This window comes from Poeciliopsis prolifica, unplaced genomic scaffold (genome assembly GCF_027474105.1).
Source record: "Poeciliopsis prolifica strain line A6 unplaced genomic scaffold, Auburn_PproV2 SCAFFOLD016, whole genome shotgun sequence".
Lineage (NCBI taxonomy): Eukaryota > Metazoa > Chordata > Actinopteri > Cyprinodontiformes > Poeciliidae > Poeciliopsis > Poeciliopsis prolifica.
In genome coordinates, this window is record NW_026562391.1 from 8,368,548 (window position 1) to 8,509,177 (window position 140,630).

Genomic DNA, 140,630 nt, shown 5'->3' on the forward strand with positions numbered 1-140,630 from the left:
AATGTCTTTCCTGTGTGGTGTATTGGATATTCTGAGAGGTTAGAATGGTGTCTATCAGAGCTTCAGGTGATGCATGAGAACATGTGACGTGAAAATTTAAGTAATTGGTACAGTAAGACCTAATATCATGTATGGATTGAAATAAATGTCATTTCCTTTTGTACAACTTGATCAGATTTTTCATTAAAAAACTGGATATGGGGTGTTTCTAATAACTAATAAACGGCAAATGACACTGAATCGAGCTGCAAAACACTATACTGTTTTAAAAGTTGAACAGATCTTTTTCTGTATTTACAATAAACAAATAGATTTTGCATTTAGGATGCTGGTTTTATCTGACTCATAATACATAATGCTCATAATACAGAAATCATATTTCTGATTGTTAATTTAGATGATTATGTACTACAAATGATAAAAACGTAATGTTCAATTACTGTAATTAATTAATTAAAGTAGGTCAGTGTAGCAATATGTGAAGTACTGATTCCATCCAAATCTCCACCAAAACTCTTGAATGGTTTTTGGTTGGCAATCCTCTTGTCAACCATTTCCAGTTGTTGGGTTTCCTTATCCTACAACATTTTGGAGGATAAGGATTCAAGTCTGAGGTTTTATTCATGATTCTGAATGTTACATTTTCGCTGTACTTAACTAATTTACTGATTTCTTTACTGCTTCAGGACTTCATAATGATCACAATTAAAAGAAATAAAATCTGCATAGTAAAATATAGTTTCAAGAAAATGTAATTCTTTTAATTACATGCAATTATTTTAATTTTTTAATTACATGCAATTATTTTAATTCTTTTAATTACATGTAATTAAAATGGTTCTTTTAATTACATGTAATTAAAATTGTGCTTTTAATTACATGTAATTAAAATCGTTCTTTTAATTACATGTAATTAAAATCGTTCTTTTAATTACATGTAATTAAAATCGTTCTTTTAATTACATGTAATTAAAATCGTTCTTTTAATTACATGTAATTAAAATCGTGCTAAAATCGTGCTTTTAATTACATGTAATTAAAATTGTGCATTAATTACATGTAATTAAAATTGTTCTTTTAATTGCATGTAATTAAAATCGTACTTTTAATTACATGTAATTAAAATCGTGCTTTTAATTACATGTAATTAAAATCGTGCTTTTAATTACATGTAATTAAAATCGTTCTTTTAATTACATTTTAATTACATGTAATTAAAAGCACGATTTTAATTACATGTAATTAAAATCGTGCTTTTAATTACGTTTTAATTACATGTAGTAACTGACAGTTCCACCATGTTGTAGTTCTGACAATCAGCTCTGAGCTCTTTTGTAGGCACTGAGTGTTCCGCCATGTTGTAGTTCTAACCTTCAGGAATTGTAGTTCTAAAGAGGTCAACTGTCATGTGTGTGAGGCAGAGACAGATTTCTATCTTTGTGAGACACCCAGTTCAGTTATAATGGAAAAAGCAGCCCGAACAACTCCTTGCCGTTCGGAAACCGTGATACGTATCGGAAAACCGTTTGAAGCATATGAGAGAGCTATTTTTCGTCTCCGATAGTCCTGCAAATCATATCTGTAGCTCATTCACAGTGATTGCAGCGATGAGAGAAAAATGGTGTGCACTGAGGTCTGAAATTTTCCATAAAAGTATTAAAATATATGGTGGAGAGCGTCAGTTAGGCTAGAACTTGATTTTGCTCTAAAGCACCTTGACAGAAAACCGTAAGCCCTAGACAAATTTTGAAAACATTTTACCGGAGCAGACATTCGTATTGATGTCATGACCGAGTTTGATACCGATTGCACAATATTTGTGGGCGTGGCGGCGATTTCAAAATGTATTTGGGGTCAGAAATCCACTTCATTCTCCACTCTAGCAGAGCGGCAGTTGGTGGCAATTATGCTCTGCGTTTCGGCAGTTGGAAATTTCGCTCGTTTTTCGCTTTTTCGGACTTACGTCGCCGTCGTAAGTCCGATTCCCAATAAAAGTAAAAAAAAAAAAACGTTTTCTAGCCATAAGTAGAGTGTCCAAAGCCTACCATGTTCTTCAGGGCATTGGGAGCAGCGCCCTTCTTTTAACGTAAGATCACACTTTTCGCTTGGTGAAAATACTTGTAAACAGGCTCAGTTTCCTTCCATTCCCCATGTGCTGCTCCCCCCACTGGTGACTGTGTTTGAGCAGGAGCACTTCCAGGGCAAGTGTCTGGAGTCATGGACAACAACCGCCCCATCCGAGTGATGCTGAGTCACACAGCCTGTACGCCTGAGCAGCTGATTGGTGTGTCTATATGTATCCATATATATATGTATATGTGGTGTGAGTTCTGTATTCAACCAAAAAGTAGAGAAGTGAGAGATGTGAAATATGTTCAGCATCACCAGAGGAGAAAGGTTGTTTGTACATTGACTCCCCATTAATTTGCAGTTTGTCACAACGCCTACTTCTCACTTTGTATTATAGTTGAGAAAATGCTGATCTAATGGGATTTCCATCTACAAGCATCCGTCACGTTTACAGAGGACTGTCTGATTGTTGTGTGAACGGAAATGTCTTGTTGGTGTCGGGAAAATAGGTCAAGAGGACATAAAGGCAACAGTAGCTCAAATATTAACATCTAAACCCTGTGAAAATCACACCAGGCGACTCTCCTGTCTGTTAAAAACAGAAATCTGAGGCTCCACTTCTCCAAATCCAGAAAATTACAGATTAGATCAATGTTACCTGGTCCAATAATTTTTGACTTTAGGTGTGACATTAAGATTTCAGAGCCAGAATTTGGTGTAAACAGTAATGTGAGTCGCGACCTGACCAGGGTGTTCCAGCCTCTCGCCCTTTGACCCCTGGAGGCACCAGCACCCCTTGCAACTCCTCCAGAGATAAGCCTGTAAGATAATGGATGGAAGGGAGAATAGCGCAGCTTTGAGAAATCCTGATTATTTGATCATGTTTAATCCTACAGCTTACCCATCGTGTGATGGCTGTTTTTTCCTGTACAATAATGCACTGTGTTGCAAAACTGTTTCATTTGTCCTAGTTTTAACTTTATTTTTTGTCAGTATCTGCCGCTTTGCTTCGACTCCTCAACAAACAGAAAACATTTTCAGTTCTAAGAGAGATTCTGCTGTCAAAGCTCGTACAGGAGTGGAGGTGAGGGGGGAAATCTGCTCATGCAAAACAAAAACCACTCAGGGGAGAAGACACATAAAATATGTATTCATACATACAGTGGAGTCAACAAGTTTAGTCATTCAGGGAATACAGTTTTTTGAATTTCGATTTCACTGGTGATGGTATCTTTCACACAGACCCAGCACCTCCAAACAGCCTGAACAAGTGGCTTAAGATGAAGGATAGATGTTATATATTTCTAAAAATAATCTGAAAAGATGTCAGTCAGGATGGAGTGTCAGAGCCACGGGGGAGACTAACATGCCTGAGGCTCCCACTGCCAGACACCAAAGATCCAGTCCATGAGACGCGGCAGGCTGTGAGGAGCCTCGTATCGAGACCGGCAGCAGGTTGGACTTGAGCAAAACAACCCCTGAGCTCCACCTCAGTTTGGTTCAGAGGGCTTTGGACCAGGACCACCACACGAACCATGTGGAATCTAGCAGCTGCCTCCCAAGCCCACCCATTGTTTCTTTGTATTAAGGAAACAAGTTAAACTTTCTCTAACTTGTTTTTGTACAAGTTAAACAAAGTTTACGCTGAGCAGATAAACAGTGTGGACATGCAGGACTGTGTTTTGACATTTTGCACAGAATTTCACATAATATTAATGCACATTGTCACCTCGGTATTGAGACACAACGATATCAGAGTCTGAACAATAAAACTTAAAGCTCGCCGTGAAATATGAGGAGCCATCAGAAGAAAGTGGAAGAACGTGTTACCAAGCATGTACAAGTTTAGGGGCCACTGTGGATGAATCTTATTCTGTTACACATAGAGACTTTTGAGTAGACATCTGATCATTCAAAAAGATATTATAAAAGATATTATAAAGATATTATAAACACCTGATGCATGTAGAAGAAAAAGGAAACATAAATAAATAAGCTTCTTTCTCAGTTGTTTTGTTGTTCTATGTACTGACAACACAAAGAGTTGGACTAGTATTCTTAAGAGAAAAGAAGAACAATTTAGCTTCTCATTTTTAAAGACTAATTTATGTACTATATTTCTGCGGCTCATCACAGCAGACAGGCTTATTAAAACAAAAAGGCCCCAGGAGCATCCTTCAGTAAACTCTTTATTCAGCTGTGGATTCATGCAATAAACATCTGCTTAATGAGCGTTTCTCGCATTGCGAACGGTCATGAATCCTGTCTCCGAGCGAAACTAATTAACTTTCATGGCTGCACACAAAACGGAGGCAGGTATCTCCAGAGTAACTTAAACAATTTTTGATTCGGAAAAGTTATCCAAGAGTGAATATTATAATAATAATAATATTACTATGAAGCAAAAACAGATCATTTCTATTTAGCATAATCTTCCACCTTCCCTGATCTTGTGCTCATGGCTTCTTTTTTTTTTTTACACATGTACTGATAATTACTTTTAAATAGATTGTTTTGTGTTTAATTTATGGTTTGAGTAACCGTGATATCACTTGTTGCTCCTCTCTGTCTCTTGTCTCTCTTACAGAGAGTTAATTTCAAACTCCCTAAAGAATAAGACAAACTTATTCTTTGAGTTTATTTTAGGTGAGAGCAGCCGTCAACCATCTGATCCACTATTCTTGATTAAACCTTGATTAAACTCTCATTTCTGCTGAACTGTCCTCGTTAAGTGAATGCTGGTTTTTTGAACATACTCTGAAAGTTGATTCAAGGAATCATTTTTGTTTTGTTCTTTACTTGCTGTTCTACAGAGTTTCCATGGAGCTGCATGTTTGATTTATTTTTTGTTGTTGTTGTTGTTTTACCACTTGATTTTAGAAGAAGGTGGTTAGAAAATACAATGCACATCTTGTAAGACAAACTTAATCACCTTCATCTATTTTAATCTCCTGCTTCAGTGTATGCAGAAAAGAAATATCAGTGGAGACAACAGCAACTATATATTATTGCAAAAGTCAAATATATGGGGAACAGTGCAATGTTTCTCAGTTCACCAAAATATGTGTTGTGCATAATAGTTAATATGCCATAGAATATAGATAACATGTTCAGGTATAAATTCATTCTCAAAGTGACCAAGAAATGTAAAACCAGCCAACCAAATGAAAATAAAATGTGTTTTGTTTTGTTTTTTTAATCCAGCCAAAAATGTTTCCACACAGAAGCAGGACCTCGCTTGGAGTGGCTCAGATTCATCATTGGAAGCACCTGCGCTTCGCTGCAATGACATTGAAAAATCTCCCGCAGAACAAAACATTTCTATAAGACCAAACAGCAGGTCTAAAAAAACACACATGCCAACCCGTCGTCATTAGCAGGATATTTCTGCACTCCAGATATTTTCCTGTCACAGCAGGAAAGATTCAGGCCTCATGAAGGACGTTAACAATAAATCTGCTCTACTTCAACCCTCAGAATGTGATGACGGCATTACAAAGAATAAGCACAATATCTGGACCAAAGCTGCAAATTAATGTTATTATCTTCCCTCGGTGATTTTCTTCCTGTGACAGGTCAGGCTTTCATCTGGGAGAAGGGAGGCCATTAAGGTATAATCACACAGCCACACAAAGCTGTTTCTGCATCACGGGAAAAACTGAAACTGCACTTTTTGAATGAAAACTTTGAACACTTCAATAGTTGGATAGGTAAATACAGGTGCACTTTATCAGACTTAACCCAGTGATATGCTTTAGATGCCCCTGCAGCATTTGAAAACCCTGCAGTTCAGTGTCTGTTTAATTGTGAAAAAGCAATGAGGGGGACATTCTTTTTGCTCCAATAATAAAAGTGAACACACAAACGCATGCCATTCATCCATCCGTCATCTAGACCAGCTTGTCCTGGCTGGGTCGCACAGACCCTGGTGCCTGTCTCTAACAGACATCGATGAAAGATCCATCGCAACACACACATACACACATTCAGACATATGTGTAATTATTAATATAACAGTTTGGATTGTGAGAGGTGAGAACCCTCACATTCAAAGGGAGAAGAGACAAACTCCACAAAGAGAAACCCCAGACTGGGATTTGAACCCAGGACCTTCATGCAGGAGGACCACTGCAGCACTGTCACACTCTAAAAACACAAAATCAAGTATTTGTTGTCTACTCCCTAGTGCAAATATCTTAGTACAATTAACTTTTTAGGGTAATATAGACGCTTGTTTTAAGTCAACAATTTCTTAATATTGGTGGAAAAGTACAAGTGATAAATTAAATAATCTGCCAGTGGAACAAAAGATTTTTCTGTAAGTTAAAATGTCTTTTATTGTGTTTTTTCGATGCCACAACCTCACTGCTGTTCTAATCAGGAGTTTGAGTTCTCTTTTTACAGTGTCTTTGGAAATACAATGTTTTCTATAGTTCAACACAAAAATCTGCAGCTGAACTTATTTGCTGGATTTAAACACCCAGCTGTTTGTTTGCTTGGTGTAGACAAATCATTGCATTTTTGAAAATAAGAGTAGCTTCATTGATATATTTTTGCAGATTTTATGAAATTTTCAATGGCAATAAAAGCTGCACAGACACTGCTAACTCAACAGCCATCCGTCTTGGTTCACCTCTGCAACTGCTGAATACTGAGCTGTATTAAATCTAAGCACACGTTCATATTCTGTTATCCTTCAGAAAAGCAGATTTACAGCCACCCTGCCGTCCTAGTCTTAATGCAAAACAGAAGTTAAAACCACAAAAAAGCCGTATTCGCATTCAACAGAATAAAGCAGGCTGTCTTAAAACTGCTGTTAACACAAAGTTTTCATGCTGCTATTCAAATGATAAAATCAATTGCTATTTTTTATTATTATTATTAAAATCTGTCTCTTTCATATCTTTCTTTTACAGCCAAGATGCAACAAAAGAGTCTGCTTATCGACAGGTCTGGTAAACATGGAGCGCAAATAGAGCGGATAGAAAACTGAAAGCATTGTGCTGTAAATCGTTGCCCCATTCTACCTACTGTAGACAGAACATGTCAACAAGAAATATAGTCTCATCCAGAAACATTGAAATTACATTAAAAAACATACATTAAAGCTAAAAAAGATTTTAAAACTTTCCTTTCAACACAATTTTATAAAACACTGATATCTGGAAAACCATCATTTGTATTTTATTTTTATTTTTTTGTATCTTTAAGGTTTTATCAGACTTTAAAACTAAGTTTTTAAAGACTGTCTCCTGCCTAGAGGATCGCCTGCCTCCTCTAGGTAGGTGCTTAGCTTTATGACCAACATGCATAAAACTGTGTATGAATTTCAAGCATCTTCTAAGATACATGAGGTTAAGAAACAGAAGAGATGTGAAATTGTAGATTCAGAGTACGATCAGGCATTGGAAAGTACAGCCCTTAATATACCCCAAAATATTTATACACATGTAGAAAAATAACATTTTAACACATGAGAGAAAAAAGTCTGCTTGCCCATAAACTTATGAACATTTTTATGTTTAAAAATAAACAAAACAAAAACTGCAGTTTCTTGTTAAGGTGCTTATTAGCCGTAAAATTGTCCAAACTTCATCAACCAGAATCTTTAATGTATTTCCTTAGCATTTGATATAATAGACCAACACAAAGTAGCATAGAATTGTGAAAACTACCACTTTGTACAATCACCATGTTGGTGAAGCATGATGGTGGAAGGATCATGCTGTGGGGATGCTTTCTTTTTTCAGAAGGGGCAGTAAAACTGATCAGAGGTTGTGGGATGACGGATGGAGATAAATGTGAAGCAAAAGTGTTGGTCTGTCTCATAACACCAGAGAAATACATCAAAGTCTGTAAATGTCTAAAATGTCGAGGTGTAAGCCACTGCAATGATCTGAAAAAGGCAAAGCTGGCCGCACTAATCAGCTGTTAGGACAATCTACAGACAATTCTACCGAGATGTGACCATAATGCAGAATGTTTCGCTGAAGGCCTTCTTCCCTTTGTGCTTTAAATACAATATATAAAGGATGCCAGTTAACATTATGGCTAATAGCGCTTCCACATGTTCCTCATTCTTTCCTTTGGTCATATCTCCCTCCCCCCGACCCTCGGGGCCTCTTCTCTGGGCTCTGGGCGAATAATCCCCTCTGCTCTGGCGTCCCGGCCTTCTTCCTCCCTGTCCCCTGCTACCATCTCCTCCACAACGCGCTCATCCTCCTCCGTCCTCTCTTCCTCGTCTTCATCGTCATCCTCCTCGCTTCCCTCTGAATCTGACTCATCAGAGTTGTCCTCTTCCAGGTAACGGTAGCCTTTCACCTGAGGGTAAAAACATAAGCTTTTATTTTTACTCTCCACTTGGATGTTTTACAACCCAGCCATGATTTTTATGACCTCAGTCACTCCGGCACAGTCAGGTGAACAAGTTTTCATGTCTGTATTAGAAGGTATCAGGAGTATGAAGCAAACAGAAGGGATCAGACTTTTCCAGTCTTAATGGACTATCTCCTGAATGATTTATTTATTTAGACAGTTTAAAATCACCACCAAGCTTCTCACAACAGTTTCCTGGAGCTCTGCTCCTTTGTTCACACACATCTTTTCAACCCTGTCCTCAAATTTTGAACTAATGAGTTTGGTACTTTGTGATGACAACTCCAAAATATTGACTTTGTTGCCTTTAAGCACATTCATATCTAATATGGCTGCATGTTTAGTCTATTTGAAAGACACAACTGAGCCCAAGATCCAAGTTCATGGCAGATGTTCTGAGATGTTTCTACATTTGTTGCTGCTATTTTGTGAAGTGCGGCAGTCCCTACTGTAGCAAAGCAGCCCCACAACATGATGCCAACATGTACCCTTTTTTTTTTTTTTAATCAGGCGTTTGTTATAACTGGAATCACATTTTATGCTCTGTTCTCAGTTTGTGTTTCACACAGGAAGATCATGAGAGGTACACAGCCTCTTACTTCATTTTCCTGTGTTAAAAAGTATTAACTTCTGTTTTATTTTATTTGTTTAACGCCCTGAGGCAAACATGAGGAAACTGAACACAAACATCAGCTTCAGTCTCCAGGACGAACTCATCTGGATTCTCACTACTGCAGATAAGATTTCAACTGCTTCTAACTTTTATTTGAGAAAATCTGTGCTTTCCCTGTAAGTGGCTGTACATGCACAGAGAGACGGCTCACCTTGTGTCTTGGCCGAGGGATGCGAGGCATTCTGGGCTTCACTTTCTGTGCCACGCGGCGCTCCATCACCCAATAGCAGTAGCACGCCAGTAACAAAGTAGCCAGCAAGATGGACAGTTTAGCCTAAGAGGACAAAAGATTTTTAAAAATAACATATATTAGCATAAAGGATTACATCCAGGAAAAAACTATTAACTAAAATGTACCCTCATGGGCATCTGGGACCAGAGGTAGACAACAAAGATGGCGGTGGCCTGCCACCAGTGGTAGATGGTGTAGACGAAATCCAGGCGCTCTTTCTCCTCAGCGTACAGAAGGCCGACAACGGCTGGGACACACAGAGACGATTATATGAGAAAAAACATTTTAAGAGCAACACAAGAATTCAAAATCCTTTTTAAGAAGCATCCATATTAATATTGATTAAAAATGTTAGGAGTGTATTAGTATTTTTTAATGTTAACCTGTTTAATATTCCTAATATTATTAAAAACGCAAAACCAAATGATCTGCAGTGAAAGAGTTGCTGTGCTGTGACTAGGGCCGCAACTAACAATTATTTTATTTGATTATTCTATCAGTTATTCTCATGATTAATCAATTAATTGGACAAAAAAACAAGAACATTCTACAGATTTTTTATTTAACCACTTAACTCTTTTTTTTATACAATATTAGTAAGAAAATAAATGTAGGATGAAGCTAGAAACAGACAAACAGCTAGATAAATAGAAATAGTTTCAGTCATCGATTAATCGTTTCAGCCCTAGTTGTGACGTCAGCTGGATGACCACAGATACTCACTGCTGACCCCTGTCTTGTTCAGGGCGCTGCCGAGTCCCCACAGCACCACGATCACCAGCAGGGGACCCAGGTACTCCGGTGAGTTTGGCTTAACAGTCAGAGCGAGGAGAGCCACCAGCAGGACTCCGTGCACCGCAGCGCCCCCCATCAGACACACCCATCGTGGGAGGCGCAGGAGGCTGAGAGAGAGGAGGGAGAACACGGAGCAGGAGAGGCCGTAGACCAGAATGAGGAGCCAAAGGGTTTTTATGCCCAGAATGCAGACGCCATAGGACTGTGGGGAGGAAAGATAATTATGCCATTTATTACGACCAAGCCTGGATGTAACTGACAGGTCACTGTAGAAAGTCAGAGCGTTAGTTCAGTACCAGTGAGAACCCGCTGATGATAAACAGCATCTCCAGTCCGCTGTAGATGAAGAAGGGGCAGAGCAGCCGCAGGCGGTAATCCCGCAGGTGCTTGAAGGGCAGCTGGAAGATGTTCCCCCAGCCGATGCTGCGAAGGTCAATCTCCTCTGTTGGCCGGTAGGCGGGGCCACACAGCAGCAGGAACTGTGGGAAGAAAACACACTGATTATAGATCATGCTGAGTGAAGATAATACTGAGTAACATAAATATTCTCCGCATCACAAGGAGTTTGGACGGTTTGGGAAACCAGTCATGGCAGCTATGGTCACTAAAGGCCCTACAATGTTATTCAGAGAACTCCTCATGGAGTTAGTGGTTGCAACATGACAATATGTGAAAAGGTTCTCAAAGAATAAATACTTAAGACATTATTTCCGTTTCACAGTGAATAATTAATTTTTTTCTGATTATGTCTCATTATTCCTCTTCAGTGAGAAAGCTTGAGGTCAAATGATTGACACCTGAACAAGAAGTGACCACACACAAGACCAGCAGCTTTCAAATGACCCGTTATTGAAAATGGTGAGTAAAACAGGAAGCGGTGCTGCTGCTACACACAGTATGTAGCAACCATGCTGTCTAATGGGATCTCTACAGGAACTGAATGTAGGAACTGTATTTGACTTTTGCAGTTCATAAGATGCCGATTATGCGAGGAGTGGAGAGTAAAAAACTATATTTAATAAATAGCTGCGATTGTTCTTCAAATAATCACTCAAGTACGACTGTCAAAATCTTGAAACAGATTTTTGTAGTTAAAACGAACCACAGAAAAAAGATCAGAAGATTGATATAGAGAATAACATAAAATTGTTCTGTGGTGCATCTCTTACGACAATCATGGCGAGGAAGGCGAAACCCATCAGGATGCTCTCCACCTCGATGAGCAGCATGGAGCGGGGCAGGTTTTTCAGAACGGTGCTGTTGAAGCCCGGGATGATGCCTTTGATTGCAGCACCTGAACGTCGGATAAAAAGGCAGGTTTGATCTGTAGAAAACAGCTGCAAACATGAAGATTTACACCAAAGGTGTTTGGAAATTTCTGCTTTCAGTTTCTCAGAAATATAAATAAAGTTAGTTTCAGTGTGTGTGACAAAAAAAAGGGAAACTATCAGAGGTTGCTTTTCCAAGAGCGTTCAAGTTTATAGTTCACGTTCCGACTTTTTCTCGGATGAACTGGAGGAAAAATGAGGATCTATATGTCCATTTGAAACCAACGGCACTTCCACTTTAAGAAAATTAATCCAACTGTAGATGAGTCCCCTTAACACCAACACAACACAAACCAGTGAAGGCTTTATGGTTTGAATGAAAAACAATTTAAAGGGAAACTCCATGCAAGAACAACTGTAGGAAGAGTTGATGTGGGTTTACAGATGTTGAACTCGTCTTAAAAACCAATCTGGCTGCAAATAGCAGCAGGGTTTCAGTTCCTCATGAAAAGGTTCACTTTGGTCTGAAGGACTAAACTGTCCATTTAGCGAGGTTGATTTTTTTCATCAGTGAACAGTTTCTGTGTTGCTCTGGCCACAAGTTTAGGATCATTTTCCTACTGAAAGACCACATAACATTACAGTTTTAGTTTTTTCACAGAATTCACCAAACTTCCACCTCAGGACGTTTAGCATTTCTAACTATTCATGATGCCATTTAACAGCCTTTGAAACAAAAAACATGCCCACAGCATCACAGATTCTTCGCTGTACTTAACAGTAGAGTCCATTCCTTGGTATATTTGCCATTTTTTCCCTCTTTTTTTGTTCCAATTGTAAATATATGCAACTTTGAAGAAGTAGCTGCCATGCAGCCATTTTCTAATTTATGAACCTCAACACTTGACATGTTATATTTTCTTTTCCTTTTCTAAGTAGTAACCAAAACAAAAATGGACCACTAGGTTACATGATACCTACAGCCCAAGTGAGCAGAATAAAGTCTGGTGAGATGAAATTATGAATATGAATTCTTTTTTTTTTTTACACATCAAACCCAGGAATGCTAATAAGTGTGGAGGATGATGTAGCATGTTTAACACTAAACCTATAGGTGATGAAATGAATGTTATAACTTGATAAAGTGCCTTAAGCTATTTTTTTTTGTCCGTGTGTTACACTCTCTGGCTGGAGTTTTGTTTCTGCTAAAACATAATCAAATGCAAATAATCTGACCAGACACAACTATTCTCAGACTGTTGTGTCTGAGAATAAAAATAAATAAATAAAAAATACTTTTTAAAAATGTCTTCAGTAAAGTGCTTTACTGATCTGTCCCCAGTCAAAACGAGACGTGTTTACCACATGTTTTCACGTTGCACAGAACGTGAGGGTTCTCATGCAGGTGTTCATGGAGGACGAGACGCATGGGGAACTCGGCGAAGACGAAGCTCAGCTAACATGGAAGAAAATACAACAAAAACATTTACGTTGATTCTCTCTTCATGTTCAGCATTGGTTTTTCACAACATGATGCACAAGTGGAAAACGGTTGCAGAGCAGCGGCGAAGGTGCAGACTCACATTGAAGATGACGTAGAAAATGGACTGGAAGGTGATGATGTAGCTGTAGCAGGCCCCCTTTGGAAGCTTCCTCTGCTCCTGGACATGCTCCTCCTTGTAGTTGACGTATTCATAGTACTGCTGGGCCATCCTGCAGGAGGGAAGGGGAGTGTGTGGCACAATGAGCTCTAAGACAAAAAAAAGCAGCTGACATTTATTTAAAAACAAACATTTAAAATGCAAACACAAACGACAACACAGACTCCGCAATTTAAAACCATAAACACCTCATGAAATTGATTCCAAAATAGTGGGAGTCAGCAATAAGGGCATAACTTGTCAGTTCCTTCACACTGCTTCTCTTTTAAACTAAAATGGTGTAAAGCTGTGTTCATTTTTAGATCTGCAGTGAAGCAGCTCCTCATACTGACACCTTGCAAGGTAAGTTCAACGATGTCCTGGAGGCTTCCTGTTCATGTTTTTTGTTCACCCCTTTATATATAACATCATCGTGCTCAGCAGTTTGATTTTTGTAGGTCCTGCCACTGACAAAGGCCTCTAGTTAAAGTAAAAGTATGTCTATGCTGTATTTTGTAGAATTCACAAAATAGTGAATAATGGTTGCTATCTGACCAGGTGACTTCCAGAGCATGAGGCAGGAGGTATAATGATGTGATTTGTTTGTTTGTTGGTAATTTATTTGCTTCCCTAGTTTCTCTAGTAGGTGCTATTTTATGGACACTTGTATCTCAAATTAACTGCAAATAACCAAAATGTGACAAAGATTATTCACTAAGCAGAAATACTGTGCTTATATTCAAAAGGGATCAGCAAAAATGTGTCTTCTTTGGCGCTTTGCGCCTCACCTTGTTATGTAACTTCCCAGAGAAGCCCAAAAAGGCACAATGGCCACACCAATGGCTACAGCTGAAGGAACTAATGTGTAGTACCGCTCCCAGTAATTGGTTGAGACAAATAGTGCATAGATTCCTGAGGCCAGAAACATCATCCACTTAGTGCCAAGAAACCTGAGAAAGAGATGAAACGTGTGAAAAAGACTCATCAGATAAAAGGAAAGGGATTCATGTTTACTTTATGACTGTGTGACTCTACCTGATGAGTACTGGGGTGTAAAGGAGGCCGATAATCGGGGTCACGTTGATACCCATCAGCATCTTCCGGTCGATGTCCTCAAGACCAAGGTTGCTGTATTTCACCTCACGGTAGGTCATGTCGTAATGAAGAGTTAGCTGCATCTGTAAAAGGCCTGGAGAAAAAAAAAACAGGATTATATAAACACAGCTTACTCTCCTCTATATGTCAGTGTTTTTATCTCTTTTCTCTGTTGAGATTCCAACACATCTTTCCAAAATTCCAAACGCCTCCAAACTCAGATTTCCAGACATTTCTGTCCTTTGGCTGGATGGATAGAAGCTCACCCATATAAACACTGTACACAGTCATGGCTCCAAAGCTGCTGGCAACAACATTCTTGATGACTCCCAGCCTCTTTCTTCTGTAGTACTTCCTTTCTTCCTCCTCCTCATTGTACTGTGCCTGCGGGCCCAGAAAGTCCTCCATCTGAGCAGAAAAAAGGAAGTTACGTCAGCAGCCGTTTACGTCAAGAAAGAATCATCTTTTACTGATCCTAATCAGAGCTCACCTCTCCCTCTTGCCCCACATCCAGCAGTTCATTCACGCCACCATGGGGAGGCGCTACAACCTGCTCACCATCCTCAACAAGCTGTTCTCCCTCAGCTGCCTCCATCTGGTGACCAAAAGAGGGCAGCACACAAGATTCAAGACTGAAAGAAATTGTACTTAACAGTTTGTTGAAATAACAATATCTTTAATGATTTGAGGCACATATATGCATTATGTAGTGTGCTAATGTTTGTAGGTTTTAATAGCTGTTTTTTCTTTCATTCTGTACCACACTACACCAATATTTTGTTAATAATTAATTAACAAAATAAATAATCTGTTATTCATTATAACAGTCCTATCACTACACAAGTTACTAATATGACTAATTATACCTGGAGTTTAGATTAGTTCTAAATTAAGAAAAACAAAGTGATGGAAATTTTAAAAAATGGCCTAATTAAACACAAGGTATCAAAGATTATTTGATATGTTTTAAAAAATAAACAGAGCAAAAACAATTATTATTTGAAAGCAACAGCCTTTTTAACAATGTACCTTCCAATTATTACGACCATCATTCATCCTGTCAGATGTTTCCATTTTATTATTATTGAGTTTTTTTCTTATTTGTCCCTATATTTGTGTTTTGTTTGAATGTTAGCCTTATTATTTGCATGTGGATTAGTTTGTTTTCTTTTTCCAACTTATTTTAGCCTACCATTTTTTAAACATAACGGCTTTCCTGGAGTACATTAATAGCAATGGGAATTTCTCCTTTCTTTGAATTGATTTTTAAATAAGTAAGGAAAAACTCAGTGGTTTCAGGTTTCTAAATGCAATCTGAGGGGCTTTTTTATTTTCCAGTTGCTTTTCACGCAAATAGTCAATCAAAACAAAGTAATTTATTAACACAGTGGTGGCAGTATCATGATGTGGTAATAGGTTTAATTTTCTCATATCCGTTTATTTTATTTTATTTTTTTTGCACAACTAAATACAAATAATGTCTTTATGCTCTTCCTTTGTGCTGGTTCATTAGATAAATCTCAATAAAATACATTCAGATTTATGAATATAATAATATATAATAAATGTGAAAATTAGTGTGAATATTTTTGGCATGCGCTGTGCAATTTTACCACATATTCAGGAGAAAACTTGAGATCAGAAATCAACACCATCATGCGTCAGTGATCCATGATGAAATTAACATTTGCCAATTTAACAATCAGTAAAACTTTGTGACTTTTTAAAAATAAAAATCAGATACATATCCATCGGTTTGATAATCAAAATTATTACATGCATTCGGAAATTTAAAGTAAAATAAGCCATGAAGATCTTGAAAACTGGATCAGTGCACAAGCGACCAGCTTTGCGCTTTAGGAACTGACTTTAAAGTTTATGAGGAAGTGATGACCAAACTCTTTTCAAAGGTCCCGGAGGCCTGAAGTCTTTAAAACAATTTAAAAGTAGGCTATATAGTAGCCTATTTAAAAGTAGGCTATATAACTAAATAAATGTGCACAGTTTCAAATGATTGTCAACAAAAATGCTCTCGTCTTTTTTTTTCTTCAGGTGTACAAGTGTTTTCTCTTGTGCCAGAACTATTTCTCTCGGAAACAAAGTTCTAAAATGTTTTATAAACACGTTTGTTGACCATTAATAAATGGAGTCATAATGGACCACTAGTTAGTACCAGGGCAGCTGGTTCTGTGGCGCACGAAACGACCCATTCCAAACCTGCTCCACCCCGCAGGCCGAGGCATGTTTTCCAGCGTCTTTGTTTTATTATCTAAGAAAACAGTGAAAATTGACTCACCACGTCGGTCTCAGGACTCTGTTGCAGAATGAACGAAGCGTCCACCTGCCAGACAGAGACATGCGGACACCTCCTCTCTCTCTCTCTCTCTCTCTCTCTCTCTCTCTCTGTCTCTCTCTCTTTCTCTCTCTCTTTCTGTCTCTCTCTCTCTCTGTCTCTCTGTCTCTCTCTCTGTCTCTAGTCTCAGTTTGTTTGTTGGTTCCCGTTTCCGAGGCGCAGCCTTGCGAGTATAAATAAAAAGTTTCACGGGGGAAACGAAAGTTTGCGCTCTCACTTCCTCACCGCTGCTGCGTCTCGGTTTGTCTTAAAGGTACAGGCACATTCGTATTGAGGAAGCCCCGCCTACTCTCTCACTGCAACGCACCGGTGGACTTTTGTTTACCTCCCAGAGAAGCTGGATCCTTCCCATTTACAGACTACTGGTGCATCTCAAAAAATTAGAAGATGATCAACAAATTCATGTGCGATCTGTAAATAACGTGTGCATCGCGTAGATGGATTACACAAAGTATAATCTGATCATGTTTGTTAGTGTTGTAATGCCTTAAAGATAATTTTAAAATGACATAAAATGCTTTTTAATATTTGGGTGAGGCTCCGGTTGCATCAGTGCAGGGCTGGAGATGCCTAACCTGTAGTGCTCTTCAGGTGTTAAGGAAGCAGTTTGCTTTATTTGACCTTCAGCTCATTTCCTCTGAGGTGAAGGTCATGCAGTAGTACTTTTCGCAGGCAACAGGAAAGTCCTGGTGGAAAATGAAGTCAGCATCTCCACAAAACTTGTCAAAATTCCTTCACTGAAAATAATATGTGAGCATATGTGAACCAGCAGGTGACACGAGTTATCACAGGCTAAAAGATTTCCCTGGACCGCAAGCAACTTGGATTCTGTGCCTGTCTGCTCTTCTTCCAGACTCTGGGTCCTTGATTTCAAAATGAAAAGCAAAAAAATGGCTTTCCTCTGAAAAGAACTGGACCAAATCCAACTGCGGCCTAAACCTCATCAATCTCTACCTCTGGAACGGGCTTTGAGTCACAACCCATTCAGTGCTGTTTCTTATGCACCTTTTTATGCCCTTTCTATGTTTTTCTTCCACTAAGTTTTTTTAATAATACGGTATATAGTCAGGAAGAAGTGGATACAGTCACTCGTCCGTTTGCTGTATTTAGCCCACGTTAGTGAATGAGTGTACGCAAGACAAAAAGTTGTGGCGTTTGTGTTCACTATGAAAAAAACATCATGACTGACAATTTGCAATAAGCCAGTTTTTCATTCTTGTATAGTGATCATTGATGTATAGTGATTTCCTTTGCTCATATGTGACATTCTGACTATGAGAGGAAAGTGAATCAATCTTTTATTTGCTGCAAGCCATAATAATCAAACACCAATAAAAACTTGGAATATAGCCCTCTTCTTGTGATGAAAAAATATTTTCAACCACTTCTCTTATTGAAATACTGACAAATTATGTTTTTAATCATGACTGATTGAGACGCACCAAGCATGGGACAGATTCAGTTGCTCAGAAGATAAACACAGTACAGTTTTTATTGAGCGTGATTAACAACAGACCATCAGTGTGGTTTGCATATGAACAATTTTTTACTGACAAATCACTGTGGTCCACGACGAGCCAAACAAAGTCAACACAAGCGCAACAAAGAGCAAAGTCCATTTTATCTGGAAGAACCAGAGCAACAGCTGGACGTAAAAAAGAAATGATGAGCACCTATTGCATAGTGTCTTGGTTAAAAACATTTAATCTCAACCGAAACAGCCACTGTTTTCTAAATTAGTTGTAAACTTAATATAGCTTTAACTATACAGATCCTGCAAGCAGAGCCGACCCTAGAATATTTGGGGCCCTGAGCAGATCGCACCCACCGACCCAAACCCTGATATCTCTTGTCGTCTGCCTCAGTTTGATAGTGTGATGCTTTCCTGCTAAGATAATGAATGAATGAGTTCCTTGAGTCCAGAATTAATCATTTTCCATTAATTACTAAATAAATAGCAGTAAATACATTTTGTAGGCAGGTTTAGTTCAGACTTATTTATTCTGTCATCATATCTGGTGTGTGGTTGATACAGTTTGAAGTCAGGACATAGGGGCTTGAGAGCTCATGAGAAATTACAAAAAATAAAAATAATTTTTTTTAAAGTTAAATGTAAATTTAAAAAAAACCCATCTAGCTCAAATGTAAGCAAAACAAATTAAGTTGGTGGCATTAAATCATGACTGCTAACAAACATCCATCATTTGTTAGTTTTTTTAATCCCATCTTACCTTACATTGAATATTTCTTTCAATTTAATATTCAGAAATTTGGGACCCAAATACAAAAGTAAGCTCATACTAAATAAATATATTTTCAAATCTGAGATTTTGAGATTTCTATACACAAGCCCTGTTGGTGCCCCCTGCTGGTCTGGAGGATCTGGGCAGCAGCTACAGTTACTTATATCTTGGACCGGCTATGTCTGCGACCTCGTGCAATCTTATGAGTTTACATATTTTCTTGAAACACAGAAAAACAAATGAGTTCATTTCATAATCAGTAACAGATCCAGAATGGTTCTGGACCAGAGACAGCTTGAAATTAGCCATAAATCTGAACGCAAAATGTAAGCTTGCGTCCTTCCTCCCAGGACATCTGCAGTTCTCTGCAGTTCTCAGGCAAATCTGAAGAAGAAACCAAATCCAGAAAGGCTTGTGGAGGACCACTTCCCTCCATTACTTTTTCAGTGCTGCCATTTGCATCATCCTCTGATGCAATCTCATCTTAATGGACCCTCGAAACCTTTAACTTAACATTTTTGATTTACCCACCCTCTTATTAAGACATGAGTCTGTTAGATTCCACACATCCCAGCCCAAACTCTTGTATTTCTCTATACATATGCTGTTTTCTTCAAAGTCTCTATCCGCTCCCCACCGCCGCTTTCCTCATCATCTCCTCATCCTGCACGGAGAGCTCTGTGAGTTTACGTCCCAGTCTCTCGTGAAGGTCCAGGTATTTGGCCACGCAGCGGTCCAGGCACACCGACTCGCCCTTCGTCAGCTCTGCTTCCTTGTAGTGTGGTGGGACGCACTTCCTGTGGCAGGCGTTTGTCATCCTGACAATAGAAAAAGTCACATTGTTGATTTAATGTAGAAAAAAAAAAAAGAGAAGTTCTTTTATGCTCAAAATTTGTTGTCTGGTAAACCTCAACAGCACCATCTGCTGGATTTTAATTCCAATTCACTAAATGTATTAATTTGTTCAAACAGCAGGACAATAAATTTTGATGACATTTCACAAAATGATATGGCAGATGAGCACGATACCTGATGAATGGCTTGGATCAAAAAGTGCAATTTCAAACTGAAAACATAACATTTCACAAAACAACTTTTGCTTTAAACGTTCAATAATAAATCAAAACCTTTGTAAGAAGTGCTGCACATGGTGGAAACAGGACGACGCGCTGAGAAACTCAAAACGGATCATAAAACGAAGAGAGAAAGAAAATGAAAATGATCAGCAATGAGAGAAGTGTTATTTCAAAGAACCCAACAACTGAAAACAAGCAGCATGAGTCAACCAGACTACAGGAACGAATCCACGCACCCCTGTTGTGAATCAATTTAGCTGAAATAAAAAACAAACCAGCATGACTCAGGCGACTTCCGGAGAGATTTCCTTTCTTTCATTCATATTGGCCTGATTTTCACACAATCATTCAATTTGAAGAGTTTCTGTTGCCCTCATTACACCTGACGTCAGCAGGATGATTTCCACTGTGCTGTCCTGCTTCACATTGACCACATTACAGGAGATCTGGATTCATGAGTGGGTCCAGATAAAATGGAAAAATGTTGTAGATCAGGGCACAAGTATGGAAAATGTTTTGAAAACATTTTTCACTCTACAACCTTGCACCATATTGGGAATATGATATCAATCAACACTTTGCTTACAAAGCTGCACTTCCACTGTGTTGTGATCGACAGGACAAGGGAAGTTGATGCAACTCTTTCTTCATTCACATGTTGCATTAATTACACTGTGTGCATTATTGTCCCAACCGTTTGTTCCCTCAAAACAGACAAATCTGTTGTTTCATGACGAAAAGTTTCTCATTTCCGAAACGTTTAGGAGATAAATACTTGAGTTTCCATCACAGTCACATGAAAGCATTGTCTGAAATAAAACTTTTCAGCTGCATTGTTTTTGTACGCATGGAAGAACCAATCCTGTTAAATTCATTTTGCAGGTTATTACCCCCTCAGAGTGATCATCTTGTGTTTTTTTTTTTTTTTTTAAGCATCAATAATATCTTCAAGTTAATCCATGTTCATCATGCAAACAGCCTTTAATCTAGAGTTAAATCTGTCTCCAGTCAGTTTTAATTTAACTCCCCGTTTGGACATGGATTAGCTCTAGATTTGTCTCAAGAAATCTGTCGATTTGATTTCAGGAAACATATTAAAGCTAAATCAGAACTAGGGTTTAGGCCCAGTATGTGAATCTGGCCCAGAATATTTTATTGATCAGATTCACTCCTCTTCTTTGTGTTTTTGCATCCTACAGTCTCAGCTGGAACATTTATATTTATTTAACACTCATAATTATCAGTTAAATAAGGAAGATATCTAAACATTCGCTTCGTGTGAGACTTGAAACTTAAAATGGCTTTTTACAGCATGTGTTGCATTGAATTGTGTCGTGCATCAACACAAAGGTCATGATATCCATTTTGCGTACACCTGTGTTCAGACTCTTTCCTTTGAGGAGAAATATTCCCGTGGCATTTATTCTTCTTTTAAAAACTGTATTTTACACCACATAACAATTTGACCCTCCAGAAATTACAACTTGAACTGGCGTGGCTTTATATAGGAGCAGACTCTAATACAATAATTTGTTTTCTGTTATGAATTTATATGTATAAAAAAATTTTAAATAAAAAATACTGTCATTTAACACATTATTGTTTTTATATTTTATTATCTTATAAGAAAACTCACCTTAAGACCAGAGCAGGATTTCAAAAAGAATGCAACACTGATCATTTATGCTCGCCTATAAATTGTGACCAAGTGGTGAGAAGAAAAGTCATAAAACTGCTGAAGTTTATTGCAAGCCACGTGGTTGTCCTTCTGGAAGAAGAGCTTCGGTCAGACGAACCAAAACTGAACTTTTGAATCCTACATGCATAAAAACTCAAAATGCACATCACCCTGAACGCACCATTCTCTCACTGAAACATGGCCGTGGCAGCATGATGCCGCGGGGATTCCGTTTAGACGCGACTGGGAGATTGTACATAATTAATGGGATTATGATGATGATGAATGGACCCTTCACGTACAGGCGGGGAGCTCCAGTGGGATGGATCAAAGGACATGCCAGTTACACTGAATCAGGGGTAAACATGCTTTAGTTATGGGTTGCACATTAGAAGATATAAAATGTACGACTTTAGAAGTTGTAGGCTGAAAGCAGTTCCAATTATTATATTTTCTAGATCGACCCAAAACACTTCAGTGATCGCCATTCACCTTATTTATGTATGTCTGTGCAACTCAGCAAGGACTCTGGTTAGCAGAGGACTTACCGGTTGTACATGTCAGCCATCATCTCCACCTCCAGCTCCGCCGCCAACTGCTGCGCCTTCATGGGGTCCATGTCTCCGTCTCCGTGCCGCTCTGCCCCGGCCTCCAACCGCAACCCACGCCGCTCCTCTGACCCTCTGCTGCGGACAGAAATCCCGGCCGCTGCTTCTCCTGTAACCTTCAAAAGCTCGCAGCTAAAACACGTGTGGAGCGTTTCCTCTCTGCCTTCCGCTGGCAAGACAGCGAAAAACCAGGGCTCCCAAAAACAGTGCGCCCCCTAGAGGCGTTGTCTCTACCCGCCGAGGAAGTGAAGGCAAAAGCCAGCCGTGAAAAGACAACGTTTTAATTAACATAACATATTTTACACAATAAGAATGTTTTAAACTTAATAGCTTCTATTTTTTTTCACAGAAATTAGTCAAATTTATCTGAAAATCATAAACAACAGTGAGAACTTTCCTCCTGCTTGTTAATACAGAAATGTAAACATCCTCCACTCGAACTGTACATTCTTAACTAAATCTGGTGGAAAACTAAATTCTGATTCAATAAAAATAAGCATCTGCCAGACAGAAACGAATGAACTTCAAAAATAATATAAAAATGTGTAACTATTAAAAGTGCTGAACAAACATGGTAAAAAAACCAAACAAAAACAAAACATAACTAAGCATTATTCTCCATCTCCTATGACGTCTACTTCGATAACATCCTCGTCCTCCTCATCATCATCTGGAATGACGACCACCCTTTCTCCCAACTCTCTGGTTGAAAATTTGTCGGGAGAGTAAAGTATGACGTCCACCTCTTCGTCCTCCTCTTTCCCGTTGCAGCCAGATGGAGTGCTGCCGCCATCTGCACCTGGAGACACAAATAGTATTAGGTATGTTCCAACGGCTTTCTTTTTTGCGACGTCACTCTTTACATGCAGTAGAAATAGGGCAAAACAGAGCACACTGAAAATGTCCGAGAGTGTGTGAAAAGTTGGTTCCTACGTCGACAAATGAGTTTTTGTTTCAATATGGAAAGATACACAGCTCTCCGTATGCCCATTAAGATTAATTATGTGACATTTGACATCCATTTAGAAGACCGCACTTTGTCACACCGATATTTTTCACCTTTTCACAAATGTTCAACAACAGAGAATGTGTTAAAACCTGATAAGCTCGGTGGATGGAAGGAGTGTCTGAAAACAACAATGTTCTAGTTGAGTGAGCTTCCTGAACAGATAAAGAGCCTCTTTACACTTCTAATGGTTTCTTTTAAGTTTTCTTTCTGAATTTACCTCTGGAAAAATGTTGTTTAGACTAAAAATAAGTAATAAAAGTATACATGATTTGTGATGATAATGCAGTATCGGCAAATACTGCATTATCGGTGTCCTTAGTGAACTTGTTGTATCTGAACAACCGTATCATTTAATCTCCATCGTATTGATTGCACCCCCTACAAGTAAAAGCTTCAATGTGTATTATTACAATTTTAGGTGACAGACCAAAATAAAATGGTGTGTGATTATGAAATAGAAGCAAACAATTTCTCTGATTAAAATGCTTTAAAGTGTGGCGCCCGTTTACTCAGCCCCATTCACCCTGACAACACCAAATAAAATCCAGTAGAAGCAATTTCCTTCACAAGTAACCAAATCGGTAAATTGAGTCCACTTATGGGACTCAATTTGTGATTTATTTACTATGTATAAATACCGTTGTTACCCAAAGGCCTCCAAGGAGTAATCAAAATCACTAATGAAGCTGCAGAGCAATGAAAACAAAGGGACTCAAAAAAATGGGACGAGATTGGCGCGAAACTGGCAGAGAGCATCAGTCGGAGAACAAGAAGTCAAAAAGAAAACTGTTGAAAACCTGCTAGCAGCTCCCAAAGATTGGAGACTGATGAGGTCCACCTTCCAGCAGCACGACAGCCAAACGCTACAACTGGACTTTTTAGATCAAAGCTTATTGGAATGTTAGAATGGCCTAGTCAAAGTCCAGCTGAGAATCTGTGGAAAGACTTGACAACTGATGCCCACAGTTGCTCTCCGTTCGATCTGACTGAGCTTCAGTTGTTTTGCAAAGAACAGGAAACATCTCAGACCCTAAGAAAGATGGCAGAGACAGAGCTGAAGAGAGCCGACTACCAATGTTCACCTCGTTTTTCAGATCACTTCAAAAATAAAATGAAAACCCCGTATCATTTATCACTAAACATACATGTGTTGCTTTATATTCCTGTACCACATGCGATTACGTTGGAGTTTGTGGTTGTAGCACGAGGAAATGCTGAGAAGTTCCAGAGGTGCAAGACCTTTCAGCTTCTTAATTATATTTCAGTCTTTCGGTGGCAACACAGACTGGGATGCATTGACAGTCAGTGAGGTTTTAAAAGCTAAATCAAATCAAAAATACTGATGAAAATCAAACCTCTTCATACCTTCATCAAGACTTGTAGAAAACCGTTTCTCCTCTTCGAGGACGTCGCAGGAAGAAGCCGGTTTGTCCTCCTCGCCTGAACCGCAGCTCTTCCTGGCCTCTGAGTTGCTCGTCACATCCTGAAGGCTCCACGCAGCTGCCAGTAGGTTGGGAAGCTGGTTGTGATTTTCATCAACTGTAGCATCAAAAAGCTCCCGGCGGTGAGTCTCTGAGGCGCCACTCTTGTCTATTTCAGCGTGCTTCTCTAAGTCTCCGACATCTGCAGGTTTGTTTCTGTCTTGGACTTCAGTGCCTTTCCTTGTTTTGGAGTGTTTGCGATTAATCAGTTTTTGGAACTCCTTCAGAGTCACCATCCACGAATGCTTCTGTGGTTCACCACTTTTCATGTTATCAGTTTTGTTCTTTCCAGAGCTCTCATCACTAGTAGTGGTCTTCAGCTGCCTCGCCTCTTCCTCGCTGCTCATCAGTTTTCCACACTTTATGTCTTCCATTGGCGACTGCTTCTCTGACATTTCCTCGCTGGTCTCAATGTGACCCGTGAGCTCAACGAATGCGCCGGCATCTTCTTGAAAATTCTCAAGTTTTATTTTCGGCGGTCTCCCACGTCTCCTCTTGTTCCCACCTGGATCTTGTTTGTGCACCACGACGGCCCGGCGGATCACCGGGATCAAAACGCAGCATTTATCTGAGACGGCGTTGCTCGTGTCGCGCTCAGACTGCTTCATGAAGCCCCTGGTTCTGATCCGCGGTTGTTTGGTACCATGCGTTCTGGGTTCTCTGGATTTCTCGTTGCCGGTGGCTGTTGTTCCTGACGGGGGTTTGTTTAGGGGGCTGATGCCAATTTCTTTCTGCTTCATCAGGATGTTGTTACATGACAAACTCACAGAACAAACTGCTGTTGCTGCATTTTTAACTTCTGGGTCCAGGGATGAAACTTCAGCCAACTCTCTCCAAGAATCTGGTCGCCGTCTTTTTTTCCTCTTGGACGGTACCACGTCTTCTGCAGCATCATGTTTGCTTTTCTTCCTCTTCATGGCGTCAGGTTTTCTCTCTTGTTTGAGTTTTATTTCTCTCTGTCCCACACTCTTCGCAGGGCTTGCCTGTCCTTCGTTTTTCAGCGTGAGCTTCCTGAAGCTTTGCGACTGCTCTGTGTTGCAGTCGGTTTCCAGCAGCTCAGTTTTACCTGCTGTGATGGCGTTGAGTGGAAATGTCAGCATGCAGGCGTTCTTTGTGAGCCAGGGCAGACTTTGAACATCATTTTCCATCCGGCCCGAGACGCTGGGGTCGGGCTGTTGGTGACCTGCAGGGGGCACTAACGGGGAAAGACACTGTGGCAGCCTCAAGTCCTCCATGGTTGGCAGGGAAAACGCATCGACTGACTGCGTGTCGCTTTCATGCGAGAGAGACAAAAACTCGATGCTTTGGTCTTCCTGGCAGAATGGCTGCTGCAGTATCAAGTCGTGAAGTTTCTGCCCGCTGGAGAAACACGAAACGGGATACGGGGAGCTCTCTCCTCCGGTCCAGCTTAGCCCATCCATCGGTCCAAAGGATCTGAACTCTGAGTCCTGCGGTTGCACTGTCTGCAGAGCAGTGTGTGCAGCTGGGGGGTTTATGTAGCCTGATTGGTTCTGAGCTCCAAAACAGTAATGGAGCCCTAGACAACCAGATCATCAGGGGTTAAAGATCAACAGGGGAGAGGGAGAGAGAGGACATTTTTAAACATCAAATGTTCTGATTAGGGATCCAACTAATGATTCATTTGGCAATCAGGTATTCTGATGATTAATCGACTGATCAGCTAAAACAACTGGCTCATAGAGCAGTGTTAAACAATACCCACCTGTGTCTGAGTGGCTCCCCTGCCTCCCCAGGTCCTGGTAGAAAACACACTCCTCTGTGCAGACGTCAGAGAGCGGCGCAGTCGGCCCCTCCCCGTTCTCTGCACCATGGACCTGGCAAAAGGCCGGCACGTCGTCGTGGTTCACATGCGTCTTCCTGCAGCTCCTGCCCAGGTCCGGCAGCATGCTCATGCTCATTATGATGTTCTCCAACAACTTGTCTATCTTCTCATCAGAGTCCTCCGTGGGACCCTGAAGCGGCGAGCGACCCTCGGACTCCAGCTCGCTGCTGCGGCTCAGAGAGAGCCAGCCGCTGGAGCGCGCCTCCGAGTCCGAGCTGGTGTTGGCGTGTTTAGGAGGCTGGGGGGAGGAGGTGAAGACAGGCTGGACAGGATGGACAGAGTTAGCAGGGGTGTGGACAACTTTAGGAGCAGATTGAGGGGGTTTCTGGTTGGTGCAACTCTATGGAAACAGACAAGTCAGATTTTAGGAACACATTTTTTTTTGTGTATATTTTAAGTTTAAATCTAATAATTTTCAATGTGAGTCTGCACTGGAGAAAAACTACTGTTTTCTATTAACTATAAGGAATATTTTCAAGGATTTACTTTTATTTAGTCTTTTTTTATTGCCTCATTAAGACTCACAAACTCTAATGTGTCCCGTTTTATCTGCCGTATGCTAACAAACTGTCATACTGTCAGTCAAACACGGTGGCGGTAGAGTGATGGACTATTACGCTACTTTTCACAATAGATGGAATCATGAATTCTGCTCTCTACCAGGAAACCCTGAAACTGAGAAATTTCAGGCTAGTAATTCATAATCTTACATTCAGGAACACCTGAGTTTCAGAGCAGAACAATGACCTAAAGCAGACCAGACGGTCCAACTATAAATGGAAAACACGTTTTTCTGAAAACACGATTTGAAGTGGCGTAGTCAAAACTCTGAACTTGAACTGACGGGAATGCTGCTGGCTGAACAACCTTTAACATCCTGTTCATGTTGGAAAACCTTCCAAACTAGACTGAATGCAACAAAAAAAAAAATTCATCGATTGTGTTCTAAAACAGATTAACTTCTGAACATGCTGTGTATCTACCTGACTCGGGTTGGTAGGAACCGATGCCGTCTCATCTGCATGTTCCACAATCTCCCACTCTTCTCCTTTAGTCCTCCTCCTCAGTTTCATCTGAGCCAAAGATTATTGAAATAATGTAATAAAACCACAGCTCTGTTCTTCCTATTCCTGTGGGTTCATTGTTTTGAGCATTACAATGTGCAGCCATGAAACAAACATATCAAATAAAGTTCTGATAACTTCTGTCTCCATTTTACCAGGTTACCTTCTGAATTTTCCGCTATATATTTTTGTAAAGTGGGAAGAGGATTCGCCAGCATACAGGAAGCGTTACTCCAGGATGCAAAACATACATTAAAATTGGCTTTAATTTGTAGATTTTAATATACTTCCAAATGTTTCCACATTATAGTTTCCCCTTGAATATCGTTCAGCGTCAACATGTGAGTGCAGTGTGCAGGTCTTACCTTGACAGAAATCTGTGCAGAGTCCATCATCTGCTCTACCTCTTTCATCCTGTCCAGATTCTTTCCACTTCTTCTAAGATGCGAGTTGCTCTTCTCCTTTTCTTCTGCCCGTATTGCTTCCCTGCAGCCTCCTCTTGGCTGAGCACAACTCCCTCCATCCACAGTCGCATGTCCATCTTCTTGTCCTATCCTCTCTCTTTCCACCAACTGTTTGGAAATGTTTTTTTCATGAGATGTCGGTGAACTGGCATTGTCGTTGGCGACCAATGGCACCGTTCCTTTGTACCTGGATGGAGCTGAGAAGGATGAGGAGTCAGAGCACTGTCCAGCTGCAGACTCTGGCTCGTTGTGGACGGTTAGGTAAGGAGCGAGTGAAATCTTGGCGAGGTTTTGAGGTAGCAGTGAGGCAGAAACTGCTGTTTCTACAGTTGGAGGCGGAGTTTGATCAGAAAGAGGACCAGGACTGGCCACAGATATCAGAGTATTGTTTACAGTTTGAGTCCCAACAGATAAAAAGCTTTTCCTTTGAACAAGAGAATAATTCTCCGTCTTTCCACTTTTCTCAACCTGTGCATCCTGCATTTCCATCCCCATGCCTTCTCCAGTGTGAAACCTCTGCCCTCGTTCCAGCAGCTCTACGCTTTTCCACTCCCCATCTCTGCATCCCAACACCAGGTCGGAAATTCCAAACTTGTGGGCAGCGGCCAGAACTTCGTTCTGCTCCTTGCTGCTTTTAACGTCCAGCCTCCCAGAGTACAGGAGCCCAACGAGCTTCAGTAAGGTGTGGGCCGTCACCTCCTGCAGATGGAGCAGACGCTTCTGCCCCAACGGAGGAGAGGGAGAGTCCGACAGCCTCTGGCTCAGGTAAGGGCTGAGGGCGGCCAGGACACAGCTGTGAGTTGGGATGGCGATACCTTGGTGGAGGCAAGTTGGAGAGTTACTAACAGGGACTTCTTGAGTTTTTGGGATACACTATCAGGGTTTTCTTGATGTAGCTTTTAGTAGAGGCCTCACCCTCAGTTTGCAGCAGGGTATCGCAGAACTGGGCACGGTTTTGTTGCGTCTGCAGCTGTTCAAGAAGCTGCATTTCATAGCCAGGCCACCAGAAACTCTGCATGTTCACAAGATCCTGGGAGCAAAAAGCACCAATAAAGAGGAGCAATTCCAAAAAACATATTTCAGATGCTCTTAATGATAGTCTAAGACAAGAGTCAACATAAAATTCAATAATGTTTATCTTTAAGGCAAAAAGCTCTACAGTCAAAGCTAGCCCTGTGAGGAAATACAACTGTCTCTTGGTTACATCGTTAATCACCTGTGATCAATCATATTTTTGGGGGCTACGTTCAATGAGTCACACGAAGGGCTGGTTACTGCCGGATCTGTGGAACAAATAAATACGATTAACAAACTTATACACATAAAATAGAAACAAGAAACTTAAACACAACCTCATGTTGTCTGACAACATGAGGCTGGCGAAAAGCAGGGCTGGACGATGTGGCTGAAAACTCATCATGATAGAAACGTATGATGTCAGTCGATATCAGTAAATGTCAAACTCCAGTCCTGGAGGATCACTGCTCTTCAACTTTTAGATGAAGGGCAGTGGCCTCTGCTGCACCACACCTGAATAGAATAATTAGGTCATTAGCAAGGCGCTGGAGAACTTATCTACACAAGAACGAGGTAATCAATTAAGCTAAGTGTATTGTAGCTGTGGCACTTCAAAAAACTGCAGGACTGGAGTTTGACACCCCTGGTCTATATAATTAATTATTGATTGTATTTTGATTTAAATATCTGAAATACTGGCGTGACCTTTCCTGTTTTATCTCCAGTTTTTACTCCACACCTTTACATTTATTTTTAACCTGAAACTGCTGCTGTTACTCGACAGGTTGTTGCTAGGTGACCAAAGAGTGAGTGAGTTGATTCCACTCACCTTGCTTGGCTCACAGTGAGAGGTTGAGCAGTTAAAGCCTTTCCTCTGCTTACATCTCCCAGAATGCTGTGCGGTTCTGGATTGGACTTCAGTGAATATTCTGGATATTGAATACTCTATCAAATGTATTATGTATTGATATTGGTCATGTGTTTATTGAAGTATGTTGTATTGATTTATTGTCAAGCCGTAAGCGAAAAGCTCTTCAAACGAAAAAATATGGCTCGGTCTAAAAGGTTATTGACATCCACCCGTCTGAAAGAGTCTACAAAGCAATTTCTATGGCTTTGGGACTCGAGGGAACCACGGTGGTGATGGACCAGGAGCAGCCGACCAACCAAAGTTACGCCAGAAGGGTTTTAACAACTCATTCAGGAGCAACAAAGCACTGCAGTCTACACTTTTCAGGGTTAACCCAGCAGTAAGGTAAAGGTTAGGTAGAATCCATGAGAAAGTCTCAAGGCCTAAATCACTGCTAAGCAGAGAGTCCAATGGTCCATCTCACATCTGTACTGTTATGGCCTAAGCATCAAGCATGGTGATGGCAGTGTCATGGTCTGGGGTTGCTTTGCTGCTTATTGATAACTTACCATTTCAGAACACCAAAAAAAGTAATTAGTAATTTAGATTGGATTATTTCATAGACATCACATATTCTGTAAAACACACGGTGTAGGATGGACAAAGTCTTTAAAATAATCCAGTTCCAGTTAAATTTAGCAGAAACCCCCTTGGATGCTAGCTTCAGCAAAATCCAATTGTTAGGGACGGGTCGAAATTTTGCAGTCTGCAGTCTATTTGGAAATCTATAATACATTCTTTTTTCTTCTTTTTAAAAAAAATCCAGACTGAACATTTCTGATTCGTCTTAAAAGTTTTCAATTTCTTAAAGGGTCTGAAAGCAGAACACGTGGAGTAAGGTCCGTGTTTTCCCACGCTGGAGTTAAGGTCTGTGGACCTTTACTGATTAAACAAACAAACAAAAAAAAAAAACGTTAAGGCTGACTGTTAGCTCCTGTATTTCGTCAGATCAAGAAATCTAAAACAGATGCGCAGAAATCATTTCTAGCAACGACTAGCCCGGCTGAATAAACCCTGAACTTATTGACCTTAGCATGTCACGTTGCTAAATTTGCTAGCTGGGGTTAGCTTAAAAAAATACTCACCTTTACTTTTCCTGAAGCGCAAGCATTTGTCTAACGAGCAATTAATCTTCTTTTCACGCGAAACTTACGTTAAACTGAACATTACAAAGAATCGATAAATGTTCAGCAGTTCTCTCTCTCACTCGTCGTTTTGCTGTTTAATCTGAAGAGGAGTCACCGCTTTTGCGCGCCGCAGCGCCACCTGGTGGCAAACTACAGGAGGGACAAAACGAGGAAAACTGTTCTCTTAGGACATAATAGAAATGTTGTCAATTTAAGTTAATAGTTCTTTGAAGCAAAAATATTTGTACTGGTTTATAAGTATTTAAAAATAAATATCACTGCATATGGCACAACATATTAAGTATCAACATGCGTAATGTAGCAATTATGAAGGTCTACCTGCATGAAATATTTGATCAAGTATGAACGCAAATCTGGTAGTAGCTTCCTTGCTACTAGAAATAGTTTTAGAATCATGTTTTCCTCGCATCATAGTTTTAATTACGACTGATCCATATTATCAGTTTACGGAACTTTGTGTCTCAATGACTCGCATAGATCAGTTTAAAAAAAGAAGCAACCAGAGTCCACAGGGAATTTTTTTTTAATAAAACTTGGAACTTCTAATCAAAATACACTTTTAACAGCACAGTACTATGATCTATGACATAAAGCTGAACAGAGAGTAGTAACCATGAAGAACTCAAATGCTTTTCAGAGACATTTGTTGATGTGCGCTGCAGATGGGAGCAGGTGGTGAAAGTTTAGGTTTGTGGTTAATTTTGAACTCCATCCCCCACTTAAATTTCAATTTAGACTTTGGTTACAGCTTTATTTTATTTAAGTGAGTAATTAAAGATAAAATCTCATCTATAATTACAATGTATCTGAAGAAGTTTTTTGTTTTTTTCCTATCATGACACCAGGACCACAACGATCAGATCAACTACTTCTAAACAGGATATACTGATTATGCCTCTGCCAGCAGCTCAGTTTAAATACTTCATAAAAAAAAGCCCACCTTGTCTTGATGGGTCACAAGTAATGAATAAGCAGTAATCCACTAGTATGCGAGTCTCAGTCATCGGATTTATGTTGTACAACAAATCAGTGGTTGATTTATCCACATAAAAAGGACATTTGATTTCTTATACTTGCACATTATTCTTGTTTCATTACAAAAAACCCCAATCACAACAATAGACAAGGCAGATATCTAGCTTTCTTTTTTATTAAAAACATTATTGCTAGTTACATAATTCAATCATAAATGAGAATGTGCAACTTTTAAGAGCCAAGGCAGAGATTAAGGTGTAATCCACAATCAGAATGTTCAGCGTAGGAAGTTTGTTTTAATCCAGCAATGTTGGTTTGCATTTAATTAAGACGTAAACTGAGTTCTTTTCAAATCAAAACATAAAAACTGATTGCATATGCATTCACCCAGCACACCCGAAACAATGAGCTCCCAAATCAATATAAAAAGAAAATACATAAAACCATTAAAATTAACAAATATTCTCTTGAATATATATAGTTTAGATGTGCTTTTATTCTATTCACCATTTTAACTAGTAGCAAATTGTGTTCTATGCCTCCTTACAGATTTTCTGACATTATCCTTTGTTGTTCTCCAACTTTATTAAGTTTATGGTTGAAGGCAAGTTGTCTGTGTAGGGAAAAAAAATCATTTTTCACCTGGAATAGAAAAGTAAAAAAAAAACAACAACAAAAAAACAAAACAAAACAACCAAAATACATTTCCCCCCATAGTGCTTCTTTTAACAATCCAGACAATATCTACATCTCACTCGGCACTAACAAATGTGGGCTAAAACTCACAACACGGATTTGCCTTCCAAATAGTGTTTTGAAGCAGTAAATTAAACAGAAATCGAGAATTTCATGCCATACAAAGAGGAGATTTTAAGCATTAGTTCACTTATTCTTCCAGAACAGGCTTTAAAAAAAAAAACACGCTGTATTCCCAACATATACGCTGCAGCGATAGGAGAAAGTGAAAAACGTTTGTCTTTTCAGGCTTTGTTGGATACATCCAATATGTGAGGCACTCCAGTTAGCTCACTGTTAGCAACAGTTCTCTTGCACATTCATAAAGGCCAGCAGATCCAGTTTGATGGATGCTTTGGCATCTCCCAAGACTTTCCAGGATTATTAAACTATTTGGAAGAAGGATCACTTTAAATACAGTCTTCTGTCTGTTCCAACAAGCCAGAGGAAAAGTATTGTCATTTATTCCTCTGTGCTGACACATATGTATTACAGACACTTGCACCGATTTATATTTATGGACGTTCACCAAAGTCGAGAGGCCCCAAAGAAATCAGCGATGCAAACTTTGAAACACAGGCGGCACGTCAAATAAAGCACAAGACATTTGTCAGTGCAGCGACTGAAAGAAAAACAAGATTTTGAACTCTGCCTCAACATTTTGGCACAAGTACAGAGCGTGTATACAAGTAGCAGTTCAGAGCAATGCAAGTAGAGGATCAACCACTACAGCAACAAGAGGCAGAAGCTTTAAACAGATCTAATAAGACAGAAACAATGATTCTCAGAGAATTTTGTAGTGTTTAGCCAGAAAAAAAAAAAACATTCCCTTGATTTCGTCAAAATAGTGTCGTCATCATGAATGTAAAACTTCCCCACAAAGTATTCCAGTCTGATCATTTCCATTAAAAAGTGTCAAATCAGGCCTTTTAGTGTCTTCCTGGTAGGTTGTTCTATAATGCTGTTCATGGAGATGTAGAATCATAAGCCACAAACTCAAACTTAGTGGTTACTGAATCACAAAGCACAGAGTGGTTATAGAGTCATGATCCCTTGTCCACAGGCAGCGCTTTAGATCCACATCACTTCCTGTGGTTTCATTCATTCGTCCGCTGTAATAGAGGAATGTAACAGAGAGAGAAGAAGAAGGAGGAGAAGAAGGAGAAGAAGCTGCGACAGAAAGGAGTGAGTGTACATGTTGGAGTTAAATCCTGGCGGTAGTGTAGTGGTCGCCCCCGTTGTCAGTTCAGCAGGGGCAGTAAGTTGGAGGAGGCTGTCGTCTTGCGATGCACACAATCAGTTCTTCTGAAAAACAACAGAAAATCAGAGTGTTGGGAGCTGATTGTGTGAAACGAGTTATCAAAGGCGCTCATGCTTCAAATTCACACTCAGAAAAATAACACAAGATTCACAAGAAGTAGCTGTGAGAAGCAATGTCATCACATCTTAAAACAAAAACTGTGAGGAAAAAGAAAAGCAAAACATCAAGATAAGAGAAATAACAGCTTCCACCAGCAGAGGGGGCAAAACAACGGTTTAAATACAATATAATGAGAGCTCAATGAAAACGATGGATGCTTTTGCAGTGCCTTGCAAAAGTCCTGGAATATTTTACATGTTACAGCCACAAACCTCATGGGGTCTATTTTGAGATTTTACACAGCAGACAACACAAATTGGTATATAAATTCTAAAGTGGAAATAAAAGAAGGGGACAAATGTTTCTCAGCTGTTTTATCACTAATAAAATAGAAGTGTGCCAGACATTTGCATTTAGGAACCTTTTTACTCTACAACCCCTAAAAAAACCCAGCCGCAAGATACTTCCAAAGTTTTTTTAACCCTCCAAAAAAATAATCACCCCACTGCTTGGTGGTGCTGACACTTTATTATTATTAGAAGGTTTTGTTAATCAATTCCCCTTTAAAATATTCCAAAATTTTCTTATTTTGTCCCCCCTTCATTGCAGTTTTCAAGCATCGAGTTTTTAAACTCAGTGCACTGTTGTTGTTTTTTTAATCACGGGAGAAACTTTCATCAGTTCAAACATATATTAAGTCCAGATCTAAACTAAATCTGATACATAAACCTTAGATCAACTTTGAAACCCAACAGTAAGATAATGATAAAAAAAAGAGAATTATTAATCAATTGAATACATCTCAATTCCTGATGAAAGAAAAAAAGTTTCCATTTATATTTAGGTAAAAGTAAAAAGCCATTCATTTCCCAGGAAATATTTTTGTCTTTGCTTACTGAAGCAAAACTTTTTCAGGTTTGGCAAAAGCTAAAATAAAATTTTTTCCAAAGCTTGCCAAGTAGAGTTTCTTACCTCTGCTGTTGATCTGTATTTGTGTCATATTTTTGTTTTTTTTTTCCCTATCTATACATTATGAATTTAATTAATTTTCCTATGAACTATCATGTGTTGATCAAAATTCCAGTGAAATACAGAGAAGTTTCTGACTGTAAAATGACAAAACGTCAATATCAAGGGGTATGTTTTTTTTTTTTGCAAGGTACTTTTACACACTTCTACAATATTAGGCCATGCGATGAGTCGAGCAGGGAAGCTGGTGGGACACATACCATGCTCTGACATGCAGTGTGACAGTGGATGTAGCCTAACCATCGTAAGAATCCAACAGAGGCAAGGAAGCCTGCCTTTCCCCATACATCTCTCCCTGAGAGAAGAGACAAAATATGAAGAGATAGTGTGACAGATTATGAAAAGACAGGAAGAGAAGCCCAGAGGTGGGACCACACGAAGAGAACAGTGAACAAAAGAAAAAACAATGAGTTGAGTGTGAGTGGACACAAAAAGTTCAGAAGATGTAGTTAGAGGGAAACAAAGGATGAGATAAAAAAAATAAATAAAATGTTAGTGGCGATGTTAGTTCAGGTTTCAGGGAGACACATGGGAGATAACGTTGGAGATAGAGATTGAGCACTTTGCTCTTATAGGACGTGCTTCAACATGCCGTCTGTGGTGTGAGAACGTTCGCACCACAACATTCCCGGAGCTCACATTCTGTGTGTGTTGCGCATGATCTAATCACATCCATGAATTTCCGACCTTTTAAACGAGAAAAGCAATTGACTTGTAGTTTTCCCAGCTTTATGGGAATTCTGCCTGAACAGATACAACGTAAGTGGAAATATTTCACAGAGGTGCTGAAGCGGCTGAAGAAGCGCTGTGACTGGGCTTTTATTGACCAACAGTCCTAAACCCCAATTTACAGATAAATCCAGATGAAAATGTGTTTCTTAATAACTGGGGTCAGGAAAGAAGGTGTTGGAAGTGTTTTCCAGAAGTTTTCTTTTTCAGCGAGAAGGTAGCTATAGTTTTAACCGAGGCTGCAGTCATGCAACGTTGTAGAAGTGGGTTCCCCTGGGATCAGCGTCTACCTGTACTGAAACTTGGTCAGCAGCGTCGAGTGTTTTATCCAGCGTGTTCTTTCTGCCTCTCTGGTCCAGTGTGGAGTAGGCGTCTGTGGGGGCAGGGGGAAGCAGATGTCTTTAAGATCCTGTGGCACAGACATCTATGATACAACGCAGTAAAATCTTCCTGTTTTCTATGGACACAGAACCCAGGAGAGAGGCTGTGCAGCTGAAAATAGCTATGCATTGCATTTGTTCTGTACAGATGAAAAAATATGCTTGTACTGTTTTCATTCAGTTAGGACTACTAATAATTATACTACAAAATAAATTTCATAATAAAAGTGGATTGTTTTAGAGATAAAAAAAAAAAAAAAAACGCTTTCAACTTCAGGGATTTACACAGGTTTGCTCAGTATCTGGTAGAAACCCTTTTGAATTGTGTGACATGACTGAGGTGTTCTTTATCCCAACACATAGATAACACAGGTTGCTGGAATTTTGGCCCATTTTTCCTGACAAAACCAATGTAACAGGGTCAGGGTTGTAACACCTGCTCTCACATACACTCACTTCATCTGTTCCCAAATCAAACAGCACTGCAAATACACAAAATCTCACCTAAAAATCTATATTTTTGTCTAGTTTCTAGTACAAATATCTTCATTAAAAAAAGACAAAAAACATTTTTTTCCAAATATTAAATCTTCAAAGGCCAAAATTCTGATTTATTGCTAAAAATCGATTAATTTGTATGTTGCTTAGACAGTAAAAGCCACACAATCCCTCCAGTTACCTCAATCCCCAGGACTGACTCCATCTTCCAAATTTATTCAAGGAATTTCAACATTAGTTTATTTAAACTATTGAATTAGAGTAAAGAAATCTTGATCCAAACTCTTTTCATTCTGGCATTTAGCAATTGGAAATAATTTTGGGAATTCTCACTGACCAAAAACAGAAAAAGTGTGAGTTAATTTAATGTTGTTGTTTTTTTGTAAATACAGAGCATGTAAATGTACAGTTTTAACTGAATATGACTAACTTTAATCTACATAAAATCAGTTTGCAGGATCTTTGTATTATTGACAAGAAAAACAACTTTTTTCTACTGAGTAGTAATGAGTAAAGTGTGTATTACATGCAATAAAAGGCAAGAAGAGTGAGCTCTGTTTAAAATAATAATAAAAAAAACAAGCCAGGTTTTCAGGACCTAATTGCCATGAAATTAGTTACTTAATTTGCCATCTTAACTAAATATTTGTGTTGTCATCTATAATCTTGAGTACAGTAGCTGTACTCAAAACATCCCCCAGAACTTGTTACATCTCAGAGGGGTTTTTTCAGATACCAGGAGCTCACTCTGACTGCTGTCTTCATCAAGTACGATACTTTGTATTATGGCAAGGAAATAGATTTTCCACATAAGCCACAAGACAAAAAAAAGCCATTATCCTTACAGTGGAAACAAATAGGACAGTACAGTAGGATTGGTGTTTAATATTTTAGCCTTTGTCAATTTCAAAACTTAGAACGCAATCTCCCATTCGTTTCCTGCCTCAATTGAGCTAATGCTTAGATATTTTACAGCTCCAATTGAAAAACATTTCCTAAAGCTTGGCTCAATGGAAAGTTTATTTCAGAGTAGCCATTATGTTTGGGTTTTAGACAAGTCTGCTCCACTTTCTGAGTGGCTAAGACTAAAAATATTTTGAAAAGAAATTGAAAAAAAAACACCACCTTGCTCAGGAATGTAATAAAGTAACAGGCATCAACAATTATACTTGCAATTCACCTCTTATTCACCATCTTCTCACACATTCACCGATTATCTATATGAAAGCATTTCCTCATTTCTGCGTTTCCACTATGTTCCATGACTATAAAGTGTCTTCTACACTGTTATGAGCTGTAGATGTATGTAAATGTTTTCTGCACTTGCCTGGTCCAAACTCATTTAATGGAATCATTTCTTCGTCTCTTCTCCCACCTGTATGAAAGCAAAACATTAAAACTGAGTGAACAGCTTTATTTTCTAAATGTCAGGTTAAAAAACAGCCATCAAGGTCGACCTAATGTTTACAGTCACAGAGAAACAGCCCATTACTGGGTAGGTCCAGATTCGCTTCATGCCTCAAGGCTACAAGGTTTCCAAAGCTTCTGAGCTCCTTGGATTCTTTGGCTTACAAAACCAGCAAACGTCTTCAAAGCCTTGAACTAGTTATTTTTTATTAAAAAAAAAACTGTAACTCTTAATTCAAAACCACACAACATGAAAAATAAATCATGTTAGTTGAATCCTTCTAAATAGAAATGCAGGCAGCTGTATGAGCTGGTGAGTGGGGAGTTTGTGTTTCTGATGTGTACATATAGTGAAACCGTGACGGAAACATTGACATTTTCCCAACCTTTGTCAATGAGAGGCAAAGTGCTGTCGTCATGTCTGCCATTCAGCTTGTTGTCATCGGGTTTGGGGGCATTTAAGTTGACCATAAAGTCGGTCTTTCTCCAGCCGTCCTTCTCCAGAGTCCGACGGAGCTCTTTGTGGGCCCACACACTCTGCAGCACCAGCCCAGCTCCACGCACCTCCCGGTCTGAGCGGTTACTGTTTCCCAAATGAAAAAAGAATGCTGGATGTTATAAAAAGAGAAAAAGCAAGCAAGCAACCTCAGCAGGGCAATAAATTCTGATCTATATTAAACCAGCTTTACTGTTGCAGGGTACATTTGCAGCTAGTTCCCGGTAGCAGCAACTGAAGATGTCTGCACACAACAACTCCAAACTCAGTTCTCAAGTTTTGAGTAACGGTAAAGTACTGTGAAAAAAAAATTAAACTACATAAAATATCTGAGATTAAATAGTCCTGCAGCAACAAAATTTAAGCCCTTTGATAACATAGCTAAGGCAAGCTCTTCACCCCCCCAATAAATTTAAGACATTTTAAGGCCTTAATTTTAGATCCATTAATTTAAAACTTTTTCAGGATGCATGTTCACCCTGATTAAACAATTAATTCTCATCCGACTCCACCCTTACCCGTCCTTGTTGGTGAGCACGAGTCTCTCAATTCCTTGTGAGGCCCTCAAGAGTTTTGCAGCTTCCACGTCGGATCCCAGCAGCTCATGGAGTGTGCTCAGTATGGACACCACCGTCTCTTCTGTCAGCCCTTTATTCGGTTGATTCTGCCCACCACCAGGCAAGTCTCCCACGAGGAAGGGTATCGCATGTTTACCTGCCAACAGGCAGAGGTGAACAAACGTTAAACACTCTTTGACACAAACGCCAGCGCCAATCCAACCCATCCCTAGAAACCCAGAGTCTATTTGGCTGGAAATGCCTTTTGATGCCTCACCGAGCAGTTTCTTGTTTTGCGGATCTATAGCCAGGTTACGGATCGCTCCGGACATGGCACGGACGACTCTGTCATTGCTTTTATCCAGCAGCTCGCTCACCACGACCAAGCCTTTCTCTTCACGCATCAACGCACGGATGTATCGTCCGTACTAAACAGACAGGAGCATAGAGCGTTTTCAGTAAACTGCAAGTTATGCCTATTCTGAAAACTTACAAATGACCAATATTTGAAATAAGCATCAGCAGTCAAGTGTTTTAGTAATGATGCTGACAAAACATTGAGGTTTGGTGAAAAAAACCAAAACCAAAAAGGAACATTTCCAATTAGAAGGAGAAGCAATTTTTGTTTACTGGTACAACTAAATCCACAATAGGTTCTTTTTAACCACATTGCATTTGCAGACAATCACACTAAAACACAGTGGTCACAAAACAGAAAAGTTTTCAGGAAATTTTTTTCTTTCTCTAAACTTTTAATTAGATTTTCTTGTCATTTGTTCTGCAGCTTTCTGAAAGTTTTTCAGAAAGTTTTCTTAAATTTCTCCTTCACACATTTTCTATACAAAGTTGGTAATTTTGCAGAGGATTGCTTGGATAAAATTAGTAAAGTGCACACCTGAAGAACAAAAACAAAAGTATCCACATCTCATTCAACGAAATACATTTAGACTGTTAAGAGTTTTTGGTGACAAAAGCCATGAATAAATTTGAATTCAGGAGCCTTTAATACCTGATTGATTCATGAGTTATATTTAAGAGGCTTATTCAACAAAACATGTTTTGTTTGATAAGCATTAAAAACATGTGAAAAGCAACTGAAAAATGAAAAAAGAGACAACTTCCAAGCCTTAAAATGGTGATCAAAACCTTTTCCCAAAACTACAGGAACATCTAGCAGCTTGGAGGAAAAATACAAACAACTTATGAGGATGATTCATTGTTACACTGCTGCTGATAAGGGTAACACAAATTGTTACAGGCAATTACATTTCAAGGACAAAACGTTCTGAGTCACTTGGTTCAAAAGCATCTTCACTGATCAACACCTGAAAGCTCAGGAGGAGAGGTGGGAAGACTGTGATGGTGGGGAAAAAAAAAAAAAGATAGAAATGTGGAAGCTTTTGCAGCCCCACCGGGAGTTCTGGTGAAACAGAAAGGGATGATGATTTAAGGTGGCTCTTACAGTCCATTTTCCAGCACAGAGGTTCTGAATGGCTCCAGCTGAAGCTTCCAGCACGACGGGGTTGTGGCTCTCCTTTAGCAGCGATGTGTAGATGCGGACCACCTCTGGCTGGAACAGCAGCTCATAGCCTGCGGGATGAATGGACACAGGAAGGAGAGAGGAAGCATGTAACAGGAGGTGAGCAGAGAAAAATGGAGAGGAGATTTATGTGACGCAGTCAAACATCGCCTCCCAGTCTATGCTTACCTTTAGCAGGCGTGGCCCTCGGTGGGATACTTATTCTTTCTTCAGGTGCTTCCTCATCTCTCCTTCCTAGAAACAGCAGACCCTCAACATTACATTTAAAAAAAAAAAGGAATGGAAACAAGTGTGTGCTACATCTAAATAGGATACGTTTCTAATGCAATTTCTACTGCTGTTGCATTTCTACTAATTTTGACGTCTGCAAACACACTAGCCAAAAAGAAAAGTTAAACCAAGATGCAAGTTCTTAACTTAGGGTTACGGTGCAGGACAACCACAATGAAGAGCGGGCGTGCTTGTTAGTTTCAACAACCCAGACTGTGTGATCTCGATCAGACGAGATCACGCAGCGGAAGCTAAGTGTCGTTACACAGAGGTAAAGAAAGCTTACCTTTGGAAAACCACTCATCTGTAGCCGACCCAGATGGGGGAAAGAGGAACGGAGAAGAGAAAAAGATAAGAAAAGAGTGGCAGAAAAAAAAATGAAGGAGAGAAAGCGTTAAAAGGGAAAGCAGCCATTACTCCGCCACCCAAATAACATGTGTTCACATCCTGACGACCAACACAGATGACATGCGCAACAATCCAAATGTTTAAAGGGATTGAAAAAGTAACTTTTTATGATCTCGCTCTATCACTCCAGGTGATAAATCTGGGTGTATTTTCAGAATTTTTTCTGCTATGACATTCTTCTGTAAAACATTTTGTTGTATGGCATTTTAATGTTTTCTAAACAAGTTATGGTTGAAAATGAGAATTTGTTCTCAATCATCGTATCTGGTTAAATGAATGTTATCTGTTAATAAAAGCAGATATGTCCTTTTTTTTAATTACCAACAGATTTATCTTAGTAAAAGAAAACAAACAACTAGCTCAGAGAAAGCAAACTAACAGCAGCCCGACCCTTTAACTAACTCCCCAGTGGAAACAAGATGTGTATTAAACGCAGTTTGTTTCTGCATGTGCTGTTAGATGACCATGAAATGTAAAGTTTCTATCAGCAGAGGTTTTAAACAAAAATAACTTTTACTCTCAAATAAAGAGAGAAATTTAGAATTATTGATTGTTAATCAAAAAGTAAACAAGTGCTTTAGTTTTTTAACTAAAAATGTCTTAGTTAAAAAACTAAAAAAAAAATGTTTTTTTAAAACTAATTTAAAAAACTCCCTTTCTGAATGAACTCAGTCAACATGAATACAGATACGATAAAGAATCAGCCTGTGTTCCAACAAAAAGAAACAAGCAGCTGAAATAAATCAATGCTCTCAATGAAAAACCAGCAGCGACCACAGAGGATGAGAAGAGATTGTTGACATTCCTCAAACATCAAGTAGTTTTGTTTGTTGAGGCGTGTGTGTTGGTATCAGTTGAGTCAGAATGTGTAGTCAGTGACATCACCCTAAATGCCCCAGAAACTGAATGAGCACACACAACACATGACTCCATGTCGCTCTGTGACACCGACCTTTGCCCTTGCGGGAGCTGAAGCACCCAGCCCTCTGGCCTGAGGGGGCGGGGCTCGAGTTGGCTTGTTTGCTCTCATCGTAGGCCTCGAAGTTCGGTATTTCTTTGTGCACATGATACGACAAGTTCCTCAGCAGACAAACGCAGTTCTCAGTCAACTGTGGAGGTACAGAGAACAAGATGCAGGTGTAAAAATATAAAAAAGTTGTAGAATCCACAATTAGTTTTAAATGCAGAATTTTGAACATAGTGATTGAAAATCCAGTCAACCTTGCACAAACCTTATTGTTGAGCTCTTTACAGTTAATCTGGGACTGAACGATGTACATGAGGGAATCGACCAAACCGGAGCACTCTCTCAGCTTCCGCCTCGCCTCAATTCTCTCTGAACTCACATTCCTAAAAACAGACACGAAAAAAGAAGAATGAGGCAACTGAGAAATAAAAAGCCCTAATGAAGGAGAAAAAAAAAGAAAAAAAGTCAGTTTTGGTCACAACATGAGCCGACAACAATTACAGCTGTGTCTGAACACGCCTCCCCCCATCAACCTTGTTTGAATGAAACTCCCTTTCAATCTGCAGTTTCACAAAGAAAAGTACACTCTGACAAGATCTGGTTACCTCTCTGACTCATTCTTACTTAAAGCTCAAACTTGAACTGTGTGTGTCCTAGACTAACTCAGTTAGTCAGGGACACACACACAGCTAGTAGAGGAACATAAAGGAAGCAGGATAAACTAGAAAACTGCAGCCATTCAGTGTTGTATTTCCCAGTGACAGACGTCCAACACCAGGACACATTCCCTCTAACTACGAATACCTACAAGTCAGGAAGTTCAGGAGGGACAGAGGGTAGCACAGCTCTATCCTCGTTTGTTTTTATTATCATGTGCCAGTGGATGCACAGAATACACCAAACAACTGTGCATACTGTCCGTGTGCACTTTCACACTTGTGGAGTACGATGCACCATCGTTGGTGATGTTATGGAAAAGTTTCACTCTGAGACATGATTTCAAAAGTTCCATTGTGAGAGACTTTCATCGCTGGTGTCGCGTAAACGAGCGGCTGGATTGCATCAAAAATGTTGCCGTTTAACCCAGTGTCTCAGAGTGAGGCCTCAGAATGAACTTTTCTGTAACATTCCAGGCAGAGGTGTGAAGAAATCTGCAGGTGCCAAAGTGGTCTTGCACAGACCGCACTGCTGTAGGGTTCATCCTATCCCTGCGCGGGCAGATGACAACATAAACAATGGCTGATAGTTTTGTACTGTGTTGTGCTGCTTAACCTGTTCATCTTGGCACAATTCCTGATATGTACATGTAGAAGCTGAGTAAATAAACCTTCTGCCATCAGCTGTTTGCACCAGCTTCAAACAGTTTTCATTCCTGCTCAAGAACTTTAACAGCCGGGTTGGAATACCTGCCAACTGAGAACTATATCACTAAAGTTGTTTTGTAGAGTGAAAGTTCACACAAATCACAGAAAAAGTTGAATAAATTAAAGCAAAGTTGTTCATTTGTATTTATTTGAGCTTTCAGCCTGTCAGAAAGCATGACGGTTTTTGGAAATCTTGGAATCGAGATCCCCTAAGGAATAAACCCTGAAAGTGATAATTACAGCCAGTAATCCAAACCATACCTCTCACATCCATCTTATAGTAAGAACAAATTCCACAAGTTGAACTATCAATCTCTCATTTTCATCCCCAATTCACTCGATTCATTCTGGAACACCACAAATATATCGCTGCACTTGACTGCATGGCTAGCTCACTGTTACTGTATCTTACTCTGTAGTTGTGGAATCACGATATCTGGGATCATGAGCGCTCCCTGCCATGAGGCAAGAGAACTGCCTGAACCTTGATTCTGTTCTCTGCTGTTTTTCAGCTGCACTGCCGAGCATTTGAATGGAATGATGTGAAAATTCAGCAATTTTGAAGGAAAAAATTATCAGAAGTGGTTAAGCTAAATGAAAAATTGGTACTTTATAGTACAAACCACAGGGTGAAAATAGCCATATAAATTATTTTATCATTATATCTTATTTTTCCATGATGACTGGTGAGGTGCCTCCCCTGACCGCACGTCACTGCTGGAGCATCAGGCAGACAGTCAAAGTTCAACATGATGTTGATCCTACTTGATGCCGAGCCCAAATCATCAACCACCAAAACTTTAAAGTCTTCAAGATAATGTTATTTACATACTTCTCCCATGAAGCAGAACAGCTCTAATTAACCAAGCTGTTGAAGAGAATCTACTGATAACAGACCCACTGGCCTGCTAACACTGTTTACAGTGTACAGGCCATTGCCCCACTGTTCTCTGACATTTCCTGTAACAACTTAAATTCCTTTCTTCGCGTTCCTCTGATTTATTTAAACATTGTGGCAGACCGCTTCCAAATTTAACAAGCAGCAGGGCTGTGAAAGAATTGTCAGTAACAGGCCAACTCAAAGCAGTTCATAATTGTGAGGTGTAATAACGAGGATACTCTGTGTTTTTGTTTTTTTCTTACTTATACAAATCTTAAAAGTGTGGAGTTCATTTAAGCTCATCTCTTCTGTTAATACTTCATAGAACCAGAAGCAGCAGCGTTCAACAAGATTAATGAAAGCTTGTAAAATTTTTGTAGTCCAACTATGTTCTACACAACTTTATAAAAACACACCCAGGTCCTCTGCTGTGTTAACTTTCTTTCTTCGTCCTCTCAAGCTGCTTAACCAGACTCCTTCCCTGTTGTTTTCCTGAATAGATCAGGTCTCCCCTCCATTAGCGGCAGCTTTGATCTGTGTTCTTCCCTTTCCTTCCTTCATACCTCAGACAGCCTGCTGTATTAGTGAGCGCCGTGTCCCACTCGGGAGTTCTGGGCTTGCCGTTTTCTTCGCCCCCTCCAGCGCCGTTCGTCGTCCGCTCCCAGCCCGAATGGGGAACCATGACCTCGTCACAAAGAGCGTGCAGAGCGTTATCCACAATCTCCATTTTAATAGAGTCCTGGGACGACAGGTTCCACAGAGTCCCTTTGGGGAAAACACACAATTTTATGATTAATGTGTGAAAAGACAATGTTTAGACTATTTTTAAAGTGTCACTTTAAAAACAGAGATAATTGGAAACCAACAGGACACCTGCAAATTCTGAATAATATGAAATATGCTTGTATAGCATTATTAAGACAATAATAGTAATACACAACTTTTGAATAACCATTTCTATTGTTTCATAGATTATTTTGTTATGTGTCAGCATCTTTTATTCCTATTCATTGGTTTTTGCTGAGAGTTTCATTATTTTCTCAGAGGTTCATGTTCCAAAGACCGTCTACAACCCACATTTAAGCAGCCAATATATCATTACATATAGCTATTCAGCATTTTATATAATGAGCCATACTGTCACTATACCAAAAATAACCTAAAAAAACCCAATTTGGAGAGAAACAACCTTCAAGAATGTGATTTTTTTAGGCCACTGAATTCTGTAATTTGACTAAATAAAACTTTCATTCTTGTCCCTGTAATTCAGTTCAGTTTTTCACTCCTCTGCGTTTTTCTAATTCGGTCTTTGTTTTGCTCATGTGCATTGATTACAGAAGAAAATGATCAGTAGAATGAGCTTTACCACAAATGAAAAACCTAGAGAGAAAAAAAAAAGTTCTCAGTCTTTTGATCCCAAGAATATTGCAAAGCAGAAGGAAGACTTTTAATGTGGCAAGGAAGTAGAAACAAAAAAATAATGGATTTAATGGGCTTGAAATACATTACATAACCTGCAACAAGTTTCTGAACCCCCGTATGTAGAATAAAACTACTAAACAAATGCAAATTTCAAACAGAAAGAGAGCTAGTCGGCTGCCAGATTAGTGGAGGAAATATTGCCAAGTTTCTGCTCTTTCAACTGCATTCAATCATTTACTTTTAAAGAAAAGGAGCTTTAGAAATAAATGTTTAATACAGTCCAGATGTCCAAACCATATGAAGCCTGTCTTTTTTGATAAAATATGTCTAACCTGTGATGATCTCTGTGAGGTCCTGATCGCGCGTCTTTCTCAGCAGCCGGATCAGCGCCGGAACTCCATCGCAGTTCTTGATAGCAATTTTATTGTCTGCATCTTTGCCAAAAGAAATGTTCTTTAGTGCTCCACATGCTGCAAAGTGAACCTGTAACACAGAGCCAGGGACACCTTTATGAGACACCAGTGATTACTCCGTAAACAAAAGATTAAACGCAGGTAAAGGAACCAGAATGTTGTAACCCAGAGTCATGCTGCACACTTCTCTCTCACTCTTGATGCACAGAAATGTAGCATCATGAACAACTTTTAATCCCAACCGGTCTGCCTCTGATTTGAACCAATACATTTATCTTCCAACAAATATCTGATTTTAAGATTATTAAAACTTGTTTCAGACACAAATTGTACAATACCTTGAGTTTTATTACATCCCATAGAAAAATTTAGAAAAATGTTGCAACATTAGCATAAAAAAAAAACATTCATAAGAATTAAGCCCAAAATCATAGTAAGACCATGTGTCCCCAAACAATTCAAATTTATAGCTCTAATTCCTTCTGTACAAATACAGAAGGTTTCCATCTCGACAAATTTACCATGTAAATACATCGCCTAAGATATTTTATCACACTCGGTTTAAAGAGCAAAAGCAGTGCAATAAAAGCTCGATCCTTTCAGGCCTTAATTTGGCTTCACTTCGCTCGAGCATAAATATCTTGTGAAAGAGACAACAGAGTGTAATTCTGACCTCTCTGTTAGGGTTGTCAAGCATGGACACAAGGGCAGGAATGCCTTTCAGTCGGCGGACGTCAGACTTCACCTGCAAATCAAGGAGGGTGAGGTCATTCATGTGCTTGTGTTATAGAGTGCTTCTATAACACTCAGGCTCAGTGCTGTGTTTAAGCGGATATAAAGGGCACCACATGGAGAAGGTCATCATCATGATTAAAGAAAAAGTCTTACTTTGTCGTTCTTAAAGGTGAGATGCTGCAGGTACGCAGCTGCATTGCTCCTGACTGGGTCCAGTCTGTAGTTCAGCATGGCGATGACCTCTGGCAGCTCAGGCTGACGCCATCCACTAGCTGGTGGTCCTTTCCTCATACTCAGAGTGTCCAGTGACGCCACGCTGCCCCTCTCACCCTTAGCCAGAGGTGCACCGGCACCATAATAGTAAACCTCTCCTGCACCATCTAAAGCACCTTCATAACTCCTGCAGAGGGAGAACAAGCTTGTCTAAGTTATGACAGAGAAAAAACTTTTGTCAAACCACACAACCACACTCACCCAGTCCTGCGTGGTGGAGGGCCATGTGGGAAGGCATGGTTGTGAGGCATGGTGTTGTAGTGCATCGGGTGTCCTCCCATGCCATAGTCTGGGTCGTCGTAGCCGATGCTGCGCTGGTCATCCTCCAGACCGTACGGATCTGCGACAAACCGGGGAATGGACGACAGCTCCAAAGCACTTCCCATTCGCCCAACCTGCGAAAAGACAGATGGAAAATAACACATTGCAGAAGTTGCAGACCAGTTATTCCAGTAAATTTTGGCAAACAAATCGTCAATGTTAACTTAGCAGGTGAAACCTGCAAGATCAGCTTGCCAAAGCAAGATTCAGTGAAAACAAGCCCTGAAGCTAATGATACAGTGACTGTTGAACACACTTGTGGTTGGGCAGCATATGGGTCCAACTGGTTCCTGCTAGGAGCTCGGTAGCTTGGATCCAGGGTTCTGTAGCCGTCTGGGTGGATTGGTCTGACAGCGAATAGAGTGGAGGGAAAACAGAGTCAAAATGAATTCATTTAACCATTTGAACGCAACAAGCTCAAAATGCAGCTACTGCATCACTAAAATCTGATAAGAGGAGTTCAGATTTCAGTGAACTCCTGTCACCTGTAGCGATCGTCCATCCGAGCACCCCTGCTAAGGCTGGAGTATGCCTCAGACGGAGGTCCTCCGCGGTAGTCATCGTAGCCCCCCGCAGGACTGTAGTGATAATTGCGGGGCACGGTATGGGTGGGATACTCCATGGGCACGGCACCGCCCGGGCCCTGCCTGTAGACCATGGGGGGGGCATAACCCCCGACAAGAGAACCGCCTCCATCCACAGAAATAGTGTCCGACACAGAGGGGATGACTGTGCGAGTAGTGGTGGTCTTTACTACTTTCTTCACCTGAAAAGGGAATAAAGGGAACAAGTGTATTACCGTGCTTTTTGTTAACTCATCTAGCCCTAAAACAGAAGCTGTGTTCTTTACACTTGTTGACATTTTGTTCTTATTGTGTTTTTAAAGGAAGCTGATTGTCTGGGTTTTATTTACAGGCATCAGAGTAAAGAAGTATGAATGCAAAGCAAAATTTTAATAAACCTAATTTTCTCTCAATCCCAGATAACAACTATGAACTAGGTTATGTTAATATATTACAAATCACACAGACGAGATGCAACATGAAAAAAAAACATTGTGCAGATGAGCTGACGTGAGAGTCTTTGTCAGTTCTGTTTGTGTTTTCATACGTTACTTTAATCAGAAACTTCTGAAAATCATGCTGGAGGAAACATTCCCAAACAGCATAAAATCCCTGTCAACATTTAATTGCAATAGACACAAAATGGCACACACATACACCAAGAAATTAAAATACGCTTCCCAACAAGGCTCTTTTTGTCAGATTAAAAGTATCTTTTGAAAACAATCTTTGATCAGGTATTAAACATCTCTATTCAAATTGTTTTATAAGTTTGATGTAATAATGTAATCTTAAATGTTGTTTTAATTAGCTGAAAGTAAAAACAACAAAAAAATCATAATAGTTAATAGAAATTAGCTGAAAACAGACTATGTGAACTGCATTTATATGATGTTCTTCAAATGAGTGACTGAAATAAATGAACTTTTGAAAATGTTCTAATTTTCTGAGCTGCACCTGGACTCTTCGAATCTAATACACGCTGCTGCCATTTGATCTCCTCCTTACTGTGGTTTCTGTGCGCCTTGTCGTCCCATCGTCATCCATCTCCACGGAGATGACAGGGGGCACCACCTGAGGCTCCTCCATTGTGAAAGTCTCCTGCACCAGCTGACCAGGCTCCATCCTGAACTATATGCACATGTACAAAATGCTCAATTTCAGTCCCAATGTCTCAAGTTGTGAGACTCCAATGGGCCGATTTGATAAAATAGCATAGCTCAAATGCAGTCTCCAGCTTACACTCCATTCGTCAGTATTAGCCACTGATATTGGAGAAAGAGCATTATAACTTCTATGTTGCTAAAGTGTAAATAGTGATCCATTGACAGAAAAGGAATGTGATGCTCATCATCTCCAGCTTCAGGCATCAGAGGTCTGATTCTTACATGATGCGTCCCGTTGATGTAACCCTCGTTCAGCGTCAGCCTTTCTAGCTCTGCATCACAAGGAATGCGGCCGTTCTGTTAACAGAAACAAAATCATGTTCACAAGAGAATCCCACACAACAAATTGGATTTAAATATGCATTTCTAGGCAAACAGCATTTGTGTCACGCTGCTAACTCCTGAGCAGATGCCTTTATTCATCCAGAACAAGGAGAACGCAGTGATTTATCTGACTACTTTTTAATTTCAGCCACATTTGTGTAGCAGGAAAAAAAGGAATGTTACGAGACCTTTTTCTCCCATCAAGCATTGCAGACACGCAATCAACAGACCAGAACCAAAACAAATGGTTTTAAGAAATATATACTTACAGTCATGACGATGCAACTAAGGTTTTTATATTTAAGAAGGTAAAACATATTTACCTTAATAAGGTTTTTGCATAAGAATCCATCCTCCTTGAACTTCTTCACATTCAGTTACTTTACAACCACATCTATTTTATTGGGATTTTCAACAACAACAAACAGTGTGGCATATTTTTAAGTGGTCGGAAATGTTATGAGTTTGGCAACTTTTATTTTTTTACAAATGAAAATGTAAAAACTGATCATCATTATTCAGCCACCGGAAGGAGATGGTTTATAGAATCACCTTTCAATGCAGTTACAACTGAAAGAAAGTCTTTGAAGGTATGCTTCTACCAGCGTTATGTGCTTGAACATCCATTTTTTAAAGTCTTGCACAGATTCTAATTCGGTTTGGGCTTTGACTAAGCCATTCTATCACATGAATATGTTTTGATCTAAACCATCCCACTGTATGTCAGGCTGAAAGTCTGTCGTATAATAATCTGTCATTATACAGATGGAAGGTAAAATCTGCAACCTGTGGCCCTTTGGATATTCCACAATGGCTCTTAGTAACAGGTATGGAAGATATAGATATATTAAAAAATAAAAGTTATAGCAGGTTTTTATGGAATAACTGCATTCAATTTCCAAAACAGAACGGAACAAAAAGTACCTGTAATATTTTTTTATAATATACTACATGTTTTTGTTGATATGTTGAAAACTATGACTTATTATTTTTACATAATTTCCTTTGATTGAAAAATCCCAGAAAAATTAATACATTTCTCTTTTGCTAAAACTTGACGTTTGTTTCATTTTTAAAAAGTTTGTTTTGTTTTGTTTTTATATAAAATGAAAACAAATTTCCCAAAGACATTTCAAAAAAGTTATCTTTTTCCAAACATTTGTGGCTTTAAGTAAATATTTAATTCGCAAAAAAAAAAAATTAAGCAAATTAAATTAGAAGGGTTAAAGAAAATTCTAAAGGTTGAGGTTGTAAACAGACAAAATATGAGAAACTTCAAGGAGGTATGAATATTTTTGCAGGGCATTGTTGCATCATGACAGTAAAACTAAATGAATTTGCTGTGATGGTGGTATGAATAGATGACAAATGGAAAATTTGTCAGTAATGAAAGAAAGAACAGCAGACATGATGGATGATCTTTCTGCCACAGACAGACCTCTGCTCCTGCCGAGTACCCATTTAAAATGAGATTCTTCGTGAATCAAAGTTAAAAAAACAGATATAAGCCACTGTTGGCTGGAAACTGATGACAATAAAGCCTTCACCACACACACACACACTCACACATCAGATTAAGCTACTGGACACAAAACTGTTCAGATCAGATTAAGCCACAGACAGAAAGAGAAGCAGCTGGGCAGATGGAGGCATGTGGATACCTGTCAGTAAAGACTGATATCATGTTGCATTGCCTTAAAAGCAAAAGCATGCTGGAGCCTTTAGGCAATGTTAACACATACCAACAATGATGGGGGCAACACAAGCAACCCTCCTGATTTGCACACACTCACTATTTAACATCCTGCATTTACAGCATCACCTTATGACTCAGAACAGCCTTGAAATTACCTGCGACATTGTCAGATTATTATACGGCTACATGCAAGAGCAGAAAGCTGAGGTGGATGGTTATTGGCTAATGGAGCAACAGCTCCCTGATGGTGAGGAAGTGTGCTAAGCTGTTCCAGTACACTAATGGCTTCTCTGAGAAAGTGAAAGAATTATCAAGCGTTTTAAGTTTGGGTTCAGAGCCAAGTAACTGACTCACCCTGCGACTGATAAGCAAAACAGTGCCATACTTTAAGAAATCAATCGACGGGATCTTATTCTCATCCTTACCCCAACAGGGGATACCCTCCAGCAAGTAAAGACAGAAGAACAAGAGTAACCCGGATCAGAAAAAGTCGAAACGACAAACCAGACATAAAAGCAAGACTCAGTTTTTCATGCAAACATTCATGGACAAGTCGGGACAAAACCATCGGGCGGCGTAGCGTTTCCAAGGCCTGACAGCTGGAGGGGAACGATCACGAGAACATCTTTGTGTAACTTACAGATGTTTACTGAAATAATGCAGCATTTGAATTTATGCCCAAAGGTTGTGGGACAGACATCAGTGATCAGAAATCTTCATCAAAAATACAATGTGGGGAGCGCTGGTAGTCCCAAATATGAGCATTTACTGTGGTGGTTTTAATTTTTTTTTTCCCCTTTTAGAAAAAAAAGTGTTCAAATTTCTTGTAATATTCTACTACTCTGGATTTTTAAAAAATGAATTTGAATTTGAGTCAAATATAAATTATAGTTATAAATTATAACTATAATTGTCAAGGACGATAAATTGTCCCAGTAATTATTGCAATAAACATTAATATTTTAAGACCAGTTTCAAGTAATATATTGATGGCGGAAAAATAATTAAAGTTCACTCACTCTAAGATTATTAATTAGCGTTAATTTTGTAAAGATACTTAACACTAGAATTGGAAGCCTTTGTTAAATATCCAAAAAACAAAGCCAAAAACAGTACCGGTAAATGTAATGAAAGTAAAAACAACACACAACCAAAACCATAAATAAAATGGATTATGAAGCCTCTGTAAACATAATCGCATTTCAAAAAATATTAATTAGAAAGGAAATTATTCTTTCCTTTCTGTTATTTTGACAGGTATGGTCCACAGGTGAGTCTGTGGTTTCCAAAAGTTTGAAACCTTATTTTTGATACTTCTAGAAGGTCTGCATACGCTACACAATAATGCAAAAAATTCTGGTGAGGGATACCTTGTTGCAATAAGCAAGCAATTGCATGGTATATAAAAATAAGCTCATCTTTCTGATGCTTAATATCTTTGACAGGCAATTTTGTTTAAGGAAACTTCATAATCCATTTTATTTATGGTTTTGGCTCAGTGTGGTTTTTATTTACATTATGTTTATTGCTTTTGGGTGTTGTGTTTTGGATATTTAGAACATCTTCCAGTTCCAGTGTTAAAGTGTTCTGTACATTATTAAAGTTTATTAGTATTTGAGAGAGAAAACTTGCATTACTATGCATTATCAACATATTGCAAGAAAATTATCCCAAAACAACAATATTGTCATTTATTGCAGTGGTTTCTGTGACACTTTATTGTTCAGCACCTTATTGTGACAGGCCTAATCCAAATTATTTTATCTCATGTTCCATTCTCATTTTTCCTGTAGTACTTACACTTCTGGTGGAGTCTCTTGATATCAAGATTATTGAAATACAGCTTGTAATTTCTAAGAAAATATAAATTAGATTTGGGTGCTTTATTTTAAACATACTTCAGAAAACCCCTCAGGGGCTTACGTTTTAAAAAAGCATTTACTTGACTTTATTTAACCTGAATTCTAAGAGCCACGTGTGGTCTGCTGCCGTCCAGCACAGATGAGATGAGGGTGATCATGAAGATGACTTTGGATGAAGCGGTTCGGAAAGGAAAATTCCGAGGAGGATTGAGATGGAAAAGGTGCATGAGGGTAGCGACGGTAGGAGGGGTCAGAGGGCGTTACCTGCATGTTGGGGAGGGGGCGGGGCAAGGTGCCGGCACACGACCTCCGCTCCTCCTCCAGAGCCCGGCTCAGCATCTCAAACTGCCTCTCCTGCTCCCGCACGGAGGCCAGCAGGGAGGCCGTACTCGCACACTGCTCCATTCACACACTGAGAGCAGAGCACAGGACAGGACAGGACCGTCACCACACAGCACAGGGACAGATGCGTCCAACACCAGGATTTATCGGAGGACAGACAGAAAACCACCAACGTACACACACAGATAAAAAGCAGGGCTCTGAAAAAAACTGACGCAGGGTTCAGCCAGGAATCTAAACAGCAAAGAAGCGAAAATGAAGTTTATACTTAATTAGCAAGAAGCTGGAAAATAAAGCAGAGAAAAAGTGATGAAAGTGGGAACAACCCAAAAAAAATATATCAGAAATTGCTAACAGAATCTACCTAAAACAATTCAATACAGGGAGTGACATAAGCAGATTATCATCACATTTAAATCTTTCTTCACCTACAGCTAAGCAGGGTTAAAATTAGAAAGTGAGATTTACAACAAGAGGGAAGAGTGGTAATTTTCAGCTGCAGCATGTGGAGCTTGTTAGCACCTTTTGGCTTCAAAACAGCAAGAACATAAAAAGGGGAGAGAAATGCGAGAGCAGACAGGGGCTGTGAGCTTCTAAACTTTAAAGAATGGGACAACGCATCGAAGCAACAAAAAAAGACAGAATATTTTTAAATCAACAACAAAAAGAGTTGGAGTTATACATCAATTTTTACAGAAGATATATTTTATTGTGAGGAAACTTATGACATTTAGGTTAGTGGTACAAAGTCACTCAAGTCTAAAGTGTTAAACAGAGAATTTATTTTAGGTAGGTACTCCTCTGTCAAAGAGTACTGCTGTTAACGTCACCTGAAATATTTTTTTAGTTTCCATTCAGCCAATTATTGGGTGCTACTTTAGATTTTGGAAATCTAAAGTAGCACCGTTGATCCTGATTTGCTGAATTCTTGAAGCATTTCCAGTGTTGCACTAAAATCTGTGTTAAAACTGGAAACAAAGTTAAAGGGTACTGTTAGGATTAATATGCAGAGAAAATGTCACTCTCTCAAAGCAAAAATAAAGCTTGCACTAAAAAAGTCAAGCTTAATTTTGTAAAGTTGTGTTTGAACTATGCCAGTGAATGAATACAGAGCTACATTGTATTTTATGTCTGTAATGGCTTTTTAAAAAAATGCCTCTCAGCAGCCATGACTGTACCTAAAAAAAAAATCCAACAACACACAACCGTAACTCTGGTTAACAATTAACCACCAAGGATCCAAGATAACACAGTATCCAATTGATTTGTTAGACTCCTTTTATGGCCACCGTCTAAAACTTGGTGGTTGTTTTCACCAGACTGAAGACAGTTGAGTCAAACATAAATGGATCGCTTGACACACGACACCATAAGCTAAATGAGACCCGATACGCCATTTTAAAACAGCATGCTGAGCTGTATTACTGTGAATAATGTGAACAATCAATCATGTCAAATGCACTCAATTTAACATGTAGCCACAAAGAAAATGCTTGGAAAGAAATTAAGACATGGTTGCTGAGGAAAGACGCAGAGAATGAAGTTTTTTTTTTTTCTTTTTCTACTGTTAAATAAAGAAAACGCAACCTAAACACATGGCATAGATGGTATAAACCTAAATTACAGAGGCCAGTCCAGCCCAAAGTAAGACCATCACAGTCTTAGACTTTTATCCTGGCGTGGGAGGACAGAGGAATCTGGAAAAGGATTACTTCAGCAGAGTCTAATAAAGGAATGACATGAGAATGGCTCATCTCCAAACCAGGGCAAAATTATTTTCTGCTTCAAAGTTCATCGACTCCTGGATCGGGACTGTCTGAATGAAAAAAAAGACTCCAGTATTAAAGTGTGGATGTGTGCCAGTTTGAGTGTGTTCACATCTCTATATACGTGAGTGATGTGCGGCAAGTTTGTATGCTTGTTACTATGCTCAAATACTCCAACAGAGCACCGGCAACTTTTTTGTGAAGTCAAAAGGCAGAAAATGTTTTTTCTGTCTGTGTGGGAGGAAAAGAAAAAAAATCAAGAAAAAAATTTGACATTTGTGGTCAAAGGCACACTGGAGCTGCAAGAAAACACTCCCGTAATACCATTGTCATACATTCCAGAGTAAGATTGAGCGTGTCATATCCTGCCTCAGCTGTTGGGAGCTGTCCTAAAAAACAAAAGGGTCCATAATTCATCTTTCATCTGTGTTTGTCTCAGTGTTTTAAACATAAAAGCTGGAAGGAAAAAGTGGGTAGAACCCTGTTTCTTAGGTGAAATTTGTAAACAAGAAAACTAGTTGACTTCTCTCTAAAATAAAACTAGTTGACTTCTCTCTAAAATAAAACAAAAGGTGTTTATGTTGAAAAGGCTGTCAGGTGTTACCGATGATATCTAGAAACGGAACCTGAATGGGAACGGGTAAGCACGGACCGGTCTTCCTTCCCAGGTTTTACGAAGTTTCCATATTAAAACTGACACACACAAAAACTGTTGCTTTCATAACATTCAGGTTTGTGTTTGTCTCAGGTTACAGTAGGCTGCAGTTTTAGAAAGTCCCAACAATGGTGTAAACATACCTAGAAAAAGGTTATCTACCTTTTCCATCTTGTTACCGAAAGTTTTACTTCATTTAAAAAATAAAAAGAAGGTGAATGCATTTCTGTTTCAAGCCAAAATCTGCTATTTCAGTCTGAACATATTCCACTGCAACATTTATGATGTTTGATCTGAATAAACTATTACAACTCTACTGTTATGGAAAATAACAGAAAAAAAATTAAATACGACCTGTAGAAGATTTTATAGCAATATTTGTTTCTTTTTAAAATATATAATTCTGGGATTACAATTTTTAAACAGATTCCAATGTGAATCGGGTGACAAAAATAAACACAACTTCAGCTTTTAAAAGGCTGCCAACAATTTTAAAAAAAGTAATTGGCTGTTTGAATAAACTCTAGGTCTATACAAGAGTAAGATTTACTAATCTTTTAGACGGTGAACTTGTATTATTATATTAGTTGAAGATGGTCTCAAAACTACAAAGTTATCGTTTATTGCAATAATTTCTGGGACAATTTGTCGTCCAGTAAAAATTTATTATAGTGACAGGTCTAGCTATGACGTTAATATAAATAGTTTGTAATTTATACACCAGCAGAAAAAAGTGTAGCTTTTGTTTTCAATAGAACCAATTAGTTCATGTTATTCCATGCAAATCTACTGTGGGAATCTGAGAGGAGTCTTTTTATCCAAGTCAAGAGTTGTTACATCGTTCTGACAGAACAAACACATCAAGAATGTAAACCTAATTTCCTGTTCCTTTTTTTATGTTGTAATTGGTCAATCCCAACAGCTTCTAACAAATCTTAACGTTCTTGTGGAAAGATGCACTTTGCTGTGAAAGCTGTAAATGGTTTCCGTCACTTAAAGCCAGGGAATCGGACATTACGCTATTATAGCCATTAGCAGCACAACCCTCTTTGTTAAAAGGGCAGTCCAACCATTAACATCTCAAAGAAGCAAGATAATTATTTAGTTCCCCCCAAAAATATTTTGCTTAATGGACAATAACTGTGCCGTCTCTTTTATGATATACCATCTCTTCTATTTCATTCATTCTGTCATTGAGGCAATCCAACACACATCCTGTTCACAGCTGAAATGAAGTTAAAATGCTGTTGTGGCCTGGACAAGAGCTTTGCTGACTCTGCTTCATCTGAATGGTCGCACAGATATTTGGTGAACACCCTGTGGTGCTTTGTGCATTGACCTTGGCCTAAATCCAGATAGTCCCACCTTTACCATCCTGACATAAAACCACAAGGGGCTCCGGTCCTGGCCCACACTACTCCACATGTGGCCATTAAGGCAGAGCCCAAGAAAGTGGATGTTCCAAACATGACCAACTTAACTCACACTCAGGGTTTCGTGCAGGCTTTTCAGGAACCTCTGCAAGGCCAACTGTCCTATGTAGACAACACAAGCTCATTTATCTTAGTGGGAAAGGAAATGAGTGGCCTTGGGCGCATGGAGGGAATCTGAATATAACTGAACAAATAACACTAAAGAAAATATGTTCAACCGCAAGGACAGCTGCAAACATATCTACATTTTATGTCCCCGATATTATTATCAAGCTACGATAGCATTATTAATAAGATTAGTTATCGTCAGTCATGGTTATGTTCTAATTGTGTTGAAGTTGGGTGCTTATTTGTATGTGTTGTCCTGCTGTGTAAAAAAAAATGCATCCTCTCAGCATATATTATAATTTCAATATATTCAAAATACTGACAAGATGGAATATAAACTGTAATTAATCTATGTCATCTGTATAAAAGCAAAAAATAAATAAATCATAACAATTAGTCTTCATACAAAAACAACAATATGCTAACGGATGATGATTACTGAAAAAAACACAAAAAAACATGCAGCATGATTTGGTTTATTTCTTCCCAGATAGGTTTATGTTATGTTTATGTCCCATAATAAAAGCTTTTATATTCATTGATTAGCATTTAGATGTCCAGATGTGCGACTTAAAGTAACTGGTGTTGCTGAGAACCTCAATCGATAATGCATAAACTTTAGTTTTAAAGCAATATTTGTGTTTATCACTCTCCAGAATTTGGGTGGTAATGAGATTTATTTATGCAATAACTTTTAACATCACTTTTCTCATCACCACAAGTAACATCACAGCCTGAAATTGTATGTCACAAATAGACGTGAAAGGCGATTCCCAGAGCAGCAGTCACTTCCACTCCTCACCTGTTCTTTATCTTCAAAGCTGTCTCATGCTCTGCCTCTTGGTTTCAGTTTAGCTAGTTTCTCTGGCTTCTTTCCAACAAAAAACCAACTAACAACCAGTTAAATGTCTGACTTGTGTGCAGCGTTGTCTCTGATGGCTATTGGCCAAATATGTTTGTTAATGTCATCTGCATTTCTAAATGAGGGCGTAAAAAGCACAAAATACACTCTCTGCTATGTCACTTACCAACCAAAGGTATGTGACATAGCAGCAAACTGGCACAACACACTTCTTCAGCAGAAGAAAAAAAAAAAAACGATTTATGAAACCTAAACTCCTACATCATCTTAAAAATCATAAGACCATTTAGTGATCCAAAATCTCTTTTTTACTGAGCAGTCAACAAACGTGTAGAACGTGCCATTCTTTGTTGACAAGACCAGAAAATGAAAGCAGTTTAGTCACATTTGTCTCATAGCTCAGCTAATTCTTGAAGTGGGAGTGAAAAGCAACAACCAATGGCAACAAATTAATTAGGGACTTAAAATTAAAACAACTTGGTCAAATTCCATGAAATCACCTATGTGGAAAACAGCTTTTAGAGTAAAAATTGAAATGGTTTCTTGTTCTTGCTCAACTTTTTAGCCTCAGTCTGGGTTAGTTGGTTTTTACGAGTTCAATGTGTTTTCACTGATACTTAACTTCATTGTTCAGCATATTTTAGACATTAAATCGTTACCAACTGAACAGAGAAAGTCATGGGCAGAAGGTGTGCTGGTCGTTTGGCCCCGTCACCATTTCATATCTGAAACTTAACGTCCTGCTGACCTCCTGTTAAGTTTTAGGAGGACAGAGCCGTGCTGTGGCAGTCTGTAAGTTACTAATGTTTATATGGACTATATAAACATTATCATATATTGTTTATATACCAATGTAATGCTCCTATAAAGCAAAAATGTTACTTAATTTTAAAACTATGTCGTAGACTTAGAAAGTAAAACAAACGTGAATTGACCTAGCTTTTGCACTGTCCATTTGAGTCCTAACCCAAATTTTCTCACAGCATCAGAAATCAAATAACAATATCAAATGAGAAGAATTGGAGTATTTGTGCTTTTTGCTGGTTTAGCCGACAAATATTTCTAAACCATTGTTGCACATTTTACAAGTACTCCTTCTGAACTTGCTGGATTAACATTAAAAAAAACATTGTTAGAGATCTAAAAATACGCTGCATTCTGACTTTTCCTTTCTAAATGACAGACTTTGCTCTCAGCCATCACGCAAGAATAAAACTTCAGCACAGATCTTGCGACACGAATCAAAAGCTACATTACAGAAATATTAGTCATTTTGGTCCGTTGAGGGCTATCTGTTAATTGTACAAAGCTAATAATGATCCAACTATTACTTTATGCCTTGATTTCTCAATAAGCCAAAAGAGAACTGTCTAGTAACCTGACAAGCCCTTTGATTTAATGTTTTGTTTAATGTTCAGGACCACCTGCAGCTCAGGGAAAAGAAAACAGAAACTAGCTGAAAATAAATTAACTTCCACTGATAGCACTGTATCCATCAATACTTCAGTATCTGAGCAGAAGCCACTAAATCCACTGACCACTATTGGGATTATGTAAGTGTTGCTTTGTGTAGAAGCTGGTTAGCACCATGTTATTCTGGGCTGCTGTAAGTAGTGGTGAAAAATAAAGGAAACGCATCAACACGGCAAAACCATGTGATTATTGGATGAAACATTAAACGGGTAACTGGTAAAGTGGTTAGTAACTGCAGCATTTAAGAGCTAGTTAAAAATTAACACATTCTGAAGATAATACTTTCTCAGAATTTCCCCACTGTGGGCTAATAAACTATCTTTCTATAGAATGACATTATTTTAAATCACTTTAAAATTTGCCAAACATTTCAACTTGCGTTGAATTAAAACCGACAATGATTTACTATGTTTAATCTGCAAAACAGAGAGCGATCGTTTGTCGACAAGAATGTTTGCGCAACGGCTGCCGAACAAGTCGGTGGTCAACGTTTCCAAGAAATCTACCACGGGCTCCCAGGGAGGCAACCGCTGCATTTATCTGCTCACTTTGATTCCACTCCGAGTTTACCATCACACACATAACACGCAGAGGCAACCAACACGCTTGACGTTCAAGTAAAAACAGGCTGAAGGTGTGATTGGTGGAAATGTAGATCAAGGGAGATAAATCAAAAAAAAAGTAGAAACAGACAGCAAGGAGGAGCAAGCATAGCAGAACTCCAGCCTCAGTGTGTGTCAGAAGAGGGACACACCCATGGTGTGCCCTGCAAGCCATTCATTACACACTAGCAAATGATAGCCCTGCTTAAAACACCCGACCAGCTAGGAAAACTTCGGTCTCCACAGACAGAATGGTCAGGGATCATTCCAAGCAACAAAAGAAGCATCTACAGAAAGGACGTTGTGTCCATTTTCTCTTTCAGTGGCCGCTCCCTTCTTCCCTCATTCCAAAAGAGGGGACATTTTTAAGCGTGCCCGGACCTGTCCTCAATCTACTCCATCTGTGTTCCAGCAGGTTCCTGCAACAATCACCAAAGGGTGTACAAAGAAATATGTAAGGCATTTCGATGCTTCACTGATCAAATGATTGTAGCAAAGGGGGGAAAAAAATAAGTAAACGAGAAATTATTTGATTGCAAGTGCAAAAGCAAAGTTTCTGGTTTGCTGTGTTGTCCTACAGAAAATTACATTTCTCTAAAGTGCAGCGTCTTCATAGAGTGTTAAAAAAAACTCTTTCAATTTTACAGTCAGCCTGATGTATATTATAGCTATACGATTGGGTGACAAAAAAGAAAATGATGCATAGTTTTTGCACAGGTGTGCTTGAGAACATGAGGGTGTTTCCACCTGATAGTCCAGGAGACTCCGTTACATTTTCAGCAGGTGCAGTTCACTTTCATGCTGCATTGTGTAAACGAGCCAGACTTGAAAACCTGCCTCCCCCCACATCTGAAGTGGCGCTGAACCAAAAACCACTAAAGAAAACATAACAAAAATCTCTTAAAAAGGCACTGAGAGAAACTTCTATCTTCACGAAATATAAACAAAAATTGAGTGACATCAGATTTTAGCAGTTGTATGATTTCTCTTATCTTTGGTAAAACACAACAAGCCATGGATCCCGCTAGCAATAGACTTAGACGTTTGTTTTGGTTGTTTTTACCAGCGTTATAGTCCACTTACTGCTTTTGGAGCGGCCTCCGGTCTGCTTAACATTCACATAACACATTCAAACCACATCAGAGTTCACTTCAATCGAACACAGACCTACGTTTTTGGGTGGACCAAATTTCGCTTTTTTGGTCCACAGCAGAATTCGATTCCCCATTCGCATCTCCCCAAACGAACTGACTTTGTAGACATACAAATCAGCTTAATCAACAAGACCGATGTGAACACACTCTGAGGAAACAGAACACACTCTAGGTCAAAGAATCTAGATTATGACAGTAGCAGCAAAGAGACTTATGGTATCATAGGTGTAGCTCAGGAGGGAGAATCTGCCTACAGGACAATGATGGTGGCAGCATCAGCGAAAATGGTCAGAGTTGATAGATAAATGGATGCAGCCAAATAAACAACAATCTCAGAAGGTTAAAACTTTCAAACCACTTCAAACTGGAGTGACCCACTTTAACATACTGTACACACTAAACCTTAATGAAAGTCTCAACCTAAAACCAACCGAGGTAAGATTTTAAAATTGCAGTTCACAAAACCTCTACATTCACTCTCAGGGAGTCTGAAGTATGTTCCAGAGATCACCTGGTAAATATAGCAGTCTTCTAGATTTACAGCTGTGAGGTGTTTCTGCAAAGTATTCTCTCAGAGTTGCTAAATATAAACGCATGCCAAACTCTGCCACATAATGCAATTATGTATCTTTTTTTTCTGTCTGATAAAATCCCAGTAAAAATAGATTAAAGTGTCTAGTTCAAGTTGGAATGAATACTTTAGCGAGGCACTGCATATCCAGGGCAGATCTCCTGTCTGCATTCAGTCTGAAAAAAAAAACTGTTAAGTGGAGAAGGTAAAACTAAGCCTCCACACAAGGGACGAAATAATGAAGCAACAAACACTCCTGTTGTCACCACGCCCCACTGGCCCAGACCCACACAACAGGTTCTTCTCCCAGCTCTGTCTGCCTCACCACATCAAAAGTCAGCAGCTGAGATTTCACACCAGGCTTTAAACACAGACCAAAATGTGAACAAAAATCAAAGGCAACCGGACACACAACAGGAGGATAGTCACCTGAAAGCGCGGGGCAGGTTAACCATCCACAGAGCGTGGGCGTTTCGGGACACACAAAGGGCGAAACTGATAAGCAGATTGGACTTTGACGTAGAGTTTACCGGTCTAGTATGCGGCAAGGCGTCCCAGGGGACTTCCGTGTACTCTCACCTGTCTTGGGTACACAGGAAATCCCGGGTAAAGAGGCGGAGAAATCTTTCTTTTAAAAAAAGCGTTTTTCAAACGCGTCAATCAGTGAAGAGGCGATGTTTTCTGTGATAACGCCGTGCAAGTCTGTCGTTTGTATTAAAACGCTCTGACATAATGTCTAGAGTCCGTTTCCTTTTCTATATAATTGCCGCTTTCAGGTCAACGTAGTTTAAAACAACTCCCCCCCCTCGAGTTATTCATCCACGAAGCGTAGACGTTGATGCTAGCGCAGTTAGCTCCATGCTACGCCGCTAGCCCGTTCAGGCAACCAAGTTCGGCGAACCAAAAGCCGCTTCCGCTCCCACCACCGACAAACCCCAAACCAGCCACACACAAAGCAAAACACTACCAGGACGGCCGTCACCCATGCAGCAGACACTTTCAGCAGGTTTCTATCTCAGAGTCCAGAAGTGTTTGGTGGCTTCGGGCCTAGCCGAGTTCTCTTGTTTGGCACAATCCGGGGGGAACCCGATCCCTCCGGGCTGGGCGAAGAGTTTTGGGGGAGACGACAAAAACACGTCGGCGCAGGGCGAGTTTACACCCGAGAGATGCCGAGGGACCACGGCGAAAACACCGGAGAAAACACCCACCTATGCAGCGCAGTTTTGTCTTTCCTCCTCGCCGTCGCCTGCTGTCCACTTGTCTGTCCTCTTCCTCTCCGCTGGGGGGAGGAAGATGTGGGGGGGCCAGCAGATAAGACAGCAGGACGGTTCAAAGCGACCAAAGATCCAGGCTTGACTTGTTCTAAAGCAAGGAGGGTTATGTGGTTTCTAAATGTCACAAACGATCCAATAAACAGAAGAAACTTTTCGTCGCTCCTGTGTTGAAAGGTTGGCGTGGCTCCTCACCTTCCCACAGGACTCCTCCCCTATGACTGTCACATCCAATATAATGGAGGAAATCCAACCTCGGCTCAGAACATTGTTCAGAAGCTTCACATACAGTAAATTAGAATATATATATATATATATATATATATATATATATATATATATATATATATATATATATATATATATATATATATATATATATATATATATATATATTTGAATTGTTAATTTTTTTAGACACAATTTACTGCGACAGTGCGGCGTGGCATGGAGGCGACCAGCCTGTGGCTGAGCGGAAGTGTCACGGATTCCCAGGTAGATTTGTTTTCTGCAGCTTCGTCTATTCTTTTTCATGATCCTCTCACTGGACCTCAAGCAACTTCCAACTTCCAAACACCCTGGAATTTTTGATTTGCAAAGGAAACACAAAATGAACTTTAAAGGCTTCCTACCATCTTTTGTCATCATCTTTTCTCTTGTTTTTCTGTTTTGTTTATTCTTAGTTTATTATTATTATTATTATTATTATTATTATTATTATTATTATTATTATTTTCATTATTTTTGCAGCAGTTAAATTTGGTTTTATTTTTCTGGATCTCCATAAATAGCATATAGTTTACACGTTACAGCCTTATATTCTTGTATTCTTGGAACTTTAGAAGAGAAATGAATATTTTGCTGATCGACCTAAACTTTTGTAGAGTTCACATGTTGCCACCGTGTGGCCGAAATGGCGAACTTCTCCAGAGATTCCACCGGTCGAGGGTAACACCTTTACTGATTTTACAAAAAGCATAACCAAAGTTCTCAAAAAGGAGTCTTAAATATTACATTTTTAGAAGTACTCATCCAATATAACGTCATGCATTCTGCTGCAACCAGCCTGCTGAGGATGTTCATGATCTGGATATCTTTGAAGCTGCCTATTCTTAATTTTTTTATTCTACTCATTCATCCATCCAACCCCAACCCCACTAGGGACAAGGGTGGCTATCAGGGTCACCCTGTCGCAGGGCAACACACACTCTATTCATTCACTATATTTAAAATGTTCAATGTTTACTTTGTCTATTATTAATCTGCTTGATCTTTTATTTATGTATTTTTTATGATTACTCTCTTCTTGTATGTTGTTTTTAACTTTCTTGTACAAGCACTTTGAATTGTCTTTGGCTGAAAGGTGCTATATAAATGAAGTTGCCTTACCTAGAATGAAAATTAGTTTGGCACCCCTACTTTACAGGGAAAACAGGTCTAATTCATCACCTGCTATTTACAGCCCTAATAAATCCAAGTTCATTCAACTAAGATCCAATTACAGTGGATAGTTTAGTTACATTGTGTTGAACTCATATCCAATTATCATTTCAAAACAACTGATGCTTTGTCATCTTCAGCAATCAAGTGACATCAGTGGAGAGGAAGAACTTAATTTTACCAGTGAGAAGTTTCTGGGATTTGGAGTTGTGATGTGTCCATGTGGTTTTTCACTGAGCTGCAGGTTTTCCTCTGGAAGGAGGAGGCTGAGCTGTGTGCTCTTGGTGCCTCTGCATCTCATTCACCTCCTCAGCTGCTGTAAAACCAGGGTGTGTCCCTGCAGGACAAGAAGGATCTCCTGTGCCCAGGCTTCTCGTTGAGAAAATGTCATCAAATGCATTGACAGACCTGTTGACCAGATCCATAATTTGTAGATTTGGAGAATGTGCAAAGAAAGTCTCCAAAAATATAGAAAAAGACAAAAACAGAGCAAGCAGGGCAGGCAAGGGCAGGGAGGGAGCAGAGGAAAAAAAATGTCCGCCTTCACCGAGAGCAAGAGAGGAGAATGTCTAGAATGGTAGAAAATATTATGTAAAACATTATTTTGAAATTACAAACGACAGCATAAAAACCACATTGATTCTAACCTGGGTCAAAAAAGACCCATTTATGGGTCTTTTTACTTATGCATCAGAGGGTAAAAATAGACAGAAATATTGAGGACACAGCTTGCAAAAAAATAATAAAATAAATGGATAAATATAAGAAACAAAACAATAGGTTAGTTAGGACCAAGTCACCACTTGTGTGTTCCTTACATTTATGACAACATTTTATGATATTTCATGTCTCCACCCTGTCATGTCTAAAGTTCACCATTATGCCCTTGTCATTTTCATGATTTATGAAAATAAACAAATTATGTTATACACATTTGTGTGATTCCTTTACAAATAATCAAATTGAATTGCTTGAAAGTTAATCAATGTCTTTGATCGATGTCATTTAATCTTTCAGACTTTTAGAGAAGAAAGTCTGAAAGATTAAATGACAAACCAAGAGTTTGCCATAATTTTATTAGTATTCAAATTCTTTTCCCATCACCAAAATATATTGTTGAAAAGGAGACCCAAAAGCTTTCTAAAAATATACATCTTACAATCACCATACAATGTATTTATTTTTGCCTTGAATATGTCGATGAGATGGTGGAAATATCTTGCTGTTTGCATGTTGTTGTTTTTTTTTGGTGCCATTTTATTTATAAAAAATTGTATTAAACATGTATTTCAAACAGAATAGTATCAACTTAATGAAAGGGTGTGAACTTCCTTGGAAACCCTCAGCTTTTGGAAATGGGAAAGTCTCAAAGGCACCTTATGGTTATATTGACTTAAGATGTGTCCAAGGGTTAAATGTGTTAATTATCATATAATGCGGTTTTATTACATTTTAAAACCATGTTTTATTACATAATAGCATATTACATGACTGCAGTCCTGATGGTGCTGTCTTGCTAAGGCATCCCCATAATTAAACAGATAGCAGGAAATTTGATGATGTCAGTTTTATCCACTTTTCCTTTTTACATGCATTTTATGATGTTTACATATAAATTTCTTTTTATATATAGATTTTTTTTTAAATCAAAATCTAAAATAGTTCCCAGTCATGCTACAAACAGAAATGTTACTCTAGTAGATAAAATTTCTCTCGCGATAATTATGAGACATCAAATGGTGGGTAAAATAAAATTTTACTCTGTGGTTATAAAACTGGGGTTTATTATAGCCAAGGGGATAAAATGTAGCAAATTTTATTCAATCTAATAAAATCTGACTGAAATTTTGATCATGTAATAGTTCTGTTGTTGGCTTAATGTTTATCAACATTCCCAGAGGAACCTTTCCTGGACCAAGTTTGACTCTGGAGAAATAACTTTCAGAGGAGCAAATGTGGAGATGGGTTCACACTCTCTTCAGTGTTTACAATTATTTCCCCTTTACTGGTTTCTCACTTTGTCCTGTTCAACATCGCCTCACTTGTAAGCGCTCATTTCCTGCACAGGATATTAATAAACCTGACTGAGTGATTCTAACCTTAACAGTAGTTGGTCATTATTTTTTTACACATCAAGCTGTGATCAGATGGCATCTGAAGATTCGTTTGTTGCGTCTGGATTTTCTGACATTGGTTGAAAAAGCCTGGATAAATCTTCTTAGACTGTCAAGAAATTCAGATCTGTTAGATTATCCATTTTATATTATTAATTTGTTTTAATCTGTCTCGCCTTCTGGTATTATGGACAGAAACACAAAGCTCCTCTGCATGGCGTATCGGTGGCTTTGTTGTGTCTTCAGGTCTGGTATGTAAGTGCAGGAGTGCAAAAGTAAGTTCAGTCACACAAACAGCATTTCAAGAAGTAAATTGAAATATATTTTGTGCTTACCAATCATGTTTTAGAGCGTATGTAGCCAGTATTTTGTCTCGTGCTGGTCCTCATAGATTAACCCAACTAATCTGGATTAGAGGCAGTACTTCCTGCAGATAACCGCCACGGTCTGTAAAGTCGGCTGTCATTCTGTTGCAGCGTCGGTTCGCCATGAGAAAGATAAGAAGCATTTTAAGAGGGAAAATTTGCCATGCTGTCACAGAGCTGAGGAGATAAACTCACAGGAACTGGACTGAAGAGGCTTCACCGAGGTGAGTCATGAAAATTGATATTAATATTTTCAAAGGCTAAAGTTTCATTTTAATCTCAGCCATGAAGATGTTTTCTGAACAGCAAAGCTCTTGCTCCAAACTGTAGCATAGCTGGAAGCAGAAAAATACATTACATAATGAGCATTTTGCTAAGAAAACCTATGCATGCATTGCATTGGTTAGCTGTGAAAGATTATCAGTAAAAAAAAAAAAACAATACATGTTTTTCAAAGTTGTTAGTATTCCAGTAGTTGTTTTTGCTCAAATGTTGCTCTACTGAAGTTATTAATTACTAAAACAAATTACTTAATTTTGCTCTAATCCAGTAAATACACTGACAATAACACATCTGTTATATTGCCCAGTAGCAGATGTTCCTTCAGCCTCTCATTGTTTTAGCGGCTTTGGGATGCATCCCATGTAACACATTCTTCACAACTGGCTCTTTGGTGTTAATTTAATGCTGCTCACCAGAAGATGGCAGAGGAGCTGACAAATTAAAAAAAAGTGATCATCCCCTTAGTTTTTTCATGTTTCTTAGGTGGGAAGATGATGGTCGCTTGTTGGAAGAACCCCAGGGATCTTTAGAGAACAGAACAGCTTTCTCTGCAGACTGACCTTATCGTTGAAAGTTTCACCTGAACTCTTGCGGGGAAGGACTGAGGCATGGAGGGCTGCGAGGTCAGCTCCAAGATGCGCTACTGGCTGACGCTGATCTCAGGGATGCTGGAGTGTCTGTGCTTCGCTGGTGTGGTGTTTGGTTACACCTCTCTGGTGTTTGTGCTGAAGGAAGACCAGTACTTCAGTGAGTTGTGCAGCAACAGCACAGCCAGCAACAGCTCTCAGGTGGAGACAGGTGAGCAAAAGAAGAAACAGAAGACTTTTGTGATTTAAGTTTCTGAAGATGGGGCTTTTTTTAAATTTCTGCAGTTATTTGGGGGTTGACTTTGCTGTTTGTCAGTTGGGTCAAAATGCTCTAACACTGCATGAATGTCTATCCTAAAGCTGGATAAATAAATAAAAAACATCAATCATCAAAGTTGACTCAACAACATGCACAATATGCATATTTGAAGACAACTTTGAGTCATGAAAACATCAAGAAAATCCTACTTGCGCCACCGAACTTCATTTGTACTTAATTGATGTAACTATAACTGATGCTATTTCTGCACCCAAGAAGAGTAAATGTTGAAACCAGATCTAAGGATGCATGAAAAATATTTCTCTGCGGGAATAGACACACCTGCAGATTGTGCCACCATGGAGCTGTAGTCACAATGTGGCTGGAAAAAGTTTGGAAGTAATTATTTATGGTCTAATTTTGGTTTGCACACGTTTGAGTGTTGCTCTACTGGTAATAAAAGATGTTTCTTCCGTAACTTTGTCCATGTCTGAGTGTTTCTCTGTCTTCCAGACTGCAGAGGTCAGGATGAGCAGTTTTCTCTGGTTTTCACTATCGCCTCGTTCCTGAACAACTTCCTGAGTCTGATCAACGGCTTCCTGTTTGATCGATTTGGCACCATGGTGACAAGACTGCTGGCAGTGTAGGTTCAAGCACAAATCTGCATCCAAACTCAGGGCACTAATCCATTTAATTATTCATTTTAGATTTCGGTTGCGGTCTACAATGCATAGAGAGAAATTCTTCTATATCGGCAGTCTTGAAATTCTGCTTAGTCTTCCAACTTCTTTGTATTCAAAATTCAAGAAACAGGTTTTATGACATGTGAAATTTGAGCTTGTAGTTCAGTTATTTCTGTTAGGATGAGAGGAACGTGATAAACACAGGGAGGGTCTTACAAAGACAGATTACACCCAGACAGACGTCTCCTCCTTTGTCCACATACTGTCGATAGTTACTGTGTTGGTATTATTAACGCAGTAAAATAACAAGCAAGATGATAGCAATGTAAGCCATTAAAAATGAAGCTTTTTAACAAAAACACAAAGATGTCTGTATCTTTTATTTTTCTATAAATGACCAGAGATACTCATGTGTTTTCTCCTTCCAGATGTTTGTACACAACTGGAACCCTTTTTGTGGCCTTCTCCAGTGCAGGTCTGCAGCAATTGCTTTATGCAAACAAACGCATTTAATTTGTAAGGTTTTAGAAAGACTATTTCACCGTAGACGTATTTAATACATTTAGTCAAACTGCTACACGTCTTCCGAGATAAAAGATTGTCTTTTTTTTTTCCTCTTCCACTGTTCGACAGCATATTCCTTGATGCTCTTCCCTGCCTTATCCTGCATCGCTGTGGGAGGAATTCTGCTCCTTATGACGAACATTCAGGTGGTTATTCTGAAAAAGAAGCTGGAAATCAAACACAGGAGGTCATTTTATTGAAACGACATATTTGGAATTTGTTTGTTTTGTTGAGGTGGGGAACCTGTTTGCCGCTCATCGCTCCACCATCATTACTTTCTACAACGGAGCCTTTGACTCTTCTTCAGGAGTCTTCCTCCTCATCAAGGTACGTTGCCATGTGTTGCCATGTACGTTGGTCGAAATTGAACAGAGTGCTTACGTATGGATTTGTTTTGTAGGCTGAAAAACCAATCTTGGCAAAAGTCGGAAACTAAAATAAAATCCAAGCTGTCATCGCCTTCATTTTATCTAGACGTAAAGTGTGGGCTGCAGCTTTTGTAGAAAACAAAATAGGTAAAAACAACAGAAAAAATTATTTTCAGCCACATTGAGTTAGTGAACTGTTCCAAACCTGTTTAAGAAATGTTCTAAGAGTAAATAAAAGTACAAGAACAAATCTGACAGTTTGCTCTGCCGGAGCAAAGGACTGTAAACCTTTTGAATAACTTACATTATCAAGACTTAAACTGTTATCAGTGATGGGAGAATAAATCCTAAACTATGTGATCAATTTCTGCAACACTAGCCAGTGACTTTAGCCTGAAGTTAGTTTTAATGATATAGAGAGACTTCTGGGGTACTTTTAGATGTCAATAATCCTCGTGGCACAGAAAAGATTCTGCAGATGAAAGACTGCTTCAGATCACCAAATGTTGTCTCCATCTTGCGTTACAGATTCTGCACGAGCAAGGAATCTCTCTCCAGTCCTCCTTCATTGCCTTGTCCCTCTGCAGCGTCATTCACGTGGCGAGGACTTTCCTCCTCATGCCCAGGACCCACATCCCGTACCCTCTGCCTCCACGCTACACATACGGGTCAGCGTCTCGTTATTCATTGTTGTTTTCAGGCTCTCTGCTGGGTTGAAACTTGACGGCATGCAGTGTGTTTTGATGCCCAGGGTGAACTGTGGACAGGCCTACAGCTACAACGTGGAGCAGGTCAAGAGGACGAAGGAGGATGCATCCAGTTGGAAAGATGAAACGGCCAAGTCGGATGAAGCAGAGGTCGAAAACACAGACAAAGGTATCAGATTTATGATTGACAACAATCTATGGAGAAGCTGATCAGTTCAACATTTAAAACGTGTTGTATACAGCAGTTCAGCACTGAGGAGACTTCAATATCCAATTGGACCAATATCACAGCAATTGGACGTTTTACTTTACATCCACAAACTACAGTGTATTTCTTCAAGATGCATTTGAGCTAGATCAACAAAATGTGCAAAATTATTTTGCTGCAAAAACAGAAAATATAACAAAGTATTTTTTTTATCTAGTTTGTAGAAAAAAATAGAAACTAGATGAAAACAGGATGAGATATTATTTTACGTGTACTCTTGAAATAAGACTCGACTCACTATATTTGTGTGTCTTAAGTAAATTATTCTTGAATGTAAAGTTGTTGGGTTTTTTTGCTTGTAACATGTTTTTTCTGTTTTAAGCTGAACTAGTATTTACATATAATTGACCTAATATATATTCAAGAATTGGTGACATAAAAGAATCTCATTTATCTTGTTGAAAAGCTTACTTTTACATGATTTGTGTCTTATTTTAAGTGTTTTTATTATTGTTGTTTTTGTACTGCTTCTTATTATTATTCTGCCCCCTAAAGAGGGGCCTTTTTGAGGGCTTTATCATATTTAAAAACTCACCAAACATGGCAGACGCGTCAAGGGAGTTTCAAATTTTCGTATTTTAAGGTCGTCGTAAAAATCGCAAAAGAAACGGCTCGACGGCGCCACCTAGCAATTTTCAAAGGACGCTTTTATCCCCTTACTTCATAGTAGAGTCATGAAATTTGGTACACTTGCAGAGCTCCCCAGGATGCTCCTCGCTAAAGCCACCAATCTGCACATTTTTTGTGCATCGTCAGGGAGCGCTCCCCCTAGTGGACGAGCACGGAAACTGCGCAACAGCTTCTGCGTTGGAACGTGGGCGGAAGCGCTGGAAACCGCATGAGAGCTTCTGCGGTGGCCGGGCGGCGGGCGGCGGTTGCTCGGACCACCTCGGTGGTCAAGAGGCCGAAGCGGCGCTTGGCTGCGAGGGCCGCACGACGCCGCTAGCGGCTTTAATTATTTCTATTATTTATTTATCTCGAAGATTATAGAAATAGGCTATAAAGTCACACACATGAACGAGGAATGCAAAAGACGCATATTTTTTGTACAGCAATGATTTTAACACACCCGAAAAAAAAGTAAGAATAAGTAAGAAACATGTGAACTCCTTCTCAGTGTACTGAGATGTCTGTGCTACTGCTTCACTGGCAGGTTGCTGAGCACAGGACGGCTGATGTGAATGCATTCACTGCTTTGAACCTCTGATTTGTTCAGTGTCGAGCTTCCGGCGCTGTGTTTTGTCCTGGTTCTTCGTCTGGCATCTGCTGTGGCTGTCCATACTGCAGCTGAGACACTACCTCTTCATCGGCACCCTCAACTCCAGGCTCAGCCGGCTGGCCAGAAACGACCCCGGCCTGGGTGACTTTTCTCAGACCTTCTTCTCCATTTTCTATTTCTTCTTTCCATTTTCTTTTTGACAATGATTTCTTGGTTTTTGGTGTGTTCTGCTTCCCGCCACGTGCCTCTCAGTGAGCCAGTACACCAATGCTTTTGCAATGACCCAGCTGTGCGGCGTGCTCTGCGCGCCCTGGAACGGACTCATCTTGGACAGACACAAGGGAAAGCCTCGAGCCCCTGGTAAATCCCTGGAGCCTGCACCGGTACACTGTATGTCTTGTGCAACCTTTCCCTCTTTCTATCCTCTTGTTTGCAGGGGAAACTGAGCAGGATGCCGACCTGTGCTCCTCCTACCTATCTCTGTTCCTGACTTCACTGCAGTGCCTGCTCTTCTCTGTTTGCGCCTCCATTCCTGTCCTCCCACTGCAGTACGTCACCTTCATCCTCCAGGTCCTCAACAGATCCTTTCTGTACGGCGGAAACGCAGCCTTCATTAGCATCGCGTAAGTGGCTGGTACAAGAATAAATAAAGAAGATAGCTATTTATAAATGTGTTATTGGGGATGTTGAATATTTTAGTAATCGAGTAATCTATCGATTTTTCTTACAATTAATCAAGTAGTCGGTTAAAAAAAATCGATAAAACAAAATACCGGTAAATCTGGCATAATACCGGTGCTGCTATCGGATACCAATATCAGTCCAGTTTTTCCAGTTTTGAGCATCCCCAACAGTTACTTTTTTGGAGTTTAGAAAACTAACCTGTAACAATTTATAGCTCAGTTTCTGAGTTAACCTGAAGAAAAACCAGGGGACGAAAGTGAGAACAGGGGGGATGGGGGGAGCAATACCAGATATTTACAGCACCTTCATTCGTCACACACAGAAACTCATCTACCAGCCATGAACCGCCACGGTGCTTTCTGCCACCCGTTTGTTGAGACCGGGATGATATAAAACTTATTGTGCGGTTCGTCCGTGAAACTACACTTGCACTGTAACCATCAACTACTCAGTTTATCCGCTCACCTGTTTCAACACTCCTGCAGGGCTCTTCCCGCCCAGAGGCTCCCAGAGGAGAAAGTTTGCGGAACTCCACATGCAGGCCGCACTTTTTTATATATTAAAAAAAACACTCTGAGACCCTTGTATTCTTTTTCTTACCACCAAGCAATATTGCACATAAAGTGTTGATCGCTTGAGAAAATAATTATTTTTTTGTCATCTGTTACATCAAACAAAAGTATGTCTGCCTTTGTTACATCTTTTGGCCATGTGTTAAAAGATTTCATGGTGTTTCTCTGATATTCAATCCAGTTTCCCTCCTTGCAATGAGCCTTTTTTCCTTTTGATACTTTCAAATTATGTCTTCACAAAAGTTACTTGAAGTGAAAACAAAATGTTATATGTGTTGCAATCTTCATGCATTTTCAGAATCAACTTCCCACTCGATTCAGTCGCTACACACAAAGACACTATGATGATTAAGAGAACTCTTCTGGGGGGAAAAAAAGTAATTTTATTGAATTTGGTGAAAGTTCGTTGAAGGCGCAATCCTATTTATGAGCTAAAAAGTGGAACTTTTTGTGGGGGGTTGCTGATCTGCTTCCCTCTCACTGAGTTGGGTTTCAGTTTAGTCAAAGCTTGCTATTAAATATATAGAAAACATTTAAACTCTAGCTCCTCTGAAAGACAAGTTTACCTCAGAAGGGTGAACACATAGCGAATGAACATCAAAATAAAAACTAACCTATACGTTTATTTCACTATTAAAAAACAACAATGATGGCAAAAGCAGAACGCAATAAAACATGAATGCTAAGCATTCATGTCGTTTGTGAGTGTTGCTGGACTTTCTAACAATTTCAAACATGTTCAGGTCTCTGCTGCATTTTTAGGTGCCGCAGGCCACAGTATCTTTTTGTCCACAATAGAACAAAAGCCATTTCTAACTTGTTACCTGTCTGATTCCCACTTTCTCAGGTTTCCAGCCCGTCACTTTGGGAAGCTGTACGGCCTGGTGATGTCGCTCTCTGCTGTCGTTTCTCTGCTGCAGTACCCCTGCTTTTCCCTGGTCAAAGGTCCTCTGGATGGAGATCCGTTTTATGTGAGCACCAAATATCAATTTACAAAAGACGAGCGCATCTTTGTGTTTAAAGTATTGTACTGAATGATGCTTCCAGTGTTAGAACGTACGCCATCTGTTTCAGGTGGATATTGCTCTCACTCTCCTCTCTCTTCTGGTGTTCATCCATCCCGTCTACGTCTTCATCCACTGCAGGAGAAAAGCCCGGAGCAGGGAGAACATCCCTCCAGCTGATTCGGATATTTTTCCCAGTTTGGCTCAAACTAAGCTGTAGATGATGGATGATTTTGTGTGACAACTTTTAATATTTCAGGGTTTACTCATTTCCATCTCATTGTTTTAACTAGAAAATAGGAATATTTTATATAATTTTTACAAACAGACTTGTTTTTGTTTTATATTTTACGGAAACAAATGGGTTTTTATGACTTGTAAGTTTGAAAATTTGCTTTCTTTTTAGTGAACTTGTGAAACCTCTGTCAATTCCAGTTCTGGAGAATTACAAGTCGGAAATTTCCCAGATTGAAAGACAGAAACTAGTGACTACTACAGGGTTCTTGCAGTTGTATTTATGTATAGTATATAAAAAATCGTAAATATGTGTTTTGGGAACATGGCCCTGCTTCTTCTTTTTCATCACAAATACACATTTTGAATCATCCTCCCCCCAAAAAAAGTCACCTCCGTCGCATTTAGTTTTGAACATGTGTGCATGATTGCTATTCCTGTGTCGAAATGGTTTTAGAGATATTGAAAAATGTGGAGGTAGTCCATATTTTGCCACTTTTTGGCAGTGAAACAATCCCATAGCATGAGGCAGCCACTGCCATGCTTGGCAGTTGGTATAGTACTCTGTTTGAATTTTTTACCTTGACTTTAAGAAATACTTTGTTAAAAATAAAAGTTTAATTAAATCATCAAAGCCCGAAATGAACTTACTTTATGTTGCACCAGACGTGTATATTAAAGTGCCCCCACCTGCGACAAACCTATGACAAACATAGAAAACGTTTAACTTGTTAAATCTTTTTTATTGGAAAAAGAAGTATAGGACAGGTTTGCTACATGACTCGGACAATAACCTTTTTTTTCTGCATTTGATTATAAAAAGGTGAAAGAATACATTCAGGGACGCACAATACAGACCACCGACTGTATAAAATTCCTTCTATAAAGTTTATGATACAGATATTATGCTTAGTAATACAAGGTGGTACAAAACTATCACAGCAGAGGTTATGCTAACCTTTATTTGAACATGACGGCATGTTTTACAGTTGATTTTTTTTTTTACTTAATAGTGTCGTTGCGACGCGATCATAACTGATCGCGTAAATCTTCAACATTTACTTCATATTTTTATCAACAAAACAAAAAGAAATCAAAGGCAAACAGCAGAAAACGAGTCCATAAACAGTTCAGTCATTCTACTAACCAGCTGTAGTTATAAAAAGAAGTTGGGAAGAAAAGCTGAATTTGGTTAGAAAACATTTCATGTGATGGTGTGGCTAACGAAACGAGATAAGGCACAAAGGACTACAGGGTAATAAACTAAATTAAATCTAAATCAGTAGTTAAAATCTAATCTAAAACAGAAAACGATATATTTCTGTTTTTGTTTTGCAGTCTGCAGCCCAAAAAAATTAAAATAAAATATAATATAAAAAGAAAAACTACACCATGAATGTGTTGGTAAACATCTCACTCCTGCCCACCCTCAGCGGTGGAAATGCGGTTGTGGTGCAGAAACAGGATGGCGTCCAGACTTTCGGGCGGAATGGTGGACCTCTTCCTGTTTGTGGTCCTCCCCGGTCCTTCCTGTGCGAAGTCCTGGGCGGCGTTTCCCGCCACCGCCGGAGCGGCCATGTAAACCCGCGCCACCGAGGCCAGCAGCGGAAACTGAGTCGCCTTGGTCCTCCACCACTGCAGCGGCTCCACCCCCAGCGAAGCCCCTCGGTCGGCTCTGAAGACAGACATCTCCATGTCGACGGACTCCTCCACGGAGCTCTGCCTGCTCCGGGGTGTGGAGCAGAACAGGTCGCCCAGCAGGAACTCCATGCCACTGAGCCCCGCGTGGCAAGAGGGGTCCGACGGGTCGCCGCAGTCGTCGTTTTCCCCAGCGTCGCTGAACTCGTCTTCCACGATGAGCTCTCTGAAGTTGATCGGGGGACACTCTTTGAGGCGTTTGCTCCGCCGCAGGATCTCACTGTCTGACTCCGGGGACACGGGAGGGGAGCTCCTCTTCATTTGATTGGTTTTAATCCCTTTCCTGTCCTCCTTCGCAATCCTGACAGCCTCCTGCTTCAGCCAGTTGAATGTGGCCGTTTGGTCCTGCAACATGAGGTTAAAACAGTTTATTATACTCTGCACATTATTGAAACTCATCCAGGCAAAATAAATGAATAAATAAAAATCAGGCAAATTGGAGAAGATCTGATGTCTGAGCCCAGTCACCATGTTGATCCGGACTAAAGATTGAGAGCATGAGCAAATTTTTTGTGTTTAAAACTTCAGGACAAGCCGATGAGCTGACTGAGTTATTTTTCGGCCTCCAGGAAGCCTGGGTCCAACATAAGGGAAATTTATCATAGAAAAACTGCCCAATCTGAGATTTTTTTTCACAACTTATCTTTTTCAAAAATGACCTTTTTTTTTGTTGTAATTATGCTAACACTTAATTGATTCCTCAAATGACACATTTACAAAACAGATAGTTTGATTTCAACTATGACTAAAATTGACTAATCAAAAGAAATTCTGCTCTTTCTAAATTAACAAAAAGACAAAAAACATGAGTAATCAACAATATTCACATTTTTGGGGGGTTTTCACAAGCTTAATTGTTAAAATAATGATAGAAAAACCCTTGAATTATATTGCTTTTTGTGTAATAAGTTAAAAAATTATATTACTTTTTGAGTACATTCAAAATGTACACATTTACAGCAATAAATTTAATTTTTAATCAAATATGGAGGACTAAAAATAAAAAAATATATTTTTTTCTTTTATACAGTAATGTCATGTGGTGACCTAACCAACAAAGGGAAAGACTGCCATCTGCTGGCAGAAAAGTATACAGTAAGGCACAACAGATCATTGATAGATAAAAGTGGATTTCTCCATCAAAAACGTATAAATGGAAAGTCAAGTGGAAGGAGAAAGTGTATAAGGAAAGGTATTTCAAAGAAACAACAACAAAAAGAAACAAATCAAAGCTCACCTTCTCCTCCATGAACCCCAGCCCGTGAAACTGGGGGTCGAGGGAGCATGCCACGCACAGTATCCTGTTCACTGATGGACTGTCGTAGCAGCTCGCCAGGTTCCGTCTCATCATCCTCTTCACTTCCTTCAGGATGGACGAGGAGTCGCCCGGCCGAGGCACGAGGTGGCGTGACAGCAAGCCAGTGAGAATGGGTTTGATGAGGGACAGACGAGGGAAGGCCTCTTTGGCCAAAGTCCTACAGGCCACATCCAGAGGCTTGAGGACCAAGCAGAGATCCTCCACCACCTTCCACTCGGAGCGCAATGAGGGGAGGCTTGTCGACGACGTGCTGGAGGCGGAGTTCGCCTGGTAGCTGCCTAGCGGCTCGGTGGCCGCCTCCTCTCTGGCCATGCATTCTTCATTAATGTCCTTTATTATATCACAGATTAGGCTCTTGTGTTTGATAAGAGAGTTCAGTAAAGGATAGAGCAAATTCCAGGAGGGCTGGCTGTGAGCCCACAGCTTGATCCGGTCCTGCTCTGCCTTGGTCAGGCTGTGCAGCAGCTTCCGTGCGTGATGGTGGTACAAGCCTCTCTTCTGAGCTGGAGGCAGCAGCAGGGTGGAGAGAATGCCTTGGAACTGGCAGAGGGTCTTGAAGATCACCGGGTGCAGCATCACCTCCTCAACGCAGCCCTGTACGGCGCTGAAGAAACACGGGACGGAGGGAAGGCCCTCGCTGAAGTGCTCGGCGGACACCTGTGGTTCCTCAGGTGACGCCGAGTCATCCCTCTCTAAAAAGGTTGTCGAATTTGGGTGGGGGAGGCTCCCTGTAGCCTCCACTCCCTTCTCCGTCTTTATGGGCCACAGCCTCATTCTGTGCTTCCCCTCCATTCCCAGCAAGACCAGGTTTGGCTGGATGACCCCCCACTCCTGCGCCATCGCCTTCACCTGCGTCTCCACTGCCTGGAGGTTTAAGTCTTTCGCTCCATTCTCCTCCAGTCTTTGGGTGGCCAGAGCCAGGTTGTGAGGGCTGAAGTCACAATCATCAATGTAATGAGCCCAGAGGGTGAGGTAATGTTGGCAGTTGTTCTGCCAGCTGTGGAGCCAAACGTCCACGCTCAAAGTGACGAAGTGAGAAGCTGCCCTCTGGAGGTTCGGGGGTCGCCCGCGCCTCCGGGGCTCGAACTCGATGGGAGCGGTGTAGTCGCTCATCTCCTCGATGTCGGTGCTGGCGGTTTTCCTCCTCAGCAGCTGGACTAGGTTGATCTTGGCCTTGATGTAGTGGTCTCTAAGGATGATCTGCAGCTGCTGGGAGGAGAGCGGATCCTTGTAGGAGGGCAGCAGTGTGTGCAGCAGCTGTTTGAAGCCTTCTCCTTCCACCAGAGTTGGTGACTGGAGATCCTTGATGAGGAAGCTGGTGATGGCATTAGTCACTTGAGAAGATGTCGCGACATGAGAGCTGGTGTGAACGCCGCTGGGAGCCATCACAGGAACAATACGCTGACCTGTCAAAGGAAACAAAAAGGCGTTGAAATGGTTAAACCTCGGCTAAAAGCATTAATTAGATCTAAAGGATGAAATGTGGTCTGCATAGGGCATTCCTGGAAAATCCATAGTGAACAAACCACCTGATAAATTTCAAAGAACATAACCTATAAATACTCACTACTTGGTTAATAAAAACTTGATACAATGCAGTGTTATGAATGCCATCGTGTTGCTTCCTATTTAATGGATCCATATGCTTTTGATTTAGTCTTGTAGATGATTTTTAGCTTAGCTTTTTAAAAATACTAATTCCCTAGAGCAGGGCTGTCAAATTTATTTTCAATTTGGGCCATATCAAGATCAGGAAAGTCCTCAAAAGGCCAGTTGTGGCAAAATGTATTGACCCAATTACAAACTGTTAAAATATTAATAAATTGCTTTCTCTGCATCCCATGAGTACATCTTGAAATGAAGTAACATTGAACATCTTTTCACATTGATTTAATCTGACAGGATACAGATGAAAATAGCTTTGATTTGATTTAAGCACATTACTGTTACCTTGGAGGTTCTTTATGGCAGGTGTGAGTGCTCAGTCCTTTGCTATTCATCATATATTCTCTCAAGTAGAGAGAATATATCACGAAATGACAGTTTATTTGTTTTTCTCTCATTTTTCTAGGCTATGTTTTGGTCTTGAATTAAATGCTTGTGATATGTGACAGAAATTTTTATCGTAAACACGGTTGTGTTGGGACCAATCCTATCCTTCTTGTCACCTGCTGCCAAGACGCGATCCTTGGTGATGTCTCGAGGTTTCAGGTGATGCTTGATGGTCAAATGGTTCTGGAGATCTGCGGCTCCTCCTCCACAGCTCACACGCTCCATGCACAACTTGCACACCGCCATGCTTCGATCCAGAGGCCGACCGGTGGGATCCGGCTCCAAACCAAAAAACTGCCAGGCGCTGTGTTGATGGCCGTTTGGATGGCTCAGCAGCTTCTCGCTGCCAGGCAGGAAATCGTACTTGTCGGTCACACTGGAGCTGCTGTAAACAAACTGGTTCTGGATGGCTGGGGGAAAGGCAGAGCCCGGATCACTGCCTGCTTCTGGGTTTGACACAGTCGTCACCTCACTGATGACCGGCATGGGGCTCTGTGATTGGCTGCTGTCGGACCAAAGTGAGGTGCTACTCGGCTCTGGGAGGGTAACCAGCTGGACGTCCTGCAGGAGACGCAGTGCAGTTTCCTTGTCTCCAATTTCACATTTTGCATTGCCACCTGTAAAAACCAAGAACACTAAGTTTAGTCCAGTCAGCCTAAAGTTGGTAAACTGGAGAACCTCCCCGCCCCCACCAAAAAAAAACAAACCACAAAGACAGTGCAAGAGGCTTCTCAATAAATTAGAACATAGCCAAAATTAATTTGTCTTTTTGAGCAGTTCCATTTAAAACATTGAACCTCATGTGAACACATTACACACATTTCAAGCACTTATTTCTGGTAAATTTGACAATAGCCTCCAAAAAATATTTTGGCCCCATAAAAGAATTTCAGCCTCCAAAATATTTATTTTTCTCTAGTTTTTCACTCACAAGCCGGCTGAGATCTACCTCATGACACGAAGACATAGAAATTGTAAATGAAACCCTATTGACTCATTTTCTATACAAATATACATCAGTTATAACTCACTCATGCCTAGACCCAAAAGGGAGGCGTAATCCTTCCCGATCCAGACTCTGAGCTCTGCTCCCTCTGAGATGGGCTGGGAAACTTTGTAGTAGATGTGACGGTAAAACTGGAAAACCACCAAGTTGTGTTCGTCCTCGTTGCTCGTATACGATACATATCTGAGAAAACAGAGCAAACATCTACAGTGAGTGGTGTTTGCTGGAAGGGGAAGATCGGCACTTTGATATCAATAACTCACCTCATCCAATTAGATTTGTTCTCATCAGATGCATCAACATAAGTGAAGGCAAAATCATCTCTGATCTAGAAAAAAAAAATATATTTTTTAGTAATTATAATTCTTTTTCTCAAGCACAAATTTGTTTAATTTTTAAATAAGATTTGAAATTACAAATTGTAAATCTTTAATTTAGGGTTAAAATAAATAAACAAAAAATTAAATAAAAATCCTGCTTAAATATCTGAAAGCTTATGCAACCCCTTTTCCTGCTGATTTTCTGAAATATTGTAAATATTTACTGTCATGATTAAAATTTACTTGCCAGCTACTAAAGAAGTTGTTTTCTAAACTTTACAAAATGATCCTGTTAAATAAAATCTGTGTGTCAACTTACAGCCCAGGCGAATTTGAGGTTGCTCGGCATTTGCCCCTTGCACACCTCGCCCAGAAAGGGCCCAAACAGGACCCCCTGCTGCAGCTGGCACTTGGCGTACACCTTCAGCTCCATCTGTTCCTCGCCCGACGACACCCCGTCCGAACGCAGGGAGAGGCAGGCGGGCAGGGACAGCACGGCCCGGGAGGGGCCACCATGGAGCCACGGCTCGCCCGGCGGGACCACCGCATCGGGAACGTAATTGGAGGTGGTAGGTGTATGGAGGAGGGGCACATCCTCGTTGAGTTCTTCGTGATTGAGATCTAGAGCTGGAGAAAATACAACAGCAACATCATGTATTTGAAAAGAACTTCAGATGAAAGCTGCAAAGCATTCATGTAAAAAAATATATACATAATAATTAGGATATTTCATAAATGAACCATCTACTGATTTCTTTGGAGCAACTGTATCGGCAAAACACAGCTTTCCGATTAAAAGGTAGATCTTCGAGATAAGCAGAATGATCTGGGAATTTCACTGCTGCCCAAGTCTTCAAAAACTTCACACACCAAACTATTCTTATTTCTAAAATAGTGCTGACAACATAGAAATGTAGCATTTTTAGAAAGCTTATAGGTTCACCAGTTCTAGGAACTACAGGAAAACTTAAGGGTATTCCAGCATCTTTGCACAAATAGCCAGTACATTTAACTGGTTTGTGATTCATGAATATCACAGTTAAAGAGTTGGCTTCCTGGAAAGCAGCAAGAAAATGATGGTCAGTTTCGAAGGCATCATCCAGAAAGGTTTTTTTTTTAATTCAACACCAAAAGAAATCTGCTTGTAGTCACCATCCAGGTCAATATGCCACGAAATGCAAATCCCACAATGGTCCTGCTCGGAAGTAAAAAAAATAAATAAATAATCCATACTGCTGTCTGCTGCCAGATCCACCGCGTGACTCAGACCAGCCAGTAAAATCATTCCCAGTGTTTCGATTTTGTCCATGTCTGATGTTTTCAATTTTTTCATCTCATTGCTGACCTTGCTTCAGATTAATCTTCTCTTCAATCACCCATCAGTAGTGACACAGATACCATCAACCTGTATGTCGAGCTGATATACAGTCTGCTTTTCTATATTCATTCTGTCACCAGGAGATAGTTCATATGCTACAAACTGAGATTTCCTTGGATGATGTCATTGGGTGCTACTGTGATAGCATGGAGTGAGGTATTGATGATTTCATATACTAAAAATGAAATTTAAGTGGTCACAAATTAATACAAGTGAAGTTTCCATAAGATTTTAAGTGTCAGAAGAACTGCAGCTGTTATGGTTAATTGAACCTAAGATTATGTAAGAATAGAGTCAGTATAATCAGATGTTTCTAAATTTAATTTACAACACTGAATTTTTACCTTGTGCAATAATTTGTATTATTATTTTTCTTCTTTTTAATTTTCAATTCATCAGCAGCATTTTCTCTTGTGAAACCTCATCTTCAAACGTGGCAACCTGTTGATGACCAAAACCACAGCAAACAGAACAAGACCCAGTCTAGCAGCGTTAAGTGGATCAAATTTCACCCTCGCATGTCATCAAAACAATCCAATTTGTAAGGAAGAACTCAGAACAAGCAGTTGTAACAAAGATGGATTGTAGACCTGAATCAAAGGAATTAAATGGGATGCTCCTACTTACTGAAACCAATTTTAGAAAGATCTACAGATTGAGGAGATGATTTCATCAAGCAATTTTAAAGGATTGTTGAAGGACAAGGAGGAAAAAAACTCTGGCTGTGGATGTTGTTTTACTATAGTCACGTGTATCTAAAGGCGACTGGATGATATCAAAACGCATCACAGTAGAAGTGTTGTGTTTTGAATATTGACTGATAGGATTATCAGTCAGCATTCATAGTTGATTGATTGATTGATTTTTTTATTTAAATTCCTGTAGTACTACAAAACTGGAGACACGACCTTCCATGTTTTCCCCAGTTTCGTTTTGAGCAGCCAATTTCTCCTCTCACTCTTGTAATTAAATGTTTATATAATTTTTTTTATTATCTTGGTTAAATAAAAGTTAAATGAAACAAACAAACAAATAAAATAAATAAAATCAGCGTTTTCTCCTCTACTTTTCGGAACTGGACAGTCATGCTTGTTGTAGTGTCATTCAGAACTCCCACTTCCGGGACACAACGAACGCAGCATCGGGAACGCGTTCATTTCGGCTATGACGTCACTTCCAGACCTGACCTCCAGTCCCTCAGTAACATTGTTCTGCGCAACATAAATAAAGTCTGATTCGCTTCGAGAAGATGGCGATAATTTTATGAATCCGCTCCGGGGCCGGCGGTGTGTAAAATGTCGCTGGTGCGGCAGGACGCCGCGCCCCCTGGCTGAAAACGACAACAGCACAGGCTTGGCCAAATGTTGGTGTTTTCTTTAGTTTGCCGCACGTGCTCGGCCGTTTAGGGAATGCCATAGCAACTAGGTAAATGTACGCTGTGCGCAGGCGTAGCACGGTGTTTCACAAGGTGCTACATTGTACAATTTGCTGGCAAACAAAGACAATAAGTTACAAGTCAGAATGGAAAATGAAATGAGGAGAAAACACAAAACTCCCAACACCTCCTGGTAATCAGTTAGGGATCCTGTGTGAATTTAACACGCTGATTGTTCAGAGCCTCCGGGTTCATTAGCGTCAGCTGGTTTAGGAAATTCATTCCTCAGCTTTAAGGACGTGTTTAATCCGTGCTACTGGTTGCCACGCTTTCGGGCCATTCGGCGACACGTCGAAACACAGAGCAGGGTCGCGTCCAAATGTTTCACGTCCGACTTAATATGTCAACAGAAGAAAAATGAGAAAGTGCTGCTGGATGTTTCCAGTGGCTGAACGAGGTGCTGAATGTACCGCTATGTTTTACCTTGAGGCTCCAGGGAAGATCCAGCGGTCGCAGAACCGATGCTCTCATTGAACTCGCTCGGATGTCGACGCCTCAGATGACTCCTTAAATTCGTGGTGTTTCCCTTTGCGCACACAATCTTTCGGCATAAGCGGCAAACGACCTCGTCGGGATTCAACGGCCGGCCGTTTTCGCCCGCTTTGTAGCCAAAATAAAGCCACACGAATGACTTTGCTCTCGGCTTGATTACGAGATCCATGTTTCTGCGGCCCCCTTGTGTTTTTTTTTTTTTTTCCCTGCAGAGCGGCTGGCGGACTGGCTGCAGAGCTGCAGACAGAGCTCAGTGTGGTAGAAGTGTCTCCCCCCACCACCACCAGCAGAACTGCGCCGATGTTTTTAATGCGCCACTGATCCAGAGGATCGGGTTTCTGCGAGAAACCCTGCGCATCGGCGAGCTGTTCGGGATTCAGTCTGAACAATCCTCCAGGGCGGAGTGACGAAAAACACATACAAAAAACAAAACAAATCCAGTTAATAGTTCAAGGTCTATCTGCGGTATTTCTATGTTTTACGTCTTTATGAGTCGACCAACGGCAACACGCAGGGACAGTAGAGGTTGCCAGATATGCAGCTCCAGAAATGCAGAAAAAAATAAAATAGAACGGAACTAAAAAAAAAAAAAAACTCAAAAGCTATAACTGAATTTATTTAAAACGCAGCATTTTATTCCTAAAAACAAGTCCGACAGGTTTTGGATTTTCCTCTTATCTCATGTGGTCAGTGATCTCTCCTCCCCTCCCCCACTGCTTCCCATTCTATTGCCCCTCACATTCCTAACAACATGTCCTCATTAGGAAATAGAAACAACCCCCACACTGTTCTACATGCTAAGGTAAAGCCAGAACCAGCTCAAAGGGCAGCTGTGATACTGAAGCACCTCTGAAGACGCTTCATTATCACATACCTGATACTGAAGCAGTAACAGGGCAATCTTTGGTTAAATTCATAACTATGTCAAGGAACCTGCACCACATTTATTCTCATCGAAAACTGGATATCAGTATTGGATTGGTGCATCTATCAATATTAGGGGGGGGGGGTCTAATATTAAGCTATTTCAGTTATTAATAATAAAACAATAAAATACAAAATCTACCAAGAAGGTGATGTGATACCTTTTTGATGTAAAGGAGGTCGAATGGAAAATTAGAACTTGTATATGAATTTGCTGTACTAACAATTACAATAAAACATTTAGTAGATCTTAAAAAGTCTAAAATCATTTTGCCCCCTTTACTCTTATTTGCTCTACTGGCATGTTTTTGATAGTGAATTGACAGGAAAGTGGGAGACATGCAGCAAAGGTCACCAGGTCGGGAATTGAACCAGCAACGGCCACATAGAGCGCAAAGGCTTAATATGTGGGTTGCATTTATGCCCACATTACAAATTTACAACCATCTTTTCTTATTGTCATGCATTAAATCAGGCTGAACTTGCTTTCCTTGTTTAGGACCTGTCTGGATTATCACAGGAATATCTATGTGCCAAATACCAGAAAGAGAGAAATTGCTGAAAACATTTTCATCGGTCATCAAATTCAAAAGTTTTCAGAAGTTGCTATGCCATTTAAAGTACAGGAAAACCCAGATTATGTTATGGCTTTGCACATTTCTAATAGGTTCATTCACAACATTTGAGTTAAATAGATGCACACCTGTTGACTTACTTTAAGGGAACACCTCAAACGGACTGTTTATTTGAGCGGCAAAGGATAAAACAAAAGAAAATGCCTAATACATCAGAAAGAGAAGTGTGGACCTCCTCCAGTCTGATTCACCATTGGGTACGATTTCCTGAGGCCTGAAGTTGCATCTTCTTTACACAATAATAAACATGTATTAAATCAACTGGGATGTCCAGACATGCTGTTCAGGAAGGAGATGCTTCTGTATCCCGGAGATTTACATGTTTTTATGAGAAATGTGTTTTTCGACCCCATAAGAAAAGGAAAAATACTTTGTGACGTTGCTTGCTGAAGCTGGTGAGTGGTTCTTTATCAATTTCTCTTTAACTTTTCAACAATGTCATATGAAAATCCTAAACCTCAATGACATTTCTAAATGAAACCCAAAAGTAGCATTACTTCAACATATTTTTTCTTAGGTAAATAAAAGTAAAAAGTAGCCTAAAAAACTTTTTAAAAGCATTTTGCTAAAAGTCTACTTAAGTACTGAGTAACTGTTCATCAAATCTGATTTAATATTTCAAAATGATGTCATCAGACAAAGTTATGTGTAAATTCAGAAACTTTAAAGCCTGAAAAAAAAGAAAAAAATAAATAACATATTACAAATGCACATAAAAGGTAAGATATACTTTGTTTCTTCCAGGAAAATTGTTGACAAAAAAAAAACATACAAATAAGAAATCTCACGTCGTAAGCTGTAGATATACACTGCTCAAAAAAAATAAAGGGAACACTCAAATAACACATCCTAGATCTGAATGAATAAAATATTCTCATTGAATACTTTGTCCTGTACAAAGTTGAATGTGCTGACAATAAAATCATCAATGAAAATCAAATTCATTAACCAATGGAGGCCTGGATTTGGAGCCACACACAAAATCACAGTGAAATAACACTACACGCTGATCCAACTTTTCTGTAATGTCCTTAAAACAAGTCAAAATGAGGCTCAGTAATGTGTTTGACCTCCACGTGCCTGTATGACCTCCCTGCAACGCCTGGGCATGCTGCTGATGAGGTGGCGGATGGTCTCCTGGGGGATCTCCTCCCAGACCTAGACTAAAGCATCCGCCAACTCCTGGACAGTCTGTGGTGCAATGTGACGTTGGTGGATGGAAAGAGACATGATGTCCCACATGTGCCCAATCGGATTCAGGTCTGGGGAACGGGCTGGCCAGTCCATAGCTTCAATGCCTTCGTCTTGCAGGAACTGCTGACACACTCCAGCCACATGAGGTCTAGCATTGTCCTGCATTAGGAGGAACCCAGGGCCAACCGCACCAGCATATGGTCTCACAAGGGGTCTGAGGATCTCATCTCGGTACTTAATGGCAGTCAGGCTACCTCTGGTGAGCACATGCAGGGCTGTGCGGCCCTCCAAAGAAATGCCACCCCACACCATTACTGACCCACTGCCAAACCGGTCATGCTGAAGGATGTTGCAAGCAGCAGACCGCTCTCCACGGCGTCTCCAGACTCTGTCACATGTGCTCAGTGTGAACCTGCTTTCATCTGTGAAGAGCACAAGGCGCCAGTGGCCAATTTGCCAATCCTGGTGTTCTCTGGCAAATGCCAAGCGTCCTGCACGGTGTTGGGCTGTGAGCACAACCCCCGTCTGTGGCCGTCGGGCTCTCATATCATCCTCATGGAGTCGGTTCCTAACCGTTTGTGCAGACACATGCACATTTGTGGCCTGCTGGAGGTCATTTTGCAGGGCTCTGGCAGTGTTCCTCCTGTTCCTTCTTGCACAAAGGCGGAGGTAGCGGTCCTGCTGCTGGGTTGTTGCCCTCCTACGGCCTCCTCCACGTCTCCTGGTGTACTGGCCTGTCTCCTGGTAGCGCCTCCAGCCTCTGGACACTACGCTGACAGACACAGCAAACCTTCTTGCCACAGCTCGCATTGATGTGCCATCCTGGATGAGCTGCACTGCCTGAGCCACTTGTGTGGGTTGCAGAGTCCGTCTCATGCTACCACGAGTGTGAACGCACCACCAACATTCAAAACTGACCAAAACACCAGCCAGACAGCATAGGTACTGAGAAGTGGTCTGTGGTGCCCACCTGCAGAACCACTCCTTTATTGAGTGTGTCTTGCTAATTGCCAATAATTTCCACCTGTTGTCGATTCCATTTGCACAACAGCAGTTGATATTGATTGTCAATCAGTGTTGCTTCCTAAGTGGACAGTTTGATTTCACAGAAGTTTGATTTACTTGGAGTTATATTGTGTTGTTTGAGTGTTCCCCTTGTTTTTTTGAGCAGTGTATTTAGGCATGTTCATTTTTAGTTGGAAAAAAAGAAAAAAAAAAGTTTATTTTATTTAGTGTGAATATATGTAACATCCAGAAATTTCACTCCGAATAAGACTAGTAATACTTCATAACACAATTACTCCAGTAAAAGTAAAAACATGGTGCAGTTAAACTTCTAATGTAAACGCAACCACTTCTGTGTCCAGACCTCAGTAATTGGACAGCCAAAAGGTTTCAGAGTTCAAGATAAGTCAGCCACATAAGAAGCTTAAATACATTTTTAAAAAAAAGTTAACTAGTGTGTGTAAGTTCATATTATAAACAGCTGTTTTGTGAAGATCTCAGATGTTTATTAAAGTTGTGTTTAGTTTTTTAGGACCCAATCAAAGCTGGCCTGATGCCCCAAATGTCTTCATACCAGTCTTGTGTTTTTGGAAGTAGAATAACTGTCATAAAGCAAAAAAGATGCTTTTTTTTTTTTTAATAATCTACACATTCAGGTTTGAGTTGTTGAGGTGATGTAGCTTTTCAGTAGGACTATATACTCTTTTTTTCAAACTAAAACTGCTTGGTTCCAGGTTGTCTCGGTCGCAGATGCAGTGGAACAGTCCTTTAATCTAGAGCTGAAAGCCAACTTCATGTTGTTGATACTTTATTACAGCTACTCTGCTCTGCACAACGGCCTGGCAAAAAGGGAGTCTTAACAACAAAAACCCGCATGCACAGTCCTCGACCCACGCGTTTTAAGAAGGAGGGGGAAACCGTAACAATAGGCCGAAGAGTACCTGGAAACTCAAACGAAGCAGTCGCGAAGGAAGTGAGCTCACAGAAATCTGCGCGATGGCGCCGCGATAGATGGCTCCTCAGGTTGGTGGTGTTTCCTCCCTTGGCGAGCACTATTTTCCGGCACAGACGGCAGATGACCTCCCCGGTGTTCAGAGGCTGTCCCTTGTCATCCGCCTTCAGGCCAAAGTACGTCCAGACCACAGATTTGCTCCTGGGTTTGGAGATGAGGTCCATGTTCCTGTGGTGTTTGTGTGCGGACCAGCCATGGAGCGGCCGCCAGAGCTGCAGCGCGTAGAACGAGCACCGTTGCGGGAGCGCCGCTGCTTTGATTAGGTGAGTGTAAAATTCAAACCATACCAGCACACGACCGTCACACAGTGCATAATGTGCCCGGCATCCGTTGTTGTAGTTTAAGGACGCTCAAACGTCAACACAAGGGTGCGCGGGTGCCGATCTATCCGCTGTACTTCTGCGCTTTTACGCATTTAATTGTCGACATACGTCAACACCATGCGATGGCTCAAGTTGCCAGGTCCACATGTCAACACAACTGCCCTGAAGTGCATGTGTGGATGTAAACAAACTCAAACTGGTCGATGTATGTGTTTGCAGTTTGAAGAATCGAAACCCCAACTGTTTTAGTCGTTACTTTTCCTTTATGGGACAGTTAAAGTTTTAAAATGTTGAGGAATGGAAAATCTCTTCTTTTTTTTTTAAATTGCTAAACTGCTAAAATTGAAAATTAACTCATAAAAGCAAGAATGTGTTTGATTTTTGTTTCGAAATATGACATTGAAATATATCAATTATATTTTCATTCTGGGAATGGGGTGTGTGGCAAAACACAGATGAATAGAAAAAGTAAATAAAACCGCCAACATGTTTTGGTTTTTTTTACACTGATGATTCAAAGTGGTTTGATTTATTTAAAGCAATCTTGTGTTTTATTCAAGATATCTTTTGCGAATGTGAGATGTCTGGATTGTTTGCGCTCTAAAGGTTTTTTTTTTTGGTAACTATCACATGGACGCTATTTTGGCTAAGTTTCTTTTATATCCTTGAATCAATAATTCAGCAACTGTGCTTTGGAGCTTTAGGTGACGTTCTGATTCTTTTATGACCTCCCAAATGAGTTTTGGATGTACTAGTAGTAGTTGCTCATCATCTCTTCTCCCATCATCTGTTGGGGCAGCATCATCAAAGCCAGGGACCTATAAACTTTCAACAGCCTGATGAAACAGCCTGGCACTGTTCTATGCATGACTGTGGAAACTCTGGATAACGATGATGCAAAGAAAGATTCTTCAGAAAATCAAGAAAATCACGAGCTATTAGGGACACTCCTTCAGTCAGAGGCTTATTCAGATTTGCCGTAACGCAGACTGCTACAAGAGATCTTTCCTGCCAACAGCCATCATCGTCTACTATAACTCTTTTGAAGAATCCGAACAAATGAGTTACAACATTTAGTTTTCCTTTGGAATCTACAAAGCATTGTTGAATTTGAAAAAGGAAGCAGGCTTACCTCAGATTTATTATACAGTCCAGAAAATTTGACTTAACTGCAGTTCCGTGTATAAAACTTAATGAATTTCTGGAACAATGTAAAATGTGAGTTTAACGGTTTTCTTTCCCTATGAAAACCACATTTTGTTGCTGTTCGTGTACAAAAAGCGGAGACTCAACATGACCGACGTGGGTATAAAACTCAAACCTGGCAACCCAGGGTTTCAGTGCTGACACTTGCTGTTTGATTTTAAGCTGACACAGACATTTTGTAGGTCAACCTCAGCGTCAGGTAAGCCGCTAAGCTGAGCGTTTTGCTTTCTGTCCTGTCGTCGCAGGAGCTTCTCTTACATTTCAAACATATTACGTCTCGGTCTTGAACCGCTATCCTTACGTCAGTGCGGCGCATTTTGTGGAAGCTTCGTTGTCCTCTGGGCGCAGTCGCTTTTATTTATTTATTTCGCTTTTATTACTGGTCTTTTCTGGTCTCGGCGGCTTTCCGTATGGAGCTCCGTTGCCGTGGTTACGGCGTTCGAAAGCGCCGTAACCACGGCAGTTCGCAAACGGCTAATTTCAGCGCGACGAAGTTGGTGCAAAACGCAAAGGAGTGGGGAGGAAAAATGGCCTCCTGCCTGGTTCCCGAGTTCCCCGCCGTCGTGGCGGCTCTGGAGCGTCTGAAGGACCTGGAGAGGGAACTCGGAGAGCAGGAACTCCCGTTCTCAGACGAGGGATGCGTCCACCTCACGGCCATCGCAGAAGCTGTAGCCGAGTTAGAGGCCGCGAGGCGAGCTGTCCGCGAGGAACTGGAAGTGGAGACGATAGAAAACTCCAAGCTGAAATTCAATATAATACAGATGACTGAACGCTTGAAGGACGACATCCTGAGAGACAAGGCAGCGGCCCGGGCTGCTAACATCGCGGAAATCGAGCAGCTCCGCAAAGGACTCAGTCTGTCCTCTCAGATCCGAGAGGAGAACGGGGAGAAGTGGCAGGAGCTGTTTGCAAAACGCAAAGCGCTTCAGGCAGAGAGCGATCGGGTGAGGGCTGAACACGAGGAGGTGATCGTCTCTCTGAACGTTCAGGTCAGCGTCAGGTACAGCAGGCAGCAGCATCTGGACGAGACGCTGGAGCGAACCGAGAAGTTGAGAAACGCCATCGCTGAGGTCGAGAGGCAGAAGTTGGCCTTCCAGCAAAGCGTGGCTGTGGAAATGGAGACTTTCTCCGAGAAAGAAGAGAAGTTGGACAAAATAATGTGCAAGAGGAGGGAACAGATTAAGCAGGAGAAGGAGATGGTTGACAAGATTGAACCGGAACTGGAGGAGCTTAAACAGAAGAAAAAGGCGACCAAAAGCAAAATAAAAAAGCTGGTCCAGGAGACGACCGAGCTGCAGGGCAATGTGGAAAGTTTGAAGACGTCCCTCTCTAGTTGTGAGCAGCAACTGCAGGAAGAAAGGCTGCAATACAAAGAGCTGAACCGACAGATAGAGAAGCAGAACAAGCGCAGCAAAATACTAGTGGAGGGCTTCAAGCCCGTAATCAAAAATCTGCAAGAGGAAATCAGCGGCGTGGATGATGAACTGGAGAAGGCTCTGGCTGAGCAGCTGCTCCTCAAAGATTCGCTGGCCTACTTTTCTAATGTGTGCAAAAATAAGCTTGGAGTGGAGCACGAGGTCCGGGCCGACTACCAGCAGATCTCCACGGAGCTGGAGCGCTCCCGGCTGCAGCTGGAGGAGCGCATCGGCTCCTTAGTCAAGTACAGCAATGATATAGTGGAGCTTGAGAGGATTATCCACGAGCTCGAGGAGGACCAGCTGATCAACAGGCGGATTGCTGAGTCCAAAAAGAAAGAGTTGATCGCCGATCTGAAGGAGGCGAATTCCAAAATCGAGCTGTTAGAAATGGAACTCAAGGGGCTCAGAAAGATCATGTCGGCCGAGAAGACCAAGCAGCAGAGTTACGAGAAGAAAATGACGTACGCAATACGGAGCGTCAGGGGGAGGTATGAGGCGCTGTTGCAGGAGCAGGCTGCGCTGCTTGAGCGGTGCCCTGACAGCGGAGATTTTGACTTGATGCTCTCTCAGATGGCTCAACTGGAGAAGGAGAACAGAGAGACGCAGAGCCTCCACCAGCAAGAGGTGGATCGGATCATCGCGGAGACGGAGGAGATCAATAGGAGGATCAGGGAGAAGCAGAGGGAGCTGGAGGAGCGAATGAAGATGCTGAAGGAGGTGGAGAATAAGTGGAGAGAAGAGAAATTGAGGAACGACAATCTGCGCAAGCAGAAAGAAGCGCTGCTTTTCAGGAAGTCTGAGCTGGAGCGAGCCATCCGGGACACAGCGGAGCACACCAGAGAGCTGCTGGCCCCCAGAGAGAAGATAAAGGCCGAGCTGGAGAAGCTGCGGGAGTATCACAGCAAGACGGTGGTCAAACAGAGCTCAGACCTGAGAGAAATGGAGGTGAACATGTATGGGCTGAATCTGATGCTGGGGCAGCTCAAAGCAGAGAACAGGAGGCTGCACCTCGCCACCATACAGATGACGGAGGACATCAACACCAGCAGGCAAGAGAAGGAGAGGTACCAGAAGGAGGACCAGGAGTTCAGCAGCAGAACAGAGGCGCTCCTCAAAGAGATACAGGAAGGATTTAGACAAGATAACTATTTGATTAAAGGCATCAAGGGGAATGACGACGAACTGCTGTCGTTTATGGGTTCAGGGTTGGAAGAGCTGAAGACCAGGAACCTGCAGCTGATGAGCATCATCACGCTGATGCACCAAGTGATGCTGGAGTTTAGCAAACGACTGGGAGATAAAGCAATAGAGCGATGGCAGAACGAGCAGACTGTGCACTAAACATCTTCATGCATCACAAGACAAACCTGCCTGCACTATCGGTATAGGAGCCGATCAATAAACGAGAATAAAAACAATAATAAAAAGACATGTTCTCTATTTGTCGTTCTGCAATATTTGTGACGTTTAAAGAACATAGTCTATTTTTAGATAGGGGGAGTTAGTGAAACAGTTCTAACATTGTTCCAGCAATGTTAGTCATACACAGTATGTGTTATACTGTTGAATTTTTTTCTTTTTCAGTGCATTAATTTAGAATTGGAGCGCTCTCTGTTTTTTTTTTTGTTTTTTTTTGGCAACTCTGACAGATGAATAAAAACTCACAAAATAAATAAAATTTTAACTGCTGTTTCATTTTCTGGCTCTGGTCCTTCTGTAGCTTCAGGGATATTTTTAAGACACGTAGGTGTTTTCTTGTAGCTTAGCTTTGCAGCTCAAGACATGTGTCTTTACTTATCTTTCCTCTTTTTGCAAAGCAAGAAATGGGCACATGCTTTTCACCATTCATTGTAAATAGAAGATTCCAGGTGCTATGAATATCTTAGAATGAAGTGCGCATCAGGGGTGAGTTTTTACAGTAATTTTGTTATTATTGTGATCAAATTCTCACCAGGATAGTAAATTTTGATTTATCATTGTCACGATAAATTCTAATTAACAATGTTTAAACTCCCCAAAACTATTTCTCTTCTCTTGTGTCCTTTAGAAGCAAAACACAGACGCGTTTGTTTTATTTGTGCATGTGGGGCTTTGATTGCTGTGACAGTCACTGCCATACGGGTAGTTTTCTGTAATTTGCTCTCACTATTTCAAACACGCTTCCCTTTTCCTCACCACAACATGACGCTGCCACCACCATGTTTCTGTGTTAATGCCTCCTTCCCCTCTCTTGCCAGACGTCCCAGCTGATGTTCTCCGTGTGATTCCAGCCAGCAGATGGCAGAACGGATCCGGTTTCTCTCCGCTGTGACCTTGCCCTGCTTCTAGAGGGTCAGTTAATTCTTTACCCCAACTCCCCCCTCTGAGCTAAAGTGTGCAAACACTCGCTGAATGAGCCACTCGCTGTGGCGCTTTCTGGCAGAACTAGATTCTGGTTCAGAGATAAAAAGGCTTCGCTGCTCCAGGGTTGAACTTCAGAAGAAAGGGATCTCTTAACTCTTGGAAAGAAGGTGGGTGTTTGGAAAACAAGAAGTTGACTTTGCTGTGTATTTTCACTTCTGTTATCTTGTATATCAGCTTAGACTGAATTGTATATTTAGAGAAGCTTCTTGCATGTATTTCTTACATCAAGGTTCCTAAATATGTGTGTGGCATACGTGCTACAAGGTTTTCCTCCCAGAGGGGATACTGCTCCATAGACTCAGCTTGTTGCTGTTGTCATTCTGCAGCTTTGCCGATACATGTTGGTTATTAAAATCAGCGTTAAAAAACAAAACGGATTAATTTATTGTTTGAACACACAGCATATCTCAAACCTTTTGCTTCGCTGGGTTTCTCTCAGATTGTCTGTTCAGCGAGAACAGAACTGACCTAAATACAGTAATCAAATCTTACGTGAGATAAAGACGGTTCTGTTTCCTTGTGACCGAGTGCTGGAGCCAGATTTACTATAACAGCCACATGATCGTCGCTGTTTATGTTGCGTTGCCTCACTCAGGCTGCTAAGGTCAAAGAGCAACGGGGCAACGGAACACCACAGAGCGGAAAGATCCGATCTCTGCTCACACGTCCCGCACAGACGTAGGAAATTATCGGAGAGTTTGCGGTTGCAACAGTGAACAAGTTATGAACGTCGGTAAACATCATATGGATCAAGTCGAGGCTAATCGTATTTTTTATGGAAATGTTTCCCCTGCAGTTTGTTTCTGTTGATAAATATCATGTTTATTTGTCATCGATAAACAGCGTTGTTAGCATTTCTTTTATGGGTGTGGCAGACAAAAAAAAACAAAAAAACAGTTCTCTAGTTCATAGCTGTAACCTTAAGGATTCAACAATATCAAATAAAAAACAAAGCAAGGTACTTATGTCTTTAATGAAACAATAAAACACTTCAGTTATGTCATAGTTCAGTTACATAATTTGTATGTAAGGATAGTTTTAACAACAGAGTTCTTCCTTCCTACTACTTGCTAAGCAGGTTTTGATCATAATCTGTTTTTAAATCCCTCTGTCATGTGTGGTTTTAAGCCTTGCTTCACCGTTATAAACATATGATAGATAATATATGCATTTCTTTATGAGAGACAATAAAGAAATGCCCATACATGATAATAATGATAATGATAATATATAAACAGTATATTTCTGTTTATACTGCAAAGTATAAACAGAAAAGGTTATACTTTACAGAATTTGAACTATATGTAGAGGAGAAAATAAAATAAAACTTCCTGTTTTTAAAAATGAACACATCCAAACCAAATCCTTCACTACACTCTTGTTAAAAGGCCAAGTAACAAATGAGACTTTAATATGTAATTTTAAAAGGTTTTTTCCGTATTTTATGCAGCATACTTTGAACAATTGAACAACAAAAAAAAAACATTTGTCAGAGGAAATTACACATCATGCTTAAAATACTTGCTACATAAGTGTGCAAATCCTGATTCTAATATTTAGTTGAAGCACAAAATATTCCAAAAACCTTGTTGGAAAATGTGTTGATATTTGATAAAACCAACTTTACACCTTTGGACCCCAGTTTTGTAAAGCATAAGTTTTATGAACAGCCCTGCACGTCACTCAACCACAGTGAAGCATGGTGGTGGCAGTGTCACGCTCTGGGGTTTCTTCTTTCCGGTTGAAACAAAGGTTTTTAGCAAGACAGAAATGATTTCAGGTTGCAGTGAACTTTGTGTGTTACGTTCTCGCTGATTTGCCAGAGAACTGATCTTTTGAATCCCTTGAACAGTGTTGAGGACAAGCGACGTCTTTCCAGTCAGAAATGCGGAGAACCTTTTCAGGCTTGTAGCCAAAGGTCAAGATGCAGCCGCATAGACTGACCACCGAGACTGAGTCAAAAGCTGCTCCAACGGAGTGTTGGTTCAAGTGTGACTATGCACACAGTTGGAAAACATTTTTAAATAATTTGTCACGGCCTATTTCATTCACATGACCAAAAGCCTGCGATCTTAAGAAGACTTTTTTTTTTTAACACCTTTCTTTAGATTTGAGCAAATTGAAATTTTGAAATTGTATTTTAGTGTCTCCCGGTGTTTCTTGACAACAGATAATAGGTTTTGTGTGGATAAAGTGACTTTCACTCGTGTGCATCAGAGCTTCCTCTGCAAAAACATACAATCTGATGTAGTAGTGCTTGTTCTCCTACTTGTTCTTAAAGATGTGTACCTGATCGCGGCACCTTGTTTTCTGCCTGGAGGCATTGCAGCTCATCACGGAAGCGTCTGTGTCGGCTCCGAGACTGCTGGGAAAGAAGCCACGCTGGTTTTCATTGGACGTTCAGAGATTTGTGAAGGTCTCTGAAACACAGTGATCCAATCATTGTTCAGCAAGAACAGTTAGTTCTCCGCCGTCGTTTTACCCGACTGTCTGCTCGCACACGGCCACCCAATGAAAGTGTGAGGTGAAGGACGTAATCTTTTCATCTGAATTATGAGAATTAAACTGAAGCAGGACAAAGAAAGAACCTTGTGTTCTGGATAAAACCAGGCAGATAGAGCACATCACCCGAGTTCATAACCTACACTGGCTCCCTGTAACTCAAAGAATAGACTTTAAAAAAATATGGTTTATAAATCATCAGCAGTTTAGCACTAAAACACATTGAAGATCTGCTGTTCAAGCTTCCAGACCTCATGTCTCCGGGTTCTGGTCTGTTCTGCATCCCCAGAACCAGAAGAAGCAGCATTCATCTTCTATGCATCACAAATCTGGAACAAACTCCCAGAAACCTACAAAAAAACAGCTGAAATATTGATTGATTTACTCTTTTCACGCTTACTGTAAACAGAATTATTTGATGATTGGTTGAAACAAGACAGAAAACTCAAAACTCTGACAAATTTAACGGAGGGTGCCGTTAAATTTCAAATAGTGCGCAGATTCTCAATGGTATTTAGATCTTTGATTAGGTCAAATACCTCTGGGTGGATGTTTAAGTTCTTGCTGGAAGATGAACATCTGCCTCCTATTTTCTTTAATTATTAACCTGCATTTAGCTCAGTTGATCTCTGATAAGCTTCATTAACCCCTGCTGGGGAAAAAACACCCCACAGCATAATGTTGCCACCACCGTGGTTAATGCATTGGGACTTTGTATAACTTTCTTTCCACTATCATTTTCTTCATGCCATTGCTTCATCAGTCATATTTGTGGAATGCATCCCGACTGGTTGTCCTGTCAATAGTCTCTTTTTTTCTGAGCTTTTCTGAGCCGTTTTTGCTTTAGGGACAGCCAATAAAGCTCTTTGAGAGCCGCAACTTATCACTTATCAATATCACTTTCTAAAAAAATAAGCTTTAAACACATAGCTAGTTTAGGGATTTTTTTTTTGTTGTCATTTTTAAATGACAAAACATTTTTAGGATTTAGAATAAATTATAGGATTTTAAATAAAGATTAACATAAAACAGAATAGATATGTTAGTATTTTTTAAAAGCATATTCTGACTTATGACAAGGAAATATATATATATATAGCTGAGGCCTTCACAGAACAGCTGGATTTATAGTCAGATTAAATTACACGTTTGCCCACAGTTTGTACATCTTTGTCCCAATTTTATCTGTTTGTGGTTGTAAAGTGGTAAAATGTGGAAACGTCAAGAAGTGTCAATACTTTAACAGTACACATTTAATTTTGTTTTGGCCTTGTGATGCTCCTGTCGTCTGTCAGAGTGGCCCCAGCTCTCGACCCAAGAACAGGAAAAGCCAAGTCTAGGATTCTGTCATTTGTATCTCAAACTTTCCAAACTCCTAAAACAAAAACATTTGTAACGCCCATCAATAATAGCTGCATGATAGCAAGGCTAAAGTGAAAAACTACAGGTTTTACAGCTGAAAATGATTTGATTTTACTTCTAATTACACTGCTGCGCATGTTTTTGAGCTCCTTTTAAAAAGTCTCCAAATCTGAGCCAGCAGAAGCAAAGCACAACATTGTTGCAGGCAGTTTAGCTATTTAGCAAATAACCGTTCATTACTCAATGTACTGCTGGGACATTTAAAACGAATTTTTTTTAATTGTTTATATTATTAATATGACCATAAAGTTTGTTCCCTGCATTGTAAACATTCAGATTATATCTAGTTATATAAGTGTGGAAAAGTACAGTACTCAACTGGGGAAAAAAACCAGCTGTGTAACAATAGTGAACATACTTTTGGAGTTATGTGCGCGGCGTTTCAAAACACAGGCGGAGGCAGACGGTGAAAAACGCCTCGCACGTTTTGCGCACCGGTGCCAAGGCTGTTTTGTAATCATGCAGCATCAAGCCGATTTATTACATAAAAACGCACTGAACCAGCTCAGCAGCATGTGACCTCTGATGCCCCGCTGGTGCCGGTGACGCCGGCTTCCTGATCTGGAGGCTTTAAAAAGGCAGCAATGAGAAGAGAGGGCAAACGCATCCCAGTCTCTGCTGACAGCAGCCACATCTGTGAGGAGGACGGTTGCATTTAGAGGAGTCAGAGAACGTTGTAGTGAAGCGCTGCAGCTGAGGACAGTGATGGAGACTTTAGGTGAGTCGGAGCTCTCGACTGATTGCAATGATGAAAATATCTCGAGTGATGAACTAGTAGGAGATCTGATGCGATCGTTATCTCTAACAGACCATTCACCGGATCAAGGGTTTAAAGTAAAATAAACAGAATAAACTTTGGCTAATTCGCTTTTATTGGATTTTACATTTTAATATTTATGAACAATTATATTCTTCTACAAGTTTTACTTTGAGCTGGAAGAAAACTGATCCAGACAATTTCCATTCATGTCCAAACCAAATTAATTTCTTACAACAAATTTGATCAGATAGTTTATTTTAGGCTGTTTTCTAAACATCTAATTTAAAAACTTGATTTTATTGATTAAGTCCAACAAAGATTTCCGAATGTAGATGAAAGGTGGGTTTTTGTGTAAAGGTTGCCTCCCTTTAATTGTGATTTTAATGAAAGCATCCTACTAACATAACTGGTGAATCAAAAGCTGTCTGCGCTCACAAGCTGATGTTGTTAGAACAACTACAAAGATGATCTTTGACCAATTTTTTTTTAATCAAATCGAAATTTTCTCCTTTTGTTCATTTTCCAGTGATGTAGAAATTGATCAAAAGAAATGCTTTCAGTGTTCAGATGATGAAAGGCGTTTTGAGGTTTTGGACGTCTTGCAGCTGTTATCAGTGACCAAATCTGTGGAGGTCTGTCTTTGCTCGAGTTAAAAGGCAGAAAAGGACGACTTGCTGTTCAACTCAATACTGACGACTGATGGGAATCTCGTCAGTCCTGCAGGCCTGTCATCTTGAATGACTGAGGAAGGTGACAGGTGTCTGGATTTTAAAAGGGCAGCTTGTTCTAGTCATTTTTCACTCTTTAGTTTGTGTATCATCATTCATTAGAGGTACGTGATTAAAGTCTTTTTTAATCACGTACCTCTAGTTTTACATCATGCAGAGTAGAGACATTGGCAGCAAACATTTGTAGTTTTAAACATTTAGACATTGAAGTTTTAAAACTGGCCCACGAGGAGACGTCGTGTTCTGAAATCTGGATTGTGGACATGGAGTCAGGTCTGCAATGGGTGTGAATGGAGTTGACTTTCAGAAGATGTGTGCTGTTGATTCTTGCGCTGCTGTAAGTCTGAACATTTTGAGTTTTTTCCAAATTGATTGAGGAGACGTAACACACAAATGTTCAAAACCATGTCCCAAATCTTTAAGTGTAAACAGCACATACTGATATGATACACTTATGACAAATTAGTTTTATTTTTTTCTTAATGTCTTTTCTTTCACTTCTGTACTTTTTATGTGTTTGATCAGCGCCTCCTTTGACCACATAAGTTGTATTACACAAACATTGTTTTCTAGAAAGTACAAAAAGTATAAAATTGTACTAAGACACATTTTGTTTTGAACTTTTACATGAGATTTTGACACTGACAGGTTGTTGTATGACTGGTTTCTGCTAACTAAAGGCATCAGGCTGACACTTTAAGTTGTTCACGCTCAGTGAGATTCCCAAGTGTTGTTTGGTATTTCAGGAAGTTATGTATTTTGGTTTAATATAGAAACCAGACTCAAGCTTCTAGCATTAAGATTTTAATTTGAAAATAATCTCACTTTTAGTCTAGATGTTTTGGTAGATACATCTTATTGAAATAGAAAAAGTTGACAGCACTACTGAGACTGATTAAATAATGTGTTATTGCAGGTTAAGGATTGTTACTGGGGAATTTTCCGTAAGTATGGAGTCTATTAAGTATGTCCATCAACTCTTTATAAATAAAAAGACCAGGTGTTTAGTCATTTTATTTCATAAAGCTCACCAGACGTGAAGCTCTGAAGTCGACTTCGCCTTAGGAACTGGGAATAATCCAGAGGTTTTTCTAATTTCAGCGCGCCGGCTCCAGCCGTCTTGTGGAAGGGTAATTTTTCTCCTGTGGTAATCATGCGGGGCCTTTCTCTCTCCACAAGTGTGTCCGATGGGTGGAGGGGCCACCAGACTGTACAACACCCTGACTCAGACGTTCAGCGGCAGCAGCTCCCCTCTGTCCATCCCTCCATCCTACCTGAGCCCCCACCGGCCCGCTCTTCCCAACCTGGATTCAGATTTCTGCCTGGTAAACAAACCTTCTGCATTTCCCTCATACTTTATTTTATTTTGTGTGTTCATGAGATTGCTTTTTTATTGAGAGACATTTTTCCGCCCATAAAGCTGAACGCTATCTGTTGTGTGTTTCTGGGGGCAGCAGCAGAAGAACTCCTCCATATGCCCCCTTGACCCGGTGGAGCTGCTTCAGCAGTGTGAAGAGGCCCTCAGGGACCGACCTCCTCACCTGCATAGAAACTTTGTCCACATCAATGATGGAGACGACGTTGCCAGCATGCCCATCAGGGTGATGCAGTGGAACATCCTAGCCCAAGGTAGACAGGTTTTTATTGACATCAGCTCATTAAAAAACAGGTTTATTAAGGAAATCTGCATTTCACTTTGATTAGTCTAAAATCTGAAGTTTCCCCCCAAGTCTGTTTATTTATTTATTTCATAATCTAAGAGACGTTATCTGAGAGGCTGCTGCAGCACTCTGACGCTGCTGCAGCACTCTGACGCTGCCTGAGGCTTTGGTTCACTGTCACAAACCTTACTTGCTGCCCCCTAGTGGCCATAGAAGCAAAAACCTTGCAAGCCTTTTGCATTTTGTGACATTACAACTAGAATGAATGTTTCAGAGGTTTGTTGGAGAACATCAGTGAACAAACTGCATGAAGACAGGTTAGGAATTGGAGACCGACAGGATTTAAACCGGGTTAGTGTTTCAGTTAGGGGTGGGCATTTATTATATCATTTATTGCTATTGATTTCTTCTTATCACAATAAATACCAATTAATGACTTTTTAAAAAACTGTCCATAATTTCGGGATTGTTATTTCCAGTGTTTTCTCTAGTGTTTGTTTAATAAGTGTCTTTACACATCAGTACATTTGAAATTATGATTAAATGCAGTTACTGAGACTGTATGACTGGTGTCCTTAAAAAGCATATTACAAAGCTATTATTGCTGTGTCACACATTCACAGCCACAAGAAGTTAAAAGTAGGTTTAATCATCACTTGCATTGTCACAATAGTACCTGTGATTTGTGGTACTAAAACTCATATTCTGTCATGTAACAATGGAAAGGGTTTAACATTTCTGGTGCAAAATGACATGTTGGGGAAGACGAGCACAAGCAGTGACTCTGGATGAGCTGCAGAGATCCACAGCTCATGTTGGAAGACTCAGTTGACACGCTGCCATACAGAAACATGTCCCAGTGGTCTTTGAGTCTGGAAACCTTTCAGTGTGCCTCTGCGGTTTTTGGCACCTCACACCTTCCTCCTTCCTCTGACCCTCAGCTCTGGGCGTAGGAGTTGACAACTTTGTCCGGTGTCCCTTGGAGGCCCTCAGCTGGTCCCGAAGGAGGAGCCTCATCCTGGAGGAAATTCTGGCCTACCGACCTCACATCCTGTGTCTGCAGGAAGTAGACCACTACTATGACACCTTCCAGCCGGTTTTGGCAAATCTGGGCTACAGCAGCCATTTCTGCCCGAAGCCCTGGTCTCCATGCCTGAACGTAGAAGGCAACAGTGGTCCCGATGGCTGTGCCCTCTTCTTTGACGAGTCCCGATTCGAGCTCCTGGACAGTGTGAACATCAGACTCTCTGCCATGATGATCCCCACAAATCAAGTAGGCAACATTTCTTTCTTTTGTCTCATCAAGAATATAATAATGTTTTTGACACGGTGGACCTTTGCCTCAGGTCGCTGTGGTGACGACTCTGCGTTGTCGGAGCAGTGGAAGGTGTGTATGCGTCGCTGCGACTCACCTGAAAGCCCGATCTGGCTGGGAGTGGTTCCGCAGCGCTCAGGGGTCGGACCTCCTCTGGCACCTTCAGAATCTGGTCCAGAAGCTCGTCGGCGGCAACTCCAACGTCGGTGTCCCCCTGCTGATTTGTGGTGATTTCAACGCAGTCCCGTCGGAGGAAGTGTACCGACGCTTCGCCACTTCCCCTCTAGGTTTGGACTCTGCCTATAAGAAGCTCAGTCAGGACGGCGCGAGTGAGCCGGCGTACACGACGTGGAAGATTCGGGGCACCGGGGAGTGCTGCTGCACGCTGGACTACATCTGGTACACTAAAGACACACTGAGAGTGGACGCTGTTCTGGACATGCCGGACGAGGAGCAAATCGGACCCAACAGGCTTCCGTCCTCCAGCTATCCGTCCGACCACCTCTCTCTCGTGTGCGACTTCAGCTTCAGGGAGAAGGAATGAGAGGCTGGCTCGTCGACGGGAAATGTTGGTTCCAGGGACTGAGGGGTTCTCCCTCGCTGCTTCACTCCACAGGAAGCCTGGAAGCCGAATGTGAGTGAACGGGTGAAGATGAGAAGACAGGACGTTGAGCGTGAAGTGACTGAAATGTTGCTGTGTTGAGGTTGAAGAGATAAATGCATCACAAGTCTTCCTACAGGAACTAAGTCTGCACCAGCTGATCGTCTCATACCTTCATCAGCAATCAAGCTGCTCATACATGAACTTCGTTTTATTTTTTTTACAAAATACTGAAATCAGAGTGTAATAGGAATACTGCTTGGTACTACCATCATATAGCACTGGAAGTAAATAAAGTGTTTTTGCCAGATAATGTGTAGTTTTCGTGGTTTTTTCTTTTAAGCATTTTAGTTTTACAACTTTGAAAAGCTTGGCGTCTGTATACATTTTAATATTCCTAACACACCTCTGCTATTCACCAGACCTGACTAGTCACTGAATCTGCCATGAAAACACACTAACAATTGGTGTCAATGTATCTATTGTATCTGTATAAAAGTTATGGCTGAAGGACAAACTATTCCCCAAAAACTCTGGTCGTTTAACCGCCTGCCAAAACAAAGGAAGACTGAACAGAGCCTGAGCAACGCTGCCTCCCAGCACTAATCTATCTTAAATGGTGTTAACTGTCTGCTGGGACTTTGATTTTTTATACTGCGTTTTATGAAATTATGGCTGCACCAATTTTTAATTTGAGTTCGGCGCTGTGAAAGAGCCGGGTTGACCTAACCGTTCACTTTCTCTTTATCGATAGCGGAACAAAAGTCTTTGCTGTGAAGCAGAACAGAGTTGTGATGCTGTTTTTGTTACATTAAGTTTCCTGTTTTTTTGGGTCATGTTGAATTTGAAAATGTTTAACTTTTCATTTGCATGTCCGAGTAACTGTAAGGATCCACCATCAAGGGGAATTCCTGCTGTGCAAGTCACTAGCATGCAAAAAAAGTGATGACAGTTTTCTGAGTTTTGTTACCAAAATAACTGCAATTTTGCAGAAACTTGTTTCCCACGCAGTGTGACGACGCCCCCAATTTGTAATATAAATGATTGCAGGATGATGAGCACTAATCCAATTCAGGTAGTGAGAGCTGATCATTCAAAATCGAAATAGTTAAGATCGTTATCGGCAAGTTAGAGTCACCCTAACCTGATAGTTGCATCAGGTTGATTGTGGTTAAGAGGTCAGAAAATTTGAATGATTTTTTTCTTGGTTTCTTTTGTTAGTTTAGTTTGAGTAAACAGAATGATAAAACGTGCAAAGAAAGTCCCCAATGTTGCCTCTGATAAGTCTATAAAGTTATGTTTGCTCACGCTGCTTTTATCTCAACAACAAATGAATTTGGCAAGGTTAAGGAACCAAAAATGTACGACCTCAGAAACTTCCACTTGAGCAATAAAAAACCCCCCACAGGTATCAAGTATTTGTATTTCAGTAAAATCTACTTTAATACACTTTGAAACAAGAGTACAACAAAATAGAATATGCTTCAAATGTTGAATATACAAACAGTTCAGTCTGAACACAGACGATCTTCCCTCTTTTCAGAAAAACGAAACTATTGAAATGCTGCGGCAGAACCAACACGGCAGACTGACACATTGACCCTCGGTTTTGATTGTGATCAGGGGGATCCACAGTGGTCACAGCTGTATATGCCCTGCAGCCGTTTTGCATAATTTGGTGCCTTTTCTGATTATTGAAATAACAAACGCTGACTTTTTGCGTAAAGATGTGGCAGCATGCATTGGCTCAGATTCATCTTACTTTATTGCATATGCATGCAGCCTGCCTGCAGAACATTCTGCACTAACAAGTAACACATTTAAAAACTCGCAAATCCATTTTCTACTTTTAGGTTTGGGGGGAGTTTTTGAGGGATGCTGAAGGACACAGCACTGCGGACGAGTGTCAACCCACACCAGCATCAGCAGCCGAACCGAGGCAGAGGGGAAAAAGAAAACAAAAAATCCCAACAGTTCAGAGTTTCAATAACACTGTGCATGGTAAAAGGTATCAAAAGAAAAACAAAAAAAAACAGCTTACTGTTCAGGAAAAGAAACATTTCAAAAATTAAAACCTAAGGCTGTCTGTTACCGTTAGCTCAGTAAACTGTAAAGATATATATATAGTTATATAAATATATACAAACATGACTGATATCGTTCCTAATGAGAGCCCAAATCTCCTTCCTGTCATGCTTTCTTCACACAGTGATGCAAGTTTAAAAACAAGAAAATGCTGGTTTTTAACATCTGTAGAAATGAACACTCTTAAAAAGAACCTTCTTCACTCTCCGCTGTTTCTTTTTCTATTTACATTTTTGGTTGCCATCCTTGTTATTTACTTTTTTTTGTTGTTTTCTTTAGTGTTGCAGTTTCATGTTCATCCTCCAATGGGACTCAGTGCATGTGATCCGTTGTGTAGTGATCAAAGTTGGTCCAGTTGCTTTTTCCTTACTGCCCCTCTCAGTTTGGGTCCAAGCCTCCATACGCAGCTAAAGAGGCTCCACTGCCGTTCAGAGGGAGACCGAGCGGCTCTTTGTCCGGGTGGAGATGTGAAGACACGTTCCGGACTCAGAGACAAAGAGACGTCCTTCAAGAGTCTGCTGCAGGTTATTACAAGTTATAATAAAAAGAACTTCAGAAATGTACAAACTAACTTCTCAGGCGGTGAGAAAGGAAAGAACAGATGTTAGTGACTCAACACTCCGGCTCCTCTGTCTTAATTGCACGTGGAGCTTCCAGTTTCATAACCGCCTCAGTGTCTGTGGCTTCTGATTTGATGTGCTGGACGGTCTTTGGGTTCTGGACCGTCAGGGGAACCTGCACCGTCTGGACCTGCACTCCTGCAGCCTTCAGCTTCTCCACCGTAACCCCGCCCGGCCCGCCAATCACCAAATCCGAACCGTTGATGACGCCGCTGATGACGCGCGGCTGCGTCGCCACGGTCTGACCGACCGCTTGGCCACAGCCGACGCTTCCTGCCGGCGACACCATCAGAGTCTGTGGCTGCGTCTGCGTCGGCACGGTGAGCCTCATCACCTGCGCCCCCGGGGCGACGCTGACGGGGGCGAGGGCTCGGACCGTCAGGGGGCTTCCCAAGAGGCTGATGCCTGTAGACGAGGCGGCCATGTTGGGCTTGTTGGCCCCCGTGGAGGCCTGGAGCTGACACTGGGTTAACTGGTGGGCTGGGATGGTGATGATCTTGGCCAGTTGGACGGTGATCTTGTCTCCGTTCTCCGCTGTGGCTGGAACCATTGTTGGAATAGTCTGGATCACAACCTTCACGACAAATAACATTTTAGTCAAAAAGATCAAAATAACACAAAAACGTACAACACCAGTCAGATGCATTTACAACCCTTCTACACATAACCAAATTACAACGACAAACTTAATGACTGTTTAGGATTTTAGATGATTTTCATTTGTAAAACATTTTAAATCCACTTTTTCAATTTTTAATGATATTATTTTGTGCTGATATAGCCAGTAAAATACACAGTCTATGGCTGGGATGCAAGCTATGCATTAATGAGTTCATATAAAGCTGATTGATCTTAATCAACTAAAGATTAAATGATAAGGATTTTCTAATAAACCATTAAATCAACAATCATAAGTCAATTCATTTTTTGTATTCGTCGTCTGTGGTTGTAAATTTACAACATGCTAATGTCCGAGTGGTGTCAATATAAGAGAAGGGCTCAGTTTCTAAGATTTCTTTAATCAAACTAAAATCAGACTTTATTTGCACGTTTTGCAATATAATTCCTTATAAAAATATTAAACCCACAGCTGGCAGAAACAGAGTCAGTGGATGAAATATTTTCAGTCTGCTGTATGGATGCTTTCTCAGGGGAAACCATTTGTCTGTGAGGAAACGTCCGCATCACTCACCTTCTGTTGTGAATTAGGATTAGCAGCAGCAGCACTGATTGGAGACGCGTTAGTGAGCAGGGTGGTGGTGGGCCCCGGGGCCACCGTCGTCCCTGCCGGCTGCTGCATGGCGACGGTGGAGAGCTTCTGGCCCAAAGACGTCATTACAACCGGAACCTGCATCGCCACTCGAACCGTCCTGTTGACGAGTCAGAAAAACACTCAGCATGGGGGGGAAACATGTCAAAAATATTTGCAGTAGCTGTGTCATCATAGAGGAAGCGACGGTCCCCCAGCAGGACTCTGACCTCGGCGCTGAGGCGTTCGGGATCTGGCTCACGTTCTGGCTCACGTCGGCCGCTGCTGAAACCGTCACTATCCTGGGCGCCGCCGCCGCCATCACCGCTGGTCCGCTCACTGTGGCGGCAGGATTTTGGACCACGATGGGTCTGTTGGAGCCCCGCAGGATGTTGGGTCTCCTGGGAGACGACAGCTCTGCGTTTTGCAGTAACCTTTCTGAAGGCGGAGGCACGCGGTCGTAGGACGCCTGCGACTCTGAACTCATGAGGTCATCGGGAGAAGACATTTCCGCCTTGTCCTCGTCGATAATGACGATGTTTTTGGGCATCTCTTTGAACTGGTAAACGAGCCGCTGACCCTCCACCTTGGCCAGGATTCCTCGTTGGTAGTAATATCTGACATAAGAGGAATGATGAAGATTTAAAATGTTATTTTAAAATAAAATATAACAAATTCTGAGCTTAAACCTTAAATCTGTCACACTGGTTACCTGAGCGCCCGTCCCATAGTCTCGTAGTTCATGTCTGGCTTGTTCTTGTGTTTACCCCAAAGCTTGGAAACGGCCTTGGAGTCGACTAGCTTAAAGATGCCTTTCTCCCTCTGGGTCCACTTGATGTATCTGGGACAGGTGTTCTTGTCCTGGAGGAGGTCCAACAGGAACTCCCATAGATAAGTGGTGCTACCTGCTGAAAGTCAAAGTGATGTTAGCTCACTAAATATGCTCATCGACAGGGTTGTGAAATAGTATTTGCCCCATCCAAGATTCTCTCTCTTTCCTTTTCAGTCGCACTGAAATGTGTCAAATCTTAAAACACATTTTTAGAATAAGGCAAAAAACCTGATTTGGTTTCATTAGAAAGTAGTGAGGCCCAAAAGGAGCAAAGCCTCGATTCACTGTTTATTCTACTTTATGTTTGTCTGGTCTGTATCATTTCAGTCTGACATAAAAGCAACAGAAGGAACCTGTAAGGGGAATGTGTTGGCTGGAGAAGGAGTTATTCAAACAAAGAAATACCTTTGCCCTCTCTTGGTTTCTTCTTGAAGCTTAGATCTGGTGCGCCGTTTGAAATGGACGAATGGGGCGCCTTCGTTTTCCGTCCAGCTGCAAAGGAAACATTTTGAAGAGGTCACCTTCATGCGTAACAGTAGCAGTGCAACTATGAAAAAGTGAGTGAAGTCCTAAATCCCTTTAGCTGCTCTTATTTCAATACACACTAATCAAACAGGAAGCGTGTCCCAAATTTTAATCAGGAAAAACAATCACAGGAACATTAGGTTGTTTGAAAAAACAGCAGTTATTGTTTTTGTCAAAATTTTCTATATAAACTGATGAATTATTAAAGGTTTAGCTTCCTGTGAATCAAACTAATACGCAGCTGTGTAATCACTGTTTTTAAGAACAGCTTCACTTGCATTGAGTGGACCAGTTTCTGCCATCTGGTCCATCTTGAGTCCAGAACGATTTGACTTTTTTCTTGGTTTTGCCACAGAAACAGGACGATTGACGTCACCCCACGTCATTCCTATTAGATCATGGTCCAGGGATTGGGCTTCATGGCTCTAGTTGACCACTAGATGGTGCGCTTACATCATAGAACTGGAGCTCATAACCCATATCTTCAGATTTTAGCACAAACACCAAAATCTAATAGTATTTATCGCTCAAATAGTGTAACATGAAACAAAAGAAAAAAGAAAAGAAAAGGAGGAAACAGGCGCCGGGTTTGTGCACCTCGTTTCTTTCTGACAGGCTCGTTGTCGGGTTCTGGCTCTTCTAGTGACGTGACCATCTCCTCCTCTTCGTCCTCCTCCTCATCCTCCTCGCAGCAGTCCTCAGTGGTAATCTCCACCTCCGTTTCTCCAATCACATCAGGCCGCATGGCGGCATGGAGGAAGTCTGGTGCAGCTTCACTTTGTGGCGTAAAAGCTTCTAAAAGAAGAAATCGAAAAGTTTTAAAGGAAAACCGATAAAAGCATTTCACTAGGATTTCTTGAACAGTCCAGTGTATCTAGCATTCTAAGCAACATGTACAACAAAGCGCTGAGCTATTTCTGTACTAGTTACAGCAAAAACGACAAATCCCAGACTCCAGCTACCTGGGCTGCGGTCTTCTCTGAGGCTGGACGGTGAGTCCATGTGTAGCAGCGCTTCTGCCGCCTCGATGGTTTTGTCAGAGCAGTGGACGTTGCTGTAACCAGAGGCCTCCACTGCAACATAAACACAGAATTAGTTAATGAAAAATCTTGAAGCACTCCCAGCAGGCCCCCATTTTCAACTGTTTCCAGACTCAAATGAATTCAGGTCTGGTGTTTAACTAGACCCATCATGGGGTTTTCTTCCAGCCTGATGCAGGTATGAATAAAATACCTAAATATCCAGCATAAGAAGATCCCCACATCATCCTACTGCCACTACCTTTAATCGTGAGGATGATGTACGCAAAGTGATACACAGTATTTATTTCTTCACATGTTATTCAAGATGTTAGAAAAGGAGTTCAGTTTCTCATCAAACCAGAGCTCCTTCTTCCATACAGCAACAACGTTTTAGAGCTTTATTTTTGCCACTCTTCTGTAATGGTCAGCATTCAGGAGAGGATGAATAAAGGTTGTTGTATTTACAGATTTTCCCCTGATAGGGGAAAATTTGCAACCCAGAGTTACCTATAATCTCTGGGTTGCTGCTTTGGTTAATACCTCCTTTGTCTCACCCAAATGATAGACTGAGCAGAGCCCTCAAGGAGCACAGTCTCTAAAGTTTTGCATTGTTTTTATTAACTACAAACATACTGTAATCCGATTCAATGCACTTCACCACTATGGCAAAACTTTGCGTTGGTCTAGCATAAAAAAAAAATCTTTATAAAACCAGTTGAAATCAGTGGCAGTAATGCAACAAATCTTTAAAAACCAGTTTTGCTTTTGCAAGTTCAGCCCAACACTCACGAATAAAACTGTGTCACCCACTTCCAGTTCGCACTTCAGTGTAAAGCATGCAGAAATATTTATTAGCAAAGGAAAAACAAAGTTTAATCTGGGGCTTTGTTGAAGGAAGTTTGGCCTCCACCGGGACCATGAGAGGGACCCCGGGGGCACCTGCTGTTGTTGTCAATCACCGGTGGGAAACCTGAGATAAGCATTACACCCTGTCCATGTTTGGCTATCGAGCAGAGCAGGGGACAGCAACAGGCTATCTTTAGACAGCTGCACTCGTTCAGTCCGTCTCTCTACCAAAGACAATGGGTTGGGAGAATCCGCTGTCGAGCTAAAACACTACCCCGAAAGTTTCTTCTTCTTCTTTTCCTCCACATCATTAAATCCTCCGGTGTTATTAAAACGGCATTACGTAAAAATATGTTTATAATGCAAGGTATGAGCGCAAAACCGGAGTGGCTCCCAGTAATAATCATCTCCCTGGAAGTCCGACAAAAAGTAGTTCTGCCTCTGACGACTTCCGTGTTTACACTCCTCGTTATTTCCCTCCAGTTCTCTTCGAAGAGGCTCACAAATCCCCCCGTCACTCAACGCCCGCCGCGGCCTCCCATTGGATCGAGCTACAGCTAAGAACCCGCCCCAGCTGAAACCTGATTGGACGTTTGTAGGGGAAGAAAGCGAGCACAGCCAGGCCGTCCCACGCGTCCAACAAGGAGGCTGGAAAAAAAATAAAAACACGATAAACGGCGATTGGAGGATCATAATATATGAACTTAAAAATCTGGGGAATTACTGGTGGAAAGTCGGCTGAAGTCGGAGCAAAAAATGATGGAAATTTGCTAAATAAATTTTAAAAGTACAGGGCCTACTTTTTAAAGGAGTGTTGCTCTATTTAGGATTGTTAGGATTCACCTTAAAAATAAACATACACGTGAGCTTCACAGAAAAAGAGAAAAAACCCCAACAAATGTAATAAATTATATAACATATTTATATCTAGTAGTTGCAGAGTAAAAATAAACCCACATGTCCTTCCGCCTCAGACAGCGTGGCAAAGACAACAACTACACACTTCCTGGTTGTGCAGCGCCGAACCGTTATTCACATTCATCGAGCTCCGACAAAAACCAACCAAAACATGCAAAACACGCTTCGTGCACACTGCCATCCGAGGGCGCACACCGACACATCCAGCTGCAAGCTCCGCTATATTTTTTTAAAGCGGGTTTTGATAGCCGCCGAGAAACGCCATGCAGGTTGCGACCAAGGTGATCACTTCCTGATCACTTCGCCGCGGCCGGCGGGCCGAGGCGCCGCGCTTCGAGTCTCAAAAACAAAAGCCGCCCGTCACCCGCGGCTCTAAAGTCGGAGTTTTCAATGCGTGGAAACACCTTACCGGCTCTGATGAGCAGATCGAGCTGGTTTGCGTGCCCCTCATGCTGTGAAGTCGCCATGTTTCCACCTCTCGCTGCAGATTCTCATTGACTTCTCACTGTTTGGATCACTCCGCGGCTGAATCTCAACGACACGCACCACGCCAGAATATACAAATCCCTCCGCGAGCGACACAGGAAGTCCTCCTTTCGCCCTCCCTCTGCTGCGTAAGCTCATACGTCAAATATAGCTGCTGTTTTGGTTTTTTTCCACCATGCAACTTTATTTAATTTCAGCATCTAAGGCAGAACTATAATTTGTTACGTATAAAATAGTAAATTTGAAATTTCCTAATGAAGTTAAAATTGAAGAAATAACGAAAGGTGTTGAAATGCAGATTTTACTGACAGAAGGATCTGAAACAACAAGCACAACCAGAAAGCGGATGAATTGCTTATGATCTAATTATAAATCTGGAGATTCACTAGCCAAGCTTTTATTAGCCAATTCCCAGTGCATTTTTGTACAGTTAATTTTTATTCTTATTTCAATGCTATTGATATATTACCAAAGAGAATAAATGTGCTAAGTTCAGTGACAATGGCAAGAATATGAAGTCAAACAGAATATGAAAGAATTGCTGTTTTTCTTTCTTTTTTATGCATTAAATCTAACTATTATCCAAAAAGTGCACAGCTAACATTTTAGCAGAGTAAATATGAGATTGGTTAATGCATTTTTGGGCATAAAAGTATGAAAGTTTTTAGTTTTGATAAATTTACAGAGGAGCTAAAGAAAAAAAATGGACAAAATCAGTGTTTGTCCCGACAAGCAGGGAAAAACTGCTTCCGGCTGATTGATCGGAGAAGCTCTCCACAAATCAGTGTAACTTTATTTATAAAACCGTAGAAAATGTCCCCAAGGCAGGAAGAGACATACCTACGTTCAATGGAAAACATTCTCCTGCCCAAAAAATGTATACTGAATAAGTGCCAAATGGTAAAAATCACAAACTTATCAAATGATCTGCTCACATTAACACTACAAAAATAAACCCCCAAAATTCATTGTTAATATGGCTCAATTTTAAGTTATCGGTTTTCTAATTTAACCAAAACAAAAATACCTAGAGGACCATGACATGTTTAAGTTTCATGGAGCGACAGTTTAATTTTTGGTGAGCAGCAAACTGCTTTAGCAAGTAAATATTTTTTTTCATCTAAATTTCAGTTACTAAATAGGCAAAAGCAATTGTCGGCAATAATTTTTTATTCTGCTAACATATGCCCAGAAGAAAGAGCAAAACTGACTGACGTCAGTTAGTTTCTCAATGCATTCAGAACAATTAGCTATTGATCTATTAATTAACATCAGGTTGGTAAATCTGTTCTTGTTTATGCATCAACTATTTAAATTCTATCCGCAATGTGGGGACCTACGAACACCAAGGCCTGTCAGCTTTTACAGCCTGGTTTTTCTGGATCATCTCTTCTGTTGCATTTAGCAAACAAAACAAAAAAAAGAGACTAAAATTAAAGTTTAAGATGACCCTTTCACTCTGTACCATGGATAATATGTGCATATTACTATTACAACCTCAGTGGATTTGATTGGGATTCTATGATAGACCAACACAAAGAAGTCCGTAATTGGAAATGACATGTGCTTTCTATATGTTTTAAAAGTAAAAATATAAAAACTGTGATTCAGACGCATATATTCCAATAATCATAAATTGGATTTATCAGAGAAGCAGCCAAAGACAGCCAATGATGGCTGGAGGAGCTAAAGAGATCTCCCCATGGTGACACCTGGTGGTAGCAGCAACAAACTGTTGGGATCTCCTTCTTCAATAGGGAGAGAGAAAACTGGTCAGAGGTGATGGGAAGATGAATGGATAGAGATGAAAACAGGGCAATCCTGGAAGGAAACCTGCAAACAACTTCAGCCTGGGCCGGAGGCTCAACCTCTCGTGGGGCATTGACCCTCAACATAGAGCCAGAGCTAAATCAAAGCTTATTCATGTGTTTGATCGCCCACTCAGACAAGGTCTGGTGTAAATCCAATCACGAATTTTCAGCAACCCTTCACCGATACCCCAACCATCCAGTCTCACTGAGCTTGAAGTGGTTAGCTCAGAAGAAGCTATAACATTTTCCATCAGTAGACGTGCCAGCTGTAGTTGAAGCAGGGAGATCTGCCAGGTTTATATACAAACTATTGATTTTTATTCATAAAAAAACTTTTAATTCATGTCCCGGTTTCCTTCAACTCCACAATGATCAATTTCTTTTGTGTCGGTCTGTCTCATAAAATCGCAATGAAGCGCACTGAAGTTTGTGCAAGATGAAAATTTCTTGCTTTAAAATCGATCCAATTGGCTCAGATTTGGCAAAACTAAACGCTCCTTAAAAATGTTAACATCCCACCTCCTTCTCCTTGCGTCTCCACCTCTTGCATGACGTAGGCTTCCTCTCCATACACCACCACCTGGGCGGAGTAACCCTGCTCATCCAGCCGGCCAGCAGTGGGCACCTCCTCCACTATGACTGCGAGATCCTCATCATCCTCCTCTCCGTCCTCCAGCTCCTCACAGACCTCCTCTGCTTCACACTCATCCTCCACCTCTCCTTCCAGCTCCGCATCAGCCTCATATACTCCCTCCTGCTGAGGAAAATGGATATAAAAAAATGAAACCAGGCGTTTACAATATAGAACTAATATTAGATAGGAATCGACTCTTATCCAACAACCACCTGCTGAGGATCTTCTTCAGCTGTGACATACTCCACCATCGTCCCGCCAGCGTCAACCAGCACCACTGACGTCATGATTCATTCTCCCCTGGGGTGAGGAGACACAGCCCCTCCTGCTGGTGACCTCGGCTAATGTCGGGAACAGCAGCCACTGGAAAAACAAGTAAACTAGATTGATACATATTAAATGAACTGGGCAGAAATAACAGACTTCCCTCCCATTGAGATTGATCACTACTTAGCACAGTTAAAATCTCCCTGTGTCTTTCTAAATGTGGGCTTAAAAGCAGAGATCTGATCTCCATCTCTCCCTGAGTGTTCTCAGCCTGTCTGCTGTTACAGGAAGAGAAGCGCCGAGGGAAAGCCAAGTCATTACATCAAACACAAGAACGGTGTCCAGACAGGACGATGGTAACAGTTGCTAGGAACCAGCTTTCGGCGCCTGTTCAGTGCAGCAGCAACCTTTAATTTGACAAGTGTCTGACACCTTTAATACTCCTCATCTAAACTTCCTCTGCCCAATTGTTAAGCACAGGAAGAGGTTATTCGTATTACTGGAATACAAGGTGTGTACAAAACCCTTGAAATCAAAGGACTATTATGATGACGAAGACCCTGACAAATTACTTAATTTGTAATGATCTAAGGTCTTTTGTAAATTAATTAAAAAATTAATTAATTAAGATTCATTCAAAGATTAATTTACAAAACAATGGTTTGGTGACTAAAAAATGTACAGAAGCCAAGTGTTCCTTTTATTTCTGAAACCAAAGAAGAGCGCAAACACAGCAGGATACGTTTTGCCTCTTCACAGCTGAATTTTTTTTTGGTAAAATAAAATACCTGGGTTAAAATAGAAACAAAACTGTGATTACAAAAAGACCTGCAGGGTGAAAAATTAATGCAGAGTCCAGAGAATGTACATTTTTTCCCGACAAACTCACTGCACCAGCTGGACCATACAGATTCCTGGAACACGCTCAGTTACACTAACCACTGTATAATGGATGAGCCATGCTGAGCCCCTGAGACCAACATGATATTAGCTCAATTATTCAGCATCATAAAGAACCAATGATGGACTCTGATGTTACAGTTTCAACCTGATGTTGAGATAAAAAAGATACATAACCACTAGTTTCTATTTGTCTGACATGAAATAAACATTTCCTGATTGGAGTCATTATTCCTGTTTACTAAATCTTAGAACTGGTGGCACACCTGGGTTGTAGCATAAGGCACTGCCTCATTCACACAGCTTTGTTTTGTGAAGTTATGGGGGAAAAAAAACAGATCAGTCAAGATTTCAGGAAGACAAATAAACATTCACAGGTCTGGTTCATCCTTGGATATAATTTTCGGATGTCTACGGTGCCATATTAGTCTTTTTAAACAATGTATAGGAAGCATTTGAATTGGAGCATCAATCACAGAAGAAAGGAGGAAAAAAGAAACTTTAAAAAGATGCTGGCTAAAGTAGTGCGCTGTTACTCACAATGAAACAAGTCCTGTACTAACAAGTGGATGAGTGTGAACAAATACATCTTCTAAATGGACAATGACTCTAAGGATACAGTCAAATTAGTCACAAAGTGGCACATAATCTGTTGGTAGTTTTGAAAAAAGATGGCCAACAACTTTAGCTCATTTAAGCCAAAATTCCAGAAAACTATTGTGAGACGCTGGCAGAAAGAAACCCAAAACATCTGACCAATATTGGGAATCCTAAATGTCCTAACAAAGCCAGAGTTTAGCACATATTTATTGCCAGACAAGAAGATAATGTGTATTTATATAATGTGTATGCAAAGTTCTGGCTATAAATGCATATACAATTTTAGAAAGACTAGTGTGCGACTCATATTTTCAACATGTTCATCAATCACGTGTCCACAAGTCTAGTGTCCCAAAAATTACATTTATTTATTAAGCTCTTTACTCTGAGTCGACGGAAGCTCTGCACCTGCACTGTAAAGTGGCTCTTTCAACCATGAAACAAGTTCCACGGACAGTTTGAGATTGTGAAATGTTGCTCTGTGCAGCAAGAAGTCAATAAGAAACAGATACAGAGTTAAAGGGTGTGTCAGCGGGCAGAGTCCTGTTGAGGGGTCAAATCTAACAACTGCAAGACAGATGGACAAATGTACAGATGGAAAATGAATAGCTGACATCAAAATGTGTGTAAAAGCAAAAACAAACCCAACAGTTAGCTGCAGGGCCCCTCAAGCAGGTTGCATTCAATCAAACAGGCAATACAGGACCTGCAAGACAACTGAAGACACGAGGCTGTCTAACCGCTGCTCATCTAATAGTAGTTTTAAAGCGTTTCTTTCAGCAGAGGATAATTACAGGAATGAATAACCGTGGCCTATTAAGTTTGAGTCATGTGGGTATTTCAGAAATTTCAAATGGTATTTTGGAGCACAGTGGAAAACAGCTACATGTGTCAGTGGCCATTTCACAGAGTCCTACCAGAGAGAGAAGTGTTTCGAAGCACAGCATTGTTCTAAATGTTCTTGGTTGATGTTGTGCTGAAAACGCAAAGTTTCCCAAATCGAAATCCCAATGAAAGCATCAAAACGGATAACAGAACAAGCCCAAACTTGCCTCGTCACTGACATGTGGATTCGAAATAAAGCACTGCATCTTCACTTTTCTCCCATTCGAAGTCCAAAAACAGGCTAAGAGACTCGATACCCGACGGTTCCCCTCTGAGCCTAAAGAACCCCCCTGCACGTTTCTGTCCTCTCCATCCGACACCCGTCCATCCAGCTGTGTGGACGGCCGTCTCCGCTCCCTGCCCGCATGCCTGCCTGCTCCCTCAGTGGAAGGATCTTCTCAGAATTGACTCAGCACTTCTCATAGCCTGCCTGGAGCTTGCATCACATGATGAGGGAGGAACACATACCCACACACACACACACACACATGCACACAGTCACATGATCTATCAACAACTGAGCTTTTGTTCCAAATAACTGGGGCTGCTGGTCTAGATACAACGCCCTGCCTTGTGTCCTGTCCTGCCCTCCCTACACACACACACATACACACACACACACACACACACACACACACAGTTGATACAATGAACAAATGCACAGCAAATATGACCTCAGGATTTACTTAACGCCCAGCCCATATTTAAACACACACAAGCAAAGTCCACTGAGTTATTAGCATGGGTGACGTGGCGATGAAGCTTCTGAGGCTTCTACATCTATTAGAGCTGGTTACAGATTTGTATTAAAGAAACCCTGATCATATTAGTTGCCATCCTGCCTAGGACACCTCTGAGCATTTTATCATATTACCTCAACAAACATCAGTCTTTCAGGGGGGAGGCTCAGTGTAGCAGATACATTGTAATTTGGAACAAAAATGATACATGTTTCTTCCCTCCTGAGTCAATACTTTGTAGAGCCAACTTTTTGCTCCAGTTACAGTCTTTAGCTCTCTACCAGCTTTGCAAACCTACAGACTGGATTTGCTGCTAATTCTTCTTAGCATAATAGCTCTATTTCAGTAAGATTGCATATGGAGTATCTGTAGAAAAATTTCTAAACGTTATTCAGATTTGAACTTTGACTGGACCACCCTGGCACTTGAAATGCATTGATATAAACTCTGGATATAAACAGAGCTGACAGTTTAGGGTCAACGTCCCGCTGGGTGGTGAACCTCTGCCTCCAATGGGTTTTCTTTTAGGATTGCTCTGTATTTAGATCAACCTATCCTCTGATAAACTCTTATCGGCTTCTTTGTTCCTGTTGAAGAAAAAAAAAATAAAATCCCCACCGCATGATACTGCCACCACCATGTCGCACCACACAGATGGTGTTTTCAGGACGGTGTGGAAGTGTTAGTTTCTAACTGTGGGCCATAAAGTTCAACTTTAGGTGTAATGAGACAGTGAATGTTTTTCCACACGTTTGCTGTGTAAGCAACATTTCTTCAGATTTGTGAAGTGCAAGAACAATAGTTCTCATTCAGATAATGACCATAATACACCGTTTCCCCGATACACTTCATCCTTTCTCTCTCTTTGAGTTCAGTCTCAGCTTCTACTGTTTAACTGTTTATTCTTAAAGCGCTTCATGAAAGTTATGACCTACCATAACCTTTCTCACAAAGCTTTATCTGCCTGCTCGGACTTTGGATGAGCTAAAGGCTGGACAGTCAAAACATTAACACACACACATTTCACTACGGGGCTCACCAGGTCTCAGCATACTCTCCACACAATCACAATCTTTTTAGTCTCTATGTAAAACCTGTAGCCCATGGATGAGTAATAAAATGTTGTATATGTCCTGGAATTTAAAAATATATAAACACAAACGAATAATTTTTCAAAACAGAAAATCCAAAACCATCCATATTTTAGTATATGTTGTTTTTAAATGACATAGTATATTGATTATTATAACTACAATATTTTACTAGAAAAACTTAAGCAAAAATACAGAATATATATGTAGCTAAATTTTACCGTACTTTGGGTAAATGTGTTCATTGCAGATATTATTAGACATATGTTTAACCTTCTGGTCTTAACAAAGTACCGATATCATGCATGATATGCTGATTGTAGCTTGCAGTCTGTTGCTTTATGTGGCGCTCTTAATGTACGTCCATTTTCCATGATTACATTCAAACATGAGCAAAAGATTTAAAAAATGAGTAATACAAATAATTAAAAGTGATTAAGGCAATGCTTAAAAGGATCTGAATGGAACAGCCACCTAGTTGTTGTTCAGCTAGCTGATCGGCAGTGTGCAGCAGGAGACATGACTCAATGTTCCCTATAGCTGGAAAAAACTTTGCTCATTCCAGCACTTCATCTGACACTTCATTTAAAAAAAAATACACAAGAATGGAAAGTTCACCTGTTTTCAAACTGCAACTTTTTAAAACCTTGACACCTGTAACCTACCTCCTGTTTCTACACCTTATTCCAGGCTCATGCTATGAGTTGTTGTTAAGCATACCATTATAGTTACTGAAACAAATTAAAATTCCTTGTGGAGACACATCTGACTCATACAGTAAAGATCCAAGCAGCTTTGGATTACATACCTCTATAATTCATAGCCCAGTATGCCTTTAGCAGGTGGATTTCAGTGTTAACGCTTTCAGTTAAGGTCACTACTAGAAAAGATTGCTACTTAATACCAAATAACCTGCTCAACTTATGAATTTTAAGAAATCCATGACTGTCAAGAGCTAACAGGCTAGCTCCGATAGCCTCCAGGTAAAACAAGCTGGAGCCACAATAACAGACCGAGCTGCTAGCGCTGGCTAATGTCGGGTTAAACTCCTCTTATCGGCTTCCTGCTGGCTGCCAGGCAGCTGCTGCTTATTGTTGTTGTTAGCATGGTTGCTAACCAGAGTTTACAGTGTGAGTGTGAACACTACCGTCTTTCTCCGTCTCCCTCCCCCGCCCCACCGCGTGTCCGCTGCTGCTGGCGCCGACTGTCAGCCTCCAGAGTCCCGCCGCTCAGCGACTAGTTAACGGTAACAGTAGTTCCAGCGCCCCCGGTGAACCACGGCTGGTCGGATGGACGAGTGGACAGTCGCTGGTTCGGTTCTCCAGAGTTAAAGGAGATTAGCTCGGCTCGGTTGTTTTTCTTCTCCGGTCCGGGAGACTACTGACGTCAGATTATAAAACGTCAGAGTTTAACAGTGAGAGTCATTTCATTCATTTAAAAAACAAAAAAAACTTTACTGTCAGTGAGTGTCTTTAAAAAAAAACTTTATTAAACTTTTTTTTAATCAATTTTCTTCTATTTTGAGTGCCACGATTATATTCAAATACTTTAATGTTTGAATTAATAATTCCAGATTCCAACATTTTTCATTTGACCAAATACAGTTTTGATTAGAAACGTTTGATTTTTAAAAATGAAACTTTTCACATAGATTTAAATAATCATGACATCCCAAAAGTTTACTTTTTTTTGCTTAAATTTTCGATGCACTTTTACTCTGTTTCTCAATTTTGAATAGTTATATTTTTAACAATAAAATGTTGAATTATTTTGTTTACATTTTTATTCACTATCTCTTGTTTACAAATACACACCCAGTTCACATAGGATGTCATAAAGTGAAGTCAGCCAAGACACACCTGTGGATCTCTGAGGGTGACACCTTTGTTCAGGTCTTCAAACAGTCACAAGTATGAACAGCAAATGAATGATGAAAAAGAAAAAGCAGGATTGTCCACCACTTTATTTGAAATATGAGTATGCCATGACGACACCGCTACAGTTTGCTTGTCAACTACATTCTTCATTATGTCCCAGTCATGCAGAGCTCAAATGATATATAAACATCCCATCTACAATCATTCATTATTTTTCTTAATGTCTTCCTTTATCTGATGTGCAATGCTTGTCTCAAAATGTTGTCCCAGTCTGGACAGTATATATATATTTTTTCTTTTAGATAGTCTTTAGTCATACTACAAAATGACAGACAAAGAGAAGGTATAGATGGTTATTATCCTTGTTATTAAGTTTTAACAGCTCTGTTAAACTTGGAGGATACACGGGATACATCGCTATATCTGACTGATGAACAGGGCGGCATCTGGAAATGATCAATGCAATTTTAAAAAAAGAAGTGTGCATCAAAATATGGGCATTTTCTTGTAACATTAAAGTTTTATATATCTAACAGCGCGTGACTTTCTAATTTTAACGCTTTAAAATGAAATACTGCAAAATACGTGGGTGTATGGGCAGCAGTGACACAAATCTGAAATATTTTATGCCAGGTGTTATAATAAGGCTACTCTGTTCATTACAAGGTCAAAAACCTTCACTCCCTAAAACCTCTTAGAATTCCACGTCTCAAAAAGTTTTGCATTACTGACACCTAGTGGACAAAATCTATAATGACACCTGCTAACAAAGACAACGCTTCAGCGTGTGACCTCCTCTTCTTCTGGTTGTTGTCTTCTGCCGCCCAGGTTTGATTGGGGAAGGCAAACTTTCTGTCACGACACGGCTGTCACCACAACTCCATTCTCAATGCCTAAAACAAGCAAACGCAAAAAAGAAGAAGTGAGATGGAAGCACAACTCTTTCACGCGTTGTTTTTCACCAGGAAAAAGGCAGCGAGGTTAAGCAGTTTAGTGTCCTGAAAAAGCAGGAAAAAAGTTTGTCACTCATTTCAGAAAGTCAAACTACATTCATTAGGCTATACATGGAGTAAAATACGTATTCATGTATTTTATTGTAGTTCTGATTAAGGCTTACTTTATGTTGATGCGCAGGAACAGGAGCCATAAAATAATTAAATACACATTAAATTAATTATTTGTGTCGGCTATCATTAGTTTGTATTTTAATCACTTTAAGAGATATTTAATAAATTGTTTATTAAATTGACTATTTAAACATTTAGTTAAGAATTTACATATTCTATGATACTTTAAATTAGTGATTTAATGATGTGTTATTTATTTAATATTGGGCCTCTTAGCCTTGTGAAGCTCCCCCAAATCCTTGAATGGATGTTGCCTGATAACAATCTACAACCTGGTTTATTTTTTTTCTACCATAATTTTTCCTTCCACATGATTTCACTTTTTGACATGAAGGACAAAAGTATTGAACCTTTTCGATATATATTATACTTTTTGAGATGCAGTCATATGTTTTGACTGCATCAAAAGAGAAATGCATTTCTCTTTTTTATGAGCAAAGATGTATTGGACCTTGTTGGGAGATCCAAATAAGTAAATATCTACAGTGTTATTCATTCATAAGTCTACATATTACAACTTTCAAGCCAGTTAATTAATTGCACAGATAAGAAAGTGTTGTAGGTGTTGAATTAACACAGAACAGTGCTGATATATTTTTGAGTGTAGTAAAGAATGTAAAGGAAACTGGAAACTGCAAGCCATAAAACTGGAAATATCTAAGGAGATAAAGTAATAATTGTTTTTTCTGGTTAGACTTCCAGATATGTGAAGGCAGAAGGAACAAAATGTAACTTAATCTTCTTTAAATGTCACCAGTCGTAGGCATTCTCACACGACTAGCTCTGTTTACAGAATAAAGACGATTCTGACTCCAAATTAAATTAAAATGGAGTCATTTTCAGCCACTCACTGAGCACTTTATTAGTTAGGCTATATGTGAATCATTTAAGGCAGCAACTTAATGCATTTCCATTTTTTTTCAGCACAAAATTATCTACAATTACACATTGCAATTAGTTATTATTAAGTGTACACTTTGTTAATTATAATTATTATAAAAGTGGTTGCGCAATTTACGCAACCAATTGCGTAAATGTGTTTTTTGTATTTAGATACAAAAAACACATTTTTAACTGCCATTTTTTTTGCTGTTGTTTTAACTGCCATTTTTTTATTCTTTTGTCCTTTGAGGAGGAGGATTACACTTTGTCGTCTGCCTTCCTTCAGGTTAAACAGAGTCGGGTTGGGTTCTTACACGTTCAGCTGAACCAAATGCAAACAAACAGCAGCTCTGTGTCCTTACTTTGTTTTGCCAACGGTTTGTCAAAGGACTCCTTTGCTTCTTGTGCGATGTCCATGTCGAGCAGATCCTCTCCCTGAGCAGCAGGTGCTGCCGCCTCCTCCTTGCTGGAGGATGGAGAAGAGTGGCAGCTGTGGCAGGGTTCTTCCTTGTCCGCTGGAGCCACAGCAGACGGCGGTTCTGGTTCTGTGTTTGAAAGAACTTCTAGGCTTGTCTCGGTGGAGGCGGCTGCCAACTGAGTCGTCTCACCAACTGAACCCATAGGGGTCTCCTCCTCCTCTGGTGTTGCCTCTGCAGTGACTATGGCCTCCTCCTCATCAGACGAAGCCTCATCAGAGGAGGAAGAGTCTTCAGGAGAAGAGACGGTTTCCTCTGAAGGAGGGCCAGGGAGCGCAGTGTTTTCTTCAGCCTCGGCGATTTCCTCAAGAAGTGAAACAACTCTTTCCTTCCCCTCTTCCTCCTGCTCTGCGTCAGCTGCTGGAATCCGGTCAGCAGAGAGTTCTTCAATAGTTAGACCATGTGGCACTTCTTCCACCTCAAATAACTGCTCTTCAATATAAACAGCCGCCTCTACAGACGTTTCCACTGTGTTCTCTAGAGGATGTGGTTGCAAATCTTCCTTCAAATTGTTCAGCTGCTTCCCATTGTTTTCCATTTGGTGCAGAGCTTCCCCCAGACTCTCCTCCCCCACGAAGGCATTGATGATCTCTGCGGTGGAGCTAGCCAAGGCCTGTACAGCTGTTTGCAGATTGTGGGACAGCAGGAACCAGTCAGGATTTTATACAAAAACACAAGAACTAAAACTACAATGTGTTTTATGTAGGATTTAAATCAGACCAACTGATATCATGCATTTTATGTTTCTACCAAATGAAACATGACCTATTTTATAATCACATTTGCACAGACAGGGTCTCTATGACTGGATGGTCTATAGAAAACTTCCAGACTGGCTCATGCTCCTTGTGCCCAGTTGCAGTTTTAGACATGGGCGGTTGCCCAGGGCGGCATTAGACAACAGAATGCTCAAGCAGCATCTAAGAAGGGCGTCTAACATTTGTTTGTCAGTTGCAGCTGGTTCAGGTTTTGCTTATATGTGCAAGTAAGTGTGCAATTTTGGGCCCTGTTGGAGGTTCTACATCAGAAAGGAAATAATTCTTGCACAATTAGTAAAGAAATAAATTAAAATATTGAAGGCGTGATAAAACATTATTTTTCAACATGTTCCATGTATGAAAAATAATGAATCTTTTGTCACAGTAGTTTCTGTTTGCTATAAAACCATTAACAACCATAATACTACTCATTCACAGTTATTTCTACAATAACTAAATAGAAGTCTTAATAATTTAGATAGATTATTTTCAACTTTATGGAAGGAGGTGCATGTCGCTGTAAGCTTCATTCGTAAATATTGCCATGGGGTATTTTAAGAGAGTTTCATATAGAAAAAAATAAAAAATAAAAAATCAGAAAACGTAAATTTAAATCAATGAACATGATTTTTAGCTAGAACTGAGATCAAACACGCTGCTGGTCCGGGACCAGCTCTGCTGGTCCGGGACCAGCTCTGCTGGTCCGGGACCAGCTCTGCTGGTCCGGGACCAGCTCTGCTGGTCCGGGACCCGCTCTGCTGGTCCGGGACCCGCTCTGCTGGTCCCGGACCCGCTCTGCTGGTCCCGGACCAGCTCTGCTGGTCCCGGACCAGCTCTGCTTGTGCCGATGTTTACCAAATTCTGTTCAAAATAAAACATATAATTTTTTCTCAACAATAGGCAAGAAAATGTACAAATGTACATTTTTATAAAAATCCAATTGAATACTGGATTAATTAAAGCATTTCAAATTTCCTTTTGACCCAGTGATATTTTAATCTTTATTGGTTTATTAGAACAAATTTTAATGCCCAAACAGATTAGTGAATTTTTAAGGATAAACGTTGTACAGTATTGAGGAAGATGGGAGCTATAGCATCCTTTGAGACAGGTAAGAAAATGGCTTGAAAAGGTTTAAGTACGAAAAGATTTTATAATGACATGGATAAGGTTCATAACATGGAAACTAATTGGTGTAATCATTAAAAACAGATAAAGCAAGGTGAAAGAAGAAAACATTTGAAACTATTCTTTATTTATGTTTTAGCCTGTTTGTTGCTGTGCAAAAAAATACTTTACTTAGATCTAATCTGAAAACGAAGAGCCAGCAGGATCTTTTGGCCCCTTTCTTAAGGCCACCATGAAATGTTCTTTCATAAAAACATGACGAGGTTCTTTCTATTGCTCATATTGCTGATTTCCCCACCCAACAGTCAAACCATAATTTTCATTAAAACAAGACATTATCAGATTATTTGGTTTTCAGGAATGTGGAAGCAAAGGTAAAGAGGAAAAAAAAGCCTAAGAAAAACTGAACTGATGAACCTCTTGTGTGCATAACATATCCACTACTATACAGAAATAAACCAGAGCATGTTCCTTTTACTTTTTGTAAGAGAACGAGGTTCATGAGTCATTTTCTCTCAGGCCAGGGAATCAGGAATATAACACATCTACTTCCTAAAAGCCCTTCTTTCTAGATGCACCCTGCAGAGCTCTTCCACTTTCACGCAGCCACCTCTGCAGCACAGACTGCTTCAGGAGCTTCAGAGGGAGTCTCTGCATTAGCAGGGAGAGCAGGAGGGGCTTCATCTACGGCCGCCATACCAGCGCTCTCTGCTGCTGCTGCTGCTGCTGCTGCTGCGTCCTCAGCAGGGGTCGCGGCTGCAGCTTCAGTTTCAACTTCCGGAGCAGTCTCTTCCTCCGCAACAGGCGCTCCCTCTGCGTCTGCCGGCTCAGCTGGAGCCCCGGTGACATCTGCCTCAGACGCCTCGGCGGGCGCTCGTTCTTCTGGGCCGGCGTCAGCGGTGGGTTCGGCTGACGTCTCAGCCACTGGTTCTGGGGAAGCGGGAACAGGTTCTGGTTTGATCTCAGCTCCGGGAGCCGGTTCATCCTCTGCTGGGGCGGATTCAGCTGGAGGAGACGATGAAGCCTCTGATGTGACTTCAGCTGCAGAGGAAGAGGTTCAGAACTAATGTAAGTGAATAAAAAAGTCCCTGAAAAAAAACAAAAACGCAAAAAGTTTCACCTTTGTCTCGGAAAACCAAAGTAAATTATTTGTTGTATTTCCTGACCAAGAGTACCAATAAATGAAGAGGTTGCTGTGCATTAAACAGAAGGCCACAGATATACGTAAACACATAAGATAAAGAGAAGTGACTGGCCTCTGCAGTAAAGCATTCAAGCTTACTGAAACTAATTCAGTGACACACAGCCGTGACAGGCAGGCTGGTAAACTAGTTAATGGATTACTTTTTAGGCCTTCCTGTGTGTCATTCCTCTGTTAGGAGGAGAAAGTAAACACTTCAAAGCAACTGATTTATCAGAATCACTGTTATGAAGAGAAAATTCATCAGACACAATTTCTCATTAATACTGACATCATCATATTTTACTAAGAAATGTAAATATTTTTGGTGTTTTTATGGTTCCAATGTTTGGCTGTTTTTTTTTTGTTTGTTTGTTTGTTTTTTAAGTTTATGAGCTCAAGCTCAAGCCAAAAAATATATTTTTTCACTGATTTGCCTTCCAAGAGCTGAATCTGAAGAATGGAAAACTTTGTTTTGTTTCATTAGTTGTGTAATTTAATTTAAAGTTTCAAATAACCCATAAATCCTTTCTGTCCATAAAGGTGGCATTGTTTCTTGGTTCTGACCTATTACATTTTTTATGATTGGGTCTGATTTTTACAGTAACAGCATTTTTGTGTTTGTCAAATAAACATTCATACACATGACAGCTTAAAACTACAAAACCGCATGAATATTGTATCAGCATAAATCATACATTCAGACATTTAAGTGCAGCACCCGAACTGTCTGGGAATATGTAAACCATCATTAAACCTGGAATTGTGGCTCTTCTGGGCAAAATTGCTCATTTTTCCTGACTAAAGTAGACAAAAACTGGATCTTCAGATCACAGTGAGACTGACTGATGTCAGGATTCAGTGCGATGAGACACTGCAAGGTGTTTTAGATAGTTGGAAAAAAGAACTTCCACTGGTAAACTTTTATAAATTTGACACTGCAGCTTTTAGAGTCAAGTAGTTTTCCATCGACTGCCTACCACAAACCAGCTCGTCAATCAGATATCATTTGAGCATGGGAAGCTTTTTGACTGTGGAGGTTCTGTTGTGTCAGCACCCTGTGTGTTATCGGTCTAAAAATGCAAAGCAGCTTCTGTTAAACTGTTCAGTTTTATGACAGCAACCATCATCAGGGCCTAAATATATTGACATATATAAAACATAGATGTTAAATTGTAGCTATAAAAAAATGAAATGTTTGCACCATTTATGTGATCTGAAAACTGAATAGAATTTTAAACACTCTTCCCACATCAACATCCAAATTATTAAAGTTTCCATTTCTCCGAAGCAACTTTTTCCATGGTACATCTGAACCAGTAGCAATCTGGTTTTGCACTAGTTAGTAGCTCAGGGCACAAAGCCACAATTTCTGCAAAGCCGAGCAGATGAATAGCTCGCAGACACAAATCCAAACAGACAGGCACGATGAAGCCATTGAGAGGACTCATTCTACCATGTGGGAGATTTGGGTGGAGCAGCCAGAAGCTGCTCTGAAAAGCAGTTTTCAGGCTCGCTGCACTCATTTTCAATTCGCATTAGCACTTTTCAAACATGCATCTCAACGATGCAGAGTCACTTCACAACAAACACCCTGGTGCTTGTTGGGATGCACCAGGGTGCATCCCAACAAGCACAACAAGTTGAAGGGAAGTTACAGATAAATATATATGTAGGTTTTATTTTTACAAAATGAGCTGATTTTACCTTTCTCCTCAGAGCTCATGTTGGCCAATCTGTCCTCATAACGTTCGGTATCGCCATTAACTGTTTTATAGGCCTGAGAACGAGAGAAATGCACATTATAGTTTTTCATTAGTATAGAACAGTCATCACACTACAGCATGACACAAAGCAGCAGAAACATGCTGTTTTTCTCCAAGGAAACAGAACTTTCTGTTGTTGATGCTCATGACTGAAGTGTCTCTGAGCAGACAACAGCCTCTGTGTCTGCTCCACTGTTTAAAGCTGAGGTGCAGTCTGGAGTCCAGCCTGCACTCTGGTCGCATGTTAACTGGCTCCATATGACACCAGAAAAATATCATGCAACCCAAAGTACAACCTTCATGTTTCACCTCCTAAGAATGATGACATTACCTTAAGCATTATTTTTTTAGACTTTGTAATCAGGCAAACTTCTTGCTGCATTGCTCCTACTCCAAGCAAAGCTATTAATTCAACCAAAATAGCTAATGGTTCAGGATCTTATAAGCAAGTGGTACATTACATATTGAGCTGCTCTATGGTCATATTTCATTGTTCATACATATTCACCTGCTTTTACAAGCACAAAAATAGACAAAAATCATTCAGCTATTCAGATATGGCACGTTTTTCTGTCACCAAGACCACACTGATAAATCATCACAGTCCACAGTTTATAAAGTGAAATGAAAAGTGACATAATCCATGTTACTGCACACATTTGTAACTTAGTCTGAAACTGAAGGAAAGAAAGTTATCAGTGTTGGTAAGAGGCGTCTCATTGAGCAGTTTTATTAAAAGGTAAAAGAGAAAAAAATGAAACAGCTTAAACAAACAAAAAAAAAGAATAAACATGAATATTTACAATCAACATTATTTGTTTCTTTTTGAAAGAATTTTTTGGTAAAAGACTACTAGTTTTATTCATTAGAGACTAGAATGCATCACTACATTTTCAGCATAAAATACAGTGATCTTGTGAAAAACAAAAGAAAGATGCAAAAGTAGAATTTAATTTCAGTAAATGACACGCCGAATAATGTTTATATGTCCCTGAATAATCTGTGTGAACCTCTTAATCAATCAAACATTTCTTTTTTCCTGCTTTTTTGTATGTCTTTATCTGTATTTTTGACAACTTTTCTTTCAAGATGAGCTCAAGATCTTTGAGGCTGAAACCCCTTGAAGCCATCACTCTAATCTTTCCCTGCCTTCACAGATTCTGTATCAGATTCAAATTAGGAGATTATTATTTTTTTATCATTATAACATGCAGCAGGTTCTCAGGCTCAGGACAACGTTTGTCATTGCTCAACTTTGTGCTCACATAGACGACTGCAGCGGTAAGGCCTCCTCCACACAAAACAACGTACGCCAAGTTGGTGGATCCTCCAGGAACGCCGAAGGCCATGTGTCGCACCGGGGCAGCTGGGAAACAAAACATATTGAGAGCGTGAGTTTGGAAAAATGCAACAAACCCAAAAAAGTGAGCAGGTGAATTATTATTCACTTAACACCTTCTGCAGTATATCTAATGTAAAACATGTGAAATAAAGACATAGATAGTATTTTTTTAAAACCTCCATTCTCATGTAAGCCCTACGCCACACAGAATTAATGTTAGACATTACAGAAAACATGATTTCCTCCTTCAGTCAGCAGTCACTCCATCATACGTTGCGTTGTGACGGCTACAGCATGTCTCCATCCTTTAATCCAGTTATACAACACAGCTCTTGGTAACCGAGGACACGGAAAGATTTAGCAGCAGCCAAGCTAAACACAGAGCTGTCCCTGAATTTAACCCCGACGCAAACAGTAAAACCCTTCCTTACTGGCGCATCAAAACAAACAACTTCTAATTCGTTCAGGCTCATAAAACAGTCCCTTCAGGGACCCGCGGTGATTCCGCTGGATGCTCCTTTCAGTGGATCGTTCTTGTGCTGCTTTAGTTGCTAAACATCACCAAGAGCAATACAAAAGACAAAGCCTTAGATAAGACTCTTGCGGAGGCTGCCAGAGCCTAATCTCTCTCTAACAAGACAAAGAGCATATTGATGGACACAGTTGCTGCAGAGGGTGAAGTCATTTTAAGAACCGGCACATTGCTTCCTCAGGAGAGGTGAGTTTGCATGTGAAGCTCGGACAGAAGCGTCTTCTTGATTCTCGTGGTGTTAGGGCATTCATCTATTTCTAAAACACTGAATCTGAACAAAGTCTAATATATTATACTAAATTAATTTAACAAGTTCACCAACAGTAACGCGTCACCAGATGAAAACTTATTTTTTCTTTTTTCTACTAACCAGCAGAGTATTTTGTTTCATTACAACACATACGACATTAATATCAATTCTGCTGAAAGATGTGCCCATAAATCCTCCACAGGGAAAGACTGAAGAGTCTTCCTGATCAGTGATATTTGAACTTTCTTTTTTTTTTTTTTTTTAAAGAAAGCAGAACATGTTTTGCATGATGTGTGGGTCGGTTGGTGTAGCAAAAAATTGTTCCTAAAAACACAAACACCAACCTTAAGTGATGAAGATCGACAGTGAGCGGGTCGGAGGTGATCAGTTGGTTTCACCAGACAGTGTTGCAGACAATAAACTTTTGAAAAATAGCGCTATGAATTATGATGCTTTTTAATCTAGTCTTTTAGTCTGAAGAGAAGGGAAAAGTCTGAAACATCTAAGCTGAACCTCAGCCTTCATCTAAGCTCCCCTAAAGAAAGCACACCCACTAGATGAAGACTATGATGAAGATTCCAGATTCAGCAATCGCCTTCACAACTTCCACGCAATTTTTTTCCATTGTTATTTAAGGTTTTGCTATTTGATTAGATTTTGTTGTATTTTTCCCTTACTTTACCAGTATATTGTTCTTTGATTTGATTTGCATATTTATGCATATATTACTACATTTATCTGTGTGTAATGACTCTGCTTTCATCGCCTCAACCTGTCATTAGACAAGCTGGTGCGATGGGAATGGGTGTGCTTTCTTCTCAGTGCAGGTTTCACACAGGATGGTCATTACTGGTCCACCACCTCCAAGCTCCATTTCCTTGTAAGAACCCGTCTGATGCGAATTTGTCTGTTTAAAGTAGGATTTTCACGATCTGAAATGATGTTTTTGAGATCTGAATTGTTTTAAGTGAGTAGAAGTTCACTTTGGTCTTGGTTCCTCCACCTCTGGAACCAACTAATCTGGATTTATACTAAGTGACCCCAAAGGATGAACCTTTAACTAGACTCACAGCAAAAAAATAAATCCTGAAATATCCCTTTAAGTTTGGTATTAAAACTTTCAGTCTTTTTGAACTTGTTGCCAACCACACACAACTCCATATTGATGTGTTTTCTGACGACCCGCTGGTCTTTTACTGTATTTTAAAGTTAGGAGAACCCTGACAAAACACAAGTTTGGATTAATGTCCAGACATTCAGAGAGAGAATCACACGGATGACTCTGAACACTTGGCATGAACTACTCAGATCAGGCAAAATCCTTCCTGGTCCTCCTGAGTAGAACAACTCTCCCCAGTTGGGTGAAATTCAGCAACAATAATGATGAGGAGGATGAAGAAGAAAATGAACATCTCACTGGTTATAGCTGTGCTTTTCAGAACTGCTTTCAAAGTGTATTTTTTTAATTGATTTAATTTCCCTGTACAAACTCTTCAGCTCCCATGAAGGTTTTCGGTTGTTACGTAAAATTAAAACTAAAACTCATCTTAGACGCATTGTTCAGGCTTGAGATCAGCTAATGTTTTCTTTTTAGCCTGACTTTCATTTTGACTTTCAGAATTATATCTTATTTCATTTAATTTTTTTTACTGTCACTACAAGAATGTCAGAGTTTGTCTTTGCTTTGTTGTTTTGCATTTTCAATATGATGGTCGTGTTTAACATTATTTATCTTTTATGTTGTTTTACAGTATCACTTTAGATTTTAAAAACCCTTACATGTAATGGTCGATTTTCTGTTCTGTTTCCGATTATTAATGCCTGATTTATTTCCTGGGTTTTGCGATTCTTCGCTGTTGTTGGCACGAATGTCTGTAAAATCTTTTCATTCTCCTGCACATTCCATGTGACAAGTGCTCCATAAATAAAGACTGATTAGTTTGTTTTGTTTTTGGTTGTCAAAACCATTATTTTCTTCTTGCAAAAATGCTGCGCAACATGAAAAGATGTTGGGTGACTCCTGCTCTTGTCGAGCCAGGCAGGAGAGCCCATCTTGAACTCACCAGAACAACAGAGAGTCTTACTTGAGCAACAGATTCAAAAATTGAGAAACTAAGCTGTTTTTTTTGTTTTGTTTATGTTTTTTCTTGCTCCACTTTTAGCAAAAGAGAAAAGTAAACATGTTGAGGTGGCTATTGTTCCAGCTCTGCTGGATTTAAAGCTCAGGGTTTCCATTTTTGTGCACGGCTTTCCTAGTAAAGTTTACACATTGCCCAGCCGTGGATGCTTTTGCAGCCATCTGTCCTTCCTCCTGCTCTAATACCCATGACACAGCAGCCCCATGCGCAGGTTATTTATACAGGTAATCAGTTAATCCCTGTGGATTCCTCAAGTTCAAGCTGTATGTAAAAATGAACGACAGAAAACAGTCTGCAAGGACAGTGGCTTCCTGCATCCAGCTCTGCTGTCTTTGTTTAAATCCTAAAGTCACACAATAATAGTTTTCCAGCCTAGATACATTCAGGTTCACAGGAATTTTCTGAAACAGGAAATTAAAGCTCCCTCTCGCCCTCAGGACAGATTCCTGAAGCTCAGACTCCAAATGCAAAGGACAATCATGGGGAGTGTGAACGTACAAAGATAGAAAAAATCTCCTGAAAGAAGAAGGAAACAGTTCAGCTCCAGCGCTTCCAAAATGCTTGTGTTCAGGAATGAGACATGCTCATGGTGCACAATGTGAACAGTCCCATCGCTGTTGCATGATTCCCAAATTCGGACGGATTCTACTGCAAATAGTTTACAATATTTTTCTATTTTTTTAAATGACACCAATTTAACAAAAAAAAATAAATAAATTTTAAAAATTTGCAACGGTTTGAAACATTTTATCCACATTTATCCACAAGTTTAGCTGTAAAGCTCTGTCATGCATGTGGGAACTGTGTGTTCCCCCTCCAGGACACACCTCCTTCACTCAGACTGCACATTAAAACCAACTACGATTCTCTTTTCCAAAATAACATAAAAAAGGAAAAACAAAATAAACAAAAACAACAACAACAAAAAACCCTGATACCTTAAGCAAGTAAACTTTTTTTGTTGTTGTTGTTAAATCACACTATGAAAAGTTACTTCCTCCTCCCTCCCATTCCCCTCCAATGACGAAAACATCAATCAGACTAAACACCAGAAAGTGGTAAATAAACAACATACCGCTCTTGGACGTGGGCCTCAGAAGCCACCGTGCCAGGGGCCCGACTCTCTGCAAAGCCCGTCTGCAGAACATGTTGACGTGTTTTCAGCAACAGGTGGAAAGACACGTCTGCCTCCAGTCGCTGTTTGGAGAGAAATGACCCGCAGCTCTCTCTCTCTTCCTGCGCATCGCTCGGGATAAAAAGCGCACCATCCAGCATCCCCTCCCACCCCATGAAACAAAAAGTACGCCCTCTGCAGGTGAAAACCTCAAACTACAAACGGACAAGGGGGAAAAAAACCAAAATCTGTTTGGAAGTAAGAATGTATGTTTCTGCAGATATGAAGCTGGATTTTTTTTATATCTCATTTAATAATCGTCGAGCAGAGTGATGGAAGTGAGTTCTTTGCGATCTGTCCGCATCTGTGAGGAGGTTCAGAGGCTCAGAGGTCCAGAAGCTCAGAGGGCCCACAGGCTGCTTTTCAAACGGATTACAGACCAAACCGTCTGCACGGAAACAGTGCACTGCAGTTGCATAACGAAGCAAACGGTGCCAGAGTATTGATGCGCAAACCCTGATGTCAGAGACAAAAGCCCAAACCAAACGCAGGGAGGCGAAGAAGAGGCGCGCGGGCCAGAAATAGTCATCGCTTTATCAATATCAGTCAGAGGAGACTGTTGTTTTTGTTGTTTTCTCTTTCAAACCTTGTTTATTATTTATTCTGCCCACTTTGATACATTGATATGAAGTCTTTCTTTTTAAAATGTTTTTTTTAATTGCAATAAATTTTATTTGCGATGTCTTATGTAAATCTTTCTTGAAAAGTAGATGTTGCAAATTGCTGAATGTAAACAGACACGAATGAAACTGTTTCCTCATCATTTCCTGTGCAATCCAGTGTAATTCAAATGAAAGTGTTTAAAAAGAAAGAAGAATGTTTGTAGAAAAACCTTCAGAAGCCTCAGAGAACTATTGATTGTAACTGATTTTTTATTGATTTATTTAGTTTTGATAACGATTGCAAAACAAAAAAAAGTCTGAGTTTGCTCAAACACAAACATCAGAACAGAGATAGTTTACGTCAATTGTAATGGACCTGGTGGACCTGCAGTGAAATGATCTCTTTGCATTGTTTAGCTGAAGACAAAGAGCTTACAAATGATTATATGAGCTCAGTGAGCAGAGGAATCAATAGACAGGTTTGTTGTGGCAAATTCTTTCCCTTTTTAGATAATGGAATAAACACAGGTAGAAATAATGTTTTGTGACCTCACTCTGCTTTAAACCTTCTGCAGCATCTTTCTGAACCCACCATATGCTGTGTCTGTTCACATGAAGCTCTAGTAAAATACATTCGCTGTCAAGACAAAATGTGAAAACAGTCGAACTGGAAAAACTCTTGCAAGGTACCAACATGTGAAGACAATTTTAGTTTGTGCATTTATTGCATGAAAACGAAGAAAAATGTCATTTTAAAATTTGACCTGCATTAATGATGTCGCTATGACATCAAAGTTTTTGCAAAATCACAACGTTCCTGTTTTCTGACACTACTGTGACGCAGCAGCACCACGAAAGCGGAGACCTGATGTCCCGCCTCTGAACATAAATGTGAGGATGTAACTGAGGAAGATGGACTAAAAAATGTTCAAATACTGAGTTTGTGCCACGATCTCAGCAGTTTCCAAAGGATGACTAAAGTCTTTTCTAAGAGACATGAACAAATTACTTTTAAAAAAACCCAAAACAAAAAAACACACATTTTGCATCTTCAGCAAAAACCATCTTTACTGTTTTCGTGGTATTCTCCAGAAAAGCCTGCCGGTCGTCCCTTTCATTATCGTCTTCTTCGAGTTCACAGTGAGACTTCTAACGTTTGACTGGTGAATGTTGCACTAGTGCAGCACACACACACACACACTCCACTGTGTGTGTGTGCCTCATATGACCAGCTATGAATCACCGATTACAAACATCATCTCAGATACACATGTGATGCACTTTTTCCACCACACGCACACACACTGGGGTCACGCATAAGAACGCAGTTTGTTCCTATGCTGCAGTGGGAACAAAGAGATGGAGTGTCATAAACATAACGTTATTGTTTTCTGTCAAGGGTAAATAAATCACAGCTGGATGGAAAAGTAAAAGGTTAACACCAACAAGTCAACTTGTCAGGCTTTTCATATTTGCTGCACTTGTGCAACAAATATGAAAACATATAAAAATTGTACAAATCATTGAACTTCCAAAATAATTGTCCCCATATTTTGACCTGGAGCAACCTGAAGTAAGAAAGTCTCCACTGGCAGCGTCTGAAGAACTTACTGCAGTGGGAAACGGGAAAGAGACGGAGTGGGAAAACAGTCCCACACAGCACACATTCCCAGTGAGACCACACAGGCCGACAATAAATACATCACTGTGCCGAAGGCTCAAGGATGTTTGTCTTAACAGTCTTTTATTTTGAAACAATATAAACAATGAGATCACAAATATACAGAAATACTTCAAGGAATACATCAATTATGAAAATCAAAGCCATTAAAAAAAAAGAAAAACAACACTTGGCATTGGTCAAAATTAATCACCAGGTGAATTTTTACATTCAGAAGCTCAAATATTAAAGTCACATTTTCCTAGTTGGGGGCAGAGTGTGGAGGGAACCAGAACCGTCCTCAGCAGCAAGTCCACGGCTCCTTCTCCTGCACTTTCCTGTGAACTTTAAAAGATCCGCTGTATGCTGGTGAACTGGCCATTAGTGTTTTGTGTCTCTTCAGCATCGTCCCAACGGCAGAGACAATGTCCTCCACTTTACTCCGCTGACACGGCTCCTCTCCTTCACCTTGTCGTCCATTGAAGCGTTTCTTAGGCAGGTTCTTGGCGGAAGTCTCAAAGAAGACCATCCCGTGAGCCTTGGCGAAGTTCGTCGCCAGCTCCTGGCTCACATGGCAGCCGGTTCTGCCGGCATCACGGAGGTCACTTTTATTCCCAATGAGGAACCTGAGGAGAAAGGCAACAAATGAAAGGCGCCTCAATGTGGAATTCCTCAGGGCTTTGTACCTGGGACCTGGGATATTTTTCAAACTGGAAGCTTCCGACAGGCTTTATTTGGGGAAACTTGACGTCTTATACAGATCAACCAGTTTGAACTGATCATGTTGTCTGAACTAAACAGCTGAACTGCAGTTAGTTTAGACTAAAAAAAAAAGTCAAATTTCTTTTAGTCTAGCCTTTCTAGACTAGAAGAAATTGGATTTGTTTATTGTCAGAGTCAATATTAAAACGTCGATAAAAAAACAAAACAAAATAAAAAAAAACAGAAAATGATATATAAAAAAAGACTGGAACAATTTCCAGTGCAGATTTTTTTCAAGACATAACCTGGCATCATGTTCATATTCATTTACGTGGAACTTTGTAGAAGTACGAATAAAAATCAGATTTTAATTCAAACAAAAAGACAAGATCACAGCCTGTTTCTTATTTAATGGCTGACAGCAATGATAAATCATGTCATACATATCAAATGCAGTTTTTCAAAAGGCAGTTTTAAAACTTTATTTTTTTTCCCTTTATACTTTTATTACGGACACCGGCCTCTGAAAAGTTGATACTGAGTTTTTTTAATTTTATTTAAACATTTATTTCACCAGGAAAATTCCATAAAAAAAACAACCAAAAAGTAACTTTGCAGAAGAATCCTGGCCAAACTGGCAGCAGCACACATAGATTACATTCAAAGTAAAACCAGGAACCGTTAACACTGTTACAGTTTAAGACTTTAAGTTCATCTTTAAAATTGTTTTTTATATTTTTAACTCATAAAAAAAATCATTTCTTCACAATATTATTTGTATTACCACCATGAAACTGATTTATTTCCAAAAGTTTCTGCTTTTAATTAAACCTCAGTGCTTTCACTTTAACTTACTTGGGTATTTCGTGACCCAGAGAGTTCTGCCGACACTCTTCCACCCAGGCGGCCAGTCCCTTGAAACTGGACGGACAGGTGACGTCATAAACAAACAGCACCGCGTGGACGTTCCGATAATAGTGCTGCACCATGGACTTCCGGAAGCGCTCCTGTCCCGCAGTGTCCCACAGCTGGAGCTGATCGGCAAAATGAGAAACAAGAGATTGAGTACAGAACCGAGATGTGGCTTTTTCCTCAAAGTTAGGTGGCAGAAACCAAAACAGAAAAAAAAGAGGAAATGAATGAGGCTGAAGGCAAACAGAGGAAAAGCATCCGTGTGTTGAAATAGCTACACACTCTGATTTTTTGCAGAACAGAGGCAAAATTTTAAAAAAGTCGCTGTCATATGGAGAAATAAAAGAGTGAATCATTTCTGATAGCGAGCTAAGGAAAGAAACAAACACGTTGACTTCAACCTGGAGAACACTCAGGTCAATATTTTGAAACAAGATTTTTTTTTAATTTTTCATTCAGTACTTTAAAATTGACTCAGTAGCAGGATGAGCAGCTGGACAGGTCCGTTTTGCACCAGGATTTCAAATGAGTCCTAAGAGAATTAGCAGGACTCAAAGTTCATCTCTCAATCAGAATGTGGTGCAGAGTTTTACAAGACTTTGCTTATTTTTATCTAAACCTCTGCTGTTTGGTTTTCACTGATTTTTCTGTTATCCAGTGGCTTATCTCTGGACAAACAGACAGACATTCTCCTTCTGGGTTGCATTCGATCCAAAATGGCCACATCATCCTGTTTGGACTTGGAGCAGATTGCAGCACTATGTTTCTCGCCAGCAGGACGGACGGGAGAAAGATCTGGATGTTCAGTAAATGACTGATCCAACACAGTATCATGATCTGTAATTTTTTCTAATTGAACGAACATCAATCAATCTTGGGTTTTCTTTGGCACAATGTTACAATCTTAGCAAACTTTTCCTCTGGAAGTTACTTTCACTCTTGTGAAACTTTTTTTTTTTAAAGTCTATATACTCTGCCAAAGGAATATTTCATATGAAGAAGCAAAACAAAAATGCCCAACAAAACCAGTGTTTGTGGATGTTCTCAATAAAATCAGATGTTTTTGCTAAAAGTGGGCACAAATAACAGCCTTTTAATGTGCAAAGCAAAGACATGCTTCAAACCTTACAGCTGTCACTGCTGTGAATTGTGGTTTTATAAAAAACAAAAAAGGAACAAAAAACATATGCAACCTTTTCCTTCCACTTCCTGATAACACTGGTTTGTGTTCACCCATCACATCATCACATCAAATACAAAGTTGTTTATTTTAACGAGACAAAATAGGGGGAAGGAGAGATAAAATAAAAATCACCATGACATCTTGAATCTAAAGCAGACCAGTTTTGTTATTGAGCAATACGACACTTCTCCCATCAGAGACCAGAGGAGGAATCAAACCCTCTCCTCCTCAAGGCATTGAGTGGAAAAAGTTAAGACACTTCCTCTCTTATGCGTCAATTTCAAAACACTCAGGAAACCAACCGGCCAACCAACCAACACCCACACATTAAAAAAAAAAAAAAAATTTCATAGAGAGCTTATGTCTGCAGGACTTCCCAACAAATCACCAGTGCACCATGACAGAACAGTGCAGCTGGAATTAGATGCACTGCTGAGGTTCACATGCAACACGCCACTAAAATTTATTCTCCACATTTTTAAGCTGCAGACACAGAAAGTCCGGCTCACTTTCTGCTATCCTGGGGGAATTTGTTGCTCGGCTGAGAACAAGCAACAGCTCCATGAAAAAAACGGGAAGAAAATACCAGACATGTTTCAGCTTGAGAACCATCTATGCGTAAAACTAAAATGTTTCTGGCATGTCCGCACCGTCTTTGGGTGATTTTCAACTTAAAACGAGAATCTTAACAAAAAAAAAAAACAACAACAAACAAACAAACAAAAAAGAACAAAGAAAAAGAAAAAGTCTCCTCTTACTTTTATTCTCTCTCCATCAACTTCCAGCGCTCTCTCGCGGAAGTCCACCCCGATTGTGGCCTCACTCCCGCGGGGGAACTCCCCGGCGCACAGCCGGTGCGTCAGGCAGGTCTTCCCCACCCCGGAGTCTCCGATCACCAGCACCTTGAAGGTCCGACAGCGGCCAATCAGGGAGGACACGCTGCCCAGAGAGCTGGAGAACTCCAGAGAAGACTCCATGAACCCGACCGCTGCACGGATCCAAAACTCCGCGACTCCGGTGACTCTGGGGTAAAAGCTTCCCTTTGTCCGGTCCGGTCCGTCCGTTTTGGCCAAGAAGCCGCTCAGCCTCACTCCACGGCGCTGGACAGCCGCGTGGCTGGGAGAGGAGGGGAAGTGGGGCGTCTTCGCGTCAACGTCTGTGTTTGATTTATCGGAGGAGCCGGAGGGCGGAGAGTTGATCAGACAGACATGGAGACCTGACCTAATCGATCATGTTGATCGGTATCAATGGGGCGAAAGTTTAAAGTCCTTTACACGTTTCACATAATCACATCTATAACAGAAAACCCGTGTGTGTGTGTGTGTGTGTGTGTCTATCCAAAGGACATGGCACAAAAATGATAAGTAAATAAATAAATATCTTATTGCTGAATCACGATCGTCGGTTTTAACTGTTCATCTCATTTGGAATATCACCAACCTTCAGTAAACATGGAAACAAAATAAGCTAAAAAACACAACAAAAACCCAGTTTGGTCTAGTCAAATCACAGGAAAAGGGCTGTACAGTTTAAACTGACTTTACCACAAGGATTACTAAAAATATGAGTCTTTAAAAAAAGACATACACTAACTAAAAAGCCAAAGTGTAATAATAATTCTCA

At 40.4% G+C, this 140,630-nt stretch overlaps 10 protein-coding genes, 1 long non-coding RNA gene and 1 pseudogene across 32 annotated transcripts; 3 read left to right on the top strand and 9 right to left on the bottom strand.

The window, feature by feature from the left end:
• Positions 1 to 6,920: 6,920 nt before the first annotated feature.
• unc93b1 (unc-93 homolog B1, TLR signaling regulator) lies at positions 6,921 to 16,725 on the bottom strand. Its single transcript, XM_055041280.1, is given in 14 exon segments — positions 6,921 to 8,214; positions 8,217 to 8,391; positions 9,270 to 9,392; positions 9,476 to 9,597; positions 10,074 to 10,347; positions 10,442 to 10,624; positions 11,315 to 11,439; positions 12,776 to 12,869; positions 12,997 to 13,126; positions 13,842 to 14,003; positions 14,089 to 14,242; positions 14,415 to 14,556; positions 14,639 to 14,743; positions 16,445 to 16,725. Coding segments are annotated over 13 exon segments (1,980 nt in total). The 5' UTR covers positions 16,445 to 16,725; the 3' UTR covers positions 6,921 to 8,023.
• A 1,242-nt stretch (positions 16,726 to 17,967) lies between these two features.
• timm10 (translocase of inner mitochondrial membrane 10 homolog (yeast)) lies at positions 17,968 to 22,261 on the bottom strand. The gene is made up of 2 exons (XM_055041298.1): positions 22,047 to 22,261; positions 17,968 to 19,562 (listed from the first exon to the last, which is right to left on the bottom strand). Exons 1-2 carry the CDS (start codon positions 22,115 to 22,117, stop codon positions 19,367 to 19,369), a joined length of 267 nt encoding a protein of 88 aa, XP_054897273.1. The 5' UTR covers positions 22,118 to 22,261; the 3' UTR covers positions 17,968 to 19,366.
• Positions 22,262 to 22,448: 187 nt separating this feature from the next.
• LOC129367046 (uncharacterized) lies at positions 22,449 to 31,093 on the bottom strand. The gene is made up of 8 exons (XM_055041253.1): positions 30,980 to 31,093; positions 29,184 to 29,250; positions 28,883 to 28,997; positions 27,869 to 28,782; positions 27,423 to 27,512; positions 26,320 to 26,779; positions 24,481 to 26,133; positions 22,449 to 22,905 (listed from the first exon to the last, which is right to left on the bottom strand). The coding sequence occupies exons 3-8, from the start codon at positions 28,983 to 28,985 to the stop codon at positions 22,718 to 22,720; spliced, it is 3,408 nt and encodes a 1,135-aa protein (XP_054897228.1). The 5' UTR covers positions 28,986 to 28,997; positions 29,184 to 29,250; positions 30,980 to 31,093; the 3' UTR covers positions 22,449 to 22,717.
• A 1,083-nt stretch (positions 31,094 to 32,176) lies between these two features.
• On the bottom strand, positions 32,177 to 63,857 carry ctnnd1 (catenin (cadherin-associated protein), delta 1). Of its 9 annotated transcripts, none has more exons than XM_055041258.1 (23): positions 63,587 to 63,857; positions 53,677 to 53,824; positions 49,753 to 49,827; positions 49,373 to 49,495; positions 48,287 to 48,567; positions 48,058 to 48,148; positions 47,682 to 47,875; positions 47,361 to 47,607; positions 47,146 to 47,217; positions 46,392 to 46,542; positions 45,201 to 45,402; positions 42,659 to 42,776; positions 42,379 to 42,535; positions 41,305 to 41,322; positions 40,917 to 40,982; positions 40,671 to 40,798; positions 39,486 to 39,636; positions 39,170 to 39,365; positions 38,542 to 38,738; positions 38,076 to 38,123; positions 36,161 to 36,243; positions 35,382 to 35,436; positions 32,177 to 34,054 (listed from the first exon to the last, which is right to left on the bottom strand). In XM_055041258.1, the coding sequence occupies exons 2-23, from the start codon at positions 53,815 to 53,817 to the stop codon at positions 33,999 to 34,001; spliced, it is 2,850 nt and encodes a 949-aa protein (XP_054897233.1). In that variant the 5' UTR covers positions 53,818 to 53,824; positions 63,587 to 63,857; the 3' UTR covers positions 32,177 to 33,998. The 9 variants fall into 9 exon arrangements, with proteins under 9 accessions (XP_054897233.1, XP_054897231.1, XP_054897236.1 ...); XM_055041256.1 differs by having other exon boundaries at positions 32,177 to 34,057; XM_055041261.1 differs by having other exon boundaries at positions 35,342 to 35,436.
• A 3,551-nt stretch (positions 63,858 to 67,408) lies between these two features.
• LOC129367070 (uncharacterized) lies at positions 67,409 to 67,892 on the bottom strand. Its single transcript, XR_008606675.1, has 3 exons — positions 67,764 to 67,892; positions 67,539 to 67,670; positions 67,409 to 67,451 (listed from the first exon to the last, which is right to left on the bottom strand). It is a non-coding gene; the product is annotated as an uncharacterized LOC129367070 (long non-coding RNA).
• slc43a3a (solute carrier family 43 member 3a) lies at positions 67,669 to 75,580 on the top strand. Its single transcript, XM_055041283.1, has 13 exons — positions 67,669 to 67,792; positions 68,334 to 68,648; positions 69,210 to 69,339; positions 69,808 to 69,854; positions 70,013 to 70,089; positions 70,178 to 70,270; positions 70,840 to 70,979; positions 71,063 to 71,187; positions 72,503 to 72,646; positions 72,758 to 72,865; positions 72,942 to 73,128; positions 74,609 to 74,732; positions 74,836 to 75,580. Exons 2-13 carry the CDS (start codon positions 68,459 to 68,461, stop codon positions 74,983 to 74,985), a joined length of 1,515 nt encoding a protein of 504 aa, XP_054897258.1. The 5' UTR covers positions 67,669 to 67,792; positions 68,334 to 68,458; the 3' UTR covers positions 74,986 to 75,580.
• Positions 75,581 to 75,721: 141 nt separating this feature from the next.
• LOC129367048 (uncharacterized) lies at positions 75,722 to 89,886 on the bottom strand. 2 transcript variants are annotated; one of them, XM_055041255.1, is made up of 7 exons: positions 89,398 to 89,886; positions 81,713 to 82,020; positions 81,337 to 81,401; positions 81,099 to 81,256; positions 80,184 to 80,684; positions 77,935 to 79,421; positions 75,722 to 77,042 (listed from the first exon to the last, which is right to left on the bottom strand). In XM_055041255.1, exons 1-7 carry the CDS (start codon positions 89,630 to 89,632, stop codon positions 76,413 to 76,415), a joined length of 3,384 nt encoding a protein of 1,127 aa, XP_054897230.1. In that variant the 5' UTR covers positions 89,633 to 89,886; the 3' UTR covers positions 75,722 to 76,412. The 2 variants fall into 2 exon arrangements, with proteins under 2 accessions (XP_054897230.1, XP_054897229.1); XM_055041254.1 differs by lacking the exon at positions 89,398 to 89,886 and adding an exon at positions 84,630 to 85,240.
• Positions 89,651 to 104,230, top strand: noctb (nocturnin b). Of its 5 annotated transcripts, none has more exons than XM_055041292.1 (6): positions 89,651 to 89,731; positions 94,653 to 94,925; positions 101,410 to 101,555; positions 101,685 to 101,859; positions 102,833 to 103,164; positions 103,238 to 104,224. In XM_055041292.1, the coding sequence occupies exons 3-6, from the start codon at positions 101,418 to 101,420 to the stop codon at positions 103,748 to 103,750; spliced, it is 1,158 nt and encodes a 385-aa protein (XP_054897267.1). In that variant the 5' UTR covers positions 89,651 to 89,731; positions 94,653 to 94,925; positions 101,410 to 101,417; the 3' UTR covers positions 103,751 to 104,224. The 5 variants fall into 5 exon arrangements, with proteins under 5 accessions (XP_054897267.1, XP_054897268.1, XP_054897266.1 ...); XM_055041293.1 differs by lacking the exon at positions 89,651 to 89,731 and adding an exon at positions 91,120 to 91,196 and having other exon boundaries at positions 94,653 to 94,746; positions 103,238 to 104,225; XM_055041291.1 differs by lacking the exon at positions 89,651 to 89,731 and adding an exon at positions 91,120 to 91,196.
• On the top strand, positions 91,218 to 93,844 carry ccdc175 (coiled-coil domain containing 175). Its single transcript, XM_055041269.1, has one exon. It carries the CDS (start codon positions 91,408 to 91,410, stop codon positions 93,754 to 93,756), a length of 2,349 nt encoding a protein of 782 aa, XP_054897244.1. The 5' UTR covers positions 91,218 to 91,407; the 3' UTR covers positions 93,757 to 93,844.
• Positions 104,231 to 105,220: 990 nt separating the features above from the next.
• On the bottom strand, positions 105,221 to 120,686 carry LOC129367055 (ETS-related transcription factor Elf-2-like). 9 transcript variants are annotated; one of them, XM_055041277.1, is made up of 10 exons: positions 120,466 to 120,686; positions 115,048 to 115,198; positions 114,721 to 114,955; positions 110,081 to 110,191; positions 109,716 to 109,913; positions 108,999 to 109,085; positions 108,474 to 108,666; positions 107,992 to 108,378; positions 107,705 to 107,882; positions 105,221 to 107,086 (listed from the first exon to the last, which is right to left on the bottom strand). In XM_055041277.1, the coding sequence occupies exons 2-10, from the start codon at positions 115,120 to 115,122 to the stop codon at positions 106,505 to 106,507; spliced, it is 2,046 nt and encodes a 681-aa protein (XP_054897252.1). In that variant the 5' UTR covers positions 115,123 to 115,198; positions 120,466 to 120,686; the 3' UTR covers positions 105,221 to 106,504. The 9 variants fall into 9 exon arrangements, with proteins under 9 accessions (XP_054897252.1, XP_054897250.1, XP_054897251.1 ...); XM_055041275.1 differs by having other exon boundaries at positions 108,474 to 108,669; XM_055041276.1 differs by having other exon boundaries at positions 114,721 to 114,958.
• Positions 120,687 to 121,249: 563 nt separating this feature from the next.
• Positions 121,250 to 133,988, bottom strand: mgarpb (mitochondria localized glutamic acid rich protein b). The gene is made up of 6 exons (XM_055041288.1): positions 133,850 to 133,988; positions 129,778 to 129,878; positions 128,454 to 128,526; positions 126,266 to 126,607; positions 123,567 to 124,301; positions 121,250 to 122,088 (listed from the first exon to the last, which is right to left on the bottom strand). Exons 1-6 carry the CDS (start codon positions 133,920 to 133,922, stop codon positions 122,051 to 122,053), a joined length of 1,362 nt encoding a protein of 453 aa, XP_054897263.1. The 5' UTR covers positions 133,923 to 133,988; the 3' UTR covers positions 121,250 to 122,050.
• Positions 133,989 to 136,277: 2,289 nt separating this feature from the next.
• On the bottom strand, positions 136,278 to 140,240 carry LOC129367066 (ras-related protein Rab-33B-like; annotated as a pseudogene).
• Between the last annotated feature and the right edge of the window lie 390 nt (positions 140,241 to 140,630).

Bases quoted from the DNA above. Each gene is read 5' to 3' on its own strand.
- timm10 (XM_055041298.1), bottom strand. From the start codon at position 22,117: ATGGACCCCATGAAGGCGCAGCAGTTGGCGGCGGAGCTGGAGGTGGAG. The intron at 19,563-22,046 runs GTAAGTCCTCTG...TTCTATTGTCAG, and splicing joins ATGGCTGACATGTACAACCG to GATGACAAACGCCTGCCACA.
- slc43a3a (XM_055041283.1), top strand. From the start codon at position 68,459: ATGGAGGGCTGCGAGGTCAGCTCCAAGATGCGCTACTGGCTGACGCTG. The intron at 72,866-72,941 runs GTAAATCCCTGG...TCTTGTTTGCAG, and splicing joins GGGAAAGCCTCGAGCCCCTG to GGGAAACTGAGCAGGATGCC. The intron at 73,129-74,608 runs GTAAGTGGCTGG...CCACTTTCTCAG, and splicing joins GCAGCCTTCATTAGCATCGC to GTTTCCAGCCCGTCACTTTG.
- LOC129367046 (XM_055041253.1), bottom strand. From the start codon at position 28,985: ATGCAGAGTTTCTGGTGGCCTGGCTATGAAATGCAGCTTCTTGAACAG. The intron at 26,780-27,422 runs GTAGATACACAG...CTGTTTCCATAG, and splicing joins TTCCTACCAACCCGAGTCAG to AGTTGCACCAACCAGAAACC. The intron at 22,906-24,480 runs GTATGAAGAGGT...TTGTGTCTCCAG, and splicing joins TTCTACAAGTCTTGATGAAG to GTGCAGATGGCGGCAGCACT.
- noctb (XM_055041289.1), top strand. The intron at 101,556-101,684 runs GTAAACAAACCT...TTCTGGGGGCAG, and splicing joins TGGATTCAGATTTCTGCCTG to CAGCAGAAGAACTCCTCCAT. The intron at 101,860-102,832 runs GTAGACAGGTTT...TCTGACCCTCAG, and splicing joins GTGGAACATCCTAGCCCAAG to CTCTGGGCGTAGGAGTTGAC.
- LOC129367048 (XM_055041254.1), bottom strand. From the start codon at position 84,867: ATGGATCTCGTAATCAAGCCGAGAGCAAAGTCATTCGTGTGGCTTTAT. The intron at 81,402-81,712 runs GTAAGTTGACAC...TTTTTTTTCTAG, and splicing joins ACCTCAAATTCGCCTGGGCT to ATCAGAGATGATTTTGCCTT. The intron at 79,422-80,183 runs GTGACAAGAAGG...TTCCTTTGACAG, and splicing joins GGATCGCGTCTTGGCAGCAG to GTCAGCGTATTGTTCCTGTG.
- ccdc175 (XM_055041269.1), top strand. From the start codon at position 91,408: ATGGAGCTCCGTTGCCGTGGTTACGGCGTTCGAAAGCGCCGTAACCAC.
- ctnnd1 (XM_055041256.1), bottom strand. From the start codon at position 53,817: ATGGAGCAGTGTGCGAGTACGGCCTCCCTGCTGGCCTCCGTGCGGGAG. The intron at 47,608-47,681 runs GTGAGTGTGGTT...CTCCCTCTGCAG, and splicing joins CCTCCACCACGCAGGACTGG to GAGTTATGAAGGTGCTTTAG. The intron at 46,543-47,145 runs GTCAGAATTACA...TCTGTGTTACAG, and splicing joins TTGACAACCCTAACAGAGAG to GTTCACTTTGCAGCATGTGG.
- LOC129367055 (XM_055041270.1), bottom strand. From the start codon at position 115,122: ATGACGTCAGTGGTGCTGGTTGACGCTGGCGGGACGATGGTGGAGTAT. The intron at 107,883-107,991 runs GTCAGAGTCCTG...ACTCGTCAACAG, and splicing joins CCGAACGCCTCAGCGCCGAG to GACGGTTCGAGTGGCGATGC. The intron at 107,087-107,704 runs GTGAGTGATGCG...TTTGTCGTGAAG, and splicing joins ATCCTAATTCACAACAGAAG to GTTGTGATCCAGACTATTCC.
- mgarpb (XM_055041288.1), bottom strand. From the start codon at position 133,922: ATGTTCTGCAGACGGGCTTTGCAGAGAGTCGGGCCCCTGGCACGGTGG. The intron at 129,879-133,849 runs GTATGTTGTTTA...TTTGTTTCCCAG, and splicing joins GAGGCCCACGTCCAAGAGCG to CTGCCCCGGTGCGACACATG. The intron at 126,608-128,453 runs GTAAAATCAGCT...CTTCCTCTGCAG, and splicing joins CATGAGCTCTGAGGAGAAAG to CTGAAGTCACATCAGAGGCT.